This window comes from Chaetodon trifascialis, chromosome 16 (assembly GCF_039877785.1).
Source record: "Chaetodon trifascialis isolate fChaTrf1 chromosome 16, fChaTrf1.hap1, whole genome shotgun sequence".
Lineage (NCBI taxonomy): Eukaryota > Metazoa > Chordata > Actinopteri > Chaetodontiformes > Chaetodontidae > Chaetodon > Chaetodon trifascialis.
In genome coordinates this window covers 1,889,447-1,993,853 of record NC_092071.1, presented here as the reverse complement: position 1 = coordinate 1,993,853, position 104,407 = coordinate 1,889,447, and the positions used below count along the sequence as shown (strand labels likewise).

The 104,407-nt window shown below is 44.9% G+C and overlaps 5 protein-coding genes across 10 annotated transcripts in view; 1 reads left to right on the top strand and 4 right to left on the bottom strand.

Annotated features, from left to right (window-relative positions):
* LOC139344321 (glutamate receptor 4) overlaps nucleotides 1–33,246 on the top strand; it is a 91,085-nt gene extending 57,839 nt beyond the window's left edge. The window contains exons 7-16 of one of the 5 annotated variants that reach the window (XR_011603156.1): nucleotides 291–458; nucleotides 836–940; nucleotides 2,505–2,615; nucleotides 8,396–8,602; nucleotides 11,710–12,083; nucleotides 22,261–22,459; nucleotides 23,135–23,382; nucleotides 25,630–25,744; nucleotides 28,602–29,010; nucleotides 31,299–32,733. Coding sequence is in view for 3 of the 5 variants with exons in the window: in XM_070982383.1 (XP_070838484.1) it covers nucleotides 291–458; nucleotides 836–940; nucleotides 2,505–2,615; nucleotides 8,396–8,602; nucleotides 11,710–12,083; nucleotides 22,261–22,459; nucleotides 23,135–23,382; nucleotides 25,630–25,744; nucleotides 28,602–28,739; nucleotides 31,299–31,463 (1,830 nt within the window). In the remaining 2 variants the exon portion in view is untranslated. Of the gene's footprint in view, nucleotides 1–290; nucleotides 459–835; nucleotides 941–2,504; nucleotides 2,616–3,625; nucleotides 5,482–8,395; nucleotides 8,603–11,709; nucleotides 12,084–22,260; nucleotides 22,460–23,134; nucleotides 23,383–25,629; nucleotides 25,745–26,421; nucleotides 26,537–28,601; nucleotides 29,011–31,298 lie in introns of those variants that run through there. The other 4 variants (XR_011603155.1, XM_070982383.1, XM_070982382.1 and 1 more) reach the window with 4 other exon arrangements.
* A 3,633-nt stretch (nucleotides 33,247–36,879) lies between these two features.
* Nucleotides 36,880–50,017, bottom strand: LOC139344434 (14-3-3 protein epsilon). The gene is made up of 6 exons (XM_070982603.1): nucleotides 49,803–50,017; nucleotides 44,076–44,275; nucleotides 42,761–42,867; nucleotides 41,356–41,562; nucleotides 40,636–40,772; nucleotides 36,880–38,030 (listed from the first exon to the last, which is right to left on the bottom strand). The coding sequence occupies exons 1-6, from the start codon at nucleotides 49,864–49,866 to the stop codon at nucleotides 37,972–37,974; spliced, it is 774 nt and encodes a 257-aa protein (XP_070838704.1). The 5' UTR covers nucleotides 49,867–50,017; the 3' UTR covers nucleotides 36,880–37,971.
* A 600-nt stretch (nucleotides 50,018–50,617) lies between these two features.
* On the bottom strand, nucleotides 50,618–59,638 carry LOC139345134 (adapter molecule crk-like). Its single transcript, XM_070983631.1, has 3 exons — nucleotides 59,105–59,638; nucleotides 56,724–57,325; nucleotides 50,618–54,706 (listed from the first exon to the last, which is right to left on the bottom strand). Exons 1-3 carry the CDS (start codon nucleotides 59,322–59,324, stop codon nucleotides 54,572–54,574), a joined length of 957 nt encoding a protein of 318 aa, XP_070839732.1. The 5' UTR covers nucleotides 59,325–59,638; the 3' UTR covers nucleotides 50,618–54,571.
* Nucleotides 59,639–60,979: 1,341 nt separating this feature from the next.
* On the bottom strand, nucleotides 60,980–69,717 carry LOC139344829 (smoothelin-like protein 2). Of its 2 annotated transcripts, XM_070983227.1 has the most exons (14): nucleotides 69,515–69,717; nucleotides 68,483–69,375; nucleotides 64,713–64,782; nucleotides 64,493–64,630; nucleotides 64,032–64,181; nucleotides 63,732–63,890; nucleotides 63,400–63,615; nucleotides 63,158–63,295; nucleotides 63,009–63,071; nucleotides 62,823–62,880; nucleotides 62,604–62,729; nucleotides 62,387–62,501; nucleotides 61,508–61,659; nucleotides 60,980–61,409 (listed from the first exon to the last, which is right to left on the bottom strand). In XM_070983227.1, the coding sequence occupies exons 2-14, from the start codon at nucleotides 68,999–69,001 to the stop codon at nucleotides 61,283–61,285; spliced, it is 2,031 nt and encodes a 676-aa protein (XP_070839328.1). In that variant the 5' UTR covers nucleotides 69,002–69,375; nucleotides 69,515–69,717; the 3' UTR covers nucleotides 60,980–61,282. The 2 variants fall into 2 exon arrangements, with proteins under 2 accessions (XP_070839328.1, XP_070839326.1); XM_070983225.1 differs by having other exon boundaries at nucleotides 68,483–69,717.
* A 2,069-nt stretch (nucleotides 69,718–71,786) lies between these two features.
* tlcd3a (TLC domain containing 3A) lies at nucleotides 71,787–98,257 on the bottom strand. Its single transcript, XM_070982381.1, has 5 exons — nucleotides 97,946–98,257; nucleotides 89,813–89,899; nucleotides 87,293–87,512; nucleotides 81,175–81,270; nucleotides 71,787–79,357 (listed from the first exon to the last, which is right to left on the bottom strand). The coding sequence occupies exons 1-5, from the start codon at nucleotides 98,065–98,067 to the stop codon at nucleotides 79,052–79,054; spliced, it is 831 nt and encodes a 276-aa protein (XP_070838482.1). The 5' UTR covers nucleotides 98,068–98,257; the 3' UTR covers nucleotides 71,787–79,051.
* Between the last annotated feature and the right edge of the window lie 6,150 nt (nucleotides 98,258–104,407).

The following is a 104,407-nucleotide window of genomic DNA, read 5'->3' as shown; positions in this document are numbered from 1 at the left end:
TCTGACCAGCAAATACTGCAGAATATTCAGCCCATCCAGCTAAATCAGCACTTAATTGGCCTCATACCTTTTTCTAGTGTGCTTCCTCTCGCGCTGGAAATGCCTGAAAGAGACAGAACAGCTGGGCGGCCTCCAGGTTCCAAAGACTGGAATTTACAAATCAAACGGCCCTTTTAATAAATCTAACAGGCAAAGTTGAACCGTGACTCTGCTGCAGCGTTTTTATGTGATAAGCTCGTCTAGCTGAACCCACGCACAGCAATGTGTGATCACCTCCTCTCGTCTCCCAGTACACCTCAGCGCTGACGTACGACGGGGTGATGGTGATGGCCGAGGCCTTCAGGAACCTGCGCAGGCAGAAGGTGGACATTTCCAGACGGGGGAACGCCGGCGACTGTCTGGCCAACCCGGCCGCCCCGTGGAACCAGGGCATCGACATGGAGCGCACTCTCAAACAGGTGAGGGAGGAGCAGGCGGGTTGTTAAATTCAGACGGTGGGCCTCTAATGTTACACCATGTGCACCGTTACCCGACTCGGCTCCTCTCAGTCAGCGTTTTTTAGTCAATTTCTTGCATTTGTCACATGCAGAGAATCACTTCCTGCCCTCCATCTGCAGGCCGTGCCGTCTGCAAACAGCCTGTTTCATGAAGTCAAAACGTTCTTTCTCTCTTTGCTTGGATCTGTTTTTTCATTGTAAAACATCTTGTTTACTGCAAACTGACCTAAATGGTTCCTGATACGCAGAAGTTTTTCAGCCTTTCTGTGCAGTGAATAAACACCATTTATCACTGTGTGTGTGTGTGCATGTATGTGCGTGTGTGTGTGTGTGTGCAGGTCCGGTTGCAGGGATTAACAGGTAATGTCCAGTTTGACCACTATGGCCGCAGGGTCAACTACACAATGGACGTGTTTGAGCTGAAGAATAATGGACCCCGACGGGTAAAACATCACACCACGCTGCTTTCACACGTGTTACAGATGAATATTTGTCCATGTCTGTGTATTTTCTGTATATTTTAACTCGCTTGGTGTTTAGGTACGTGATGTAGCCGCGGCCTGAGACGCCACAGAACGCAGTGAAGCATTTATATTATCATCGAGCAGGCTGTAAAAAAGCTGCAGCATCTCTGCGTCTGCTACGGGAGGATGGATGTCTGTGCATTCAGGGACAATGGGAAAAAGAGAAGAGGAGTACTTGTGAGAGGATGAAATGAAATGGAGAGCAATCAAGGTTGGGGGAGGGGGAGGGGGAGGCAGGAAGCAGAGAGGAGTTCCCATCAATCAGAAGCTGCTTTGGCCTGTCTTCCTGCAGCACAGCGAGGGTCCTGTCAGGACACGGTGTGTGTGTCACAGCCTCTCTCCTACATTTTCCATGTGCCTCAATCATCCTGATGCACCAGCACGCTGGGAGCTATCGGCCAATCACAGTTCCTCGCTCCCTCTGGCTTCCCACCAGCAGCGGCCAACCGGCAGCCAGCTGGCTCGCTCGCCGTCTGGCTGACTTATGGCCGCTTGTGGTTGCTGTCAAAGCTCTCGTCTATTCCAAGATCGATACTTAGGTTTGACAGAGTATTTATAGGTATTGGCTTTTTATTGAAAACCAAGCAGCAGCGATACTCCCTGCACAGATGATGCTAATATTGTGACCGCAGCGCGTCACGGCTGTCAGCTCCGGTCCGTCAGTCTGACCCTGAAGGACTTCTGCAAGATGACAGTAAAATCAGACGAACGTGAAATCGCTTCTGACGGAGAGAAGCAGCGCAACACGGATCAGGACGCTGCACGAGGGCGTTTCAGCCGAGGCCGAAGGAAGGCGACGTCAGCGCTCGTTTCAGAGGAATCACGGCGTCACAATGCTGCGATATGAGTGCAGAGCTCTCAGCAGCACCTCATGGTCTTCATCAGCGTGTTAAACCAGAACAGACTGTTCAAAAATGATCATCATCAACAACCTGGTGCAAAAAAATATCAGAGATCAACTGTGTTTTCTTTATTCTCTGTATTTCATGACTTAATTCTCATTAATTTAGGACATTTATCAGAGGGAAACAGCATGATGTCACCTCAAGAGTCCACTTACTAGATTTTTGTTTGCTTTTTGAAAACCTTTATTAGCTTTCTTTTGATGTTTTGTTAGCCTTTGTTAGCTTTTTGTTAGCGTGTTTGATCTTTGATCACGATGACACTGAGATGCAGCTGAAAGCTCAGAAAATGTTAGAAATTAGACCCTTTGTTTTGTCAGATATCACAACTTTATTCTGGAAAATAAAGTCCAGAGTAAAGGAAGTTTCCTCCTCTTCATCTGTACTCTGCTCTCATGTATCGCCATCACGACCGTCATGCTTCCCGCAGTGCTGACCAGTCAGCCTGGTTGCAAACAAAACATTTTGTCCTTCTTTAGACAAAAGCTCGCGGTTATGACGGTCGTGATGCAGGTTGTGCGCTGCATGAGGACGTTCACATCGACACACGTACGAAGTCTCAGATTCAGTTTTTCCTGCAGATCGGCTACTGGAATGACGCAGACAAACTGGTGCTGATCCAGGACTCGCCGCTGCTTCCGAACGACACGTCTGGCATGGAGAACCGCACTGTCGTAGTGACCACCATCATGGTAAGAGTCCGGCATGTTCCCGCCAAAACACACACACACACACACACATGCAGTCATATTCTTACCAATCTGTAATGCCGGGAGACGTTACACCTCCACCATGAGAGGCTGCTCCTCCCTCACCACCTCTCCTCAGTATTTCCACCTCTCACTGATGAACCTTGTATTCCTGAGTATTTGTTCCTGTTTGATGCTGCGTGTTATCATTGATGCAGACATAATGTAGAAGCTACACCTCTCTAGCTGCGTGAAACATCATCAGTAGCCTTTAGAGCAAAGAGGGAAGAGCTTCTCTGCCGTCATTGAAAGGGCAGAGATGCCAATTATCCACCATTAGCAGCCTGAGTAGACCAGAGCACAGGAGCGATGACCAGAAAAAATAATCTCCACCCAGAGGTCCGTTTATGTAGCCAAAACTCCAACTTTTCTTCACATGTAACTCCTCAAACACTGATTAAATCCAGGATTTCTAGTAACAGTATCCAGCGGAGGATAGATGAAGATGCAATGCTCAGATTTCAGCTCTTCACCCACGAAGGTCCTTCTGTGTGACTGACCAGTTCAGGGATCACATACACTTCGTTAAACCAGTACAAAATCAGTGGGAGACTCTTAAAACAGGGACTTTCTTTTTATTACTCCAGTAGAAACTTCAATAAACCATCATCCCACTCCAGAATCAACTACCGTCACTTAGATTTTCTGTTATTGCACCAATAAACATCCCAACACGCAGTCAGACAGCTGGTTAAGCAGCTGCCGCCACTGACGTTTTGTCCTCACTGCACAGATAAAAGCGTTTGACACATGAATGAATGAATGAATGAATGAATGAATGAATGAATGAATGAATGAATGAATGGCCTGTGCATGACGTGTGAACCTCTGGCTGCAGCAGTGACTCTGACATGGCTGAGCAGCCAGATGTTGAGGTACATGTAGCAGCTGAGTGGAGGAGGAAGGAGGTGGAATGGAGAGTCTCAGCTCAGCACAATCCTCCCTCTTTTCAGCCCCTGATGCGGAACCCCATTTTAAGAAACTGACGCAAGCAGGATATGAAAGCCCTTAATGGCAGAGTGACGGACACAACAAGCCGAGCCAAAATGAAGCCTGAAGACTCGAGAGGAGGGACGCGGCGCCTGCGTTAATGGACGCCCTGTTCAGAAAAGCGAGCAAGAAATGGAGCCACTCAGAGCCGTAATGGAGCCCCTCGAGAGGAAAATGAAACGCAAATGGAGGGAAAAAGACGCTGTCTCTGTTAAGGACGGTCCTTGTGGACGACGGACGGACAGACGGACAGATGCTGGGGCTAAAACGGTGTCCAGCTCCTGACGGCACAGTGTCTGTTTACCAGCATAAACAAGCTCCCACTACACCTGTTTGTGTGTGTTGGACTCATACATTGTCATGCCCGGTGTGTTTGTGTGGCCAATCACAGCTTGAGTCTCATCCTGGTTTGAATCTGTAATTTTTGCAAAGATCTTTGGACCCTGAGCTCTGAAGTGAGGCGCCAGCAGAATGTGAATACACGTTATGTCTAACTGACTTCCTGTTTGCTGTGACTGTCGCCTCGCCGACGGTACATCACACACTCAGAGGGCTTCCTGCAGCTCTGAACAGCTGAGAAAGACTAATGCTCCCATAACCATCCCAGTTCACATCCATCACGCTTTTATGCAGCATGATATTACAGTTACATTGTGACGGCTGCCTCTCGCTCCGCTTTGAATGTTCCTGAGAGTGATGTTCGGTTAGCATAAACTTAATGAAGTGTCTCACTGTCTTATTATGTCGGGGCTCCCGCCATGTTTCAGGAAGTTTTGTACCCTCAGCAGTGAAATCAGCATCAAGGCAAACAGTCACTTTTTTCCACTGCAGACAGTCAAAAATACCTTCACGGCTTCTTTAACTTGAACTTTAAAGCACTTAACAAATAGAAGATGAGCGATGAACATGAGCTCCGACAATCCAGGATGTAGCCTCGGCCCGATCGATCTGCTTGGTGTCGCTCTGATTAGCTGAGTGTCGTATCCTCAGTTCTGCTCGACGTCCTTGTTTTCATGCGATGACACACTGTGGTTCTGCACAGGCCTAAACCGAGACCCAAACCTGGTCCCCACCGAACCCCTGAACTGCCAAATTTGAGACTCTAACCTGAAATCCGAGGCTTATATTTACTTTTCTCACCAATAAAAACAGACAATCTGACAACAGCTAACAGCTAAAGAGCAGCACACAGACGCTTCCTGCAGCTTTTTGATGGGATTCAGTCCAAAGGGGGGCTAGAAGTCCGATAGCTGCATTGAACTGGATTTTATCTCGAACATTACGTTCAGCTACGTACTGATGTGTTTGACTGAAGCTCAGGTGCTGCTCAGGTAGGCAGTGTGTCCCCGATGTTTTACTTAAACCTGGCACAGCATCGATCAGCTGGAGGGCAGGAAGTGTTGATCCTGCTGTCGCTGTTTTGGTAATCTGGATGAAACTGGAGTTGAAATGTCAGTAAAATCAATCAGGGCTTGTTTTTTGTTTGTATTTTATCTGCATGGAGTCAATTTGAGTGCTTCATAATTTAATACGCAGACGTCAGTGTGCCGATCAGCTCGACTTCATGCTTCTTCTCACTCTTTCGTAGCATTTTTATGAATGAAAATTCAAATCTGGAGCATTCGTTCTGCTAAAAGTCACATTCTGTTGTTCATCAGATTAAAATGAACAATTTACAAAACATTTTTGCAGTTAAGAGGATTTGCTAAAACTCTGGTTTGTTACCCTGATAAAGAGGTTTGGGGTAGGAATGTGAACGTATGTTTGTGGGAAACTGAATGTCAAAAATTCTATTAAAAAAGAGACAAAACTTAGCAGCAATTCTTTGGAAACAAAGTGTTTTTAGTTGTTTTTACAGTTTCATTTTAAGTCTTTCATTGCTGTGAGCGGCAGCAGACTGCCGGTCTGCAGGCTCGGCTTTAACAATACCACAAGGCCGTGATGTCGTGAGCACTTCATGTGGAAGAGAACGGCGGACATTTGTAAATATCTGCCTCTCTTCAGTGTCACACAGGCACATCAAATTAAAATGTGATCAGCGCCTCGAGTGGCTGCTGGTGACCAGAAACGAGTGTTGCTTCATAAAACCACGTTTTGGTTTTTGAGTTATTTCACAAAATGAGCCGTCATCGCTGCTTATTGTCGGTCATTCAGACAGAATGTGCAGCAGATTGTTTATTTGACACGAAACACACCAAAGCAAACAGGCAGATTTAGGCAGCTCGACAGTTCTGAGTTCTGTGTGTGTGTGTGTGTGTGTGTGTGTGTGTGTGTGTGTGTGTGTGTGTGTGTGTGTGTGTGTGTGTGTGTGTGTGTGTGTGCGCGCGCGCACGCACGTGCCTTTAACGGCATGTTAATTAGTCTCATTAGGCGGCGAGTGAAGCAGCATGTTTGGGATTATTGACCGGCCTGTCAGCCATGCTGGCCTTTGCTGTGAAGACCTCTGAAGCGCTGCTCTCTTCTCACGCCAGAAGCACTGACTGCAGCCTTTATCTCCATCCTCCTCTGCTCCTCTGGCTGCCGCCGCCATCATAAACCCTGCCATCATACATCACTGGGATTAGCTGCTGTCCCTCTGATACACATCCAAAACATCTGCAGACATCAGCTCGTACGTTAAGGCTTCTTCATTAAAACGGTCGAGATTCATTAAATGAGTATCACAATATCTATTTTTTAAAGTTGAAACTCTTCACGTTTCAGTCCTGGTTGATTTGGTGAGTGTGATCAAGTGAGGTTTAAAACTACAACTCCCGGAAGCCTGTGGGCAGCCAACGAACTTAAAACGGATCCATCGCTAAAAAAACGCCACATCAACCATGTTTAGCTGTTTCTGTCAGCGCTAACCGTGACGACAAACACATCACGTTTCCTGAGACTCCTTCACAATAAAAGCCCCATGCTTTGCTACAGTCGTATTTAAATGCTTACCGCTCTGATAAACAGCAAGGCTGATGAATGAATTCAATGAATAAAATTCTGAACAGTAAAGCTGTGAATGTCGTGTGGTTATGTAAGAAGTCTGAATCCAGGGTGGTGGACTCCGCCACAAGGACTACAGCAATTACAAAATGTAAATACATCAACATCAAAAACGGGTTTGATGAAAACAGATTAGAGCTTGAAAGAAAACTTTGATGTAAAAGACGAACAAAAGGAAAAAACCAGGCAGCCTTCAGACCCTCAGGGGCCCCAGAGGCCCCAGATTTACTGTGTGGCAATTTAAATAAATTAAAAACTGGCACATTTGTTTGCTTTTGTTCCCCCTGAAGCAGATTATAATCTGAAACCAGAAGCGTCTTCAGGTAGTTCCTAATCTGTTTTATATACGTGTCAAAATGTTTAAACCTCAGTTCATGTTGAGTTGTCTTTAGGACAGCTGTCAAACTTCAAACTACATACTTCAGGTTGTGGAAGTCTTATTTTGACATGAAACCAGTAAATCTTGGCATCATTATTCTGTACATTAACATTCTGCTTTGCCGCGGGCTCAGTCGACCGTTGGCTTCCTCTCCCCGCTGAGGACACTGGTTACCTTTCTTTGGCCCGCGGCAATGTCAGGAAAACACACCACAGGAAGAGACCGCTGCTCTCTCCATGTGCAGAACGCTGCCGTCCATGACACGACTGATTTGTTTGGACATATGAGCGCAGAAAACACTCGAGGTTTACGTTTAGATCTCGAATCCAAAGAACTGCAGCCCGCTGCCGCTCTGATTCCTAAGTGTTCATATCCAGTCAGGCTTGTTTTGGGTTTTAAGTCATTCAGTCCGCACCTCCCGTCAGCTTTATGTCCGTTTCTGCTTAGTCAGTCTTTCCTTCCTTTCATGCTTCCACAGCAACGCTTTGATGATTTTTGCTTCCTGCCTAAACTCTGTGCTGCGTACGTATAGCACGAGGCTGTCACCATGATTTCACATGCATCCATTTCTCTACATGAAGTTAGCTTCAGAAACAGCCAGACGTTGGGATGAAGGTAGTTCAAAGTCTTTACATTTAAAGCTGAAATTCTCCTGATTCAGAAAATATCTGGTTTCTGTACATAGAAACATAAGAAGAAACTTAAACTATGAGTCCAAAGTGCGTCTCAGTCCAACGTCCAATCACGGAGCGTAACACTCGGTCATGTGGGCCGCTAACAGAGAGATGAAGTTTTTCAGAGAACTGATTTTACATTATGGAGCTGAGATGAGTTCAGATTCAGTCTGAATGACTTTGGTCTGGAGTGTTGATCGTGTGGCGTGAACTTGATTTGGGTGGAAATATTTAATACTTCATAACTTCTTTATGACAAATCAAATGTTTTCTGTGCAGTTTTCTTGTAAACCAACTTTTTTCTGTTCACATTGTTTCTCACCCGTGTATCCTTTAGGCCAAATAAAAATGTATTTCCTGTCATAAAACATTTCAAGCCGACTGTGCGTTGTCTGCATCTGTGTTTCGTAGTTTGTAGTCTTTCTCACAAAGTGAAAAAGCATGAAACCATCAGCGAGGATGTTTACTGCTTCATCACCTGCATGCTCGCGCATGAGACACAAACACTTGAGGGCCCGCTCATCAAAACATTGCTCCATAGCACCACTAGTGGTGGAACACTCCTTACCCTGAGCCCCGGTTGGTATTAATGAGCTACACTTCCTGTTTGTCTTCCTGTCTGTCGGTGTGTCGAGCTGTCGTGTCTCTGTGTCTGTCCGTCTCACGGTTTGGTTCACTGGTTATGGTCCCTTGTGTAGGAGGGTCCCTATGTGATGCTTAAGAAGAACTGGGAGATGTACGAGGGCAACGACCAGTACGAGGGTTACTGCGTGGACCTGGCCTCGGAGATCGCCAAACACATCGGCATCAAGTACAAAATCTCCATCGTTCCCGACGGAAAGTACGGCGCCAGGGACCCGGAGACGAAGATCTGGAACGGCATGGTCGGGGAGCTGGTGTACGGGGTAAGGACTGTTTTCTCTGGATGACAGGAAGTGGTTCATCTTCCTGCTCCTTAAAGCACTGTTTAGGACAGAAATGAGCTTTTCGGCGGCGCTGACTCATCTCACTCAGACTCTAATTCGATGCTGTCAGTAAGATTCATGATGATAATAAGAGACAATACTGTGTCTTCTTCTAATCTGTTAGTACTTACAATTAATTTGCACGGCAGCCTGAGACAGAAGAAGTGTTTTTCAGCTTTCTTAAAGCTGAAAATGGGAAGAAATTAGTCATCAGACTCGACTTCATTCATTCAGCTGAGAGGAGATATATCAAATGGAACATTGTGTTCTTCATTTCGCATCCCGATGACCTCGTGATAATCACAATAAAGTCATAAAAATATGACTTTATGAATCTGTCCCTGTTAAAATGACCAAATTCCTACATGGAAACAACTCACCATAAATTCTCAAATCAAAGACGGCACTGAAGTGGCAGCACTAATAAATAATGGCTGGTCACTAATAAAACATATGAGCTCTATTAACCTGCTGCAAGGCTTTTATTGTGAAACATCTGTGCAGTAGGTTTGACAGGAGTGGGGTAAAAGTTTCTGTAATATATAAAACAGTCTGTATATCCTGTTATGTGTAGATTTTAACCTTTACTGAAGGTGCAAGTGGACAATAAGTCTCTGTACAAACTGTGTTTCTTTATCTGCAGAGTTTGAATTTAATCTCTGTCTGAATCGCAGCTCCTGCTTTTGGCTGCTGTGTGGATAATTAAACCCTCCTGAAATAAAGTTGTAAACAGGCTCGCGGTCTCTGGTGGTATTAATTCTAGCAGGAGAAGGGGAATTAGCGGGGCGTTAGAGCCGAGCTTTCACAGGGGTCAAAGAGGAAAAGCAGAGGTGTGGAGCTCGTTAAGGAACCTCTGAGGTGATGATCTGATGTGGGGCTGAGGCGTCTCTCTGATGCTGACCTCGCTGTGGGACGCAGGCCTGTGGTTTGGGAGGATGTTGGGATTTCATGGAAGAATGTGTGCGCTCTTGTTTTTGTTTTCAAGGACAGAAACAGCCTTGCAAGGACAGAAACACGAAGAAAACCCCTCAAAGCTTTGTTGCTTAGCCTGAACTGACACTGGATTTAGGTTCAGTTCAGGTGAAATTAGAGGTTTGATTAACAAAAAAAAATGTTTTACATGAGCAGCTGCAGCGCTTTGTTGGAGACAAAAAGAGGAGGCGCAGTTTTTTACTCCTTTTTCTGCAATGAGCTCAGTGGCATTTTCACAAAGTGGCATTTTTCTCGCCTGCTCCTCTTCGGTGCTGCGGTGATTCACTGTGAAGTCGACTGCATCGAGCGCGAGGAGCGGCGCAGTTCACGATGTGTCAGGACTGATCAAGCAGTGCGCTGCGCTGCTGGTGTAAAGACTAACTAGGTTGGTCAAAAGCACAGGAATAAAAAGCGCTGCTGTGTTCGCTGCCATTTGCATCGCTTTAACAAGCAGAAACACATCCAGCCCGAAGGCTGTGAGAGGAAAACATGACGGGCAACATCGCTTCAATATAAACCCCCTGACAGGAAGTGCAGCTGTCAGGTTTTGGCTTAAACGCTCTCAGTCTCAGACCACATGTCGTGCTTTTTGATCACTTCTTTCACCACTTTTTTCATCTGCCTCTCAAATGCTCTTATTAGCTTCAAATATGAGTTATGTGGTCAAGATGGTGAATCTGGGTTTGCCATAAATGTAGCCTGGTGCTGAAAAGTGCTGTTTTTTTCGTGGGCTTTGGTCATTCAAACATATGTGTGATGTCTGAATACATTCTGCCTGATGAAGGTTTAAGGGCCACAAACACTGCAAAATGAAGTTCTTAACAGTGTGCAGGATTTAGTGCAGTGCACGAGCCTGTGAGGGTTTTGCAGTAATTGTTAAAAGCAAAATAAACACAAATATTCCACATTACAGATTTGAGGTTATTTTTGGTTAAAACTGTGAAGGATTTAAGATTAGAAATAAGAACAAGATTTGGGATAAACATCCAAGTCGGGACCAGGAGGGAGGGAATGAGCAGCGCAGACAGAAAGACCTCACAAATATAGTAATACCTGCATGTGTGTGAGTGTGCGCTGTGCACCGGTGTGTGTCGCCGGTGCTGCTCTGCAGAGTGTGTGACTGGAGGGAAGCTGGCAGCTTTTTCTCCAGCGTTCATGGGAACATCTGAGGACACGGAGGCTGTCAGCACTTTCCCGTCTGACTTTGCTGGGAGACCAGTCGTTTCTCCCGGTTCTCCCTCAAAAGCCCACGACTGGCAGCACAAAAAGCCCGGCCTCCTTCTAACCCGCCGTGTGTTTTAGCGCACGCTAAACGCCCCAAGGCTGTCATCTTAGTGCATTTTGCTGAGGATGAAAGAACTTAAATCGCTTTCATTTTCTCTCCCTCGCTCCAGTTTTCTCCTTTTCCGACCTCCTTAAGTGTCTGATGGTCGTGGTGAAACTTTAAATTCTTGCTGATTTTAAGCCCTTTTGCTCCCGAGCCGGGCAGACAAGGTCACGAGTGTTGCTAAGTCACTAACTGTAATCTGGTTTGTGGATTTTCAGCAAGCCAGTGTGCACTTTTTCACAGCTGCAGACCTCAGAGGTGGCTCTATCCTTTTTTTGCCTTCCTGTGCTGTAAGCATATTTCTCTGACACATTATTTTATCCTCTGTGCTGATTCTCCCGGAGTTCCGGCTAAGCCTCTCGGCTTCGCAGAAGGCCTCAGCATTTCTTTTGCCATTTCTTTTCTCTCTCTCTCTGTCTTAACTTGATCACTCTGAGACGTATTCAGCCACCATCTAAACTTGATTGCTTTGAGATTTGCTCAGTCGAGGGAGAAATTCAGATACAGTGACATGAGCTGAGGAGAAAAGAAAAGGGGTAATTGTTGTTGTTTTGTTTACGATGGCTGGGCGGCTATCAGCCGTCGCCGTGTCGTATCTGTAACTAAGTGATGTTTGATCACTGCGTGGCCCAGCTCAGAGCGATGATCCATCATTTGCATTTGTTTGTCATCATCTGAACTCGGAGTCTCTCTCTCAGGCGCTCATTCAGATGGCTAATCAAATCCCTTTCCATCCGAATCCCCACAGAAAGCGGAAATCGCTGTGGCCCCTTTGACAATCACGCTGGTCCGGGAGGAGGTGATCGACTTCTCCAAGCCCTTCATGTCGCTGGGCATTTCCATCATGATCAAGAAGCCCCAGAAATCCAAACCAGGGGTGTTCTCCTTCCTGGACCCGCTGGCCTACGAGATCTGGATGTGCATCGTGTTCGCCTATATCGGCGTGAGCGTGGTGCTCTTCCTGGTCAGCCGCTTCAGCCCGTACGAATGGCACACCGAGGAGCCCGAGGAGGGCACCGACGGTCCGCCAAGCGACCAGCCCCCCAATGAATTTGGTATCTTCAACTCGCTCTGGTTCTCCCTGGGAGCCTTCATGCAGCAGGGCTGTGACATCTCCCCCAGGTAAGACGCCCTTTTCTTTAACCGTCACAGAATTTCATGTCCGAAAAGCACAACCGCTTCTGGACGTGAAGTCTCAGAGACACTTCATTAGCTTCTCTGTCCTCAGGCTGGAGACACATTTCATGACTTTTAGGCCAATTATAATCACAATGTCCCATCACGTCCCATTGGATTGTGTCCGAGTTTGTCTGGACGAGGGCTTAAATCTCTCGTCTTCCAGCCCACTTCAGGCCATCGTCATTATTTCAGACGAGTTTGATTGACACAAACTAAACTGAACAAGTGTTGAACCTCCTGTGATGAGCCTGTGACAGTGACAAAGAAGGAAAACGAATGAAATCAGTGTCTGCAACTGATAGTTATTGAGTGTGATTATTAACAGGTGTGCAGTGTGTCCTCAGCTTGATGTTCACTTTTAAGATGAAAGTTCCATCAAAAAGCATGAAAACACTGGAAAAGACTTGAAAAATCCTCCAGTTCTTGTTCATTATGAGTTTTCTTTCTGACTTTAAAGTGGATCATTGTTGGCCCTCAACAACAATCCACCTGGAATTATGATTCACATATTTGTTTTTTACTTTGCTCAGTATGTTACTTTAATAACATGAAAACCTCATAATTAGTAAGAATTTAGTCAAACTGTTGACGTTGCTTGAATTATGTGATTCTGTGTTGGTTAAGAAGATGATACGATGCTGATGCTAATGCTGAAGATGAAGGAAAAGTTCAAGCTTGTTTTCTTTCTCAGAGTGGGATGACAGATTGACTGCAGAGCTGCAGGCTGTGTGCTGTTAGCATAGCTTAGCATAAAGACTGAAAGCAGGTTGAAACAGCTAGCCTGTCTCAGTACAAAGGTCAAATACACGCCTACCAACTCCTCTAAAGCTCAATAACTAACATGAGAGGTGGTTTGAGCTAAATGCTAACATGTTTAATAGGTACAGTGTTTTCCAGTATCACCATCGTAGTGTAGCATGTTAGCATGCTAACATTATCTTATTAAAGCACAGCTGAGCCTGATAGGAATGATGTACCAAATCTGATGCAGTCCATTCAGCCGTTGTCAAGATGTCTAACTCCAAACCATAAACGAGAACCTTGTGGTGGCGTTAGAGTTAAAGCCTGGGACCACCGGAGTTTTTATGCTAAGCTAAGCTAAGCTAAGCACATCCCAGCTCTTGCTCTTTACTTAACCCACAAACATGAGACTGAAACCAAAGTTTTCATCTCTCTCTCATAAAGAAATTATCCAATAATTCCTTTAGATGGAACAAACTACACTAAAAACAATTTTCTTGTTTTCTCATTTATTGATGTTTTTGGAAATATGAGGTTTTCATGTGCCGCTGATGACAATATGTCCGTCAGCTGATTTTAGTCTATTTGTAGAGTTTAGGTAAGTCAGTGAACATAACTGCTGCGTATCAGCGGTAACCTGCATGCAGACGGTCGCTCAGACGCTAACGTGACGTGTGAAGAAGTGTGTGTCTGTGTTGTGTCGCTCTGCAGTGTGTGCGGCTCATCACGCTCGTTTCCTGTATTTGTGAGCCAGAGAAAGAGACAGCGAGTCTCTGCTGGTATTGATTTCTTGTCTCTCTCTTTCTCTCCTCCGGTCTTATTGTTCCTCACTGTCTGACTTGCATTCACTCTGTTGTCTGCTTGTATCGCTGTCTGTCAGTGGGCAGTTGTGGCTTCGCCTCGTGTCGGTGTGTTCCAGCTCCGGTTACGTTGGCGGCCGTGGCTGCGTGCCGCCGCTGTCTGCTCCATGGTGTGATTCGCTGAGAACACACCGTCCAGGCGTTGTCTTTCACCGTGTCTGCAACTTCTCTTCCCTTTGTCCAAATTACGGGGCACAAAGTCGGCATCCCTCCAGCTTCAGACCAGCAGACTGGCGTCTCTAAGCATGGCGTACTTTGGTGTAAGGGTGGAGAAACGGGGGCTTCCTCTCCAGCCTGTAAGGGCTGGTCGTCTTTGTGTTCAATCAAAGATCAGGCTTCGTGTCCGTCATCACACACCGGCATTCTCCGCTGACATCTACTGTTATGGTGAATCCTATAGACTAAAAGCCTGTGATTCTTAAGAGTTTCTCATTTCGTGTAAAGCCTCTCTTATCTGTTTGAATGGCTTTGTCAAGCTTAAAGTTCCAGCAGATGAACTGTTTGGGTTATTTTAAGATACTGCTCCAATGGCTCTTATAGTTATTTTAAGGCGTTCATATAACACTTCCTTTATCTGCTTTAAGCCCTTATGGATCTTGTGCTGTAATAGAGTTGGTAAGATTTTAGGAGACGAAAGGAGGACCAAACCAGCCTGTATCTTTCAGCCCCCCCCACACCAGAGGAGAACAGAGACACACACAAGATGGAGGATCCCGAGGTACATTAGAGCACCTTCGCAATTATAGCCGGCCTCACGTAAGCAACCTATAGAGGAGACTATAGCGGCCTGTGACTGAGGCCACTCATTTAAGGAGTGCACTTGCTTTGTCCACATGTGTGCAGACCACCCCCACCCACCACCATCCCCACCCCTGCCCGCCACATCTCCGCCTGTGTTCAGCAGATAAGGACTTAAGAGCCGCTCGACAATGTCGGCATCAGAATGAAAAGTCTACATTTCAGCCCTCTCTGTCTCTGGCTGTGGTCCCCGCTGCATTCCACCTGTCACCGCTAATCCCACGGGCCTCTCCCAATCCATCAGCACAGAGCCCCGGAGCTCAGGAGCGCTTCCACTCCAGTTTAGCCTGACAGGGCAACATGCAAATCCCTTCACACAGGGGAGATTAGACACCATGGAGGGAGCAACGAGGCCAGAGGTGAATGGGACGAATCAGGGGTGAGGGCGGCGGCGCTCGCTCATGTGTCGCAACCGCGAGGTGGCCACATAGTGGAAACTCTGCCTGAAACTTCTGTCCGTCCACCATGAAACAATCACACAAGACCTCCAGGGTCGACTCATAGGAGCAGCTTTTTATTCTGACTGGCTCATATGAGCGTCCCACCTGTTCATGAGCAGGTGTGCATTTTTGCTTAATTGACATCCATAATACTGTTCACTTGTGGTTCTCCCTCATTCACAAAATTATCAAGACTTTTTAAAAATGATCTGAAATCGCTTTTACGAGCTACTTAAAAAACAAGTTTGCTGTCTTGCGTAGATTCACTAGGAGGAAAAGAATCCACTGCAGCATGAAAGCAAAGTGAAAGCATGAAGTGGACTCTGAGCCTGTCACTGGAAGATAATCCAGTCGAAGAACAGGATTAGAAAAGCAAGTCAGCAGGCAGTTAGAAAAGCAATCTTATTTTCCCAAAAAGACACTAAATAAAGCAAAACACTAGAACTACAGCCTGTTAGCCACCAGCTAACAAACCCATCGGAGTAGAAGAAGCAGACAGAGCTGCTTTATCTGCCGATCCGAGCATCTTCACAGAGGTTCAAAGTACTGATGTCGTTTCTGTGAAGCTTCACTGTAAAAGTTCAGATTTCTTTTTTACAAATATGCCAACGTTGCAGAAACATTTAATGCATAAGCGTGCGTCCAGTTTGGTGCAGCGACCAATAACTCTTCCAGCATGCTGCGTAATGGACATGTGATGCTGTTACGATAAAGGTGAACATGAGTGGACGTCCAGCGGCCTGCAGAGCTCCGTCTGTCTCACGCTTGTCGCTGTTCGTGGATGTAGCTCGACCGCTGTGTGGACAGACGACGTCCAGCTGACTGACGGAGACGAGGGCCGTGAGTCAGACGCCACTTTTCAGCAGACGATCACAGAAATGATCAAATCAGATCTAAGCTTCTGCTCGAGGGCTGAACAGCTGAAGACAATCAGGGCAGAAAGTAACTACATTCACTCAAGTGCTCTAGTTTTGAGGTACTTTGTCTGAGTACTACCTTATACTTCCACTTCACGACATTTCAGTGGCGAATACTGTCCTTTCACAGCGCTACATTTATTTATTAGCTTAAGGCTTTATATGAGTTTCTAATTAAGATTTTACACACAAAATATGTGAAGAGCTAATAAAACATGATCCAGTAGCTACCAAAAATATATGAAGTAGTTCACGTTCCTCTCCAAGCGCTGATTAAAACTCATCTCTGCTCACTAAAACTACATATTTTAGTAATTGTAGAAGTTTTAAACCTAATGTCTCACACTGGCTCTGTTCAGAGTGTGTGGATGTCAGCACAGGTTTTACTTTTAGGTCGTCTTTGCCTCGTTGCGTCTCCTTTGTGTCTTTCTGCTTTTCTTCGTGGTGTTTTTAGCTCATGACGCAGCTCCAACAGGAGGAGCAGAGCTGAAGGAGTGCAGAGCATCTTCCTCCCCCCTCCCTCTCTCTTAATAAGGGTTAATACCCCCTTCTGCTCCCTTAAGGCGGCCCCTAATAATTAATGCAGTGATTAATATCCTGGTCTCCGTTGGTGATGTCTCCGTGGAAGCAGGAGAAGAGGGGAGCTTAAATGAAACAGTGACATGATAGTCTTTTTAATTGACTACACATCCCAGATGGATAGAAGTTATTCTGGTGTTTTCTCCTGAGACGGCAGGATGTCACTTCACTGAACCGCCAGTCAGAAAATATCAATACAAATATCAAGGCAGCCGTCTGCGGCGCCATGACGCTGTGATTGGTCATGGCTGTTCCAGGTGTTGTCAGTCACCTCCGTCTCATTGCCTCAGATGGATTATCTTTGTCTCTTCTGCTGAGTCACAGTCGCCACGTCTCTGGCGAGCTAATGAGAATGCAGCGATTGGCTTGATTAATCCTGATTAGCTCAGAGCGAGCGCGTGCTGATGGCAAATTTCCTGATGGCGACAGATGAAGCGTAACTTTTAATTTGAGCCGTGGGTTTAGGCCAACAAAAGCTGCGCTTGAAAAGGAGGAATGACTTTCAAGAGGTCTATCTGCAAGATTCTCATTATTCTATTAATTCAATGCCAATTAGCTTTGTTATCCAGCTGACGCGCCGCCGCTCTGCTGCGCCGCTCGCTGCTTGTGTCAGCAGTGCTTGTCCTTCGTTACACTCGGTTGATTTGTTGCAGCACTCTTTCATATTATTGCCGTTGCTCGAGGCTCTGATTGCATCTGTATGTACAATTGCGGTCTGCAGCTTCAAAGTCAAGAGCCAATTTAGTGTTTCCTGCTTTTAGATTGTGTTAACAATTGCTAAGTACGTAGCTTCCATCAAACACAAACATTTCTTGTTTGTGTAGCCTCAGTTCAACCCTTTTTTTTGCTTGTGATGCTCATTTGAACCATTTTTAGTGGCCTTAGGAGATAAACTTTCAGTACTTCACAAGAAAAGAGGAAAGAAAAGTTTGAAAAATAAACAATGTTCAGTAAGAGACTTGTACTTTTCTCATTTCCTGCTGCAGAAATCATCTCGTTTTATCTCTCGACACATCCCGAGGGTCCTAACACCATGAAACTAAATCACATTAATGAAGTAAACAGAAGCACACTGTGTCACGGCTCCTAATAATAAACTTGATTTATACACTTTAACTCCCTCTGTTTAGCATATAGAAGCAGCATATAAACATGTAATAAACGCTGGGGTTGTATGCTGATGTAAGGACATTTTAAGTGTTTATTAAAATACAGTATTTGGCAACAATAACTTCTGTGAAGACAGAAAATATTTTTTATTATCACAACTATTGTACTGTATTGTCTGTTTAGACTTATTGATGCTCACGGGCAGAGTTCTAGTTGTCAACAAACACATTAATAAACAAATGCATACTATGATTATAAACGATGGGTTCTTCAGAGCCTGGATTACCGTTGATGGTACATCACCACCCTGTAGGCCCTCTCGGCAGCCAGTGCTGCCATATGAGCAGGCAGATGTCAGAGTGAAGGATCGTGAAGCGTTTAGGTGCGTAAATTCTCAAACAGTGGCCCGGGGCCTTTATTTATTTCAACACAGATGCCTTTATTTGAAACACTCATACTTGAGGCATCCTTTAGCCTTTGGTCTTAATAGTGTTTCTGATCTGCTCCCATTTTAATTTGCTTCAGGACAGCAGTTTTTTTCTTGAATTTCAACTGTCAAAACACCTCCTAAATTTCAAAATAAAAGCTCAAAGGGCATAATCTGCCCCATTTTCAACCAGGCTTTTAATGTGAAAAATTCACAGTAAGAGCTGAGTTTTGCTGTCTGTAGCTTAACACTGATCAAAAGAATTGCACAGAAGAAGCAATGTGGAATAATATGTGACAGAAATGAGCATTTCTGTTAATAAGAGCAGCATTATTAGAGGACTGTTGTTGTATCGTTGTCCTTAGAGGTGTGGAAATGTACATTATGTACATTTCTCTAGGAGCACAGCTGGCTCCACACCAGCCTGTGATTTGTACCCAATATGCAGCATGCTGGTTGTTATTTGAATCCAGGCTTTTATTTGAGAATTTACAGTAACACACAGCTATGAAGTCTTTCAGAGCAGCGGCTGAGGTGGAGCTGAGGACAGGAAGTGGAGAGAGGGATCTGGAGTGACAGTGCGTCTGCTATGAATAAGTCAAACTGTGTGGCCTCGCCCCAGGTATCACCCTGGGAGCGTACTAGCACCTCCTCATTTATTTAGGCTCTGCTGAAGGTCACCTCCCTCCCCACCTCTTTCACTTCATCACCTCCTCGCTGCCCCATGTCTCTCTATCTGTACCATGAACGTTCCTTAAATCCAGAGAAAACGCTGCCTGCCCAATCGTCTCCAACAGCAGCGAAGGACATTATAGAAACAAGCGGAGCATTAAAGTTCGCTTCCTCACGTCACATGACGGCAGACAGTTTCTGATTGGTCACTGATATTAATGTGAACCACATTGTGTTTTAACCCTGAAATGAGATTTCCCAGCACTTACTCAGCACTATTCCACTTTAAATGTCCCTTTTATTGTCTTCAGACTGACAAAATGAACATTATTCCACACTGTGTGACAGCTTCATCGATAGTATGTTCTATATGCTGGACTCTTTGAAGCCATGTGAACAGACACACTGTGTGAAATATTTAAACCCAACACACTGTTTCTGTGCCTGCACAGTTGCATCAAATGCTTCAGATGTCTTGTGCATCATGTTTTCCCCATAATTCATCCAGCCATGTTTAGCATATCTGGAAACGATGAGTAGTGTAAAACTAGAACATTTTAAATAAAGTTCACAATATGAGTTTTTACTTTTTGAGGTCAATTAATAGATGAAATCGATAAGCTGCATGTTTGTGGCTTTGATTCTTTCTCATGCAGGATAATAACTGCTCTCTCTTTGCTTCAGCTCATTTACATGTGGACAGAAATTACAGAAATTGTTGCAGAGGAGTGCAGAAATGCCACCCGGCCAACATGTAGACCGTGCCAGCCTCTTCAGATCTCTTCTATCCTGTTCAATAAATACATTTTCATCTAAGTGAGTTAAGCAGTGGGGGAAAAGTGCTGACTAATTGCTGCATAATTGCTGAAATTATTCTCTCTCTCTCTCCCTTTTTTTATTCTATTTTTTTAACATTTAGTCTTCTTTATACCCTGAGGCTTCCTGGACTGCAACGACGAAACACTGGAGCCAATTTCTGTTTTGTTTCCACTTTATTTCTTCTAATACTTCCCCTGTCTGCTTTTCTTGCTTCCTCCACTCGTGGGAAAAACTGAGCTCATTCATCATTAGAGTCAAGTTCTCCCCAACGTTTCCAACAATGTTCACAAAATCCAACTTTAGGCTTCTTTCACTGAGCTTCATATTGCACAAAAACACGTGCCATGACCACACTCAAAGAGGAACTTCTATCACTAGAGATGCAAACGATTCAACGGTCGTCACAGCCCTCAGAGCTAAAAACACAACCCTGACTTTAACGACTCCTGCGCCATCAAACATTTCTACTCAATTTTTGAGGTTTTCTGATGGACGAGATTTCAGTTTTTGGACACTTTTAATTGCCCAAAGGCCACTGGATGCACATGCACTGCTTCACATGCAGTCAGCGTGTGAGTTTCAGACTCTGCTGTAAGACATCCAGAGTGTTGCTGTTGGTTGTTCACATGAAAAGTGTATGAATGAGAGAAGAGAACTAGCCAACCAATCACTCAGGAGGTGGGTGTGAATATCACTGTCATGAAACAAAAGGAAGCTACCATCCTCCTTATTGACTACTTACAAATTTAGATGATGGGCCCCTGAACTTCGATAATGAACTAAATGATTACAGAAAAAGCAATTCAACATACCGAAAACACTTCCCACAGGCTAAACAGACGCAGACTGAAGCTACAGATTATTGCTATTTGACATCAACCAGAAACCTCAGACCCTGAACTTAACTCTTAACTCTATTAAAGGATTATCTCAGATGAATTATGTCTTATGAGCAGTGGATTAAATAAAACGTCTAAAGATCGACCCCCCCATGAGTCGAGCCTTTTTCATCATAATGTATATGATGTAGACGCCGTTAGCATGTTCAGAGAAAAATTAAAACACTGGAATAGCTAACGTGGCCTGAAAATTAGCCAACCCCCCCCCCCCCCACCAGCCCTCCCTCTGTTTACCGCAGGCCCATCAAGACACAGCAGAGTGTCACTGTGGATCAAAGTCAGTGGCCAGCAAACACACAGCACAGAGGGATGGAGGGAAGGCAGAGAGACACTCCTCCTCTGGTCCCATTATTACACTCCCACAATCCACTGCTGCTGGCGTGCAGACGATCTGATAGAGGGAATGAGGGGATTTTGGCAGGTTGGAAAAGGAAATAGAGTAGAAATAAAGCAGCAGAGAGACGAGAGAGGATAGAAGTCATCCACGCATCTTATCGCGTGCACCCTCCGCCCCTTCACTCATTATTTTACAGTTAAATTCTCGGCGCTGAAAAGCCGCAGAAACACTCAATCGTCTCAAGGAGAAGGAAAATGGAGTGTGGGGAGAAAAGGAGAGGGAAGTCATTTGTATTCAAATCCAGAGCTAATACGTCAAGTAAGTCTATTTCATGGGCAAAGCTTCCTGCGTGTGTGGAAGGAGACATGCTCTGCTGCAGCACTTCTCTATTGGAAGTCGCCTGAGCCGCTACAGGCGCTTTCATCGGTACAGAGCGAGAAAACGGAGGTTTCCTCGCCCGTTCTGTGGTCAGACCAATGGCTCTGTGGCAGAACCCTCACATTTGTTAGAATAAAGTACCCTAAATGTTTCTGCAAAGGGTTCTTTAGCAATGCTGGTAATCACGGGTCTTTCAAGCGTTGGGCCACAGCACTGGGCTGTGGAATCAGGTGAGGAAGAGGATGCTATCACCCCTTGTTGTGCACATGCACTGAGAAGACAGGACCCTCTGTATACTGGGGACAATGGAAAACAGCCAGACTGCAATAAGACACAGTGGAAACACCAGCCAAGAAAAGCCTGACTGTTGCAGATGCCTCCCTCCTCCCCTCTCTCTCCATCTGACAAGGAGGCCGGAGGGTTTTGTATCCTCTGCTGTTTGATTTGCACCGAGGGGAGATCTTGTTTGTTCTCCTCAATGCAGCATTTATGGTTTAAGATTCTCCTCACGACCTTCTGCTGCTCCTGAGCAGCGGGCTATCTGTCTCCCGAGCGAACAAACAAGAAAAGAACAGTGCCGCCGTCACGCCGGCCGGGGGACCTGCAGCTCTTTTCATCCCACCAATAAACAGAAAGGCGGGGGGGCGGGGGGGATGGGGGTAGAGGTAGCCAACCTTCTCTTTATCAGAGCTGGTCAACACAGGCATGTGGGGTTTTTTTCATGAGGCAATCTGCACTAATGAGGGGTAAATACAGCTCTGGCAGGTTTGAGTGTTGTCAGAGCTCCACCTTGTGGTGGCACATCAGCACTTTGGTGGCTCGTCTCTTCATGCTTTACAGTCACATCTCATTCCCTCTGTTTGTCTACTCTAGCTGTCTTTTCCAACACTGACTGACTGTTTTCTATGTCTTTCTATCTTACCCCACTGATCCCTCTTCCTCCTCTTCCTCCTCACCCTTACTCCACCTCCTGCACCTCTCCAATAATTATTTTCCTGACTCTATTTTCTGCCAATTCCCTCCTTCTGCTCCTCTTATTTTTATCTTGTCCATCCTCTGCATTCCCTCTGCCTTCTAATCCTCCCAAACTGTCCCCGCGACGTTCTTCCTCTCTCTTCCACCTCCCTCCTTTTGCTCTCCAAGATCGTTATCCGGTCGAATCGTGGGAGGAGTGTGGTGGTTCTTCACTCTCATCATCATCTCGTCCTACACGGCCAACTTGGCTGCCTTCCTCACCGTGGAGAGGATGGTTTCCCCCATCGAGAGTGCTGAGGATCTGGCCAAGCAGACGGACATTGCCTACGGCACTCTGGACTCTGGCTCCACCAAAGAGTTCTTCAGGGTGAGTCACTAGGGGTAGTGGTCCGCTCTCACACAGGTGGGAGACCCCAAGCAGCCCTCACATCTTTTACACCATCACACACAGGAACACAAAGGGGCTCTGAGGGTCTCCAAGACTACCCTGAATCCTAGAACCGAAGATGAGTTCATCCTAATTCGTTTTGTAAAATTCATTTTAGAGGAGTCTCAGCTTTTGGGACAGGGACACTGAGATATTGTACGAGCGGATATAGTATCACATGTGTTAATTATGATAATTATTCATTACATTTCTCCTTAAACGTATTTGCTGCTGTAAATTATTGGCATATAATTTCTGAGACACAGCTGTCAAAGGTCCATGTAAGACATCAAAAACATCAGACAGGCTAAACTCGACAGAAAAACCAGGACCAATAAAACCAGAATGATCTGCATGGCTGGATCCCAGTGCAGCAATTTTAGTGAACTGACCCTTAAAGAACCCAACATGAGGAATATTTTCTAGGTGTCGAAGGTCATACAGGAAGTTCTTACAGGGACAGTTTCGTTGCACGGCGTACACTCAATAAGATCATGCTGAAATGGCCTCTTTTGAACTGATCCTCCATGTTTTCTCTACCTGGAGTTGTCTGTTGTATGTATTTGCTTTCTCTCACACCACATCTGCCCTTGAACCTCCATTAAAACCCCACAGCGGTCAAAAATCGCCGTCTACGAGAAGATGTGGGGGTACATGAAGTCGGCCGAGCCCACGGTCTTCACCAAGACCACGGCCGAGGGCGTGGCGCGGGTCCGCAAGTCCAAAGGGAAATACGCCTTCCTGCTGGAGTCCACCATGAATGAATACACCGAGCAACGCAAGCCGTGCGACACAATGAAAGTGGGAGGCAACTTGGACTCCAAAGGCTACGGAGTAGCTACACCCAAGGGTTCACAGTTAAGGTGGGTGGAATAGTGTAACAATATGTTCCACGTGTTGTTATGGTATTCCACCTTCCCTGGTGTGCCGCCTTTTCTATCTCTATCTGTCTCCACTGCTCAGTGTGGGGGGGTGGGGCGTTTCTGTGTTTGCTGTAGAGCAGAGGTCGTGGCTTTGACATCTGTGTGTGTTGCATGCACGTGGGGGTCATGGTGATGTTGCAGGGGTGGTTATTTGCTTTTTTGTCTTTGCAGCTCTCCACGCCAGGTAAACCTCGTGCTTGCTGTTTGCGATGGCATGCTCCAGGCTGCAGTGAACTCATCTGAAAATGTCTCATTTAGAACATTTGCATTTTTATACACAGGTGCAATTAGTAGAGATATTTCGCTAATGCTACTTCAGCTTTCCTTCACGGTTGACTCGCTCTTTCTTTTCAACTAAATGACTGAAATAGTGTTTTGGGAGCCATTTGAATGCTCAGCCCTGAGTAACTCTGCCAGACTCTGTCATTGCCTCCTGCACATAGTGGAATTTACAGACCTGCCACAGAATACAGTGTCATTACTGTGGGGAGTTGCACTTTCAATCCACGTGCTCATCGATCAAAGCCCGCCGGCGATCTCACAGAAGGGAACGGATGAATATACTAAAGGCAAAACTTCACAGCTGCGTGTGTCTGCACACCAGCGCCATGATTGCTTGCACTTTCATTTATTCCTGTTGAGGTTCGAGAGTGAAGACATGTTAGAAACTAACGTTTTTAGAGAAGCTGGCAGCAGCTCTGCAGCAAACAGATACTTGACCATCCGACCTGACCGTGTGCAACTAGAGAACGCACCGGAAACAGCAGCCGTAGGTTAAGGTGTTTGAGAGGAGGTGCCCACAGGTGATTCGTTCCAAAGCAGCCAACTCCTCACAGCCACCACATCCAACACTTTTAGTCATTTTCTGTAAATTCCTCTGCCCGTGAAGCCTGAAGTAGAGCAGCTACTGGTTGTTTTCAGCCACTGCTTTGACCAGGAAGAGTCCCTGACAGATCATGGTAGTCCCCTCCTCCAGGCCTCCATCTTGTTATTTGGGGGATTATCATCTTCTGTCAGTCACTTGTCCGGATATCAGCGAGGAAACACACCAGCAACGCGAGGAGAAGGCACCACTGTTGGTCAAGGCTGTTATTTCACGTGGCTCCTCAAACAGCCGAGACTGAATATTAGCTGCGTGGCTTTGTGTCTCTGATCATCTCCATTTCTGACTGTCTTTATTTTTCATAATGATGCAAATGAATTAAAAGGATCAAAATGCACGCCGAGGCAAATCTCTCCCTCTGCATCTTCAGACATCACTACAGCAGCCTTCAAAAGAGCCCATGAAATTCAAATACACACTTATTTTAAACAGCTTTTCATAGTCGTTTTATGCAAGTCAATCAAGATTTTCCAGAACAGCTTAATGCTCAGAAATCCTGTGAGCTCTGAATTGGCTGACATACATACACTATATACATGTGTAAAACAGGTCCAAATTATTTCGAGGAGTCTGCCTCTCAAAGCGCCGGCTGATGTAGATATTTTGGGACTGACGGTGATGATTGCCAACATTTTACGCCAATATTTCATGTTACAAAGTGAACAATTTCCACACAAAACAAAACAAAATTCAATGAAGTATTGTGTTGCTGTGCTGTGTGTAACCCCGCATGCATACTTCAATCAACACGTCAGAAAATAAATTCAGGGTTTTTGAAAATGACGGTAAACAAAAGCAGGCTTTTCATTTCTAGCTGCCGTTGTGGGCTGATGGCTGGAGCTAGCCAGCGTAGGCTAATGCCTACATTAAAAAAACTCCACGATTTGGCTGAAAACTGTCGTTTCTAACGTTAGCTGACGAATGTGGACTTCGTTAGCTGATGCCCGCAGAGTTCATCAGCTGTAACTAGCTAGCTTAAGCTAATGCTAACTATAAATCTCCAAGATTTATATTAGATTTTTAATTAGAAAAGAAGTACTGGCCTGTGTGTCAGGTTAACACTAGTGTAAGCGTATGTGATAGTAATGTTATACTACTAAAGACAGCACATTTAAAGGGAGAGCTTTGCGCTCAGTGTGTTTTCGGGTCCTGGGATGTAACCGTTTAGAGCATTAATGCACTTTTCCACCCTTGTCCCTCTCTTATTGCTACTCCTCCCTTCCCCTCTCCCCCTCTCTTCCTTCCCTCCCAAATTGGACAGCATACTCACCCCCTCTCACCAAATATGTTTTATCGTTTTCAAGAAGTGCAGTTAACCTGGCAGTGTTAAAACTCAATGAGCAAGGCCTGTTGGACAAATTGAAAAACAAGTGGTGGTACGACAAAGGAGAGTGTGGCAGCGGAGGCGGTGGCGAGAAGGTTAGCCGCTATGTCGCTATGCCCATGTGACCTTGATGCGGGTAAAAGTGAAATGTGTTTTGTTGGTAACAGGAGCATCTGCCGGGTCGACCGTCGCAGTTACGCTGCTTAAATGTTCAACGTGGAGAGGAGAGCGAGTACTGTCGAAGCAGAAATATTCGCTGTACTGCTTCTGTAGCGATCGATCGGAAAACTGTTGAAAGGTTCCCTGACAGTGAGCATAATAAGCACCTTGTCTAAAATAAGCATCTCAGAAGATGACATGAGTCCCATACTGGGGGTCTAAACATACTGCGAAGCATAAAGTACGTTTTCTGGCCAGTAGTTTTGGGTCGACAGTATTAGCCTCCATGCTTGTTCAAAGAAAGGTCCCGGCAGTATGTGCCCGTTCCAGGAAAGCGATGCAGCCGGGGGCCCCACGTTTATATGTCTGTTAGCTCTGCCCCCTCCCCGAAATATCCCCCATTAAACCCGACCCAACCAACAGCTCCTGTCACCAATGAGCAAAGAGACATGTAGTGCGAGTGGGGCCCTTTCCCGGCTTCGTCACTTTGTGAAGAGTACTGAGCTGCTCTTGTTGGGCTTCTTCTGATTGAATAACATAAAATAACATGTCCTATGATGTTATTTATGTTATTTTCCCCACCCCACCCTTCCCCGCCCCCCGTGATTTGAAGAACGCCTGTAAACCTTGCCGTATTGAAACTGAGTGAAGCAGGAGTCTTAGACAAACTGAAAAACAAATGGTGGTACGATAAAGGGGAGTGTGGACCCAAGGACTCGGGAAGTAAGGTCAGTCTCCACCAGCCCGGGAGCCTCCCCTCCCCTCTTTGTCTCTATGCACACTTTGCTAACGCTGGCAGTACTGTTGTGTTATTGCAGCAGGCTGGCTGATATGACGCACACACATAATACTCTGAGAAACAGCGAGTGACAGACATGCAGGTAGAGACTTAAGGCGTAGCCTGAGGGATACAGCATGACAGAAACAAGGCATGGTACAGCGCTAACAGTTTTACAGCAGCTAAGCTATGTGTTGCAACCGCAGATGAAGGATCACACTCACACTGGTTGTCACCTGACATGGTCCCAGGGCATGTTCAGACGTTACTGCGTGTCACGCCTAGATGTCAGCCTGCTGTAAGCCTCAGCTGTAGGAGCACACTCGAGACTGATCCACGTTGTTGACTCACAGGAGCATGCAGAGAGCTGCCACGTGTAGAAAACAGCAGCATGCAGCTTCACATCGTTCATGTCCTCGTAATCAGATCCTTAGGTGCAGGACACACACACACACACACACACACACACACACACACACACACACACACACACACACACACACACACACACACACACACACACACTCACTATCACCTGCAAATGAGGCTATGCATGACAGGCAGTCTTTCTGTCGAGGTAATAAGCTGAACGCCCCTTAAGGACGCAGGTGATTTATGGGAGGGAGATAAATGGCAGCAGGAGTCAGAGCTCAGAGATCAGCTGCATGCATTTGAATAAAGGGGGTTAAAAGGTGGGTGTCACAGCTGAGAGGCAGGGAAATGAAAAGGAGCGTTCATCCTGGCTACAAAAACATTTTCTCATTTACCTCCAGGCAGACTGTGCAGATAATTTTAATTGCCTTTTAAATATCAACAGAAACATCTCTTTGCAGGAGCGGTGTCCTTGTTGCTTTAGATGATCCACAGACGATCAGTCAGCAGTTTTCTTAGGGAGCGTCTCTGCGGTGGAAACCGGTCCGAGGCCACTTTACGCTGTGCAAGTCCGAGCTTTCCAAGACGAAAGCTGACAATCAAAGAGAAATGTGCTAAAATGTTTGGTCAACCATCCAAAATGATGCCAGAGTGCACCGTGAGAGACGTCCACCCACAGCTGTTCTGCAGATAAACCCTGGCCCAGCTCACGAGCATCACTTCTGATGAAAGTTTAGGTAAAAACATGCCTGAGATTGACATTATCAGTCTGACGCAGGCAGAAAAAACGTAAACAAATTAGGAGAAAATGGGCAGAAGAAGATGAGAATGAATCCACGTTTCTATCCTCCACGATGACGCGATCATTGGTCTGTTGAGATGAACAGCTGGTGGCGCTCATTCTCCAGTTGGGTGCCATTAAAACCATCACAGAAGAATACATCAGAAGCTTCAGTGGATGTTTAACTCACACGCTTCACATACGTCCTGATTTATTTTGCTTTTATCGATACACCAGTTTTTCCATCAGCTAAGCCTTTTTGAGTTTCCAGTGAGGTTTTTTATTTAAAGTACACATAGAAACAGGTGGATGGAAACTCTCCCAAGATGTTCTTGCACAGCGTAAAAGCGCCTTCAGATGAAACCTGACCGCAGTGGATCATCCAAACGACCTGTTTCTGGAAAGAAAATGAAGTTTTCAGTGCTGCGAGTACCACAAAATGACTTTCAGTTACCTCCACTGCATTGAGGTGGAGGCAGAAGTCTCCGTGGTGCACGTAACTGAAACTATCTGCACATTGAGCAGCGCCGGAGGAAAAGGAGGAAAGACTCTTTTTGTGATTTGGTTGAACGGACTCGTCTGTAGGCTGTTAGCAGGATTGTTTCTCCAGCATGGCGACAGCAGACAGGACAGAGGCAGAGCAGTGATAAATGATCTGTGTGTGCGAGTGCATGTGTGTGTGTGTGTGTGCGTGCGTGCGTGTGTGTGTGCGTGCGTGCGTGCGTGCGTGCACGACGTGAAGTTGATGTGAGATTTTTCCTTGTTGTCCTATTTGTGTATAAGCGTGTTTGTATGCTAACTGCTGCCTCTGCTAAAACCAGAGCTCACTTTGTGTTTTTGTCCCCCTCCCCGTCGGCTGCAGGACAAGTCGTCCCAGGCCCTCAGCCTGAGCAACGTGGCGGGGGTCTTCTACATCCTCGTCGGGGGCCTGGGCCTGGCCATGCTGGTGGCCCTCATTGAATTCTGCTACAAGTCGCGCAACGAGGCCAAGAGAATGAAGGTGGAGGCCCAGTCCCAACACCCCCATTACCACCATCACCACCATCACTGCTACCCCTGCCAGACAGGCAGCCCCCGCCATAGCCCCGAGCCTAGCCAAAACCAAAGCCCGAGTCCGAGGCCCGGCCCTGGCGTCCCCAACTTAGCCGAGTTTAGCGAGGGTTTGAATGGGTATGGCAGCGACGGGGACGCTGATAAGATGTAGTTGGGGTTTCGGTAAAAGGTCCGCTCGAGCCTTTGCTGCCCCCTCACTAGCTCCCTGCACAGAGACTGTAAGTGAACCCCGTCGTGTCCTCGTGCTAGCTTGGCCGTGCTGAGTGACTGTCGTGACCAGTGGCAAAGCGCTTCCCACCTCTCTGTCTTATCTGCTAACTATGTGGTCATGTGGCGTCCTGGTCTGCGTTGGAGCTTTTTCTCAGTGTGACAGGAAGTGATGAGTCATCCTCAGACATGACGTCGCCTCTGCCGCTTCGCAGCTTGTGTGGCTGCAGACGTTGGCCCTCATTTATCAAGCGAGCGCACTGTGTGACCCATTTTCCTGCCAAAATCCAGAACGTATTACTCACTCTGAACTCGGCGAGGAAGATAATACTCACACTGTTATTCGAAAGGGCTGAAAGTACTTGATAAACGCGATGATCGATCGGCCTCATCAGAATCTGCAACCTGATCAGGAGGTCATGTTTGTGAGGTCACGAGGATAAAATGTGAGAATCAAAATGCAAGTTTACACAAATTCAGTAAGATTACGTACTTTTATTGGCAGAAGACGAAGTCTTACAATGCATTCAGCAATGTTTTAGACGTCACCACGCCACTCTCAGTGTTCACACGTGCAGCACAAGAACAGGTAGGAAAGGCCTGTTAAATGAGGACCAACGTCTTACTTGTACAAACGTCTACTCCTGTGAGGACATTTCATCAAGCTGCAGCGCATTCGTCCATCTAATGTCCAGTCTGCCCCTTCTTCCCTCACAGTGAACACTTAAGCCGGAGTAGTACACGCTGCAGCTCAGGGACTTCACTGTCTCACGTCTGTCTCTTACAATAGAGCATCAGTGTACAGCCAGAGGACACATTTAATGAGCGGCCGGCCCTGAGCACACAGGAAGTCCTATATAATGACGCCATGTTTAAACACTATACACTGTAAGGCGAAAGTCAACAGAGCGAGGAGTCCCTCGAGCTGAGCTCTTTTTATTGATGTGAGCTGTTTTCTCCGGATATTTCCCTGAGGTGCTTGACCATTAGACTTTCAAATATCTTTTCACGTTCGGTGTATATCTGTCCAGCGTGGTTATGTGTCCCCCATCAGCACAAACTCTTCATTAGCTTGACTGTTGCTTAGTCAGCTTCCCTGTCCCACCGCCTGCAACTATCACTCACTGTGTAATAACTCTGTCGCTGATGGATTTCCATGCAGCGCGGGGCTGGCGTGATACTGTACTGAACGGCTGTAAAGGGTGTTTTCTGCTACACGACTGTGTATAAATACATACTTGTGCAGTTGCTGTTTGACAGATAATGTTGAAACAGATTGGAGTTTTAGCTCTAGGAGAAGGAGGTCAAAGAACACGCTGCATTTTTGTTCATCTACGTTTTAATCACGCTGTAGGGAACAGCTGATTGACCACGACGTGGAGCTCACGCTGAACATAAACGCTGAACCCCGGCTCGGTTTTATCCATTTCCAGTTCCAAATAAGTTTATTCAAACGAGACGATAAAAAGAGAGAAAGACAAAGTGACTTTGTGCAACTCTGTGAAAAGAAACTGAAAAGAAAAAAGGGAAAATATGGAACCACAGATGGCTGGAAGACACGGACAAGATGGTGTCTGTTCTGAAGCGAAGTTCCACTTCACAACAGTCTCAAGATGACAGTTTTAACCACAAGCTGTAAAACACCAATCCAGTAATGTTAGAACAGGCTCATTAACAGTCTGACCTTCTGACAGGCCACAAACCAACCGATGGTCTGAAGTAAGTTTGGGGTTAAAATGGGGTTTAATCCGTACAGTGTCTGCCCAGCTTTAGACAAGAAATCTGAAAGATGACAACAGGCTGGTCCAGACATAAATACGCCACACAAATTTGAGTTTAGGTTTAACTGCTTTGACTGCATCGTTACAGCTGGGTCACATTTCCTGAGTTAACATCTAAAGCGAAAACGTTCCTCTTTGTTTTATCTCTCATGTTTTTTCCACTGGGCTTCAGCAGAACTCATGAGCAGACACAGTTAAGTGGATCTTTGTGGCGATGCCTCCACGTTACGTCGATTTAACAGAAAACCGAGGCTTACTGCGCCTTTGGTTTTATTTTCTTCATAGGTTATGATCAGCAGAGTAACTGAAATCTCAAACAGGGTTTCCCTCATTCATGTTTAAAATTTTAGCTCTGTCTCTAAAAAACGTTCTGCTTTACAGGAAGTTTTCTCTTGATTGAGCATAATTTCTGAACCCGTTTGGTACGAGCCCATCCTAAAACTCCAATCTGCAAACATACATGTTTTCTTGTCTTCATCTTCTCCGTACACAAACCCTTCTCTCTGTTCTGTCCTCAGCTAACATTTACAGAAGCCATGAGGAACAAGGCCCGTCTGTCCATCACAGGCAGCGTCGGGGAGAACGGACGGGTGCTGACGCCCGACTGTCCCAAGGCCGTCCACACCGGGCCTCCCCTCCGCCAGAGCTCCGGCCTCGCCCTGGTCTCCTCTGAGCTCCCGTGAAAACCAAAAACCTCTCAAGTGCCTTATTCCAATAGCAAGAACAACAATAATCACACCGCCCACGAAACAACCAGAAACTAATCACAAAGAAACAGGACTCACACACCCAACAGGCCGCCTCTAGTGGGCGAGGCGGGACCGACAGGCGAGGCAAACAACCAATCCCACTGTTAGAGCTCACCACCTGTTGAGGATCGACGGTTTCCCTCAGAAATCTGTGGGAACCAGAGGCAGAACAATCTGGACTCTTGACTTACATGGTGACAGCGAACGTTTGAATCAAAGGGTCATGGGAATTCAAGCTTTCCTGCTCCAGCGACGGAAGAGGAGCAGAGAGGAAGACAACGAATAATATCATGCTATATGATAATGACGAAGACCAGAAAACTGTAAACTTGAAACTCAAAACTGTGCAATTTTTTTGGATCGCTGTGAACGGACAAAAACTGAACCACAATCAAGATTGTTTTCAGACTGGACAGAATTCGCTGCACAGACGTGAGCAGCGTTCAAGAGACAACAATCGCTAGATATCAACAAGCGACACTGGGAGAGCTGTAGCTCAGTGCCATGAAGATACAAGGAAAAGATTTGTATTCATAATAACGAAAATGAAATCTATTGATATTGAATATATGAGCAAACATAGGAAACTGTGAACATAAGTAAATATGTATATTCGGTGAAAAACAAACTGAGGAATCGAGCTGTACATAGGGACGACTGGGTCACATGCTTGCTTTTTAAACAGATGTATATAGCAGATACTGTAGTGGACAGACAGACAGTTCTTTTGTAAATCATCTTTAAAGATTTTATTCATCGCAATAATGAAAAGGATGATGCCACCTAAAGGGGGAGACGTGTGGACGGCAGTGTTGAAATCTGTGACGTGTTGAATACTTAACTGTACTATATAGGAATATTCAAACTCTAAATGTGAAGGGTATCGACTGCCCAAATATTCTGATACCTGTTAACATACAAATTCATTAATATATTCAACGATGAATGTTAAGTAGCTCCACCCCCAACCCTTAAGCCACGCCCCTCACTGTGCAGACGTAGACCGGACAGAGCTCACGAGCAGAGCTTTAGAAACCAAGCTTCTGCCGTCAGAATAGAACTATTTTTCTCATTCTTTGATCTATTTTTTGTACGGAGAAAATAAAAAGAAACTGTCCGTCTCCTGGTTTTAAATGTCGACAGTCAAGTACTATCTGGGTAGATCTTTTAGACCATTATGTGTCCATGCGAGGACGCGAAATTGAAAAAAAAACAAAGAAAAAAAATGCCATTTCTCTCACTGTATGTTATTTGAAGTGTCTATGCTATTTCCAGAACGACGTGGAACCCGAGCTGTTTGTATGCTGATTGGGGCCCTTCCTCATTGAAACACTGTGGAACCTGCAGGGAGGCTGGACACGCTGTAGCAGACATGTCTTTGCTCCAGTCTCACCCACTGAAGCGTCCTCGTCTCCTTTGCATAAACTGAGGGACAATCTGCAATAGGACGCAAGACGCCACATCTTCAGCAACACCAGCCGGCGATGCTGTTGGTTCTTAATGTTTTGGGTAATCCCGGTTCTCATCTGGTCCCCGCACACACGCTGTGGCCGGACGGGGGACGTCTGCGGCGGAGAAACCAGCTGAAATATTTCAGGTCATGCCTTTTTGTCCTGCCATCCGTCTTTAGAGCTGAAGTGTAATATGGCGTTGTCTTTTGGTTCAATTGTAAATCTTTATTTTGATCTTTTTTAAGTAAAAAGAAATTTCAAATAGCAAAGGTCTGCATCGTTCTTTGGTTGATGTTCATGTCCTGACAGTAAAATATGTCAACTAGCCCCGGGTGCTCATGACTCCCTGGGGCCCCAGACCTCCAGGGGCCACTAAAAGCCTCAGATTTGCTGAGTCACAATCGATAATAATTTGATTAACTGAGACTTTACAAATATGCACCATTCAAACATCCGCTGCCATCACACAGGCCTTCAAGGAAGAGTTCAACATGTTTGGAAATACACTAATTTGCTCACAGGAAGTAGTCCAGGACATAAAAAAAATATAACCTGACAGTTTGGATCTTAGACTAAACGAACTATATAACATGTTAATTAGTGAAGTCTAGCGCTGGGGATAGCTGCTTAGCATGCTAACATCTGTTGACACCGTTGCAGCATAATTCGTAAAAGTCTTTGGCAAAATGTGATAACTGTTAATTTTTGAACGTTTTAAACTAAAATCCTGACATGTTGTGGCCGCTTTATGATCCGATCTTGAGGACGGTCCCTGTGTCAAAATGGGGCTTTAAGACCCTTGTTGCAGCTAAAATTGGGTTTGCGATGCACATTGGTGAATAAAGCTGTTGTTAAATCAGATTAAGACACATCACACCTGAGGCCAGGCAGTACTGAGCTTAGGCATGTACTTAATGAGGCTTTTAAACGTGTGATAAAGTACATTTTCTGGAGTAAAAGACTGCATTTCTATTTGTCTGTAGTCAGATTTTTGTTTTCGTGAACAGTTGTTTTATCACATTTTGGTAAATATGAAGCCTAAATACATGTCCTGTATACATGTACATACAAAAAAATATATGTACATTGTCCTCTCTTACATGAAGGCAGTGATGGAAAGTAAGCACATACATTTACTCAAGTACTGCACTTGAGTATTTACATTTTCTGGTACTTCACAACAATTCAAATGGAAATATTGTTCTTTCTACTCTACATTTATCTGAAACTGTTAGTCACGAGATAATTTGCAGATTTGGGTTAAATATGAAAAACACATTTTGATGTGCTGTTATAGGTTAAAATGTACACACAGTAAAAGTAATGTAAATATAAATGTAGAAATATTCATAATTAAGACAAATTATACTCGAAATGAGTCATTCTGTATAATGAGGACTTTTTTTTTTAAAGTAAAATCTTACTCTAATCTTACTACTTACTCCACCACTGTAAGTGAAGGTGATACATGTACACATATATACATACACCAAGAAGTAATACCCATGAATACATGAGGGTTTAGCCAGCAGAAAGAGAAGAAAATCTGAGTAATGTAAAGAAAAATCAGCTTTAACCTTGACAGATGTTAAACGCTGCGGAGGACTCGTCTGCCTCCTTCACGTTCACCTTCGTGATGAAGGTCAAACTGCAGGAAGCTCATACAGGAATACAAAGTATATGAAGCTCCACAGACGAGAAGAGGACGATCAGTTCATTTGGTTTTATTCTGAAGTCGATTTCAATTCATTATTTCAGCATATTTTAAATGTTTATTTGCACTACATAAAGTTGCAATTATTTGAATTAGTATATGTTTCTGCCAACTGAGAATACAAGTGAGACAATGGTTTGTTTGTTTTTTTCAAGTCTTTCAAGTGCAGTACAACATATACTGAGAATATTGGCGATAGTACTTTGACGTGCGGTAGTTTTTTGATTTTTTTTTTTCATTTAGTATTTTTATACCCTGTACGTAATGTACATACACACAGTTGTTTTTCTATCCTGTATGCTTTTTATCTTGACCCTTCTGTGCCTCTCATTTTGCTCTTTCTAAAACTTTCTGCCTGTAACGACTTCATTTCCCCGTTAAGGGATCAATAAAGTCTTACCTTATCTTACTATCTGGCGACAGTAACCATAACAACGACAACAACACACTCAACAAGTCACTGAGCAGCAGCCATAGATATGTATAGAAAGGCGCAGCAGCCATGAACACTCACGTGACCGTCCCTGACCTATCAGCTGTAGCGCTCCGCATCACGGGCTCACGACGTCAAGAGGCAAGGCAAACATTTTCCACGTTACTTCCTGGTAGCCGGTTTCCCGCTCAGTTTTAAGATGTCTCATTACAGACACATTCAGCGAAACACACAGATGATAAATCCATTTAAATTAACCTGCTGCTTTAATTAACCTCACAGTTTGAACTCCTCACTGAGCCAGAGGTCCGCCTGATGGCCCGGGAAAAGTTTTCTGTTGTTTGTTCTTCCGTCTAGTGACACAAACGCGACGCTAATGTTCACACTCGTACAGTTAGAAAAATAAAATCGTTGTGAATCAATTAATGGAAATTATTTCAAGATACAACCACGACAGGAGGCATAGCAAACACCAACGTCGAACAACTGTTTGTGAAATTAAAACAACTCACCGATGTCGTCTCTCTGTGATGAACAGGTCGATAAAACTTCGACAAAAACGATCTGGAAACATCGACAAAGGTCCAGAAGATCCACCGCAGTAAAATATTTAGTCCAAAACAAGGAAATAAAGCACAGAAAGACATTTTCTTCTCTCAAATTAGCAGCAATAAGCTAATCTTCTACTTATCTTCTACGGTTTCCCGTTTCAATTTCCGGAAATGTGTAGACAGCGCCATCTTGTGTCCAATGTTCAAACGAGACCTCACGTGACCAATCACCTCTCCTGTATGAAACCTAGCAACTAGAAAAGCCAATGGACAGTCAGTCTGAGCAGAGGGACCTCCTTCTGTTCTTCTGCGCGTGGATCGATTTTGCAGATGATTGACACTTCTAATAGCCAATGAAATTCTGAGCACGGTGAGCAGTCTGTTCACTAAAATCTCCAGACACAAAAATTAATATTACAAACAATCTGACATGATAAATGTAGTAAAAGGCCTCAGTTTAGAGACAGTTGAAATATACATATGGATAGCTTGAATACAAATACAGAGGCCAAATTTTAATTTCATGAATATACATACATACTTATGTTCATAAATATAATAAATTGCCTTTTTCTCAGAGAAACCATGAAAATATTTACTTACTCTTGTATTGTTAGCAGGTTTTTTTGAGTTTGGACAAGTGTAAGGCTTCATGCTGTGGTCTTAATACTGTGTAAGTGTGCTAAAACTTTTTGTTTTATGTGTTTTGGGCTCATTTTTACTGGACTGGTACAGAGAGATTATCACTGAGGTCTTTACATGAGGACAATGTTAAAGACTAAAATGTAGATACTTACAGGTGAAAAGTGAGTCATTCCAGTAACCAGCTGTGGACGTTACTCATGTGCTGTTGTACTTGTATTTGAGTATTTCTTATGCTATACACTTCTCCACAGTAATTCAGGGTGCTGTTACCTGACAGCTAATGCATCAGTATTAATAGTGTTATTTATATCAGTCATAGGACTCTGAATGTAGCACTTTTACTTTTAATGGAGTATTTTTACATTATGGTATTAGTACTTTTACTACATCACTGCCAATAAAAGAAACTAAAGAAGAAAAAAAACAGGATAAATGCAGAATCACTGCACTGAACTTGGGACTTTGTCCTAGTAGCCTGCACTGCCCTCTAGTGGTCACAAATCAGCCATTAACATTAAAATCCATCCAGCCGTTTAAAGAAAACATCTCAGACGTGTTATTTTAACATTTTTCAACTTGAAGTTTAATGTTAATTCCATGCTGTGTTTCAGTAAGAATACAGATGGTACTTGTGGCTCCGGTGAGAACATCCAGTAGTACAAATCAGATTCACGTTACACATACTGAACAGAAGGAAGAGAGGAAATGAGAGGAAGGAGACGGAGTCGAGACGAGGAAAACCTGAAAGAGTCAGGGGAGTAAAGATACAGCAGGCCTCTATTTCCCAAACTTTTTTTTTTTATATAGTGCCAATGCAAAACTGCATTACATTACAATCAAGAGTGTTGAGCATTCCCCTCCCACACACACACACACACACACACAGTTTGTCTGCTAAAAAGCCATTACCTAACTATCTGCCATTAGCAAAGCGCTACAGCCTCGCAGTACAATACTTGGTCCAAGAGTGGACAAGAATAGAGGTCAGAGTGATGCTCGGAGACGGGGGACATTCTGCTGTTTGCCATTAAAAAAAAGACCTATTGATGTGTTGAAGGAGCAGGTTTGGTAACCATAAAGTAAAGAGGGCACTTAGTTCTTCCTAAAAGCTTTAACGCATCCCTTTTAAACCTCCCGTTGCTGCTATGTTTCCTCAATTTGCAAACTGAAATGACTCAAAACCGACTGACAGAAGCATGGACAGTATACCGTTCATGAACACACACACACACACACAGGATAAAGTCGAACAGCAAAGTATTGTCTTTAAATAAACTTTTGCATATGTGTGTTACAAATACAGGCGAGCGTACTTGGCAACAGATGATACAGCAAAGTAAAGCAAATAAAAACAGTAAAAGAGGACGTGGACCTTAAAGGGTACAGGCTTGCAAAATGAGTCATCAAAAAGAAGGTGGGACCCCTGAAGAGTGGAAACGAAGACCACGAGGGGGCCCTGAGGGGGCTGGGAGATGGCGTGCATACGAGGAGAGAAGGTGAGACAGACGGGAAGAAATGGACGAAAAGGTAGAGAAAGAGTGTGGGCTGCAGTATAAACCCAGCTGAAAACTGTGGCTGGGGACAGGAGCTAGTGCTGGGAGGAGGAAGAAGAGGAGGAGGAGGAGGAGGAGGGCTTGTCTCGTGTTGCTCAGTCTTGCTGGGTCTCTTCCTCCGCATCCTGCAGTGCTTCTTTGTTCTGTTCTTCACCTGAAGTAACGACAGAAGCACCAACAATCATGGAGGCTGCAGCTGAACATCTTCCTCCTGCTGTTCACCATCATCATCATCAGCATTTACGCACTACATCAATTCCTGAACTACAGTGTAGAGACGGTCAATGCAACTTTACCAGCAAGCCTGACTGAAGGCGCCACAGGTCACGTTTCTCCTCCTTTCTTTCTGAACTCAAACGATTCACATTACTAGATTTTTATGCTGTTGACTGATTCATGTGATGCAAAGACTTTGCGTTGTCTTCTTTTACGATTGTGTGTTGTTAGCGTTGCTGCAGCTAACAGTTAGCGCTAACATGACGTTTATCAAATGGGAACGATCACGTGGAGTCCCCTAACCGTCTAATAAAAAGTGAATCGTTTGTGAGACTGTGCCGTTTCACACTGATCCAAGACCTGTTTTCAGTTTGGTGAATACGAAATGAAATGAGTTCAAAAAGAAAGGGGGAGAAACGTGACCTGTGGCACCTTCACTCAGATTCAAACTCACAAAACTGCAGTTTCATGTGCATCAGCTGCCAAAATAATGCAGCGTTCAGAGGCCATAACGAGGTGCTGACGGGTTTACGGAGAGAAATCCTCATTTTTAAGAGTCAAAGTGAATTTGTGGTGAGTTCAGTGTGCAGACCCCGCTGGGAGCAGAGATCAGTCAGTCATGCTACAAACAAGTCCAACATTTTAAGTGTTCTGCAGTGTTTACCGCCGGTCGTGTCAACATGCAGCCCAGTGAGCAAGAGTTAATCCACAGCGCCTTCCCAACAAGCCCTGGTCAGATTTACTGAGGGGATAAAATGCCTTGTGGGCCTGTACCACTGGTTGCTTAGAAAGGTTACCATAGAGACAGCACAGCCATCCGTGTAATGAAGAATTAAGAGGCACAAATAACAAAGGCTTGAGAATCCATCATGATTAAAATAGAAACCGTAACAGCGCTCATTAGCAGCGCGGCTAACTGGGATGTGAGGAAGCCACAGGAGACGGAGCGGCAGCCTCACATGCCGTTCCTGCAGCTCGTCGTTACATCACACTTCAATAAGCTGCGTTCACAGGTCTCCAAACTCGCCCCGGCGGGCTGTGTTCAGCGGCGAAGGAGCAGGGTGTCCGCAAGGTCTCAAACCACTCCCGGAGTCAAGTCTTTATCCGTCATGGTGGAAAACTTAACTTGTGTTTCTGCTCATATTTCCCAATTAAATGTGGAGCTAGCTTTCTTTTTTACAGGGAGCTGCAGTGAAACATGAAGGTCCAGGACTACGACAGCCATAAAATATCCAACGAGCTGAACTAAACTAACTAAACTCTGGAATATTTGCTCACACAAACACAGCGTGTCGGGAGGGTCGCTGCATTAGTGCAGACAGGAAGTGGAAATGTTTCATATTTCTGCTATTAGCAGCATTTAACAAACACCATTTGTCACCAGCACTGTGCACTGACACCAGATCAGTGCTAAACAGGTTTGAAGGGCTGTCATTAAAAAACACACCTCCACCAACACAACAGTCAGGCGCCCTCACGCACGCTGAATGACAGCTCTCAGCAGTCAGCTTTAGACCAATCAGCTGAAGCCTCGTACTGACTCCAGACACACTGAGCGCAGACCTCACGTCGTGTCCTCAGTATCACAGGGGAGATTACAGAACGTGAAACCTGCTTCAGAGCTCAAACGGACATCTGGCTGCTGTTTAAAGAACGAGTTTTAACTTAAAAAATGGTCACAGCTCAAAGAAGAAAACCTCAGTGAGACATTACACTGAGTCACACGAGCTGGTGGAGCAGCAGCTCGCCGGGAAGTCGAGTCGGGACCTGTGCTCTCTATTATTGTACAAGCTGTTGTCCTGGTGAGATGTAAACACAGCCCGGCATGATTTAGACTTGCGAACACCCTGCAGACGTTAGCACACAGCACTCACGCTCACACGTGCAGAAAAAGGTGACGAAGAGGTGAGAACGATCACAGATACATTTTACATAAGTGCAGCTCTGAGCTGTGGGCAAAGGAGAGGAAGTCATCTCCTCTCAACACCAACACATTCAACAAGGCTGGACTCAATGTGAGGAGGTCAGTGAGGGGTGTCAGGGCGGTGAGACAGGAGAGACAGCTGCAGGTGGAGAAGCCAAAGACAGGAGGAAGGACTTACAAAACACACTCGTTTAATGGAGGAAGAGTGAAGGAGGAGGGCTGTCCTTAAGACTCTACAGAAGAACCAGATGAGAGATCATTAGAGATGAGTGAGTCAGAGGGAGAGAAACCACCGAGCTGAGGGGAAGGTTAGAGGAAAGTTAGACGCTTCCTCGATGCTTTCAGTCTGAGCACACCAGGAATGTTTCACAAACTTTCTTGGAAAACACTCAATCGTTCCTCATAGTTCTCATTTTTGTCCTGAGCTGCGAGCGACGGCCGCGAGGGGCTTAAAGGAGCAGATCGGCTTTAAGATCAGTCAGAAGGAAGTGATGACGCTGACAATAAGGAGCCAATCAGCAGTCAGTATCACCCAGGAATGAATGAGATAATACTAACGGCCGCCGTCTATTTAAGCGGCTGTAACTGAAGGCGTGAGAAGAAAGAAAAGGCGTCTCACCGTCTCCCTGCACGTCTGAGGTCCATAGTGTCAAGTTGTCACGTAGCAACTGCATGATAAGTGTTGAGTCCTTATAGCTCTCCTCGCTCAGCGTATCCAGTTCTGCAATGGCGTTGTCAAAAGCTTCCTTTGCCAACCTGACAGAGAGGACACAAGAGGACACGGTCACACAGTAAACAGGTGGCGAAGCACGCACAGGTCGAATCTACGCGATTCGTTTCACTGGATTTCCTCGTTCGACAGGCCGTTTTGGATTCTGACGGCAGCTCCACTGCAGAGGCAGTGAGGGTCTGAGCCAGGAGGGAAATGAACAATCTGTTCCCCTTCAGGACTGTTTCAGTTGCCAGAGTCCTGAGAGTCGTTTAGCCAACGTCCCCGAGCATCCCGGGCCAACAGCTGGAACGCTTTCTGTTCATGTGGGATCTGAAAAGGGGAGCTTTTCCTTCAGCGTGTGGACATGATTTACCGAAGTGGACAAACGTGGCAAACTGCACACGACCTAAGACGTGAAGAACCAAACCTGAGACAAAGACAGCACAGCACACGACACCTTTGTCCTCAGGTGTCTCATATGAGGTGTTTAACACACAGTGAGCGTCTGGAGATGAGTTTTTCTTACTCTCTAACATTTGTACTTTTAATACTGGAAACACTCAATTCAACCTGCTCACTCAACAGAACACATCAAATACCAGTTAGACAGAAAACAGTCACACCTACCTGCAAGCGCGGTCTGGCGAGTTGAGGATTTCATAATAGAAAACTGAAAAGTTAAGGGCCAATCCCAGACGAATGGGGTGCGTTGGAGGGAGTTCGATCAAGGCGATGTCGCTAGCAGCTTTGTATGCAACCAAACTGTTCTCTGCTGCCTCCTTCCTGTCGTTGCCTGTGGCAAACTCTGCCAGGTACCTGTGGTAATCTCCCTTCCTGAGCAGAGGACGACACAGTTCAGCACAAACACGAGATACAGCCACAGAGTCCACAGCACTGATCGTATGTTTGCATTGTTCTGTATTCATCTGTTAATGTCTCCTCAGTCGCAGCAGTCACAGTTTTTCCTCTCACGCTGGTGTTTTAACTTACAAAAGAAAAGCAGCTATAAAGCCATTTTAAAGGAAGCTGTTTAACTGAGGCGAAACAAAGCGAAGTCAGCTGAGCAGCATTTCTGTTTATCAAGAACTCTCAGAGTCAGATCAGCATCTCCGGCTCAGAGTCAAAGTAAATACAGACTCCTGATGTGTTTAGTGGAAGTGCAATCAAAAGACGCCTGCAGCCCTGAGGGGACGGTGCAGCAGCTTCCAGACTGCCTTTAGAGTAAACCAGGTCGGAACAATCAGCAAACATTTCACTGCTGATTGAAAGTGAGCGACTGAATTCAAAGTCTGAGCTTGGTGTTATGGCGGAGATGTTTCATCTGTTTGAAAGTCGGTGCCTTGAGTTGAATCATCTGCTTATTTATGTAGGACAGGTACTGTTTCATGCACAGGCACATCATCTGTGTGGCAGAGACTCGTCTTCCAGGAGGACAGCAGGTATGTAAGCTGTGAAAGGCCTGAGCGAGGGCAGGACGAGCGAAGAGCGCTGGCTGTCCCTCCTCAGCATCACCACGACTGCACGAGCGCTTTCAATGGGACCAGAGTCTGGTTTCCTCAAAGCAACTCTGATTCTGCCAAAACCTGCATAATTAATACCAGAGTGCAAACCTGTGATTAAAAATGAACAAAACACTCGACCTTTAGTTAAACGCTCCTCTGTATGCATGACATGACGACACAACAGTCCAATAATTCATGCAATGACACAAACTGTGTCCTCACAGCTGTGCTTTGGATTCAATGCCGCTCAGCCAACAGGGATATTTAATTACTTGGTTAGGGATCAACTTTGGATCCACTGCACGCTAAGTCTAACAGAGAGTGGCTCAGACAGACACGTACTTATGATAATAATTAACTGGCAGGAGGAGCAAAGGTGAGCAGCAATCTGCACTCTGACTGAACGAGAGGAAACACACCCCAGAGAGAGACCGACGAAATCAGGCTGATTAGAAATGAAAAGAATTCAAAGTGTTGGTGTCATTAGCAGGAACGTTCACGACAGAAACACACATTCATCACATACGTACATTTTGTAGTAGAAAACCTTGGATTCTCCCGTGGTTGCAGCTAAGATGAGGTGCTTGTCCAGTACATCCAGAATGTCATTGCAGATTGATTTCAGCTCTTTCTCAACCTGCAGAAGGAAAGACACAAACGCAGCCGTCAAAGGACTGCGTGGTCACTCAGAGCTGACTCTGTACGATTCAGCTGAGATTTAACATTTCAAACATGTGAACTCGTCCCTGTGCGAGCTGGGACTGACAGACGTTTGTATTTCAAGCACTGACTGTGCGTCTCTGCGGCAGAGCAACTTCTGGGTCCGTCCCCGTGGACACATTTGTCCCAGAGACAGAGACTGAACGACTCGGGTCAAAGGTCAGCGCCGGTCGTCTAAAAGACATTTCTCACATCACTGCATGGTAACACGCCCTCTGCAAATAAAACAGCTCACTTTGGACGAGGCCTTTGTGGTGAATTTTACAAAGTGGGTAACATTCATTTCTAAATAAGATGTTAAATAAGTCCACACTGCAGATATGCAACATCTAGAGGCAGAGGACACAAAAGACAGAGCCATCAAACGCTAGCAGTCCTCCAGAGTTTCCACAGTTTGGCATTTAATGCTCAAAGTCTCACATCTTTGAAGACAGAATCCACCAGCAGAGACTCTGCAGCAGAAACCTGATTTAAAGATGGCTGCCTCATTACTTCACTCAGAGATGTGTCGAGGCTGTGAACTCATACCGATTCCTCTCAAAGTGGAGACGCCCATCAGAGGAGAGCCTCAAAAGCCCAACCAAGAAGAGTAAAGCATCTCTGGCATCTCTTCAGCTGGATATGAAACTGATTACCAGAGAGTGCATCAACTCACCTCCATGAACTTAAGGTAGGAAGCAACTTCAAATCAGCTCTATCGATGCACCACTGCCGTCCTGTGCAGGACTCTGAGAGCATTAAAAATCAGCGATATTAGCTCTGTGAACTAGTGGAAGGCGATTTGTGAGGGGCTCCAACTTTCCATCAAATCAGTGTATTACAGCAAGGCGTCTGACATCAGAGAGCACGAACACAAGAGCAAATGGACTGCAGCCATTCAAAGCTTTCAGGTTCTCACCAACTTTTCACTAAAGGAGGAATGAACATGTCAAAAACGACGTGTGCAGATGGTGTGCATTGGTTATGTAAAGTGTGCTTCAACGTTTGGCTCTGAAGACGTTTGTTTAGACTGTTTTCAGTGAAAGACACATGATGAATTTTCATGATCCAAACTGCATTCAGAAACATCTCACTCTCACTGCTTCCAATCACTAAAAGCTGTTTGGCTTTCTGACAGCGCCTGACCGTTTTCCTGTATTCTCGGATCATCTTTAGTTTGTCTTCTCCGCCTTTGTTTTCTTCTTTCTGTTCGAGGCTGCTGATTATCCTCCAGGAGGCTCTCCGGGCTCCGATCACATTCTTGTATGCTACTGACAGCAGGTTCCTCTCCTCCACCGTCAGCTCCACGTCCATGCTGGCCACCTTCTTCATCGACTCCACCATTTCTGAGAGACACAGGGACACAAATGACATAAGGTTTGGGCTCGTCGAGACCCCCCCACAGCACAAACAGCACCTTAACACTGCACCATTAAGTCTGAGCCTGATAAACACACCAGCATGTGTGATATTATTAGCTGTTTTCATCTTATTTTAGATCACCGACACACTCACATATGGTTCAGGTTAGTTGTTGACCGGCCCTGTGAAGACTCTGCCAGAGTCCAGTTTATTTTTAAGCCCGGTACAGAACATTTATCAATTCACATGGTGAAACGTGTCAAGCGTCGGGTGAGCATTCCCACAGCAGCGCAGTCCTGGTGTTAAATGACATTTTGACCCATCTTCAGGTCTCAGTCGGTATCAGGCTGTGCCGTCATAAATCTCCTGAGCCTCTGATGGGTGAAGCAACTCTTTACCCCTGACCTAATGTACCTTTAAACTTCCTTTGAATCCAACACTCAGCCAAGCAAACAGCAGACACTCCACTGTGTCTGTTTGGCTGAAACACATTGGCTGCTCCCACCTGACAGGTCGCTTCAGCATTGGCCTGCTGTCCAGCCACCACCACCCTCTACATCCACCAGTCTTTCCAACAGACTAAATGGGCCTCAATCGGAGAGTACTGACAAGTTGATCTTTCAACTGTTAAATGAACTTTTAACCTGCGTAGAAATGTTGGTTTTAATTCTTTAATAACCAAATTTAACACCTGTTTTTATCTTCAACAGTGAGTGAAGCAACACACATTCTAACCAATGCGTTCACTGTTCAACTGACCTGCAGGTGGCGGCAATGTGCCAGGACATGCAGCAAAGCGCCCACAATGACAGTGAAGAAGAAGCCACTCGGTCTCACGCCTCGAGGAGTCATTCTGCACATACTTTCCTCTTAAACACCTTTAAATGATCCTTAAAAATGTGCCTTTAAGCCACGTGTTTCGGTCAGAAAGAAGTAACGGCCGACAAACGTGTTCTCCACCCGCAGATCGACTGACACGTTATCATTACGCAGATTACTGAACCCTCACAGTCCACTGAAGGTGACCTGTGAGTCTTTTAACAAATGCATGAGAGAAGCTTTTGCTTTACTGCAGCTCATCGTGAGTACTGACGTTCAGCTTTAAAGGGTGTTGACATTCATACTGGGTGAACTGGTTTCATTGGAGCTAATTTCTACTGAAGACATTGTTCCCATGAAAGCTGCTGGTGGTGTATTTTGTGGATTATTCAGAGTAACAGGGAGGCTGTTTCTGGCCAAACATAGTTCCATCACCTCTGTCGGGTGTTTGAGGTTGATGCCTCAAACCTGCCAAATGAAACAAACACACCTGCAGGGCTCGATGCCACTGCAGCGACATGTGAAAATATGTTCCTGTGATTTGGGCTGATATCTAAAACCATCTCCCCTGTTATAATTACAAATATTTTTGGGGTAAGAGGCGCATAAATTGATTTTCTTGATTGAAAATAAGCACATCTTCCCTCCATTAACGAAGTGTTTAAAGCACAGAGCGGAGTCGTCCTCAGTGTTTTGTTAATGGAGTGCCTGGGAAAGTGCCCGAGCACAGGCACCTCTAATGCAGATTGTCCACCTGTGGACACCTACTGCGGGACCAGAGCCAGGACCATGAACCAGCAGGAGGAGCGAGATCACGTGATTTCTGTCTTGCACATTTCAAATCTTCACGGTGATGCAGGAGGGTGTGGTGTGAAAACTGAATGCAGAGTCCAGGGATGAAATGAAAGCGATTCAACGCTGCTTTGAAGGAGCCGCTAATCAGCACAACACGCCGTTTCTCCGGAGATTAACCAAAGAGCCACGATACAGTCTGTGGACTATTCAACGAAATGACGAGGAGAACTGCAGAATATAAGACCTACATAAAATCAACTGGCTGTGCAGCTGTCAGGAACATTTGTGGTGTCATTTCTGGATCAACTGGAAACAACACTTTCATGCTTAACGTGAAAACGCACAAGCTGCAGACTGGTCACAACCTCGCATGCTAAACATGCTAGCCTGGACGGAGGAGCAGTGTGTCAATCATTCGGCTTTTCACTTCAGACAGGGTGCTATCTGCAGAGGCCAATCGCAGCTCTCCGTGCAGCGTGCTGGCGACACCCGATACTTGATGGTTTTGAGCCAGGAGGAGCACTATGCTGCTTTGATCGCTTTACCCTCCAGCCGGGCCTGCACTCCAACTGAATGACCTCTCTGTGCTTTTTCAACATTTTCTCAGCATTACAGGCTGCAGATCAACGGCCACTGAGCCAACCACTACAATACCCATGAGCCTTAGCGAATCAGAGCAGCAGCAAATTTAAAATGCTTCGTCATAGAACAAAACGCCGCCCCAGAATTCACCCACAATGCACCCAGAATCTAAAAATACATTGACTTAAGCTTTCAGTTTTCTAAACGCCATTATCTTTAGCTTCCACCCACCGTTAGCAGCACATGCAACAGATTTTTATGCTCTGTGATTGGACGGTTGTTGAAACGCACCTTGGGAGTCATGGTTGTAAAGCCGTAAATGACCTGTGTGGATTATTTAACTGAGAGTTTCACGCAGAGCCAGACTGTAGAAGAGCTGCAACTGTGACTCAGGTAAGGTGGTCTATGGGAAAAATGAACGGAACTTTTGCATCCAGAACCAGTGCAGCCAAAAATAGCTCCTCCCACTTCACAACTCCCGCCCTGATTTGGACGCCAACTTCGAGAGATGCGACAAAGGGCATTACAGTCAGTCTTCAAAGCTGTGTTTGTGCAATGAATGCTATAAAAAGCATCCGATTGAGCAACAGTGACATATAATCATTTCACTGCTGCTTAGAGCTAAGACGGCATGCGTGACACGTCAAAGATTAAATGTGTCCCCTCTGGTGCATGTGCAACATTACAAATTGGTCTGAACATGGCCTAACTGGTTCCAGTATCCACTGAAAGCCTAACAAAATGACATGAATTCAAGCAGATTGTTCTTCTGTAACCAGTTTTTGGTTTATTTTGTTCATTTCTCCTTGATTGTGGCGTCTCTGGTTCCCTTCAAACAGTGTTTCTCTTTCTGTCTCTTCAACTGGAAGTCACAGATTATGTAAAAGCAATAATACCTGTTTTCATTTATACAATCACTAACTCCCAGAATGAGATGAGTAAATAAAATGATGTCAGCTGTACACAAATCAATGTCTTTATACACATTAAAAATAGACCAGCTGCATGTGGAGAGCAGAGCCCCGAACAGAGCGATGACTGACGTGCACCTCGTTGACACACTGAAAAGAATGGCTGAAACTGACACCAGCAGCCGCAGCACCGCCCAAACACAATGCAGCAACGTCAGGTGGACACAAGGGGTACAACTGTGTGGCTCCACAGCACAACACGAGCACACCGGGGCTCCACAGGGTTGCTGATGAGTAACAGTGATTTAACTAATATTTGGCCATAAAGTGGAGTTGTGAGAACTTGAAGTGTGAGACGATAGGTTAACACAATGTGCTGACTTCTTATTGGCCTGCTTGTTTTAACTGCCAGCGCCTTTATCGCATCAATATAAGAGGGGAGAGGCTGCGAGGCAAACAAAGCAGTCGCTGAGGATGAGAAACTATTCCATAATTTATGTCAGACTGAGATTCCAGACAGAGCAGAACCTTCTCCAACGATGACAAAAGTTAAATCTGTTCAGTTAGTGAGCAGGTAAGCTGCCTATCTACACGACGCAGGTCGCTCGTGGCTGTCACCACCATCAGTTCACTAAGCTGCAGCATAAAAATATAAAATAATCACTGATTATTATTTAGAACGAGATCTCAGGAGCCTTAAAACTTTGGGCTGTGGTGACTTATGGGAATTTATCATTATTTTCTCAAAAACTATCAAAAAAAACACCCTATAAAAGAATCAATAATGAAAACAATCACTCCTTCGTCATACATGGTGAACATCTGTGTACCATGAAGCACCAACAGACAAGGAGAGAAAGGGTGCTTTGAGTTAAAAGGACTGTAAAGTGAAAACTTGGCTTCAGACTGTTCATCTTCTTGCTATTATCACACCTGCAGTGGTTTCAAGATACTGTTCCCCAGTACTGCACCAGTAGCCTACTTACATACTATCTAATGTGCATTATGGGCATAAGTTGACGCAGCACAATGTGTGGCCGGCGTCTTATACCTCACATTAGTGAACTGAGGATCTGCTGTTGTGAACAGCTGTGCTCACTTGACCCCTCCGTAAACTGGACTTTGACTCACTCCAGCAGTTAATGCAGCATGCAGGCGTGTATCTGCTGTCACTACAGTGTTGGATTAGATTTATGGTGCACCTTCTGATGGCTGCTTCTCTGTTTTACAGACACAGTATGGGAGTATGTCTGTGCCGTCTGAAGCTAAACTGACTAATGAACTATGAAGAAAAGAAACAGATGATCTAGATGTGTGTTGACAGTGGAGGTAAACCAGCTATACTGCGCCTTTACCAGTGAACAGCTCCATAAACTACTGGTAAGACGACTTCCAGTCACAGAAATAAATGTTGGCTCAAGCTAAACTTCTGGCTGAGTTTGCTGCTCAGCCACCAATCACATAGTAGCCATACTCTCTGCCCCGCCTAGCCCGGCGCGCCATTGGTTAAACACCTATCAATCAATACACAGGCCAGCACGCAGGGCGAAGTTGGCCTCATTAAAAGCAGCAGACGGAATGTCAGCCTGGGTACAAAGAACAGGGCGGAATAATCACATTTTACAGCTTTTAACTGAAACACTGCTTTGTACTGTCACACAGATTCACCTGAGACAGCATAGACTGATTACCTTAAACTAGCTATAAAGAGGTAGCTCATAAAAAGGTAACGCCACCCTTAAATTCGGCTTGATCCCAACACGAAGTTAAGAACTTAAGACCAAGTTAAGTTTCCTTTGGCTTTCACTAGCCTGCCAGGCTGGAAGGAGCTTCGCTGATCAAAACACTTGGTGGGGGCGGTACGTTAGCATTAACTGTGGCACATTTTTTGAATATATTTTTCTGCTGAAGCTTCTGGTTGATGGATCAGATTCAGCAGATTCGACTCTGGCACAGCTCGTGTTTGGTGGGGTGTGGACATTTGCTGCAGCGTTGTTTTTCTGAATGGAGTTCGGCGTGACGCGTGTCGGGGCTGAAGAAAGGCTAGCCAGCTAGTTAGCCATCTGGATAGCTAGTGTCCGCTAACGAAGGATAGCGGATCGTAAGGATAGCGGATCGTAGCTTAGCTCAGCGCCTAACAAGCTAAACGTTATCTGGGCAGCGGGGCACGCGACACAGCGCGTGCTTCATCCCGCAAAAAACTCGCTTTCCCTCTAAACCGAAGACGATTTAAACGTTTACGGATTCATTCTGCTGAAGAAATATCCGCCATTTTGTCTCTCACCCAAAAAATCCATGTGAACAGCTTTACCTGCGTCTCCAAGCCCCCTGCGCAGGGAGACAGAGGGGGAAGAGGGGCCAGGCGTTCTACAATGGCCGTTAACTTACTTCTTCGGAGCCTTACCGTCATATCTCTCCGCTTGTTCGGCGAGTTTCGCCTGGTATACTTGGTTGTCTCTATCTGCCATGGTGCTCGGGTACTGGGACTGTTCGCGGCGTCCCGGTGCAAAGGGAGGATTATCGGCTGCTCGGCGATTCCTGGTGGTGGATCAGCAACAGCCCTGTCGCTCCGCTGAACCGAAGACCCACCGGTAGCACTGGCGTAAAGATGGCGTCGCTGCTCCATCCGGGAAACCCACGCAGCAGTCTTCATCTCCGCCTACGCCCTCGTGCCAAGTCCCAAAATAAGGCACTCTGTGAGATTACCCCCATTAAACTCCATTCAAATATCGACAAATCAGTATCAAATAAACTCTAATTACATCTAACATCTCAACGATGCAGCTATTTTTATTCAAATCTAATAACTCTTCCATTCGGCGTACATATAAACCACAAATAAGCATTTATTTAGATATTTTTACTTGTGTTTTTCATAGTGATACTGGCCTCTTCTGTTTGAGCTGATGTAATATTTTACTAAAAACCCTGCATCAATAAGCAAAATCATGCTGAAAAAAAAAACCTTTTAAATTGATGTAAAGTGAAAAAATTAGTAATTGTACATGCCTGAATGATCTTTTCTTAGAGTAGTTGAAGCCAAAATAAATATATTATATATATGTGTGTGTGTCTTTAAATTTAATTTTATACTTACACTACTCAATATTTAAGCTTATTTTGTTATTTACACATATAAGTATATTAATCACTGTGGTGTGACACAGAATTCAATGTAAAGGCATTGCAGAAGATTTGGAGACAGTAAAGGCCAAACTGACAATCTGGTACATTTTTATTGACTAGGTATATTAACACATTACATGCTACAGAAAATAAAAAAAAGGTTGATTTTAACTTCAAATAATATATTTCCATAACACGTGGAGACACTGGTACTCTTTAAAAAATCCTATGTTTGCTTGTTCAGGTCCTCTTCAAAGTCGGGGTGAAATGGCACAAAAGGAGAAATAAATGATCATTATGAAAAGCTAAAAGAGCATTTCAGCATTATTTGGCATGAAGAGACTCCACGTGTTTCGTCTCGAGCTGCAGAGATAAGGTGCACATCGTAGGATCTTCAGTGGTGTTTCTGAAATATTCGACTCGCTGCTGTGGAGCAGCTCAGATGAAATCATGAAACGAGGATATTTTCTCTCAGTTCTGAGAGTTCAATGCCACACATCTGGATGTAATACCCGCTGAACACTTTGCATAAAGGAAGTAGAAAAAATAGAAAAATAGGATGAAAAACATAAAAAAATAACATGATACCAGGACAGAACAGACAGAAGCAACAAAAACCGTTCAAACATCTTTTTGATCCAACTGATGCAAAACAATGACGACACTCGACATCACATTTTGCATTTTCAGTTCAGATTTCTGCAAGTTTGTCATCACAAGGTACACGACAGATAATTTAGAGTTCCTAGAACAACATGTGACATGCTGCTGTGTTTTGGGATCCAGTTACACCGGATCGCCTTTAAAACCGTGGAGGCGTATCAGCACATGAGCGGCTGCGTGCGCTTTGCTGAGCTCAAATATTCCACCTTAACAAACATGAAATGTGGGGCATGTGTTTATTAACATACACAGGGCTGTATGTGACCCACAGGTGTGGCTCAAATTTCTTAATAAACATATCAGGATAATAAAAATATGGCATTAATGTGGCGTACAAAAAATAATTTCATCAAATTTGAGTCTCAATAACAAAAGATGGAGGGAAAGTGTCACAATTTTTAAAAAAACACTGTAAACTCAGACTGTATGTCAGGATATCAGGATCAGATACAGAAGGTGTTCAGGTCTATGCTCCTCTGATGGATCTACAGCTTCTCCCCATCCTGAATGTTCTGGACGCTGCAGGAAGCGACGCATTAATGATTTCTGTGCATCGGCGTTGTTTATACATCTGACCCCTGCACACCGTTCATCTTGATTTGGAAAGCACAGACAGAATGTATTTATGTGAGCACTATGGAAACTATTTGGCCGCGTGTTGTTCATCTTAAAATATCAAAAACAATACTGACTGGCTGACGGAGGCTTAGGCTTCAGGCCAGCAAGTTCCTACGAACACTCCTCATCTTTTCCAGCAGCAGACGTGAGGTAGAGAGGATGTAACTGCAGATCCTCCCGTGAAGGACAACGAATATTTCAACGTGCAGCTGGGGTTTGTCACTCAGCGCGCTCCCGCTTCTGTTTAGCACTGTTAGCACACAAGAAGCAGCCGCTGCATGTAAGGGAGAGGAGAAGGTGCGACCCAACCTTCGCTTGCTCTAACAGGTGAGTGAAGAGACTGTGACCACAGCATCGGTTTACTGCAGCTAATTAGTGTTCACTACGTTACCCAGAGTAACAACAGGGATGATGTGAAGGACACCCCGAGCTGGCATCTGCCTGCAGGATGCTGGAAAAATAGGTAAGACGAGTGAAATCCCTACACTAACAGACCATTAAACGGTTTATTTTCATATTGACATAAAGCTCAGCGGCGTACGAGTGTTTAGAGAAGCTTTATGAGTAATTAATGTGGAAAAAGCTGATAAACCTACAGAAAAATGACGTCACGGCGTCCCATAGAGTGACATAACGTCTGTTTCACCAGTCACACATAAAAACAGCAGTGATAATAGTGTTTCAGGGTGGATTTTATCTGCATCTCCGAATCATAAAAAGCCTGCTGGAAGACAAAAATAAAACCCGTCAACCTTTCTCCTCTCATCCTCTAAAGCAGCCTCAGGGGAAACGTCTTCTGCTGCATCTCAAGTCGTCCATGTTGGCACTGAATAGTGTTTCAAAGGAGGAACAGAAAATAAAAAGTACACAGTCCTCTGGTAACAAAAGTAAAATATAAAGGAAGGAAAAATGTTTACACTATTTAGCATGTAAGGTGTGTGTATATATAGTCAACTCTATCATAATATTTTCCACTTTTAGTACAAAAAAAGAGGACTTGGTTGGTAGTGTGGGATGTAATAAGTCGGCGGAGTCGTCTTGGCGAGGAGGGACATCGTCCTCCTCCACGAGACGGCGTCACCGGGACAAGTCTTTGCTCGTTTCACAGTCCAGCTCTACAAAAACTCACTGATTCATGATTCTGTGAGAGAAGTCGAGTGTTTCGTCTCCTGCGTGCCATCGATTTTTTCCCTTCTGTGCATGAATGAAATGATGTGGGTGAAGACACACAGACGCCGCAGGAAGAAGAGGAGGTCGACTCCGCTGCGTGTGTGTGTGAGAGTGTGTGTGTGGTGCAGGCTTCAATACTGGGCTGGAGGTGTGTAGACTAGGGCTCGACTGATATCGGTTTCTGGCGCCTCAAACTGCCGATGTTTGATTTCAACCCGTTCCACTGAACGTCTCCTTAAGCCTTCGATTCCCGTCAGAACTGATTCGTTTAGGGCGACGAGCTTCTGCTGGGATGGATGCTGCGTTCAGTCACAGTATCACCAGGTGATCCACTTTCACACCTGCAGTTTGGTCCATTCAGTCTGGACCAGTCTGGCTCCACTTCCTGTTCACGCTGACTTATTACGAATGAGTTAAACACGTCAGCAGGAAGTGATGGGACCCGACAGGTACGCCACTGACAGACAGTTCTGGTGACATCATACGTAGAGCTGCAGTCAACCAATGAAAATCTTGGTTGAGTGAAATTCTACCTGCTCTTCAACCAATCAGCTCATCGACAGGGGAGAAGAAACCTGCATGTTGTCTCTAGTTTCACTAAAAATGTGCCACTCGGCCGCCGATGCACCTCAACCCTGAACTGATCCAGACACAAAATCATTCTGTCGTCTCGCTCGATGCCCCGCCCACGACCAATGAGTACAGACAGACCACAAGGTGTCAGTCCTCAGCGCTTCACAAACTAAGAGGAGGAGTCAAACCTCAGTGACTATCAGCAGGTCGAGCAGAACTTCACTGAGCTGTACTATAGATGTATCACTGAGGAGACCGTGATAACAGATGGATTGGATTTCAGTTTAGCTTATGAATTCATGATAAAATTCATATCATCACAGAATCAAGAGGCTGGTCTGTTTTGCTTTCACACCAAACAAACAAACAAACACCAGAGTGGAAACGGACTGAAATCCTACTTTTCACGCAGTCTGAACATCTTTCACCGTAGCCAGAATGAACCGAACCACAGAACCAACCAGCGTGAAGCCCCTCTGTTCAATGAGCATCATACAGGTAAAGACAGCTGCTGAGGAGATGATATGTTCCTCTCTGGACTCAGACAGCTCAGCTCAGCTAAGCTAAGCTAAGCTAAGCTATGCTAAGCGAACACACTCATCTGTGGACTGATGCAGAGATGAAACTGAATTTTCCGTTGTGATTCCTGGTAAGACAACAGTACGTTCCTTTAAAACGCAGCATTCATAAATATTAAGACAATAAATGCTGCTGTCTGTCTGAATATGAGACATGTTTAATGGGAGGATGTTTACGCGGCTGCAGTGGAGGAGGAGGCCAGCTGGCAGCCAGTTTACAGGTGAACCGATATCAGTGTGGCCTTAGTGTAAACTCTTCGTAACGACATTAGGTACGATTGCCCAGCATGCCTTTCATTGGCTGGGCCAGGAGGGCCTGACCGGTGTAGCTCATTGGTTCAGAAACTGTGTGCTTGTAGAAATCTTTTTCTTTCCGAGCATGACGAAATGACCGCGGGAGAAGGGATGTGCCGGACGCTGTCGGGGTGATGGGAGCGTTTGTTTCTCAGCTCTCGTCGTCCGGATGGTGCTGTTCCAGCAGTCGGACGTGGGTGAAGGGGAAGTGGCCTCGTTTGCCCTTACACTCGCCCTCCCATTGGCCGTTCACGTTGATCTTGGTCACTTTCACCATGTCTCCCACCTGTCGAATGTCAAAACACAAGATCAGCGCGGATACAAGACAAACAGCTTTACTCTCTCTGCTCCAGATCAACCGATGCCAGCCGAAGCTCGAGTCGTCATTACAGCTGCAGCACAGCAGCCAGTCTGATTCACAGGAACAACGTCAGCGTCCACGTCAGTCTGGACGGACGCTTTTCATTACAATCAAAGAGACAGATGTAAGAGGGGGTAACTGACTAACAGCGACCTGCAGAGCTGCGTCACGCTTCCAGACATCACCGTCCACTCTGAGCTCTGACATCCACACTCTGAATCCTGTCTGCAAAGCTGTAACAGGTTGTTTGCAGGTGACGTCATGTGACTCTTCTGTTGCGGCGCAAACTGCAGATGGAGGACAGGAAGTGATTCTCTACATAGGAAGCACTGTGTCACACTCAAAATGCAGAGGAGTTGTATACGGTTGCTCAGATGGATCAAACCCAGAAAGCACGAGCAGCTTTTATCAAGTACCGCTAACAGGAAAGGTGTTTGCCTCCAGACTTTTGTCTGCTTTCATTTGTTTTCTCGAGCAGAACGACGTCTGAATGAGCAGCTAGTTGTTTTATCTGCTGGCTCAACAGCAGCAAAACTGGGATCATGTTCAGGTGAAAAATGGCTTTTCTTCATAACGTACAGGTCACATTCAACATGTTTCTGTTTCTCTCATAATTTCATCTAAACTAGAACTTTCCTTCATCTCGTCCTTTGCAGTTTTCACTTCCTGCCTCTGTCTGAATTTAACGTCATATAGGCCGACCGTTTCTCCAACTGGGAACAACACTGTGTGCAACAGCAGACCAATCTGAAAAGCTGAAGGGTGAATTCAGACGTCTGCAGAAGCGAGTCCTCGCTGCAGTGTCTGCTGCTGTGGTGCTTTAATTGTCAACTTTTAATGTTCATGCTTTTTATGTCAGAAACTGAAAATTACAGCGAGTAGATGAAACTTTTACAGGATGCTTTATAGACTTTAAATAGGATTTATATTCAAAATAACACCACCAGCTGCTGGAAATCACCCAGTAATTGCTGGTCCTGATCTTCAGTGACGCCATCGTGTGCAGCTCTGTGAATCCTGACTTCTACACTTTGGCAGCAGCAGAGGTTCATAAACAGCGTCGTGTCATCTCGCCTGCTCTATCTCACACAGAAGGACACACACGCCGTCTTCCACGCTCGTTATCTCAAATAAAACGGCGGCGCCTGTGTTTCTTGGGAGGACTCAAATGAATGGAGCTCCACAGAGAAACACCGTGAACCCCAACGACACCCTGGTCCAAAGGTGGAGCGTGAGCACTGATCACATCTACGTCAGCTTTAAAATGATTTCACCGATTTCAGCTTTAGCCTCTGTGGCTTCACACTGTAGCTCTGCGTGAATCACTGATGGAGACAAGCTCGCAGAAGGAAGCGCTGAGAGAAACCAACACAACCACATCACAGCTGTTAGCATGTCAGCTGTTTCTTCATTAAACAACACGACGGCTGACTACGAGCTGCGTCTCAGCAGCTGTAATCCACGGAGCCTCTGAGCTGCGAGTTAGGAGGCTAAGCTCATTTACTTTAAACAGGATGGACGTCAAACTGTCTTTATTAACCTTTAACGTTGTTTTATTTACCGATCTGAGCACTGTTTATCTCTGCACTCCGAGCAAACAGCTGAAACTGAGCCTTGTTTCACTGGACTTCAGTGGTGATGAATGTACAATATAACGCTCACATTAATCCAGAGGGCCACGATGTGAACATAAAGAGACGCCAGTGTCAAGGATCTGTGTCTGTCTCTCTACAGCGCCGTCTCATCTGCAGTGTCTTCATGTGCTCTGTCAGCCTGCATTTGTAAAGACACTTTGTGCGTACGCTCACATGCATGAGTAAGCCATTAACAATGAGGACAATCGACGCTGCCTCAGCTGAGACGCACAAGAAGAAAACAGAAAGAGGTTAACAGTGAACAGAAGGACAGCCTGGAGGAAATGCATGCTGGGTGGGATCTCTACCTCCAGAGCCAGCGCCGTCTTGTCGTAGGCGTTGGGCACCCTCTTCTGAATGGCTCGGGCATAGACGGGCCCGTTCTGTAGGTTGGGGAGCTGGGCGTTGACCACAGGCTGAGCGTACTGGCCCGGGTCCCCCAGAGGGTTGGCCTGAGGGGCCCCTGTTCCGTCTGTGCTGCCCGCTACCCCTCCAACCTGCACCCCCTGTCCAGTCCCTACAGTGGGGGGACCCAGGCCAGCAGCGGTGGGCGAGGCGGGCCGGTACTTCTCCACGTAGGGCACGGGGATCATTCCGGCTCGGCCCTCCTGGTTAGCGGCGTTCCACCACTGCTCCTCCGGCTTCTCCAGCACGCGCAGGATGTCGCCCTTGCGGAAGGGGAGGTCCTCCTCATCGTTGCCCGGGAAGTCGAACAGCGCCCGGACAAACTCTGCCTCCTCGGGCTGCTGCGGGACGCCGGCAGAGGAGCTGATGAATCCCGTGTGCTTGGCCTTGCTGATGGGCTCTATGAGCGTGGTGGTGTCCAGGTAGTGGATCTTATAAAACTCTAGCAGGGCCGGCAGCGCCTCAAACTCCTGATCCCCGATCCGAAACCGAGGAGGAGCCAAACCTGATGAAGGAGAGTGACTTTGTTAGTTTGCTGAAGGTAACGTTTAAGGACACCAATGCATCAAAGGGGCGACGAGGCTTCAGCGTAGAATCCAAAATGAGGCTGATGTGATGTCATATCACCATGCATTAAATCTAAATGACAACTCATTTATAAATACAATAACCTGGTTTGGGATAATTCAGTCATTTAAATGCAGGACAAATCCAGATAATTCAGCACATTCACGCAAAAACTGCATAAATCCAAATCTGCCATAAAGCAAACCTGTGTATGATTTACAGACTCCAGGATTACACAACCAGAGATGTGAAAAGGAGTTTACTCAGTGGAAACAACAGCAAAATCTCCACAGGCTGACAAACCTATACCAGCGTATCCCTCGGTCTTATCAGGACAGCGTGAAGTGGCTTTAGCCCACATCGTTTGTGCAACACTGCACATTTATTAGCCAACATGTTCAGGCAATGAGTCCAGTTATATTTGAGTTGTTTTGATTTAGGCTGAGAAATGCAGGAGTTAGCATCTGCTAAAGGCCATTTTCATGTCATTGGTGTGCACGTCACGTCACGTCACGTCACGTCACGTCACATCACGTCACATCACAGCGCTTGATTCTGTCTAAACTTTGGCTCCATGTTTTACTTTAGTTCAAATAACAGCCCAAAAAACTGTGTGCTGTCCCTACAAATCATCCACTTACTTGACTGACATTTAAAAATCCACTTACGACTTAAGATATTTGACATATCTTCTCTAGCAGACTAGTGTAATTACATGTCTGCTATAATAACCCAACAATTGATGATTTACTACAGAGAGGCGGATAAAAATGGTCCAATGCTGAAGAAGCCCAGAAAGGACAAAGAGCTCCGAGCACAGCAGCAGCAGCAGACCTGGAAGCAGGGCTCTGTACGAGCAGCAGGGCAGGATCACAGACATTCCTGAAACGCCAATCTGGCCAGTCATCCTCCAGTTGTGACAGCCCAGCCTGCCCAGTTCCATTCAGTTCCATTCAGCGCCTGCAGCCCTGCCCACCTCACTGCCGCTGGCCGCTGAGCCTCCGTCCTGCTGCCTACACATGGACAAAACACGCCTCAACCCCCAGCCAGGAAACATTCATAAATGAGCCCGACTACCGTGGCTGAATGATAAGTCTGATTGGCTGCTGTAGCTATCATTAGCTAGCTAGACACCAAACTCCGTTCAAAAAGTAGCCCACTTAACTTTGCTATTCCAAAAACCACACATTTTGGACACTTGCGTTAACGTTACTTAAGATTTCATTGAATTGTTTGGCTCGGCTGATACACCCAACACATGCCGATTAGTCTCAATCCCAACATGTAATTTCAGTCACTGGTGTTACCACCTCAGACTGACTCTTCTCATCTACACACAGCAGCTAGCCAGTTAGCTAACGTGCATGGTCCCAAATACAGGGCGGTAGCGAGAAGCGTCAACCACAAGTAAAAGATGTAATTTTTGCACATAAGAGTGAATATTATGATGTTATATACCTGCCGACTCGAAGAGTACCATCCGACAACACAAGAAATACTCAAACGTCAGTAATTAAGTTCAGGAATATTACCGATTTATCAAGATCAAGTTAAATTGTACAATTCGTAAAGGGCGTTTGGCGTGACATGAGAGTGGCACTGGCTCCAAGCACAAGAGAATTAAAATGAAAATACGTATTGTAACGATAGTGTTGGGTTAACGTGTGTAGCAAGCTCAGCTAAGTACCTCGCCAGGTGACAAACAACTGAACGTTACCTGAGCCAGATTGCCGGTTGTTACTGATGCTGTTGATTATATAATGGGACACTTTGGAGTTCTCTGAAACGGACAGCACGTAGTCTCCAGGGCTGGTGATTGAGTCCCTCACCAGGAAAACGCCGTGTCTCTGTCCCTGTAAAAGAGAACCTGCCTCCTGGCGGCTCAGCCTTCCCCAGTACCAGCTAGCACGGTCTTCGGCATCAAAATTACCGGCCATGGTTGTGAAATCCTGTCCGAGGCTTGAGGCCTTTCCCCTTCGCCTCTCCCTATCCGCAACTCATACAAAACTTTGGTTGACTAACGCTGTTCCTGAATAAACGGCACAACACCGCGAGTTTATCCCACATCCACGAGTAACGTCAAAGCGTTTAAGTTCACGGAACTTCTGTAGCTCAACAAGAGCCGACAGTCAACCGCTTAAGCGTTAAAATGACTAAATTAAAAAAATATATAAAACTAATGTGCAACAAGAAACTCCAGGACTGAAATGGCGGATCTGGGGAAAAGTTGACCTCATCTACCGGAAGGGATGCTGGTCAATGGGAAGCGCTGCGTTCATGACCATGGAAAACATCGTAAATGCGAGAAACCAACTCTTTTACTTCTTTTAGATCACAGCAATTTTTACACCTGCTATGCGTTATTTATCGAGCCCCCTTTCATCAATTGTTATAAAATGATAATATTTAAAGTCCACAGGAATGACCACAAAGAACGCGGAAGCTCAATGCACGCACGTGATTTTTTCTCGGTTTGTGTTCCTTCTACTCCGAGGCCGTAAACGCACCATTATTAAACTTTTCTGCAGGTTTTAGTTGCTCCTAATCGGCTTTTAAACTGCTCACACTGCATTTTCTGACCATGAGTTATAAGAAAAAACAATTGAACTGTAAAGTTGTGAAATCTTATAATGTAAAATTGTCGTATATTGTAAAATTTCAGCCCCAGTTTAAAGTTAAGTTTACAACCGATGTAACATTAATATGTAGTATTCGGCCTCCACCTGAAAGCTGAACGATGAGTAAAAACTCTCTTATCGGTCTCTTGGACTTATTGCATAATCTCAGCGCACATGGGGAGTGGGCTTAAAACAGTAAAGATAAAGAAATATTAAAGATTTTAGGTCAGTGGCCTCTTGCGCTACATTTATTCTTCCACTAGATGGCAGCGTACACTCCATTGACGAAATTATCTCTGACAGTGGCTGCAAAAAAGACCAAAAAGATAGGTAAAATATCCATCCATCCATCCATCCATCCATCCATCCATCCATCCATCCATCCATCCATCCACCACGGCTTCTCTGACTGAGTGTGTCCGTGATTTGGACTCCAGAATACTTCTAATAACTTAGCTGACAGGTTGTGGGTTGGTCGTGGATGATGAACGGCCTGGTTCACCACACCATCATCTTCGTCTTCATATTTAGAATCGCATCATTGCATAAACATGTCAGCATCTCTCGTCGAAGTTTCCAGAAGATTTAGTCAGACACATGTTTGGGGAGTAACGACAGACGTCAAACATTAAAGTTTATTCTTGAAAAGAGTAGTTTGCAGTGGTGGAAGTATGCACATCCTTTACTCAACTAAGAGTACTAATACTACAGTGTAAAAATACTCTGTTAAATCTTAAATATATCTTAAATATTAAATCTGTCAAATCTGTCTCATATTTGTCTCTGCTTTGTAATTCACCTCAACAATGTAAAACATTCACAACAACAATGAAAAATATTAGAAAATCGCTTTATTTTGCCACATGAAGGCCTCAGGCAGGACTCTGGAGCTTTTGTGTGCTGGTTCATAACTCTGTGGCCATCTCTCCAAACACTGATTGACCAACAGCAGCTGTTACAGACTGTCATCATTCATCCATCTGCGATTACAGCATTTTTATTGATTCAAGAGCGACAGAAGAAACCAGCCTCCCTTTGTTAAACACGGCAATATCACAGGCAAACACATCTGAGCCCACGCCATGAGAAACGGCACGTTCAGAGTCGGTGTCAGCACACTGGGACTCCTCAGAGACACTGGTCAACCAGTTTAAAGCTGCTTGTTTGTGATTGGGTCAGCAGCAGTTTCCTGTTGGTTTGCTTGTCTGGTTCATGGCTCCATCAGTTCACTCGTTCACTCGTTTCACGGAGGCTTTGCTGTCCACTCTGATGCAGAGTTACTCAAACTTCTTCAGGTGGTTGTAGAGGGACTGGACGTACGTAAACACACACATGGGGTCTGGCTTGTCCCCCATCTCCAACATGTCCTCCACCTCGATCAGACGGAGGCAGTCGGCCTGCTCCCTGAAGCATAAAAGATAAAGATGAAAGGAACAGAGAGAAGTGCATTTATAATCACGCATTCGGCCAGAGTCACAGTCTGAACACTGGAGCCGGCTTACTCTGCGGTGGTGAAGGCCAGCTGCAGGTTGTGTCTGCGGTTCGCAGAGTCCAGCGAGTTGTAGTCAAAGTCCAGAGGGAAGAACGAATGGACGAGAGCGCAGAAAGCCAAGCCGTCGCTCCAGCTGGACGAGAAGTTCTGGATGTCGATGTTCTGAGAGAGACGTGATGACAGCGTTACGTCCTTCACGTGCTTTTAAATGTAGTTTCCCTCATTGATCTGTCGTCTCCAGCATAAGAGCAAAGCCTCTCAAAAGCTAATTTAGCATCTTTTCTGCTTCCCGACCTGTTTTCATGAGCTGGTTCTGCTCTGCTCTTTATTTCAAACGTGCTTTCTTTGGTCAGTAACTGTATTTCAAACACTGAACTGTCAGGTGTTAACTTGGTCCAGTAGATGAAACGACCTTTCAGGCCTCGTTGGAAAAATAAACTCTTGACTCGTGATTAAAGAAAGTCCTGACAAGTAACCACGGAGCTTCCTCCTGCAGCCGCTGCAGGCCGTCCATGCTCAGGACGTCAGCAGCTGCTCAGTACAGCTGTTTTATGCTTTTATGTTTGCTCAGTCGTGGAAGTGAAGATGTTAAAATTTCCATTGTGACAGTGACGGCTGGACAGCTGCTGATGAGGATCGTGTGATGTCATCAGCAGGACAGCTACAAAAGCTGCTGTTTCACACGTTAGTGCCAGAAAAAAATGAGAATTTGAGCTTCAACAAGCTGCAGACGTCTATGTGAGATGATCAAAAACCATAAAACAGCAACTAAACGGACGACTGTTTCCTCACAATCACTAAAAATGTATCTTCCCGAAAAAGAACGTCAAAGAATGCTCGTCAGCTGTTACATGACATCGTTTCATTGATTACAGATGTTCGATCGTACCTGATAGCCGATGGTTTTTGAGCGGCACCACTCCAACAGGATCTGCTTTATTCCGCTGGCGCTCGACACCCCAAAACTCTGCGAGCGCTTCAGCTTCGGCTTTGAGTCCTTTGGTCTAATCATGAGAAACATAACTCACTGTGTGACCGTGTGTCACTGATATCTGGGCTGCAGACATGTATTAAGACGACATGGAAAACATTTTAAGCGCACTCACTTTGTGGGCTCTGAGTTCATCCTCTCAAAGAGGGCGCGCTTGGCCTGAGCGCCGTTGGAGCGTGGAAGCGTTTGTGATTTCATCACATCCTGCTTAAACTCGACGCCGCCGGCTTTGTTCACCTTCCTGCAGAGAAAACAGCAGATAGAAAGATGTTTGGACCGAAGCCGCTAAAAGTCAGCTGTGAGTTCGCTGCATGCTGCAGAACACGTGTCTTACTTGTCCAAACTTGGTGAGAAACCAGATTTGATGATGGATTTGGAGGGAAGTAGTTTTTCTGCAGGAACAGAAAAAGAAGAAACATGAAAGGATAATCCAAAAGAGACAAAAAGGAAAATCACTTTCTGCTTCCAGACCAGGAAAGTTTCATCTGATCAGGCCTGATGAGGGTTCAGCCTGTTTTACCTGCAGGCTGAGGAAAGCTCACACTCCTCTTCAGACTGGGACTCGGAGTCTTCAGAATCGGGACTGAAATGAGACAAAGTGGAGAAGGTTGAGAAGCAGAAAATTAAGAAAAATCTTAAAAAGGGAACAGAGAGACAGGCTGAACTGACCCCGTTTAAAGGGATATTCTCCGGGTTTCACTGCAGGTTCCTGTGACGCTGACAGACTTGGAGCTGCAGGTGATGAAGAGTCAGCGCTGCATGTGGTCATGGCCGACAGAGGCAGGTGTGGCTTTGGCTGAGCGGCTTCTAATGACGAGAAAACAACATGAAGCTCACGTTCCACCTTTACTGTCACTGACTGTGATGATCCTTCAGTATATGTAAGATATAAGAGCGAGCGTTGAGCGCACCGCGTCTGAACGGGTATTCTGTCCTCTTCACTGTCGGGGACGCCGACGTGGACGGGTTCGCTGCAGGTGCAGGACTCTGATCAGATCTGGGTGCAGCAGAAGTCTCAGAGCAGTTTCTGGTCACAGCTGTGAGAGGAAGATGAGCCAAAGCCTGAGATACAGAGCCCGACTGCTCCTGAGACACCTGAGACCTCGGCTCCTTCGCTGCAGATGCACCTGCACAGGTGAAGGCGGAACAACCGGAAAGAATCAAAAATTTGCAGCTGAAATATGAAAAAACTGAAATACAAGTGAGGAAAAGCTGAAGTTGCATGTGAAATACAGCGACTGACCTCGTAAAAAGGGATATTCTCCTGCTTCTGCTGGTGGAGCGTCTGCTGCGGCTGCTTTAGGACCCGCTGCTGGAGGCTGGGCGGCTTTGGTGGCACTCAGACCTTCTGGACTGGGTTTGGTCGTCATGGCAGTGACGGGCTGATGGGGCTGCAGTTCATCTGAATAAAGAGTGACGTCAAAGAGGAATGAACAGCGCTCGAGTCTCAAAGCGCGAGTCTCCAGGTAGACTTCCCACCTGAGCAGCAAAGCGGATTGTCGACTGAAACCAAGGAGGAGGCAGAAAAAGATCCTCCACTCACCACATTCATCAGGAGACTCGACTGATTTCACCGGAGTTTCCTTTGCTGCTTTGGGCGCTGACGCGGGAACAGCTGCAGCCTCAGAGGTCACTTTTGTCACTGCGGTGAGGGGCTGATGGGGTCTGGTCAGAGGGCCTGACCCGTCCTGGTCTGGAGGACAAAAAATCGTTTGTTCAATCAATGAAACTGTGACTGCAGCGATGGCGGTGGATCAACAACCACTGTTTTTATGTGTCAATTCAACCCTCCAACTTTACTCTGACTTCAACGTCAATGAAAACACAATAATTATGATTATATGAAATAAAAGGAATCTAATCTGCCTTGATTTTATGGTCTGAAGCGTCTTTTTGGATGTTTACAATCAGCTGCTGCAGTATTGTCTTCATGTGGAGCTTCAAACTCATCTCGCAGGTCGTTCTGATAAAGCTGTCAAAAGAAAAACTTTTAATAAAACTGACCGGGCGTGTCCGGGGTTTCCACGCCAGGCTGAGGAGCTCTGGCAGAGGACTCTGGGCCTGGCTTCGTGGTGGAGGTGAGAGGCCAGTGGGACTGACAAACAGCTTCAGCGGTCTGGACTGAGTCCACCGATGAGCTCTCTGAGGAGACATAAACAAACAGCCAAAGGTGAGTTCAGCCCGTCAGGTTACCTGTGAGGACGCTCTCAGATCATCTGCATACCTGAGTTTCCATTCTCCTGTGTCGTCGTGGTAACGTGGGAAACAGTTTTCTCTCCCTTTGCATCGGCGCCCTGAACAGGAAAGACAAGAAGGACACTGTGAGCGAGCGTTCATGAACAAAAGACATCGATGCAGGAAGGGTCGTTCACAGCCGCAAAGCAACACAGCAAGTTAACGGAGGGCTGACGTGACAGGGCAACAGTATGATCAACCAAAGAAGAAGAAGAAGAAGAAGAAGAAGAAGAAGATGTACATATATGTTTACATATTCATGCAAGTCAAAATCTTTGAACTCTAATCAATCTGAGCTGTTCATACTGATCCAGAATGCTCTGTGTGGCGGGTCTTACTTCCTGGCTGGACTCTCACTTTTAAAGAGTTGCATTGTGGGAACAGTTTGGTGTTTAGGTGGTTATTTAAGACATGCAGCTGATTGTGTCTGTGTCTCTGAAACAAACTGGGTTCAACATTCGTTTGCTCACAACAAACAAAGACGTTCTTTGTCTCTCAGACTGCTGCGCACTGCAGAGCTAAAATTAATTTTTAGGCTTTTTTCATCTGTGTGTGTGTGTGTGTGTGTGTGTGTGTGTGTGTGTGTGTGTGTGTGTGTGTGTGTGTGTCCGCACGCTAACAGCTGAAAACATCTTCTCTAATGACAGCTGTGGCCAACAAACTCATGTTCCCACTGAGAGGCTATTTTAGATTTTGCAATCGGCCACTTTGCAAGAGTTTCCGCTCCACTCTTCTTACATCCCAATATAGCCCCAAATGGATGCTTCGGAAACCAGCGAGTTAGCCTCAACAGTTCAAATAGCACCTAAGTATATCAGCCTGGAGCTTGGGCGGTCTGCCCCCCCTCCCACCCCCGAGCTTTCTGCTTTCCAGAGACAGGCAGCGGTCTGGCATCCACGTGACAGAACGGTTTCAGCCCGTCCATCAGCTCGTCGTCAGCAGGGAGATTAACAGCACAGTGATCTGTGGGCTCCACGATAGCTCCACCGTCTGACTCTGTCTGACCCTGCTTATCCCCTCCACCCCCGGCTGGGTTTACCTCCACATCACCGTGGCTGTGTCTTAGAAACACACAAACATACAAACACAGTGACGTCCATTAGAAGAAATGAATACCAAATTATTTTTAGCACCACTGAGGATGATTCTGATCGTTAGGGGCCATGAGGAAATAACACTTTATGCTACTGAGCTTTTTAAAACGCTCAGTTTTTACTTAAGATTTAAAAATCCATTCAGTTCATGAAGTAGATGCACACTGCATCGTCCAACCAGGTATCTGGATGAGACAAGCTAACACACCTGGACATGGCATGTGTTGGCCTAAAAGGTGTTGACGTGATCTTCACAGTTTGGTTCAATCTCACTGTTCTCATCAATCTAATTTCCAGCTGTGTTCAGCAAAAGATTAGAAACCAACTGTATGCTAGCACAGACAAAGCTAGCGACTTTTTAGCAGCGAGAGCCAGATGTTTCTCAGGAGCTGGTTGAGACCAAAACAGAACTAAAAGGAGAGTTTGGATGCAAAAACACGCCTTCAAGTAAAAGCTAATGTTGTTTTGTGCCTGCTAATAATTTGCTAACAGGACTCAGGAGCTAGCATCTAGTGGTCATTAGTGGTACTACAGCACATCCTCACGCACTTGGCATTGTCGTCAGGTTGGCAGCAATTCGAGTTGAGACACAATAATCTTTTCATTCATTCAAAGTGACAAAAATGTTGGATGTAGCCCCCCAACAGTCCTCCCCAGTCCAGGCTTACCATTGCTACACGTAGCTGCTATCAAGGAAAATGACGATCTGAACAGATTTAAGAAATATTGAGGGAAGATGATGTCAACTTTGGAAATGATGGAGCATTAAATGACGAATCAGAGAGCGATCTTGGTGCTGGGGCTGAACTGTGGTACGTCAGAGTGGTGCGACAGGTGGAGAGAGACCAGGTGATCTCAGCGGACAGGAATGTTGGCGGGGTGTGTGTTCCGACAGGACAGCTGGTTGTCCTCTCAGCGTGTGGACTGGGGGTATTACTGACAGGGACGTAGACGCAATTCAACTTTCCATTTGGAGATCTGAGACTCGGATTGGCTGGGAAGCAAGATTCCTGAGCGATTAAGGGACCGAGATTTATTTATATATCTGCCTTCAGAGTGTGAGTGTGAGTTACGTCATAAAAATACACAATAGGTGTACTGTAGGCACTGTTAGCGGTACATAGCATACCTCTCTACATCCCTGACTTCCACTTTCAGGACTTTATTAGTGGACTGATCACAACTGATCATTTAGACTTGCATCTGTGCCTGTCAGACGTGTGTGGACAGTATGTGTTTAAGGTAAGGAAGGAAGCGGCAGCACTGTTGACACAGAGCCAAAGAGCTGCAGGTCAGAGCCAATCACAGACCCCAAAATACATGTGCCCTTTGGAGGACCTGCTGTTATAAAAGAGGGTCATGAGAGGAGGGCTGAGACGGGGGGAGGGGAGGCTGTCAGTGTGTAAGAATGAGAGCGAGGCGGTGGAGCTGCTCTTAAATTAATTTGAGTCAGTGTACGGATATGATGCCTGTAATGTAAGGATTTGAATATTCAGGGTTAATGATGCTGAGTGGCAGCTGACGTAGAAAGGCGTAGGTGTAGAAACACATGTTGGACAAACCAACTGCAGAACCTTCAAACTCTAGTTGTGTGGACCTTCAGCTCAGTTCTTAAGCATCTTTGATGGTTTGGATGTACCACAGTGTTCCAGTGAACAGGGTGGTTCCTGGGTGGATGATGCAGTGAAGCACACCTAAATGACCCACAGAGTCAGGTGAGCCTGTCCCGAGCCACAGACGCAACAGTCCCCTCCTCCAAACAAACAAAGACAGCTGCTGAGGTTCCTCGGCTGGGGGGGCTTCCATACAGGAGGTGCGGTACCATGAGGGTATTTTCAGGCTGACACATGAACAGCGTGAAAAATACATCTGCATCTCACTCGAGGCCATAAGATGTGACGGTGCCAACACAGAGACCGCAGGGACGTCCAGCAATAAAGTTCACGCTATTTAAATTTGTGCCACAACGCAACGTGGAATAACCTGGAAACTGCATTTAAAGGTTGATCAGATACGTGCAGTGAAGTATTTTTCTACCCTTTCCATATATTCTTTTAGGGATTTTTTTTTAGCACTTCTGCTTTATTTGATAGGGACAGCTGAAGAGAGACAGGAAAGGCAGGGGAGAGGGGACGACATGCAGCAAAGGCCCCCAGACCAGAACCGAACCCGGGCCTCTGCAGCAAGGACCCTGACCCAACTCGAGGCTGAAAGCCTGGATTCCCAAAAATCTGAGTAATTCACAAGTTGGGATCAAATCAGGAACTAAGTACTGAACAACTCTGAACAGCTGAAGTCTGAATTAATGACAACACAGAAGATAATTGAAGATAATGAGTTGGTGTCTCTTGTTGTTGGGGATCTAGATTTGTATTAAGTGGTGCATAATACCGACTTGTTACGCTGCATATTTACTGTGTGAGTATGTTTTTGTCCAATCCAACAGACCAGCTGGAAGGTGGATATTATAGGGAAGTCCTTCACAGCTGAAACCAGGTGCATCATATTTTTGGTGACCCATTCTGATTTGCGTACAGCTTCTCTGCACTCTACATCTCTTGTTCATCCATGCATGCATGAATTCCACCACAGACAAATGCTGGTGTCCCTCTTGGTGTTCTTATTCTGTAAACTGTGTGTGTAGAAAGACAGAACGAGGACTCACGTTAATCTCAGCATGTCTCTTTGCTCTCCATGGAGGTGGAGCTGGGGTGTTGCTGGGAGCAGCAGCATGGCCAGCACTTGACCCTGATGGATCAGGGTTTGTGGAAGTGGACTGACTTGACTGGATGCTCTCTGATCTTCCACAGTTAAGCAGACCTCTCTGGTCCTCCTGGGTCTTGGACGGTATCTGTGCATGTCCATTCTCTATACTTTCCTTCACGTTCTTCCCCTTCACCTCAGCAGGACTCTTCTCGATCTTCACCCCGGCGAGACCCTCCACCAGGCGGCTGAGGGCCTCCAACTTCGCCCTCAGTTGCAGGTTCTCCTCCTGCAGCCTGGTCACGGCTCCGGCCAAGGGTCCGTTAGAAATGCACAGCTCCTCGATCCGCTGCTCTATGCGCTGCTTGAAAGCACTTACGTCCACGTGCACCTCTCTGACGGCAGCTTGTAATGTGGCCTGGAACTGAACCAGAGCCTGGTTCACCATCGCCTCCTGAACACTCTCTGTGGCTACATCCATGGCTTCTTTAGAGACCCTCACCACCCCTGGAATTCAAGTTGAATGAGTAATGGGGTGGTCAGCGTGGAGCTCAGGAACCAAACCTTCTGTCTTTCTTGTCTTGTCCAGTTCGATCTCTGATTCCTTAAAATTAAATCAAGGGTTTGAGTTCTTCACCAAATGATTTTTCTACTAATTCCTTCCTTCTGAAAACCTTCAAAGATATCTGCGCTGTCCCACACCACGTTTCCAGCAAAGATGAAGATGCAAAAAGGGTTTTAAAGGACGACTCTGGTTGCAGGAAGATTCCCTCCTGGGCAGCAGCTCATTGAAGTCCATCAAGCTCCATGGAGGACTTCTCTCAATGTGCGTGTTCTCTTGTGCTCTCCTCTCATCTGTTTAAAGTAAGAGTAATAGTTATTTATAAGCCACGGAAAACTCATGTACAATGTCATCTTGGGAAAAGAGATTACGCACTGGATGGGCAGATCAGGTTCTCCGTGCATGCAAGAGCTGAGGAATGATCAAACTAACCTTTCAGAGGGATCTGGGTGAAGTGGCAGGCGATTCTGTTCCGTCTTCCTCTTTGGTGGCGCGTCGACTATGTGTTTCCTGGATGTCAAGCCCTGCTGCCCCAGCACAGTGTGTTATCTGAGCTATCTGTGTCTGCTAAGCTGAGGGGCAACAGGTTCGCCTCTGTATTTTGGGACATAAAGGGGCGGGAAAGATGAAATGGGGAGGAGGGTCCAGGATTATTCAGATGTTCTTGTCTCTCTTTGCTGCTTGTTAAACCGTCGTTCTGCACTGTGACTGCACTTTGTTGGGAGTCGATTTCAAGACGTTCTGTTCTTTATTCAAAGCGAATGCCAAGTTCACTGAAACATGAGGAAGACCTGATCAGTAACACGGGAGGGAAGATAATATTTTAGTTACTCTAAAAATGCACTCCAGTGTCAAGACCAAACCATCTCAAAACCTAAAGGCCCCTGATGTTCTTAGATGCTCCTTGCTGTTACTTAAAAGTTCAATATGTGAGATTTCCTGCCACTAGATGTCGTCCTAGAACACCAGCATCTCACAGCGTTTCCTGTCTGACGTCTTCATTTTCTTGTGTTTTTTGTCCATTTGCAATTTTTCTTAAGTTCTCTTGGCTCTTCATACTTTTCGCCCAAACACCTAAAAAAAGGTATTTTCCAGCACTGAAAGGTTCCCTCAGTTTGGTTTCTCGTCATGTTGCTTCAGAATAAACAAATATATAAAAAATGGATGAATGTATAAACCAATAACATCAAGAATTGCTCATCAGCCACTTGTCAAGAGGGATATTGCTTGTTCTTCATCTTATTATAGAGGCTGATGAAGAAGAGGTTGGATTATTCCCACCTACACTGACGCTCGGAGTCTAAACCCACTGATATATTTATTATTACTGTTTGATTAACCTTCAGGATGTCATAAACTGTCAGTTTTAAAAGAGTCCTCTACGACAGCTTGCAGAGCCACGTTGACATTGGTTGATTATATATGACTTCAAATAAGAAAGCTCCAGTGTGGTAATTATTTCCAGGCTGCTGGTTAAATATGGCTCTCTGAGAGTGAGGAAGACAGTCATGATCCGGTTTATTCTACCAGCAGATTTAAGCACCATTAGTCCTTTTATACTTTCACTTAGACATACACAGATGATCTTCAGGACATCACCTCACAGGTCTTTCACACAGTCTTCAGTCCAGCAGCCGAGCAGCTCGGCCTCAGACGTCAGATCGAGCCAGCAGCGCCTCTAAGTGGCCATGACTTCACATTACATCTGAAAGATCACCTGAAGGCACCGTGACACTGAATGTGCTGAGACAAAGAGAGGAGCTGCATGTGAGCCCTGGGTTTAAATGACCTGTCAATGCTAAATATTTATGGGATGACTGCAGCAAATAATCAGCCTGCATGATCTGATTTCTCCTCATGATATATTTGGGATTATTAAACCATAACTGAGATTCTGTCTCTGAATGGTTTCCCACATCTGCGATTCATTCATGTATTTCTGGTGCCTAAAGGTCACTAATTATATGATAGCTTATTTATTTAAAATGTGCAAAAACAGATGAGTAAAATGACAATTTGTGTTTTTTAGTTGGACGTTTGCCAGGTGAGGCGACTTTCCTGGAGTCTCTGCTGGTTGCCTGGACTTTGTTCAGGCTAGCTGTTTCTGCCTGTTTCCAGTCAGTATGCTAAGCTAGGATAACATCTGTTGGCAGGAGCTTCATATTCTGCAGACATGAAAGCGAGCATATCCATCTTCTCATTTAACTCTCAGCAAGAAAACAAACAAGCAGTTCCTAAAATTTCATACTATTCCTTTAAACCAGCAATGACTGATCTGAATGGCCACTTGGGGGCAGCGCAACATCATCTTTAAGTTGATATATGACCTCATTAGCAATCAGTGGCTTATTTACATCACAGCAGTTAAAGAGAGTCTGGTTTCTGCCCCCATGATGAACATATTTACTCTCTTTTAGCTCTTTAGCAGCTAAATGCTCCACTATGTCCACCAGCTAGTTGCTAACTGTTGGGCTAACTCAGGTTTTTAGAGCTTTTTTGCCAAAGAAAGCGGAAAAAAAATGCTGTGAGAGTGAACCAAAATAGCGAAACACGATCAGCTAACAGTAACACAGTATCAGGCTACAGAAAGTGAAACATGAATATTTAATGTTACAGAGAAATATTGAAGATTTCAAGACAAAAAAAAAAAAAACCTGTCTTCTACAGATAACAAGGAAAACAAAACAGAGACTTGTTCAAAACAGTCTATCAAATCAATTTTATTGAATTTTAAAGGGGTGCTCTGAATTCACAAGTTGCAGCTACAGTACATAATTCCTCAATCAACACCTTTAAGCTATTTCGTAGAACAATCCAGTCTCTTGTCAGATTTTCTCAAAAAGGTCAGGCTACAAAAAAGGACAGATGCATCAAATCTGATATATATGTATGAAAAATTAGAACGCTATCAAAAATAATGTGGGGCAGGAAGTGTTAAAGGTTGTGAAGGTGCTGCATTTAAGTCAGTTACACACCCATAAGCAGAACAGTGAGTGATATGAACAGCAGGTCAAGATGAAACTCCAAAATCTGCAAAACATACACGTCCTCCAAACTGACAGATGAAAGGTCTAAACAACAGAAACACAGCAAACAAATTCAAAACTACAAGAAATCTACTCGTCAAGGGCTTCAGCCTCCGATGATGAACATCCTTTCAGACACACATTATGGGCTTCGCTTGATAATTTTAAAATATAGATTAAATGCTGCAGAATATGAAATACTACAAAACACCAATATAAAGGCCTTAACTTCAACAGAATCAAAGGACAACTTTTATTCTCATTCCAGCGGTAAATGCATAGCAATTTGCTTCAAACAGCTTCAACCAGTTGAAATATGAGATAATTTTGAAACAATAAGACGTTTCTGGATGATTGCTGTGAACACCAAAATGACTGAAACAGATAATCTTCTTCAGGATAAGATAACGATGATGATAAACACGATAAATACAGCCACAACCTGTAAACACTGCCTGCCGACTTAGCTCTTTCATACCGAGTTTTGTGGGTATCACAAATGGATTTTTCACAAGGCACTGGAGACCAAATTTGGTTCGCTGTCCACAGATCAAAAATCAGTCCCAGCATGCAGTTTCTGCAGCGTAAAGATCCAAACTCATCCCAAATCTGATCATTTCAGAACCTGAAGCTGCGTTCACATCATGTCAGAGGAGACAAACATCAAAACTGATGATCGTGGTTTACAGAAATCACTTCAGAGGATCTTATATTCTGTGATTCTCACTGATCATCTGTGTAAACAAACGCACCAGGGATCAGGTTATCGATGCCTTTTGATCAGGCAGTCACAGATTCATAAGCTATTGCCAAGATTTTGCCAATTAGCATGGCAGACCACGCCATGGACCCCGGCCAATCATGGCTTTGCATCCACATTTAACAGGAAATGAGGTTCATGGACCGACTTCACTGTTCCACAGGCCGGCGAGCGCCCACATCATCACTGACGTCACGTCTTTGTCTTCACGGTTGTGCATGAGAAGGTGATCAGTGACTCTGTGGGTCGCCGAGTCAAACTGTCTTTGGTCTTTTAGTGGATCACTGAGTCGTCCCAGCTGATGTGGTGCCGTCTGATCCCTTGTGTCAAAGTTACTTCACCCTCCAGCTTCAACATCCAACATGACGTGAACACAGCTTTCACTTTAAAACCTTTATTCAGCTTTCATCAAAACCTGCTGACGCCCACCCCCAGCCCAAATCCTGGACTCCCCAGGAAAGAGGGGCCGACCCTGAATCGATGTGTGAATACAAAGCAGCAAACTCTTACAGAAAGTGTCGTCGGGGGCCGGAGAGATCCCATTCACATCAACAATCCACAGAAAATGAGTGTGACCTGCATATGAGTTAGCTTTATACTGTTAGCATTCAGAACGATGGGAACACAGACACCAAAGCACCACAGCTGACTACTGTGCGCTTTGCAGCCCCTCCAGATGATATGTCATCATTTTAGACTGAAATGTGATCAAAGTAGTGTTTTTCACTACAGCTCGGCTGCCAACAACTCGAAGCCATCATTTATCATTTCCTCATCTGTTCTTAAAGCGTTTCTGATAAGGTGTTAGCATCCGACATCTGACTCAGGAGGGCTGTCGAGGTCTCACGGGAGCAGAATTGAATAAATTTAGCTTTAAAGAACAGAAGCTAGCGTCAGAGGATGCCACTGGTTTCCAGTAACACTGAAAGATCAGTGACAGGAGCCTCAATGTGGTGCAGGCTAGGTCTATGCTAACGTATTAGCATTGTGCTGACTATCACTTAGTGTTTGATAGGTGTGATATTAAGTGCTAAAATAAATAAAGCCTGGAGTTTATGCTAACTTGATCTTAACAGTGTAAGATCAAGCATTTGCATGGATTTGTATGTGATTTTGTGATATCAAGCGTTAGCATGACGCTTGCTAGCACTCAAAAGATAAAGTGTTAGCATGTCTGCAACCAGTAAACATATAAAACTATGTGTTAAAGTGATAGCAAGCAGAGTATTCTCAATCAAAATCAAGTTAGCGAGATGCCAACAACTGTGCTAAAATGTTAGCACCAAACCTAGCGTGAGATATGTTAGCTTATTATACCTAAACAGTGGAAGATAAAGCATCTGCATGGACTCATGGATAAGTGTGTGACAGCATGGGGCATGCTAGCACTCAAAAGATAAAGTGTTAGCATGTCTGCAAGTGAAACGTTAGCATGGAGTGAAGTCTGACTCAAAATAGCGTTAGCAAAAAGCTCACTGATGCTTAACACGCTGTAGGCCGTCTTCCTGTAGGTGAGACGAAGTGTTAGCATGGCCTCTACACCCACTCAACATAAACATGATGCTAAAGTGTTAGCATCTAGCGAACGGTCACTCAGAGTAGTGTTGCCAATAAGAAAACTATTGCTCCAGATAGAGCAGACCTATGCTAACAGTGCTAGCTGGTGTTATTCTGGTGTCCATGTTCCCATTCAACAAGAGTCAAACAATTCTAACCTTACATACAAGTATAAGGAATACAAAGCATATTACATGTTTTCTGATGTGTTATGGGTAAAGCAAAAGGTTTATCAGTATGATTATGTCGTTTCACAACCAATGCGCTAAAATAATGAAGTAAAATATCCCAAACAGGAGATTTAAATCTAGAATCAACATTAACAGCTGCTAAATCTGTATTTCTTCCACTACGTCCTCAGAGGAAACATCCATCGCAAAGCCGACGTGTCGGCGACTCTCTGGGACTCAGAAAGAGGATAAGACTGGAGGGCAGTTGTTTTTAAATGAGAAGTGGGTCACGGCGTCCACAGCACGTCGAAAAGAGTGAAAATCAAATGGATCTCGCTTCTCATCACGACAGTGAGATGAACTGAAGTGCCAGACAGTCTTTGGTTTACCAACCCTTAGAAGCTCGCGTCTCACGCCACGTCCGAAAGCTTAAATAGAAGAAAAATCTAAGGAAAAGCATCATCTAGAAAAGAAACAGCATACCGTTCTAGATGTGATCATTCAGTCTCACAGTTTCACCTTCTTACAATAAACCTCTATACACACAAAACTTCATCAAACCCTGAGCAAAGAGGATGAATTTAAGACTTTCTACATTAAGAATCTATCACCTGTTAAGATACGTGTACTCTGCATGCCTTCACCCGTCAGCGCTGGCAGGTTTCGGATCAGATGCTGTTTATGTGCAACATGACTGCATGAGGCAGTGATCCGGATGCTCCAGATGGAAATAATGTGGCTTGTCTTCCCTTGGCTATGAACCTTACGAGGGCTGGACAGTGTCGGTGCGGCGGCCTCTGGGCTTCAGGTCAGACCGATTCATACCGCAGTCAAAAGAACGATGACTGTGATCTACTGAGGAATGTTTTCTATCTTTATGATTTCAGAGCTAAGCCGAGAGGCCGCTCTTAAAATCAAATCAAATCAATGTCAAATGTGCCAGATGTTTCTGTAACTATCTGTGTGAGTTTGTGTCAGGTGGAGCTGCACGAAGCGAGTTTCTGAACAAATAAAAAGTGACACAAACAGGCTCGACTTCAGCGTTAAGGAACGACGACTGCGCCTCGAAAAGTTTGGTGTCATAAAGGTCGTCTCTAGCGACCGTTAATCTAATCTGTAGCATTCTTTAAAAAACAGCAGATTAAACTGATCCCAAAGCTTTAAAACTGCCAGTTTTTCAGTGTACTTAGCCGCGGCTGCAAATGGAGATATGTATGTATGTGAAGGCAGGAGGCGACACAGGAGATGCCCGCCTGGTGCTCCTAATCCCAGCTGGTCCTGGATGTAAACTGCTGAGTGGACAAGCAGATAATCCTGACGACAGATGGCAGCAGAGAGGAGGGAGGGCTGACTCAACGCTCTCGCAACTTCCTGTCGCTGCAGAGCAGATGAGTTCAAACCGGTGGCTGCGGACAAAGATGGACGACACGACTAAAACACGCCGCTCAGCCCCTGGTGGGTCAGAGGAGGCCAGAGGAAACCACCGCTTCATTTATGGCTCCACATATCCAGAGACGAGTGGATGGAGGAGGCTGAGAGGACAGGGAGGACAGTTAAAGAGTGAGACAGTCCGGTCAGCAGTGGACCGAAGAGGTCTGCGCTCTGCCGTGCATCTGAACCCAACCAACAAGCCCATCAATCAGCACTCCTGACTGCCTCGTCCTCACGCTGCTCCTCAGCCAATGAGAACGCTCATCACCTGTCCCCTGCACTGCTCCGACCAACCGAGCGTGGAAACCGACGGCGAGACCCCCGAACAGGCAGACAGAGCCCACGACAGCATGGGGCGGCCACGTGTTAAAGCAGCTGAAAACCTCGATTTTTATCTGTAATGATTTAAGAATTCACAGAAATGACTTTGATCCCGTCAGAAAACCGGACAAAAAACACGTCTGTGAAACTTCTGGAAGAAGAAATGACACAAACGTCCTCACGTGAGTGAAAAGTGGAACCATGAGCATGAAAACACACCGTCGCTCACGTCATCCCACTCTGCCTCTGCGGCCGGAGTCGGTCTGGAACGGTGACTGTCAGCTAATGTTTAACGTTTACGTCACCTGACTGCTGCTCAGCGAAGTGACGTAAACGCACAAAACCATCAGAGAAAGAAACGCTGGAAACTTTCTGGATTCCAAAGCAAACATGCCGGGCAACGAAGCTGAGGATCACGCAGAGTGGGTTTCATTCAATCTGAGTCAAACTCTGCAGCTGTAAACTTGGAAAAGTGGTAAAAGCGGTCAATACACTCTGAAACTGAATTCATCGAAACACCAGTGAGGTACATTTGGAAGACCGGCGAAGAATTTCCAACTTGAAAAGGGAGGTGAGATGGTGCGTTTGCGGCGTGAGTCCCAGAGGAAAACACAGCAGAAACAAATGAATGGTCCCAGAACATGTGAATGAACGCAGCGGTGAGGCGTGACAGGAGCTGACATCAGTGTGGACACATGCGCCGCAGCAGCCTCTTTTGCATAGATTGAATTTGCAGGACGTAAATAAAAAAAAGGCCATGGATGCATAATTACTCTGTAATTCACTGTGAAGCTCGAACGAGCAGGAATATCATCCGAGGATCTGAATGAACCTCCGGGTGCAGGCGGCAGATGAAGCGGCACTCTCACCAAAATAATATCCTCTGTTTCGTCTTCGATATGAAGAAATAAAAGCGTTGATTTTCTCTCATAAATGTCTTTAAGATAAACGTCTTCATGCAACTGTGACTCCAAACAAACAAACAAACAAACAAACAATCGCTCTGCATGATAAAAAATGGTCCTCTCAGGTCTAACTGCAAAGTCTAAATACAGATTCAAGCTTTAAAACTACTTTCTTGGTGATGAAACTAAAACGATGTAAATCTCTAAAAACATGATGTACATACAGGTGTGTGCAGCTGACACACACGTGCTTATAAAACACTTCCTGGATGTCACCTCCTCTAAACATCCGCCTCCTCGCAGCCTCGATGTTTTGCGGCTCAGAAATTTCGACCCTCTGTTCCAGTTCGCCTTGAAGAGCCTCTGCTCACCTTATTGCTCTGACCTTGGCCCTGAGTTTGTCCCACACGAGGCGTCAGGCGTCCTCCTCAGCGACAGCCTCGACGTCTGACCAGTGACCCTCAAAGACTGCGACGTCCCTCAAAGAGTCCCCCAGCTGCCCCGCGTCCGCTCTGCTGTTAGCATCGTGGCATTTCTAAACGGAGACGGTGTGTTCAGAGGATGAATCTGTGAGCAGAAAGACACTTAACGGACCGTCTGCTCGGTGAAAGTGGGTTAAAAGCTCACATACGCAAACGCTGCAGAGCTAGAAGAGATTCAACAGCTGAACTTCTTCTGTCTTTGCACTTTGTAAGTGAGTCACTGAATCCTGTGACAGAGGCCACACCTCATCCTATCATGGCTTTATATCATCATTGAGACACTGAGAGCAGTCTGCTCTGTATTTTTCTGAAGGGGATTCTTTGAGCTTTGCAGTATCAGGCTAAAATTTAAAAAAATAATCCAGCATGGAGATGTTTCATGCCATGCATTTCATAAAAAATGAAAGCTTCCCACAACTGAGGTAATCCCACGTTGGTGCCACTGCTCTCCAACTCTGACACTGGATCATCTCGCCAAACTAAATTCCTGAAAATGCTGAACTTTGTTAAAACGCAGCTTCCCGAGGACACGAGTGCAGCGTTGATCTGTGGGGCCGGGTTTGCAAACCGATGCCATGACGACATGCTGCACAGGAAACTACCAACACATGATCGGGGCTGAAAAGTCCGAAACTATCACATTTACAGGATTTTAGAAAATGTAGCTGTTTTTAGCTCTCACATGTGGATGAGGTGACGTGTATTCCTGCTAATACTGCCTGGATCTGCATACCAACCACCAATATTCCTAATCCCTCTTGTCAGTGTGATTAGTGAATAGATTGGACACATTACAGCAAAGCCATCAAAATAAATACAACCTGTCGCGACAGCCACTCTCACACACACACGCTGTAACAGACCTTTCCAATCAGCAGAGGCTGTAAACACAGTAGGAGTCAGAGATAAGATAATGTCTCTCCACGGGGGCTCGTCTTCACTCACTGCTGCTTCTCCTCCATGTTTTTCTCCCGACGAAGCAAACATCTTTCTTCAGTGTTGTAAATGTTAACAGACGCAGTGTAGCACTTCAACGAGATCCAGGCAAGAGCCGAATCCAAAAAAACAAACCCAAATCATCAAACTTCAGTAGTAGAATCGGATCAGTGGAGAGGTCCACTTAGGCAGCAGATTTGTAACGGAGGAGTTAAAGTGTTCGGAAAATGCCCAGGAGTTGTGGGACGAGAGCAGGCAGTCCTGGTGTACTACAGTACAATGGTGGGGTTTGAAATGTGTTAAGTCAAACTAGTGCCCTTGCAGGAGTACTTGCATTAGTAGCTGAGTGTGCGGCTTGAGCGAGCAATCGTGAACTGGGTATCAATCGTCCTTAGAATTGTCAGTGACAGCGGCCGCAGGGGGCGGGTCGGACGTGCGGCTGCGCCGGTACAGGCGGTAGCCCTTTCGGCAAAGCAGGACGAACCAGTAGAGCTGCGGCGCCAGGATGCACAGGCTGCCCAGGTTGGCGGACAGCGGCAGGTGGAAGGGCACGCTGTAGAGCGGGATGCCGTAGTGTTGGCCGTACACCCAGTACATGTAGGGGAAGAGGGTGATGCGGCACATGAAGAAGGTGAGCAGTACCATGCAGCCGTTGGCCTTGTGCAGCCAGCAGTCCTGGAGGCTGAGCTGGAGGAGGAGACAAGAGAGAGGATTTAAAGGAGACACGGTGAAATAAAAAAGAAGTTCTGATCAAGATCCAGATCTGTTTCTCTGCAAAGAGGCCCAGAACCACACGCACACACCTTTCAGCAAGTTAGCATGCTAATGTTAGCATGCTCAGCTTCATCTTCACATGTGATTCTATGAGTTTCTTCTTATCTTTGGTGTAAAAGACTGCGTGGTCGACACAACAGGAATCAATAGGAACTGACTGAGAGCAGAGAGAACGTCTGGCAGTGCTGACCTGGTCCAAAGGAGGGCTGCGTCTCTGAAGACAGAGCAGCAGACGAGCTTTGCTTTGCTCTTTTCCTCTGCTGACACCAGATGTCAGCAAAGGCCTGAAAGCCCACGGCCCACTGACTTCACTGGGACACACAGTCAGACCCTTTCATCCTTAGATTATGGCCTTTCTGCCTCTGACTGCACAGCACTCGTGTTGTCAGGGTGTACAGCGGGTTGAAACGCCCTCTGCACGCACTGCTGTGGACGGGTTAGCGGGCGGTGAGCGAGCAGTGACGGAGCCTCTTAGCTGAATACTTCTGACTGACTGAAGGTTTTTCTTTTCTGGTGATCCGTGCACCTTAATTATTGATGGTACAGTGACAGGCTACATCCCAAATGAAATGGAGATGCTCAGGTTTTTGATGATGCAAACACTGCACCTGAGCAGGAGCTGTGAAGAAACAGGATGAATGACTTTCTGTTCCTCAGGGAGACTCACAGCACTGTGACTCTGCAGGACTTAAGGTCATATCACATGTGACGCACCGCTGATGTATTTCTATCATTTGCTTTGATGGATTCACTGACAAAGCTTTACTTTCTACCATGAAAGTATCATGTCAGACCCAAAAACAAGCACTTGCTTTGCACATATTCCCACTTTGAGATGGTATATTTTGCGCAGGTCGGTCGTTTTCTGCTGCAAATTTCCATTTTCACTGCAACAACATATACAGCACAGAAAACACACACAATACTGCCAGCATGCATGGAAACAAGGCAGGCTCACACACCTGTAAAGCTTTCACTCGTGCTCAGTTTACAGTGAGGAAGTTGGCAGTTTGAACTCTTCTTAGTCATTTCTGGAACAATCAGTCTGACTTCAGACGGGCTGACAGAACAGACAGCAGCTGCTCACTTCCAGCCTGCTCGTCAGCTGAAAATGCAGATTTTATCATCTGAAGATAGCTGGCTAATTAAGCTAATGCTAATTCTAGTTTAAAATGCAGTCTCCAGTTGGCTTTTTAATGTGTCTCGCTGACTTAAATGTGCACTTGATGGTTACATACAGCTCATGGCATAACAAGACTAAAGCTGAAGCTGTACTTCCGAGGCAAACATCGACATCCTCACCAGCTGATGGTGTGGACAACATGGACATACAGAAACAACACTGCTCTTGTATTGCAGCGTAGAGTCAGTCAGTCCTGTAAGCACGATAAAGAAAGTTTTAAGATGAGACTGATGGACGCAGTGCTGTGAAAGACAATGAGTTTGGCTGCCAGATACAGCAGGACTCTGATATGTCAGCTTTCGTGGAAATGCAAACCCTGACAGACCTTGGACAATCGCTGCTCGTTTAGTAAATGATTGCTGAACTCGGCTGTATGGTGGCTGACCTGTCTGACAAACTAATGGTGGCCAGTCGTGTGATGTTTACTCAACGTCCCAAAACCTTTGGCTGTGGGGGTTTTGGATAGAAAGCGACAGCGTGTGGTCCCTGACAGATGAATGACTTCCCGGTTCGTGCCCGGTGAACGCACATGTTCATGCTGTCTCACCTGAATAAGTATCTTCCCCAGGGAGACGAAGGGTGTGCTGAGCTCCGTTAGAAACAAACAGCCGATGAAGAAATCCCCCTGGTCCCTTCTGAAGAACTGTGGACAACCGGAGCACACACACAGTGAGAAAACAAACACGAGGAAGGGAAAACACACAGCTGGCATTCAAGGACAGTTTCTGGGACAGTCTCGCTAAAGAAGCGCTCAGAGAGGCCTCAGAAGACGTGGGAAAATATCAGGTTTGGAAAAGTTTACTCGGATACATTTGGACTGAAGATGCTGTTAGCCAAACTATCAAACAGATGTTGACCTTTCAGTTCGAGCGAATAACAATCCTATCAAACACCTGACGGTGCAAAGCCTCTGAAACAGCGCTTCATCCACCATGTGACTCGAACTCACACTGAGGTCATGACATGACTCACGTGGTGGTTGGTCCTCTGTGAAACCTAAAACTTGATCTAAGGTAAAGAAAACTAAATCAAAGCTCCCTTTTGCTAGTTTCAAGATCTGCATATGTACTAGTTTGGTAAGAGTAGTTCAGGATATATGATTTGGATTGTGATATATAAGATGTCAGCGTCTCACAGGGTGTCGTGTGATATTTCCCAACTTCAAGAGTTGAGGAGGATCGCCTGAAAACCCCAACAAACAAGAGACCACTTCACAATAAAGGAGCACGGGCAGAAGAGAGCTGCATGGCTTGGCTCAGTTTTGGTGAAGCTTTAATTTGGAAAAGCCTCTATCATCAGTTTGAGGTGTCCAGTCCAGAAATGCACTTCAGAGCATCAAGATCCATAAGAACAATCTTCATCAACACCAAACTCAACCATGTGTGAAACTCTCGAGGTTTCTTTGTACAATCCCAAACCACAAAGGCTGACGTCTTATTTTACCACAACTTCAGGATGGTAGGATGGCAGCAAGGGGTGGGCCGGGCCAGAGGAGGCGGCGGCGTCCTGTACATAAGTAATGAATGAAGCTTTCAAATATTGACCAGCGGCACAGTGCTGCGCAGTTAGAGATGCCATCCTAGAATAGGTGAGTCAGGCCAGATGGATAAAGAGACTCCAGACAAAAGACAGGCTCTGGCTGGTAGCCTAGCTCGCTGTGCGCTGATGATGAATAAAGCATGAGCGGCTCCAGACGTGGCCTTGCCATCTGCCCATGAAAGCATGACTGAGACCACAGAGGGGAACTTTACACCACGCCTAACGGACTACCTGGCTACCTCATCCCACCCCACCTGCCATGTGTTACCTTTGTCGACGTATGTTTTAGATTCTGGAAGAGGCGTAATTTAAACTGTGCTATTTTACCTGTCAACACGTGTTCAACACTCACATACCTGCTGAACGACTGTGGATTTGAATGCGTCTTGTGTTTGCCACACAAAGCTTCTTAAAAATGGCCACTTGGACAGTTTTCGTACTTAATTGTGATGCGAGATATTCCTGATAGAAAACGTCTCTACATCCTTCTTAAATGTGCGAAAACTGGCCTGAGTTGTTACACATCACACTCTTCTCATGCACAGCTCAATCTTCTCGTTTGTCTCAGGTATCACACACTGTCCACCTGGAAAAACCCAGTAATCCTGACGAGGTGTTGATGCAACACATTGCACCGTTATTAAAAACCTGTCTAAACACAGAGCGGCAGCGTAACGAGCAGGTTGAGCAGGTGACGACAAACTGCTTACAACAGAGCTCCTCTGCAGTCATATCCCAGTTCTCCCAGTGTGGGGTATTCTGAGGTGTTCCCAGGTCAGTGTGTCGAGGTCTCCTCCTAGTTTGACTTGACCAGAACACCCACAGAAGGAGGACTCTGACGACCCGATCTGATGCTCAACCCATCCCAACTCTGAGCCCCTCAGTCCGTCTCTAAAGCCCAAAAACCTTGTGAATTACATATTTCTGGCCATGATCACGTTTGCTGGGTCACATCCAAACCTTGTGACTGAGGATGTACTGACAAACCTTTTTCTATCCTGGTAGTGATTCTGGTATGTACCTCGGGGTATCTGCCCGTACAGAGTACTGATCTGAAACCAGAGCGAGAACTTATTCAAATTTACAGTTGAAAAATGGAGTTGGCGTCCCAGCAGGACTCAACAAATGTAAAACACAGCAGGCACAGTGACCATAATTTGGGGGTTGGTAGATGCTCAACTGAAATTAAAACTTCAGGCTCATTTTCCAACGTGTTTCAGGTGTGGGGTGGGAGGAGACTGCTCACCTGGGAGGGCCAGCAGTTGTATTAGGGTGGCCTTAGGATGACCTAGGCCCCCCGGCCCGCTGAACCGGCTCAGTCTTGAGCTGAAGTCTTAGCCTGTTCTGAGCCGAGTCTTTGGAAGACTTAGTTCTGAACAGAGCCGCTCTCAGCAGCAGTTTGTGCTTGAGGTTCAGCTCTGAGAGCTTCTTGGTAACGTCCACCATGAAGGTCAAATCACACAGACACTTTCTACCACTGAGTTTCACATCAGGGTTTCCTTCACTTCTGTGAATTATTCCAGACAAATGGACACTTTGGACAGTTTGACTTTGTTAGCAGCTAGCTAGCAGCTCCACAGCAGCTACAAGGCTCTCCTTCTGAAGGAGGTTTCACCTTCTTAGCTGTTAGCTCGCTCAGCACAAACCTGCCTGCAGAACACTGTTTCTGTCACAATGAGGTTGGTGAAAGCTGCTTTTTGGCTACCCAAACTCTGCAGAAGAGCGTTAGCTTTAACTAAGTGCATTTGTCTATGTAGCTCATCCAGTTTAGCTTGTTTGTAGCTGTAAATACGCCTTATAGATTTGGCTAGTGAGCGAGCAGGCACGACACTTGGACCTTTAAACTGGCACATCCACATTGATAATGGGATTATCAATTAATGCTTTTATTTAGAGCTATGACTTCCCTACTGTGACATGTCAGAAGGCTTTGTGAGAAAAAAAGTCTGTTGTTAAGCGTAATCAATTAACCAGCGTCATCTACAGCTAAAGGTTGGGTCTGTTCCTCGTCCTGAACGTCACTGTCCTTTAATGGCTCGCTGGATAACTCTGCCAGCTCGTGTATTAGCCAGGCAAGCCGGAGTGGCATAAAGCTGATGAGTGTGGGAAGAGAAGAGGAGGAAGAGAGGGAGGGCTGGTGAGTTCAGAGAAAAGACAGGGTGGCTGCAGCTGGAGCTGAATAATGTAGGGTAATGTGAGCTCCTATTGCAACTGACTGCCACTGCAAACAAAGGGCCGGGTTTCCACTGCACCTGGCCTGCTAACCTGGGATCCTACCTGGAAAAGACAGCGGCTGCGTACCAACCAGCAGCCTGGAACAAAGTCCTGAACAGGGCTGCAGAAAGTTATCAGCGACTTCAATGCAAATATTTTCTGGTTTCCTCACTCCTCTGCAACAGTAAACTGAGCATGTTTGGGTTTCAGGAGGTCACTTTGACCTTTGGGAAACACTGACTGACAGTTTTCACCATTTTCTGACAATTTATAGACTAAATAATGAAGGAAATAATCCATAGATTGGCATAACTTCTCAGACTGTGTTAGCAGTGAACTGAGGTTTACCACTTCAGTAGTTTTTCTCTTTGCTGCTCTAAAAGTCATCGCGGCCCACTCCTCCTTCATCGCCTGCTTCCTCTCTTGCCCTCGTTTAACATCTGACTGAATATTCATCCATTCAAACGTTTCTTTCCATGCTTTAACTCTTTCATGAACACTGCAGAAAACATCCTCCACCTTTCAGCCTCTCTTCCTGTGCGTTCTTACTGCATCTCCATTCACAAAACTTACAATTCAAGGATGTAAAGAAAACAATTCACAATCATTCGCTGTCATTTGTTCAAAGGGACTAATCAGTAACTGCTGGCTCACTGCTCTCTGTCCTTTCCTGCCATTTATTCCCTGGAAGCCTGAAGACTCGCTGTTCCACACAAACCTGAACTTCATGGTTAGAGTTTGACTGATGCTTCAGTTTTTAAGAACTGGCATTTAGTCATAAAATGCACACTGGCTCATCAGTCTTCTGTCCTCGAGAGGAGTTGGACACGATTAATCGTTCAAACAGAGGTAATGGAGCATGCTTTAGGACAATCTTTGCGAGCCTTTTCTCACACCTCTGCACACCTGGCCAATGGCTGCATGAAGCTGGTATGATCAGCCGGGCTTCAAACGCAGTGAAAGTATACAAGATGCCTTCACCACACCTTCAGGAGTCACAGCGTGATTTCATTTGGACCTTTGACAGTCTGAAGTCTGTCCTAAAGGAAGGTCCATCATAATAGAAATGACATTATTTCTATAATGAACATAATTCACCTTCAGGATTTAGTCAGGCTTGTGTGCTTGTACTACTGTCTTTTCATAATAAATGAAATAAATCCCTCAGCATTTGTCTTTTCACCCTGTTCTTCCAAACTTGACTCCTACCAGGCCTGAAGCGTGCCTTCTGTGTGCCATTAAACCACAACAACATACTATCACGATAGTCACCAACTGTGTAGTTTGTTGACTTTTCTAAGATAAGTGATGGCCTCACTGTTCAAACTGACCTCGGTCCACACAACAGACCGTGAACTTCAGCATTAGCGCTGATTGTTCTGCAGGCTCGCATTGCTCATGTACACTTCATTACAACCTAGGTCTGTACAAACACTGTTTAAATTTTAATACCCGGTTATCCCATCATGACTGTTTCTGTGGCTTCTGTGGCCTTTCAAGCTTCTAAACAGGAAGCAGCACACTGTGAATCCCAGCTGACATGATAATGATGCTTTCAACCACCGGTTCAAAAAGCCACTGACGCTCAGCGACAACGATGATTCATTACACTGAGTTCAGTTTGACGGTTCAGTGTTAAAGACGAGCTCGAACATGTGCTGAAGACCTCTAATTACTACAATAAATAACATACAAGCAGCTTCAAAACATGTGTACTCTGAGAGCAAACAGTTAACTACACAGCACAGTGAGACAAGAGATTAGTATGTTTACACATTAAAGTACTTAATATGAGTATTTGACATACTGCTAACCACCTTCCAAAGTCGAGCATTTTAACTGAAACTGTCTTTCTTTCATATGAGTACAGGTTGAAACTTGACTGGCAGAGACATGAGAATCACTTGATAGGTAATCCATGACAACGAGCCACTTAAGTGATCAATGCAAGACGATGCAGCTTATAGCAGCCATTGATCTGAAAACAGCGCACACATTACAGCTCAGGCCGAGCGCTTTACTGGCAGAGGACAGTACCAAAACAACACGTGACTTCACTGATCAGAAGAGACCTTCAACTTTATGCAAGTTGATGTCTGTGCCTATAGAAAATAAACAGAGATCAATAACTGCCTGAGAGGTGGAAACACAGATTCCAAATCATTAAAGTAAAACATGCTTAAAAATGTTGAGGAGATTAACGAGTGCTGTATAACATGAACAGCAGTAATATAATCCTTTCAGCTCAGACATGCGCACCTAAATTCAGCAGGGCTGATTAATCAATTTGTCATTTGATTTATAAACTATCAGAAACTATTACAATTTCCCAAAGACGACACATAAAAATTCCTTTGGTTTGGTTGCGACCCAAAGATATTCAGTTCACGGAAAAGTTAAAGAAGAGCAGAAACACATTTCACATTTCAGAAGTTATTGTCTCTTATTTTTGCACAAAAAACTGCTTAATCCATCATTATTAAAATGGAGATCAGTTTGTTAACTGTAATTGATTAATCAACCATTGATTTAAGCTCTAAAATCACACAGATAATTAAAAATGCTGCACTTGCTTTTATCAGAATCATTGTGGACAACACTCAGTTGGTGCAGCAGTAATGAACTTTACAGCAGCTTTAAAAAACTCCAGCTCAAACATCTTCATTATTACAGAAGCTATAATAAACTTTAAAATGTTGTAAAACCGCTGTCACATGTTGAGATTCATGCCAGCTGTGTAAACAAAGACAGTGATCTGTGATGCTAATGGTTTTAGCCGCGGCTCTGCAGGACGCTGATTCCTACCTGCGCTGCCTGCATCACCTTGTTTTTAATTACTGGCCTTGACTGTTAACAACAAAACCTCGTAACTGCTGCCTCAGTCCCTCCCACCCTCCCCTGCCCCCCCTCACCAGTGTGACAGGTAGCAGGATGGTGAGCAGGGCGATGTGATGCAACACCAGCAGGAACTCTCTGCGGACGAAGGAGTTCACGGTCCTCAGCGAATGCTGCTTGTAGTCCTCGTGGCCTTTGACGCGGAAGCGGTAGTAGTGACTGAGATACATGGCGAAGATGTCGTACGTCATGTAAGGCACGCCGTACCAGATGACAAAGTAAGTGGCCAGCCAGTGCCTGAGGAAGAAAGACAGTCATGTTAATTATAATGTACAACGACTTCACCGTGTTTGCATTAGCGAAGAGATTCACTGCGTCAAAGCAACTCTTTCAAATCCTCCATCAGCGAATAACAGGTGAGTTACTCCAAACTGAACAATAAGAGTGGGGCAGGACGTCGATGTGAATGAAACAAATGCCTCACGGTCAAACTACAGTTTACATCCATGTCTGTCCAGACTCTGAATGCACGCAGTGAAGACTCAGAAGGAAGAGTGTCTGAGCAGATGTGAAATAGGGCCACAGTCTGCCGTCTGCTCCGGAGAGATGCTGCTGAATTATGGCCAGAAAAGTGTTTCTGCACAACATCATGATGTCACAGTGAAGCTGAACTTTGACCTTTAGGATACAAAACATCATCACGTCTTCATTTTATCTTATTAGACATTTATGTGAAATTTTGTCATAATTGGCGAATTAGTCTCATCAGTTCATCCTTGAGTCCAAGTGAACATTTGTGCCAAATTTGAAGAGATTCCCTGAAGGCGTTCCTGAGAAATCAGACCTACGTAAGGTCGACCCAAAACCATAATGCCTCAGCCGTCGCCGGCATGGAGCCATAAAAAGGTAAACAGGCCAAATAACTCAGCCGATGATGAGTGAGGGTTACTGACGAAGTATTGTCACAGCGTTCAGCGGCAGTTTACGGTGAACTGACTGACCTTTAGTTTCAGCAGAAGCAAACGCACAGACGCTCGTTTCACCTACAAGCCTCTCCACTCTAACATAAGCATGCAAAGGCTTTAAGGCAGGCTTATGTAAGCAGAGTATAATAAACAACGTGGATGGCTGCGGCAGTAATGAGCGCCGATTATGGTGATGGTTAATTATGTGGACAGACTGGAGTAAAGCTGCAGGGCAGAGCTGAGCTACTGACCTCTGACCTCTGACTGGGTTTTTAGCTCTTAAGGTCAGTGAATGGAGATTAGGGGCAGAAAGGCACAACAAGCAGATCAGGGTGGACTGAAGGCTGCACGAGTTTGTATGTGCCGAGTTGAGGGCAGAAACTATTTCAGTAAGCACTGAAACACTCTGCTCTTCCCCACATAAAGGTGAGGACCGCACACTTGTTCTGTGCTGCACCTTCAGACTGATCACACAGCTGTTTCAGGATGAGTTCAGAGTAGTCCAGAGGAGTCTAAGCAGCAATGATATCTGAACTAAACTGAACGCTAATGAGCCGTTCAGTAAAACATTAGAAGGCAGAGCAGGCGGAGTATTTCTGAAGGTTATGTCAGGTTACGTCCTTGAAGGGATAACTCCAGTCTATTACAGCTCTGGGCTTGTTTTTATTGCTTTAGGCGTCACTTCTATTTGCTCAAACAGAAACGAGACTTGAGATGATGCTAACTGCTTTCAGATCCAAGCTAAAGACCGACCTGTTTACCGCTGCTTTTAACTCCTTTACTTTTAAATCAGATTCATTTGTGATTTATTTCATCGTCTCTCTTCTATGATTGATTTATCATTTCTTTCTTGTACTTTTGGATCTGTACTCTGTAAAGTACTTCAGGCCGCCTTTGGGTATAATTGTGTTATATAAATAAATACGCCTTTGCCTTAAATTACATATTCACCAAAGCCAATGAGGCGAGAACCTCAAGCTGACAATCAGACAGGTTTGAAATAAACCAACAGTCTAATTATCTAAACCTCTTGATTTGGAGGTGAAACCAAAAGTGATAGTCAGGGTTCGACTGATTAATCGATCGAGCCAATATTAGCTCATCATAGAAACATCGGACTACAGTATCTGTCGGCTGGTAAGAAAGAAGGAACTGCATCACAGACAGGCCAGACACAGTGTGTTTGAGGCAGTTTTGAAACGAAGTTTATTCAAAGTTTTTTTTATTTTTTTGCTGTAGCTGCAGCAGTGAAGGCTAAAAGAAGTGACAGATTGTGATGGAGTATTAGAGTATTCATGGGTCTGACCGTGGAGCATGTGTCTGATAAGCTCCAGGCCTTGTGCACGTCACAGGGCAGCAGAACTGAGCAGCGCTGTGGAGGATTAAGCCCTGTGGGTGGAGGGGAGGGAAGGGGAGGGGAGGTGGAGATTAGCGGCCTGAAACTGGGCCTGCCCGGGTCTGGCCGCTGACTCTGTGGGATTATTATGCCTAGCATTAGCTTAGCGTCACACTTTCCTAAACAGCACGGAGAGGCTAATGCTATGCTAACACTAGCTAGAAATCAGGCGAGTCAGAGGTGTAGGGGTAACCGCTAGCAACCACCGTTTCATGATTAATGACATAAAGTCTAACCTGTCGTTAATGATGTTGCCCCGGCATGACGACACGACGATGACTCCTGCCGTGGTTGCCATGATGGCGTGGATGGAGGACACCAGCCTGAGGAGGAGACAGACACATGAAAACATGAAGAGAGAAACTGAGCCAAGACATTCATGAACACTCACTGATCACTCTGGACAGCGACAGACTCAGTGCTAGCCGGTCTGCCAGTGCACCACTTTGGCCTTAGATGAAACATCTCAACAACTGCTGGATGGATTGTAATGAAATTGTGCTCGGACATTCCCGACTCCCAGAGGATGAAGCGTAGCACAGTAACAAACTGCTGGTCTGCGCAGGTCTTCCCTTTCAACCTCAATGAAAACAAAATGCAGGATGTACCCACAGCTTTGCACCTTCCCATGACAGTAAATGTTGGGGATTCCTCTACTGGATAAAGCTTGATCTGTAAGTTATGACATTCACTGGAAAATAAATTTGGTATTTTTTTCTGACCTCCAGTCCACTGAAGGACACTGAACCCATGGGGACAGTTGTTGGTCGAATAACAATTCAGTCAAATGTACAAATAGTAAGAGATTAGCACCATGAACTGATATCCAATATTAAGAGACCAGTGTGTAGGAGTGAGCTATGATGGCCTTCACTTCTATGTAAAAACATGAAAGTGTTTGGTTTGTCCGTTCTGGGCTACTGTAGAAACATGGCAGACCCGCTCCCGATGTAGATATAAAGAGCTCATTCAAAGGTAACAAAAACACAACAGTTCTTACTTTCAGCTGATTTTACACTAATGAAAACATGAACATTATGTTCCACTTCTGCCAACACATCCTCCTAAATCTTACACACCGGACCTTTAAATGAAAGTCAGATCACTTGGCAAACAAATCCATGTGATTGATAGCTCCGTGAGCGAGGCACAACCTGATTAATCTGGGTCAAGGTTTTAAAAAGAGGCCCTTCAGGTGAACGACTCCAGCAGTCAGACCTACAAGCTGAGTGCACCATCATGGGATTAGCACTGCTGGGCCTCGACTTTCCTGGTCTATAAACAGACCTGTGACATAGGAGACCTTGGTACATCTCTATTTGAAGTGTCAGTGTGTGAGGTGGCGTAAGGCATACTCAACATTCACAGGCGTCGCACCTTAAGAGCGTACTCACAACTAACGACTTTCTGGCCTTACTGACTGATGCTGTGGAGCTGTACTGAAAACAAACTTGCTGAATGTCCAGCATACAGCCAGAGATGCAGATTTTTTTCTCCACTGGTTCAACAGAGTTGCTTTTTGGCCATTTTAAACAGGCCGTTGGATTACATCACCGATTTGTTCAAACTATGAATGGCTGCTTTCGCTCAGAACGAGCTCGCTCTCTGGCTCTTCTCCAACTTGGCAGCAGTGACAGTAAGCTGCTCTGAAATCAGAAAACATGTAATTCATTCCCCGACACTCACAGCAGCCATAAGAGACAGTCGGCCCTTTAACACACCACTGCGCTTAAATGCTGCTCGGTTTACATCACCACCTACTCATCACCACCTACAGCGATGAATGGAGGCAAACACAGGTTACCTTGTGAAACTGCATCTAGTGCGACACTCAGCACTCAGGCCTTGCTCATTACAGAGGAGAGGCTTGTGTGGGCTAGAGAAAAACTAATTCTCATTTCATACATTTTCTTGTGCTTTGTAGGCCTTGTTCAGGATTAATCCTGCACTATGACAGGACTTAACAGACAAGGACTCTCAATTTCTACCACCAGAAATAAATCATGTTTGCATAAATACCCCTGTAGTGCCACATTCTTTGTACTACCCTTTTCTAGATAAAAAAGGGGATTGTAGAAGGATTCACAGGGTTTTAAGATCCGGATTGAACCAAAAAGTCAGAACCAAAAAATCTAATCTAATCTAATTTACCTTTGACAGACACTTGTCCCTGATATCTAAACAACGAATGACCAAACTTACTTAAATTGTCACACAAGTAGTACTCGAAATCTGATGTCCGGTCGGTCTGTTGGAGGTCGCGAGAGGAGGAACCTTTTCTACTTGGGGCACTGCTCAGTCTGTGTTATAGTTCAAATTACACTGTTACACAGTGATATCTCATAATATAACAGACTGCCATGAAATTCACTGGGCATGTTCCGCTTTCACCGGCCACATGGTATTTCTTCCAGGACCACCCTCAGGACAAATCCTACATTTCCAGCCCCTCCGCTGTCAGGATCAGTAAGCTGTTTGTCACGTGAGGTTTCAAACCTTTTGGACCTTAAGATCTGAAAGTGACCTGATACTTAGATCCTGAATACTGTCCATCCAAACCGCTGCCTGCCTCAGAAAACACATCTTTGCCCTGTAAGGACGATGATGATGCACCGCATGATGGGAGCTGATCCTCATGGATCCCTGCTGGTATTGGACACACTGCCACAAAAACCAACCAATATAAATGGACCCTGACCAGAAGAGATGAGAGTGAATGTCACTTGGAGCCGGTGCGACTCAGGTCAGGTCCCAGCACGCAGGAAGCGAGTGGACCTGTGAATTCCCCCGGCGCAGGAGCATGAGTCGTGTTGTAAATAATGACGAGTTTTACAAGGCCAATAAAGACGGCCTTCTTTCTCTTTTTTAGTAAGTTAAAGTGTGTTGCTTACAAATGGCAAGACTGAGAAACAAAGAGTGCATTTGTGCAGTTTCCTGCTTAAACCTGCTGCCACCTCACACCAATCTCCATGGGAATGCGGCCATGACACTGGCATCGGCGAGGCGACCAAGGCCACATGACCGGCAACTACCAAATGACAGGCCCGAGCTGGAAAAGACCTCTCTCTCTCCCTGCTTCGCCTACAAACTCTACCTACCCCCACACGCACATTTTACCCCCACGCCTCGCTGCCTTCTAGGGCTGTATGGTCGCATACTCGATCACAAGACCCAGATTTTACACAGCGCATTCATTGTGTGTCCGGCAATAACCCCCTTTCTCTCTGCTGGTGAAAGGTTGGTGGGGTGAGGAGCGTGTGGAGGGGGAAAAGGGAAGAATGCCTCGCTGCCTTGTTCGGCAATGTTGTCTTTTCTTTTCCTGCTGTGTCAGGCCGGCGAACAACCTCAGCTTCCCTTTCACTACCGCTAAGTCTTCCTACTGACGCTCTGCTTCTACACGGACCGCTCGCTCTTTCATGTTCTGTCGCACGCACTGTCTGACAGTCAGGAGAGGTGGGCTGTTTTTTTTGCTCCTCCAGCAAATGGGCTACGTAATTTGTGGTTCCACTGGCGCTGCAGCAGAGGGAAAGAAAAAGTGACAGCAGAGGCAAAAAGAGCAAACAGGGTAAAGTGCATTTCACGGCAGGAGGGAACTCTCTCTCTCTCTCCACCCGTCAACGGCACAGATGGATGCAGCTCCATCCTTAACTGTACTGTTCCTTAAACACTGTGGTGGTTTAAATAAACAGTTAGACAATCAACAGGAAAACATCTTGTTAGTTTTGCTTATCAATTATTTTTTTCCCAAAATGGGACAACTTTCTAAATCTGTTTTATATCTTTAGAAATTTAGAGAAATTCTGATCAGCTTCTTTCACATTTTGTAATCTTCACAGATCATTATTTGCAGCTAACGGTGGGTGAACTTTGGCCTCTTGCCTTATGATGATGATACGGCAAACAATCCATCAGCATAGGAAGAAAAATACACATATTTTAGAATCAATCCTGTTGGATCAATTAAAACACACTTCCTTCATGCAGCTCAGAGCAGCAATAAGATAAATATTACCTCTGACAAACAAACTGTTTAAAGCATTGATTCCACTCTGTGTGAATATTTAATGCTTTAGATTACGGTGTCATTGCACCGCAGTGTCAGGTGTACTGATACTACTTTGTACACTGATACTCAGTACACATCACATACATTTACCGAGTTACAGTGAAGAATTAGCACCTAATTTACTGTGTTTTTGCAGTGATATTCATATGAGCTTAGGTTGTTTGGAGGGTGGACATTTGAGACCCACTGTATGAGTAAACAGTGGTAGAGGAAGCGCATACAGAGAGCAGTTCTTAACCATCTGAAAGTCCTTCCATTACGAGTACTGCTGCTGCTGCTGTGTACAACTTTAAAGGCATATGGAAACTGCAGCCACGAGACTCCAAAGCTTAGCGTGTGCCGGCTGATGCTGAGCATTATAATCTGTTGGAAGTCAAGTGTTTCCTTTGAAGTAGGTTAAGGCCGCACCTGATCCTTTTTGTTGATTTCATATTCGCATTACTGGTGCTTCTCAAGGATCACATGTCAACCAAGTAACGTGGCCAGTACCAGTATTCAGTCATGACGGTCGTCACTGCTGACCCTTACTACCCACTTCTCTCTCTTCCAGACACACAGGACGCATAAAGGGAAGTGGGGAAGTGCAAAGGGCATCTCAGGCTGACGGTAGTCTGGGATGCCCAAAAACAGCCACTGGATGATTTCAGCTGACACAATTAGTCAAACATTAATCAACTATGATAGTCGATTAATGGTTTAAGACCTTTGGAAGCACAAAGGCCAACGGTTAAGCAGTCACAGCTTCTTAATTGTGAATTTGCTGCTTTGCCTTTAACACCACACGTTTGTTAAAAACTAATAGATTAGTCCGTAATGCAAATAATTGCTAGCTGCAGCCTCACAGGTGATAAACACTAACACGGCCTTTCCTTTGTCGCCACCCTCAAGCCAGAGATCCATATTTTTGCATTTAAGAACAGTAAAGCTCTCTCTTTTTAATCCTTTTAACAATCCCGTTTTGAGCTTTGCAGCCTCACAGCTCACCGTACTTCTCAGTGATGTCAAACTAGATGCAAAAATGGAGAAAAATGCTTCTGCTGTGTGTGTGTGTGTGTGTGTGTGTGTGTGTGTGTGTGTGTGTGTGTGTGTGTGTGTGTGTGTGTGTGTGTGTGTGTGTGTGTGTGTGTGTGTGTGTGGATTATCTTTTTCTGTGCTGACTGAGGATTATTCTCACTTCTTATCAACAATTTGTTGTTTGTAATACTGATGAATTTCACTCCATTGAATACACTTACAGTTTAATGAGCAAGCAAAGGGTTTTGCACGCATCCTGTTTAACCAGTATTACTTTAAACATCATGGCCGAGAAAACAAATGCAGCCTTTGAGCAGCACAAAAAAGGACGCATTCCACCAATTTTACACATGCACAACAGTTCACTCATCACACTGCTCGGCCTTGAATGTGGCTTTTAAAGCGAATTCACGCGGAGCGGCATGAATGGATGCAAAGACAAAACCTGTGAAAATATTTCAGTCGAGCAAAACGTTGGCGCTAATCCGGCTCTTTATTTATCTGCTGCATGAACATGCGGAGACGAGAGGAAAATGGAGACAGAGAGAAGTGGACTTCCTGCTGACTTCTGAAATCAGATGTCAGTTACAGGCTGGGCTGAGCGCACACACACACACACACACACACACACACACACACACACACACACACACACACACACACACACACACACACACACACACACACACACACACACACACACACACACACACACACACACACACACACACACACACACACACACTGCTGGCTATCTCACAGCTAATGTTCAGTTGGTACATCGGCTGTTTGAGGCGGTCAAATTCCAACCACAAAGCCTGCGTTACACCATGCAAAGAGGGATTAATGAGGGATGCTATTGCACTGCATTGTGGGAATTGTAGGATACACTGTTTTAAGAGCTTGACCCTTTCTAGTTTCTCAAGTTAATGATGTTTTATTCTGTCCTCCAGCATTATGTAAGAGTCACACCACATCCTCATCTCTTTAACCCCAAATACTGCACACTTTCACTGGGTCTTACAGCAAAACAGTGATTAAATAGAATAATATAGAGGAAAGAAACATCACACAGTCTTATTAGACACAGGACATTTCAACAGCTACACTGGGACCTCTATGACGTGAAATCTGGTGAATCTGCTGAAACTGTTCCACTAACTACAAGTATTTTTGGATGCATATGTTTCAGGCCCAGGCCAAAAAACCATCTCAAAACTCTATAAAGGTTTGCAACAAATGAAGGGCAGCTCATTGCATGTAAAGCAGAAATGGGAAAGGGAAGGAAATCTAGCTTTAAGCGAAGAAGATTGGGAATATTTGTGTGAGATACAATGAAAAACTTCAAACTCAACATTATGGAGAGAGTTTTGTTGGAAAACCCTCATCAGATTTTTTTTATCACTCCAGGTCAAAAAAGACATGATACCAATTCATCAATATGTTGGAGACAATGTGGGTGCCTGGAAGCAAATCATTATCACATATTTTGGTCTTGTGTAATATTGTTGCCTTTCTGGCGGGAGATCTACAACATTTTGAAAAAAGAGTTTCAGATAGATATTACTTTTGAGTTTGTGTCATTACGTTTAGGAGTTTTACCATCGGAAAATGTATCCTCTAATGACAAATACCTATTTCAGATACTAAGTGCTGCTTCTAGAAAAGCTATAACAAGAAAGTGGCTAAAACTAGAAAAACCTTCACATCATTGACATCATTTATAACATCTTCAAGATGGAAAGAATTACTTTGGCTATAAGATTAAAACAGGATCTGTTTTTGAGAAGGTGGGAAAGATGGATTAGATATGTCACTCTGGTCCGTCCATCCTTTGTATAGATCGTATATCCATCTCCTTTCTTCATCTATGTTTTTCCTTTTCAAACCTTATGCATCAGTATATTTAGTTCATTTATTTATTTAGTTATTTATTTATTTTTTGGTATAACAGATGTGCACCCCAGCATTCTTGCTCTAAGCCAAAGGAGTTATGTTTTTAATTTTTGTATGTAATTGATTTCATCTGTGGTGTGATTGAGAGAGGACCAATCATCCCTAACTGTATATCTTGTGCAATTGTGGATGTCTTGCTGGATGAATCTATTGTAATGTACAGACAATAGGAGGTGATTGGTGAATTGTTAACCATGAAAATCATAATAAAAACAGAACTGAAAAAAAAAAAGAAACTGTTCCACTAAAATCAAAGACGCTAACACGATCCAAGCTTGTGACCTGCGTGGCAGAGCAGATACAGTAGAACTGTAAAGACTGGTTTAGTGTGACATCCCCTGAGGCGTGGACGCCTGTGAGAACAACATTATCCGTTAGATGAGCATTAGTAAAGCGGTGGAAGCTGCGTTCAGGAGTAGAGTTCAGTGTTTTCCAGGGCATAGCTAACTCAGCAGTCGGCCCTGACCGGAGCTCAGAGGAGGATTAGCAAGAGTGACAGCGTATAAATGAGCACTGGACTGAACTGTGCACATGAGGGCACGTCTCTCTCACACACACACACACACACACACACACACACACACACACACACACACACACACACACACACACACACACACACACACACACACGCACAAACTATATTAATTATTACTACTTCGCAGCTCAGTACCCCTGAGATGTTCAGGCACAGAGGAGGAGGCTGCAGACCCAACGCTGTAATTTGTTTGTTCATGAATGTGTGAGAGCACATGGATCAAGATCAGCTTCTGGCTCGTTCACGTCCAACAAACATGCCACTTCCTGTGTGGACCAGTTACAAGGCCCCCGGTGGATGCAAGGTTTTAATGATGTCCCAGACCAAACTGCTGGATGTGGACCATCGTGACAACATGCACGTTAGCACTATAACGGTGTCTTTCAAAGGCAGATCATGCTCATACACAGATGTGACTGAACGTCTATGAAGTGCATTCCGCTTTGGTTCACTGAGGCTTCATTGACTTACAGGGTTTCTATATTCCTACAGGGGCCCATAGTTTTGCTGTGATAGCTCTAAATCATCACTGTAAAGACTCTTTGGGGATTACAGCAGCCATTTTGTAGTAATAAACTTCAAACCGTAAAATGCCAATTACAGAGAACAAACATCTTGCTAATGCGACGTAAATAACAGTCATCGCGATACATTAAAAAACGGCACTTTAAGCTAACTGAACGAGCAAAAACCGTTACTAGCTTAGCGCTAACACCGTGAGGTCAACCGAGGCTCAGAGCCAGGTGCTATGTGTCAGGTTAAATCGTGAAAAGTGATGAATTTAAGCTAGTTTACCTCTCGCTGACCAGCACCACGTCGGCATCGCTCCAGTGTTTGAACACACACGGCAGGATCCTCCTGAAGGCGAAGAAGAGACCGGGGAAAACTACGGCGCCACAAGCTAAAACTTGCAACATCCTGCCTTGATTTTCCTCTAAACCTGCCCGGGGACCTGACTCTCTCCCTCCGCGAGTTTCGCCCGCTTACACGCGGTGGTGAGGCATTTTCGTGAAGCCGGGGGTCGGTGTTTTTCACCGGGAACAGTCCGCCATCCACACACACTCACACACACACTGCTGAGACTCAGCAGCAGCACCACTGCCGAGTTAAATTCACGGAAATACACCGAGCTTTGTAGGGCGAATGTCAAAATAAAAGCGCTGATCCAGCGCCGGAAAGAGGGCAGAACTTCCGGTGAGAGGCTTCACAAAGCAGAGGCGGTAGAATCAAAAGACGCAATATACGCTTTTATTTTGAAGGCCAAACTTTACTCAGCTCACCTCACAGATGGACAACACTTTGTGATTCCAAGTGATGCTTTTCTGGTTAAACTATTTCTGAACATAAGTGTACTTGAGGTACTTGTACTTACCTTTTGAGTACTTGTACTTTTTGCTTCAATTATTTTACAGTACTTTTACTTTTAATATTTTAAGTACATTTTCATTATCATAATTCTGCTTTAGTGATTTTTTGAATGCAGGACTTTTACCTGTAACATAAATTTTTTTTTTTACAATGAATTCGTTTGACCTCAACCAACTACAACATTTCCCTGATGACATTCTTTGACTAAAGTGACAGATGTTTAATGGGAGAGGAAATAAAAAAAAAGCGAAAAATTCTGATGCACAAATTTATCTTGTATTTTTTGGACTTTTCTCTAATTATTGCTCTGTTTTTGTGAATACTTTCTCCACCTGTGTCACAGTCATGGTAAGAATACTCCAAAGAGCCACAAGATAAAACTGAGGGGTCTGGAGATTACTTCAAAATTGCACATATGTACAGTACTTGAGTTAATGTACTCAGTTACTCTGAGTAAAAGAAGCAATGCCACAATGTCCCCTCTGCTGCAAGTTAAAGTCCTGCATTCAAAACTTCACATCAGTCTACTTTCATTCATTCATTCATTCATTCACGGCCACTTTGGGGCAGCACAACAAGCTGTAAACACAATACGGACATATTGTCATCTTATAAAGAGAGGCAGACCTACATTTATTTACAGTCATTCTGGTTTAATAAAGAGAAAAATATCTGCCTCTTTAGCTGCTAAAAGAGGCTAAATGGAGTTGAATCAACACCTCTGTATCTGTAGTATCAGCCATCAGGTGGTGCTATCAGCTGTCAGGTAAACGCTCTCTGTAAAGTCAACTGACACCGGCCTCACTGGCCTTGTTGGGGAGCGTCTGATGGCCTCTTGTTAAAGAGAGTCTGGCATCAAGATTCACCATGATCCAAATAATCCTTCATAGCTGTGACAGGACATGAGGTTTACTGCGTCCTCCCGCTCTGAACAGCAGATTTTAAACTGCCTGCGTGAATCATGTCACTGAGCACAGAGAAATAAAGTTTGCTGTTATTTGGTGAAATGAAAAAGTGGTGCTGAATTTATACTTTCACAGCTTTCTGTGCAATTCTCAGGGTGACATTATTGTATGGCCTAAAAATAGCGTTATTTTCCAAATTGCTAATATACATTAGACCTATTAACTGTATTACATGATAAGCCATTCATGGTTTAGTCATTGTATAGATTAAACTGACACTTTATGTCAGACATAGAAACATTTGAGACCGTCGTCCCAAGAAAAACATCAGAATCTGTAGTTGTAGCAAATTCTTTTACATTATAATATCGATATATTCAGATACATATATTACTATATTTAGTATCTACTATATTATACTGCACTTTCTACTTTACTGTATTATTCTACACTATACTCATGCTATACTGTAGCATGTATGCAGAATGTCATCAGAGTAAAGACCAAAATGACAAAGACCTCAAAGCTTCACGTTCATGGTCCCTCTTAAAGATACAATTTAATTTAATTTTTTTTTTTTTTTTTTTCCCGCTCTGGGGCAAAAGAAGTTTTAAGGGTTTACGTGTCACCAAACAATCACCTGCATACACAAATGATGATAAGACTGAGGTCAATGATGATAAAACTGAGGTTATGATCTTCGCCCCTGATAATGTCAAGTCCCTGTTAAAGAGAAACTTGGCGCCCTGTCCCTTTCTACTTGCTCCAACATGTGAAACCTTGGTGTAATTTTCAACCAGTCAAGGAGTTTTGTGCTCATATTAAGGGACTGACTAAATCTAGTTTCTTTCATTTAAGAAACATAGCAAAAGTACGGTCCGTTGTCTCAATAAATGATTTGGAGAAGTTAATTCATGCCTTTATTTCCTCGTGTTTAGACTACTGTAACTCCCTTTTTAATTGCCTCAACAGATCCTCAATTCACTGTCTACCACTGGTTCAAAATGCTGCTGCTAGGCTTTCTATGCAATTTTGCTGCAATTTTCTATGACTCACAGATAACAATAACTATGTGGACAAGTACGTCTGCTGCTGCCAGCTGTCATTAAAACAACCATATAAGTGGAATTTGCTACCTGAACATTTCTTGTTTCCTTATTACCGCTGTCACTCATCCTTTGAAAATGCATAGAAGAACGAATTCTGTCAGCGAGTCCAGAGACACGACCACGACCACGACCACGACCACAGACTGTTTCAGGCCGTTCTGACGGCAGATCAAGACTCAAAAGATTTGGCTGATAAAAGTTTAAAGGCCTGACCTTAGTTAATCATCATCATCATTTATTTCTATAGAACCTGTCATATAAGAAATGCAGCTCAAATGCTTCTCATAAAGAGACGTGGAATGAACATAAAAACAGGGATAGAAAATTAGCTAAACTAACTAGAAAAAGACAGAATAACAGTGGAAATGAAGACAATGTACAACATAAGATGGAAAATAAAACTACTGAATAATAGTAGTGAAATAAAGTTAATCTGAATCTTACAGGAAGTCAGTGTAGAGCAGCTAAAACTGGAGTAATGTGTTCTCTCCTCTTGGATCTGGTTAATAGTCGAGCTGCAGAGTTTTGAATGAGCTCTCAATGGGTTGTTTCTGGAGGCCAGTAAAGAGCGCGTTACAGTAATTGAATCAACTTACATGAAGACATGAATCGGTTTATCTAAGATGTGTTCAGAGTGCTTTGCTCCTCTGTGAGTGGAATAAGGAACACTATGATTTCCAGTAACATGTAGTGCAGATGTAAGCAGAAAGAAAGAGAAAGAAAGAAAATCCAGCGATCATCTAAAGAGATAAGAAACATGGATTCAAACTGGACTGCTGTTCCATTTTATATGAGCCAGAGTTCAGTTTCACTTTGCATCATGGGCCATTTAAGTCTTTCACACACACCTTGTTCCAGATAACTGTCTTAGCCACTTTTCTAGGTCTTTGAAGGTGTGGTATACTCTGAAAAAGAAACGATTTGATCTCTTTCAGTCCCGAATGACCCCATTCATTCATCCAAGTGTTAGACTGTACCAACACTGCACAGGCCAGATTCTAACCCAAATTCAGAGGACTACGCCATGCTATGTGCTACGCCGCTGATTTGTCCATATTCATCTATATATATATTGTCTGGATCTATTGAAATGAGCATTATTGAGTCAGTTGGTAAACCGCTTTAGCAAAGTGACCAAGATACATACAGTATCTCTGCAATAAATGGTGGATTCTGCACTCTTGACCATAAAAGAGAGTATCACACACCAACATAAGACATAATGCCATCTCACAATCCGTAATAAGCCTATAAATACCCAGTGTGATGTCAGTTTTAGTTGCCACATGACCATGGTTACAGTTCGACATGTCCCACAAGTGTCATGTTTAACACAATTAGACAAAATACAATGACAGTTATGTTGCTGTGTTACTACATTTTACTTCCAATCACCTGTGCGAATTATCTATTATTGAGAGCAGTGATCCAAAACACACCTTGATCCTAATCACTACAGTCAGAGGAGGTCCAACACATGAAATGGAAAAACTCAGGCAAAGTACAAGTACCTCAAACTGTACTTAAGTACAATTCTTCAACTAAATAAGAAAATAAAACAAGTAAATGATACTTTGTTTCCAAATTACATTCATATTGAACTAATCAGAAACAGCAGATCATTTTTGAAGTTGTCAAGTTTGTCAAGTGGCAGGAATACTGATACTGAACATATGTTTACTGTTAAAGTATTTCATTTGTCTTCTGCCAAATGAGGCAGTGCAATGCACCATCCACTAACGTGACCACAACATTTTCATGGTTCTGAAACGACTGTGGTCTGTTTTCATACAGAAAAATGAGCAGCAGTCACCGTCTTTTCCAAATCCTAACCAAACTGCTTTGTTTGCCACTTGTTAAAGAGAGTCTGGCATCAAGATTCACCATGATCCAAATAATCCTTCACAGCTGTGACAGGACATGAGGTTTACTGCATCCTCCCGCTAAACCTGATCACAGTCTGGACGCTCTGATCAGGTTTCGTTCGTATGCCGAATATCTGACCAGCTCAGTATGAGATGCGTTTGCTGGTAAATGTGCTGAAACAAAAACTTTGTCAGGGGTCCCACAAGGGTCAATCCTTGGACATTTATCTTTGTTTTATTTATGCTTCTGCTTGGCAACATTAAATGTGTCCCAGTTTAGCAAATCTAGCCTGATGACACATCTGTGACATTTCACCTTATCAGGTTATCTCAGTCAAATAAACAAGATCGTAAACTCAACTGAACTTAACGCCGCCTTTTAATTACATAACAAGTACTAGTTAAGAAGATTTATAGATCCAAGTGGCTGGGGCGTTTATTTCACATAGGGTAGACTATGTTAAAGCTATTTTGCTGGAAGAAAACAATCATTAGGCTTCAGCTCAAGTCAGACAGCTGACAGTATTACTTCAATACGTAAATCACTTCAGTGACTCCCAGTGCAATACAGAAACAACTTAAAAATTCTACTAATAGCCTATAAAGCACTTAATGGTTTGACTCAACAATTACAAATCAATCCCATCGCGACAGATCATCATGAGGTGATTTTTCTGAGTGAAGATCCAGCTCGTCGAGCCGTTCGTTATTTGGGCCCCATTTAAAACTGTGTTGTATTTGTTTCATTTGTATTTTATTTGTTATATTTTCTGTACATGATGCTGGTTGTTTGAATGGATTTTAATGTGAAGCATTTCTTTCCTCACCTGACATGATTGTGCTGTTCTCCAGCATTTACACCTGAAAGAATCAACAGCAAACATGTGGGCATATGTGGGTTTAATGTGGGCAAACTGGCAGTGACACCACACGGACCCCCTGCCGGTTAGCCCATGCAGGGTCCACAGCAGTTTTGTTCCATGAGGGTTTCTCATATGGGTTTTCTGTGCCCACAGTAAGGCCACACAGGCTCTGCTGTCCCAGCATTCGCCATCTGCCTGTGTCTGTCGTGGTTATAGTTTTTTAATGATTGTCATTTTTTAATGATAAATTATTACTCATGAGTATTTTGTTAATTTTCAACCATTAGATAAATCCCTACAGCTGCCAACATGTGCACAGTCACATGATGAAAACACGTGTGCAGTGCATTAATAAATACCAACAACTGCCATCATGGCAGCAAAAGCACAGAACAAGTAAATACTGCTGGAAATAATGTAACGTGACAGCATGTGACTACTGCCCTAGCCCTCACCCACTTACAGTTTGGTTGACTAGATGCTGACGAGCGATTGGAATTCCCGCCTGAGTTTGTCGAACTCGAAAGTGTCAGTTTAGCTAAACTAAAACACACATTGACAAACGGATCATTTTGGTTTTACTTGTCCAGGTTTTGTGAAAACTCCCTTTGAGACATTTATGAGCCTCGAGAGGCTGAATCAATTAATTTCGATACAATAATTGAATGTTACTCCTCAGAAAATGTTTGGTAACACGAGAGCTCAAATAAATGAATTTCCTTTCATTTGTGCGTTTTTCATTCACGCCTAATGAAAAAGATTTCAACGAGTCATTATTTCCTGAAATAAATAGCATTCTCTAAAACTTTTTTGGTGAACAAAACTCCATGAAAGCACTTCAATCAAAAGTCGCTATGATGACGTTGAACTGGTTTTGCTGGCAGTGCAGTTTCTGTGTTGTTGTCCATTGTGGAATCGCCCAAAGAAAGACTGTTGGTCTCCAAATAGTATCCAGAGACGACCATGGCTTATTTTACAGGGCTCATGGTGAGTCAAATCAAAATGCTCACCACAGTAAATCCACAAAGGTTGCAAAGGTTGAAATACTGAGAACAGGTAAAATAAATATTGTTAAAATTCTTTATTTCTGCCTGCCAATAGTTGACAGGACTGTTAACAGCTAAAGTTATGAGAACATCATGTTCAA

Bases quoted from the DNA above. Each gene is read 5' to 3' on its own strand.
- LOC139344434 (XM_070982603.1), bottom strand. From the start codon at position 49,866: ATGGCAGATAGAGACAACCAAGTATACCAGGCGAAACTCGCCGAACAA. The intron at 44,276-49,802 runs GTAAGGCTCCGA...TGTGTCTCTCAG, and splicing joins ACAAGCGGAGAGATATGACG to AAATGGTGGAGTCGATGAAG. The intron at 40,773-41,355 runs GTAGGTGTGACT...CCTCTCTGTCAG, and splicing joins TCGCCAGACCGCGCTTGCAG to GTTGGCAAAGGAAGCTTTTG.
- LOC139345134 (XM_070983631.1), bottom strand. From the start codon at position 59,324: ATGGCCGGTAATTTTGATGCCGAAGACCGTGCTAGCTGGTACTGGGGA. The intron at 57,326-59,104 runs GTAACGTTCAGT...CTCCTTCATCAG, and splicing joins CAACCGGCAATCTGGCTCAG to GTTTGGCTCCTCCTCGGTTT. The intron at 54,707-56,723 runs GTAGAGATCCCA...GACATTCGACAG, and splicing joins AGACGGCGCTGGCTCTGGAG to GTGGGAGACATGGTGAAAGT.
- LOC139344829 (XM_070983225.1), bottom strand. From the start codon at position 69,001: ATGGATGTAGCCACAGAGAGTGTTCAGGAGGCGATGGTGAACCAGGCT. The intron at 62,881-63,008 runs GTAAAACAGGCT...CTGTTCCTGCAG, and splicing joins GAGCTTTCCTCAGCCTGCAG to AAAAACTACTTCCCTCCAAA. The intron at 61,410-61,507 runs GTAAGCCGGCTC...TTTATGCTTCAG, and splicing joins CTGGCCTTCACCACCGCAGA to GGAGCAGGCCGACTGCCTCC.
- tlcd3a (XM_070982381.1), bottom strand. From the start codon at position 98,067: ATGTTGCAAGTTTTAGCTTGTGGCGCCGTAGTTTTCCCCGGTCTCTTC. The intron at 89,900-97,945 runs GTAAACTAGCTT...TCTCCTCCTCAG, and splicing joins GTGGTGCTGGTCAGCGAGAG to GCTGGTGTCCTCCATCCACG. The intron at 87,513-89,812 runs GTTAGACTTTAT...TTTCTTCCTCAG, and splicing joins GGCAACATCATTAACGACAG to GCACTGGCTGGCCACTTACT.